Source organism: Melospiza melodia, chromosome 3 (genome assembly GCF_035770615.1).
Source record: "Melospiza melodia melodia isolate bMelMel2 chromosome 3, bMelMel2.pri, whole genome shotgun sequence".
NCBI lineage: Eukaryota > Metazoa > Chordata > Aves > Passeriformes > Passerellidae > Melospiza > Melospiza melodia.
In genome coordinates, this window is record NC_086196.1 from 61104454 (window position 1) to 61230730 (window position 126277).

General features: G+C 36.2%; 2 protein-coding genes across 2 annotated transcripts in view; both read right to left on the reverse strand.

Annotated features, from left to right (window-relative positions):
* Nucleotides 1-5878: 5878 nt before the first annotated feature.
* BTBD9 (BTB domain containing 9) lies at nucleotides 5879-119875 on the reverse strand. The gene is made up of 12 exons (XM_063152003.1): nucleotides 119821-119875; nucleotides 117825-117991; nucleotides 112679-112889; nucleotides 111786-112149; nucleotides 109926-110190; nucleotides 108070-108289; nucleotides 104125-104244; nucleotides 51121-51230; nucleotides 43041-43230; nucleotides 35561-35668; nucleotides 19684-19762; nucleotides 5879-15205 (listed from the first exon to the last, which is right to left on the reverse strand). The coding sequence occupies exons 2-12, from the start codon at nucleotides 117904-117906 to the stop codon at nucleotides 15101-15103; spliced, it is 1854 nt and encodes a 617-aa protein (XP_063008073.1). The 5' UTR covers nucleotides 117907-117991; nucleotides 119821-119875; the 3' UTR covers nucleotides 5879-15100.
* A 1636-nt stretch (nucleotides 119876-121511) lies between these two features.
* The window catches only part of GLO1 (glyoxalase I), a 7378-nt gene continuing 2612 nt past the window's right edge, over nucleotides 121512-126277 (reverse strand). The window contains exons 4-6 of the mRNA XM_063152005.1: nucleotides 125505-125572; nucleotides 124515-124604; nucleotides 121512-122686 (exon numbers count right to left, since the gene is read on the reverse strand). Of these exons, the coding sequence (XP_063008075.1) occupies nucleotides 122598-122686; nucleotides 124515-124604; nucleotides 125505-125572 (247 nt within the window). The 3' untranslated portion in view covers nucleotides 121512-122597. The remainder of the gene's footprint in view (nucleotides 122687-124514; nucleotides 124605-125504; nucleotides 125573-126277) is intronic.

The window sequence follows — 126277 nt, forward strand, 5'->3', positions numbered from 1 at the left end:
TTATTTTGTCATCTCTTGACCTTAGAAACTATTACAGGTAGACATATCAGCCTTTCCTCTTGGTCAACTGGCTGTTGTAGCACTGAATATTCATGTTTCATCAGCTCCTATCTCTGTCAGAGAGGAAAAAATCCTTGCAATTTTTACAAGAGCATCTCCTTGACTATGGGTCATATAATAGCCTAAAGTGAAGTGCCAGGACCTTTCATGAGGTGTTTCATATACATAAATCTGACTAAAGGATCATTTTCTAAAAATGAATAATAAGCTGGCTTCCTGTTTTCTTATCCCACTGAGAGAATATCTGAAATGTGTAATGGTTAAGCTTAGAAATCATAGCATTTAAGTTATTGGGACAGTAATTTCCCTGAACAGCTACCACTGGGAGCAGTTCAGAGTTAATACTTGGAAAACAAGAAAGAAAATGCCCTTGGAGTATCAGTAAACTTGTGGCTTGTGTTTCTGAGCCTGCCAGTTTTAACAATGACATGAAGGGAAAACAACATCCTCTTAGAGCAGATGTTTTATTTACCCTGGTCATGTACAAGAACCCCCCCGTGCTGGGCCATCACCCAAACAGCTGTGTGCCAGTGTGAGAGACAGTGGAAGTTCTTAAACACACCATCAGTAAAGCCTGAGTCTGGCAAATGCTAGAAGATTACAGGATTTCTTGCTGTAAGTTGTGGGGCCTAGTCTAGTTTGAAACAAAAAGAAAGGTCAGTTTAATGGGGAATTCTGATCTCATAAAATATGCAGGATAACACACATATGCTTATATTACTGCTCCTCATTCTAGAAAAGTAGGAACACTGAACTCACTGTCTGTTCTAATCAGGAGCTAACACTAAATCACAACTGTGCCACAACTTTCCCCAGTTAGTTTTCAAGGCTTTTAAAGTACTAATCCTGTATTCAGTGTTCTCTGCCCAAATACTTCCCCCCAGGTCGGCAGCTGGGAGTGATGCTTTTGGCAAGGGAGCTACTGGCATTTCCCACCATTTAAATAAATATTTGTACCAAGCCTGTATGAGAATGTGGACAAAGAAAATATCTGTGTAGTAATTATATACTTTATTCCCCTTTCTGTAGAACATGAGAGCTGGGGAACAGAACTGTCACTGGCAGAAAGCCCTTCAGACTGGAGCCACAGAAGGGTGAAAGCTGCTGGGAGCAGGACAGCAAAGCAGGACCATTAAACATATGGGAGAAGAGTTAACTGTACACATCAACTGGAAAGCTGTTGACTGGGAATATGTGAACATCCCTACTGTTATTTCCTGTGTTTGTGCAGAAAACCACATTTCTTCTAACAGCCTCAATTGCAAAGCTGTGCTTTTTTATTCCCCTACTAAGGTTTAACCAGGACAGTACTAAGACAGCATTAAAAACATGGGGAATTGCTTTCCTTGTCCAATCACTTCCAAAGGTAGCCATTCCCATCTGGTATTACCATTAATAACCAGATAAATCACAATGTAACTGTAATGTAAGTTTATATATTAGTAGCAAACTTCTACTAACATTATATAGCTTAGAACATGGCTAAAGGATCATTGTGACATATGTTCCATTTATATTAATAAACCCCCATTTATCTGTTTATTAATAGTGAAACTTTAGCTTAGAAACACATCTATAACATAAAGCATCACCTCCATTATGTGATACTGAAGTCTGAGCAGTGTAAGTAGCAATAAAACCATACTATGTCAGCACCTTGGCAAAAATATCTCTTTACCCAGCGGCTGATAACAAAATGTGATGTCACATCTGAATTAAAACAACAAGGATAGTTATGCAGAGGTTTAGCAGAGAGCATTCAGCATAAAGAACACACCTGACAGAAACAGATCTATTTCTACCACATTCTCCTTTCTTAAAATACACATTGTAAGTGTTCATTTCATTAGGCTGCTGGAAAGCAAGACCTTTTCAGATCCTTATAGCGGCATCAGTTGAACACATTGCAATGATGGATTGATAGTAATTTGCCTTGTAAACAGAATGCACTTATAGACCTGCACCAGGCAGCCTCAGCTGTGCCTTAAGCAAATTTCTAATACTCTTACCATGCCCTTCATTGATATGTACATTTGTCAGTGCATGATCTCTTTGTACGTGTGCCTAATGAAACCATTAAATCAAGCTGCAAAATGGCTATTTATCAAAAAGTAAATACCTCTGAACAGAGCTCAGACTTCGTCTCATGCATCTCCAAGGCAAGGGCAATTAGGAGTAATTGTTGCTAGAATCACTTTCACATGGTTTTTAAGCAGCAATCCTGGAACCTGTGACAAAGCTTACTACCTAAGGATACAACAGCCCATATTTTCAAAGCTCCCACATTCTCTGTATCGCATTTGGGACCTCTCATTAGCAAAGCGTGTGCATGAGCACAGCTGATTTGCTGGTGGCCATTTGCATACATCAGGTGTGCAGAAATATGTGTGAGCATGCATCACCTACAAGGCAAAGAGGTTTTTGTATTAAATAAGCACAGCTGTGTCTCAGTCTCTGCTCTTGCCCACACATGAGCTCCAGGCAGTAGATCCAACTATTTGAGAGTTCCCAAGGCACGAGGGAGTGGCTAAGGGTAGATCAGGGAGGATGGACTGGAGTGCAGTTACACCTCCATGAGGATTTTAGCCCGGAGAACAGGAGGTTCAGGGGAGACCTCATAGCTCTCCGCAACCCCTGAAAAGAGGGTGTAGTTGGGTGGGGATCAGCCTTTTCTCCCTGGCAACCAGTCAGGATGAGACACAGTCTCAGGCTGTGCCAGAGGAGGTTCAGGTTGGACCTCAGGGGGAATTTCTCCACAGAACAGTTGATTCAACATTGGAATGGACAGCCCAGAGGTGGTGGAGTCACCATCCCTGAAGATGTTTGAGAAATGACTGGAAATGGCATTTAATGCCATTATCTATTTAAGAAGGTGGTGTTCAGTCAATGATCTCAGAGATCTTTTCCCATCTGAGTCTGGTTCTGAGGATGACCAAAGCCCTTGGCTATTCTATAGCTGTGCCTCCCTGGCTGGGGCAGGTTCCTCCCTTACATACAGCACATGCAGGTGTCCAGCAGCAGCTCGTGTCTTCTACAAACCACACCACAAGCGTGAGTGAAGGACTACGAATGAAACTGGGGACTGACAAGCAAGTCTCAGGTAGAAGCACACATATGACCTGGCAGATGGGAAAATGTAAAAGCTATTGCACAGTGCACAGAAGGGTGACTCCTCTTCATTACCTCCTCAATAGACACACAACAGGAACACTAAGGATGGCTTTGTAGAAGAGATAATTAACTAACAAATACATTTAGTGCCTTGAAGAAGTGAATGAACACAAGGATACCAGTGATCTAGTGGGTATATTTAGGTTTCCAAAAAGATACTCAGTTGTCATAGGGTGTAGAATGTCCCCTCACAAAAAATAATGTTCAGACGATAGAAAACCAAACATACCTTTTATATTATAAAAACACTTCCTTCTTGCCAACTTGATTTTATTCCAGAGATGGTGATATTTCCGTGCTAAGAATACCACTATCTCCCTTACACACATGCTGTGAACATTCTCATCTGAAAAACACGGAGGTGTTTGATCAAGCAGAGCTGCAGATGCGTTTCCATGCACACACTGAGAACAACCGGCCCGTGCCCTCTGCAGGCCAGAAGGGTTCCTGTGCAATCACAGTTTGTTGCTGAGGGAGGGGGGAAGATTTGTGAATATTTCAGTTTCTCCCTGAGTCATGCAGTCTTCAAGGAAAAACACTTAGCAATTTAACCATCAACCTTCAAGTTAATGTTTACCACCTTCAAAAGCAGACAAGGAGCAGTCTTTCATAAACAGGACTAAAGGTGGCACTGCACAGACCAGGCACTTCCCAATGACTCGGCTGCAACAAGGAGCACTTCTGTGACGTGTCTACTCTTATTAAGAGGGATATGCTTTTATCCCTATACCTCAGTTCTTGCTTTTGAGGTAAAACCCACACTCTTCCAGCTGCAGAAGGTCGGCATATTATTGGATGAGAAAAAGGGAAAGAGAATGGCAAAGCATGAAAATACGAACTCAAATAAAATTTTATACGATTATTTCTTTTTTGCCTTGAGCTATAAGGCAACCATTGCCTACTTTCCAGGATGTTTAATTTAATTAACACAGCCTACAAGGATATTTAAGCAGCAGTTAATAGATTATAAAATACAAAATGAATTAGCAACAAAAACGTCCTGTTTATGTGCATTTTGCTTTGTATTGTAACGACAAAATGATGGTGATTTGATCGGTATCTGGTCTTACTGAAATGATGTCTCATGGTGTTTTAAGCTTCAATTGCCACTGCTCAAGCAAGCGAGCCCATCACTTAGAATTAGAAACAACTTTGAAATAAATCCTCAGGCTGTAGCAGAGACAGTGCTGACTGCACTCCACTACTGCTTGCAAAGGCAGCTCTGTATTTCCGCTTCAGTCTCCACTCTCTTCATGAGCCCTCCCTGCTGATGATTTTGCCTAAGCACAAAGATAAACTGGACCCTTACCAGAGCAAGGAGAAAGAATATTTCTTCTTAGCTTTGTTCTCATCCTACCTGCTTTCCTCTTCTCTAAGATTTTTTTAATGTGTTTTTTCTTGTTGTTTAATATATCCAGCCCTCATTACAAACTGCATTATCTTGAACACAATCAAAATTTTGCTGAGGGCTGCAATGCAAATTTCCCAAAGGCCTCAAGAGGCCTCTGATTTGTCAAGACAGTAAAGTCATTGACTCTCTTCTTAACTTGGACACATGGCATGGGAATGCAGATGGCTCCAGCATGAGCTTCTTCTCATTGACTGGGTTATACTGCTTTCTGGCTGGCTTTCAGCCTGTACCTTATTATGCACACAGCATTTCAAAAGTAAGGCTTCCTCACCTCACTATTTCCACCCGTGTCACAATTTAGTAACTGAGCTGAGGGGCAGCTTATGCTTCAGAATCTACACATCTGCTTCTTAAAATGAACAGGAGGATCTGAAACTTAAAAAAATTCTCATTTTTATTCTCAGAATCTAATAATAACTGTCAAACATATTTACTATTGTATGACTAATCAAAGCACAAAAGAAATTGGATTTAATTACATTATGGCATTGTATGGTTTGCTGTGGTACCTGTTTGATCTTACAACTTAGTACCATCTTTTTTTGAGTCTGACCTCTCCACTTTCTAGGTACTTTTATGAAGAAACTAGCACGACATACAAATGTTTAGAAGATTACACGATGGAGGAATGTAGCATAGCTACAGAGAGAGACTGGAGAACAGTCACTGCTTTAGGGCATGAGGTTCTGAAAGATGGGCAAGGCTCACAAAAATTCTGTTTGATATGTGAGGCTGATAAGCCAGGAAGATAAAGGTCTAATACTCATTAATCAAACATTCAATGCTCCCACCTTTCATGGTAGTCTGATGGGTTTATCAGCTAAAAACCTCTAAAAAATTAAGCCTTTTTAGGTTTTTAGGAAACAGAATCCAAAGTCTCACAATATTAGTCCACTTTTTTTGTGAAATAAAGTGAAATACTGATTCATACACTTCATCCAGAGAGTGTAGCAGCACATAATGGTAGCAACACCCAGCACCTGTTGGTCCAGACATTTGCAGTAGTGGATGCCTGGTGGCCTGGAATCACAGTGAAAATCACCCCCATTTTCTATGTTGATATTAAGACTGTGTTGTTATGAGTTATGAGTTATATATCAATGATGGGGTTACTAACTGCCTTGATCTGATGAGAAATCAATACAGTTCTGCCCAAAGTCTTCTATTCACACATGCAATATATGAGCAGCATCAGACAGGTTCTAACATTAAGTTAACAAAACTACAGACAAGCAGTGAAGCACAAAAGATCACTTTATTTTCCAAATCACACCTCTCTCATTCTTGAAAAGGTGTATTTCTAATTGTTACTATTTTAAATATACTCTATATTTTCCTGTGAAGTTAAATACTTTGAAGAAGGATCCCCAAAGAAATAAATACCAAGCACAACAGTTTCACTTTATTATTTGCTTTGAGCATTGTCTGGTCCTGCATCCACTCTGGCACTCTGCTGCTCTTTGAAACTGTAAAAATCCACAGCCAGCCTTCCTTGTGTGCCACAGCCCTCTGCTTATCAGCTGTTAATACAAACTGTTAATACAATGCCAGAGCATGCACAAAATAGCTTACAGCAGTTTAATAATTCTAAAACTTTTGTTACAAATACACACATTGCTACTAAGAAAATAATTGGGATGCTTCTTTTTCTGGATGCTCATAGAAAAATTCCATGTTACAAAATGCTTGTTTGATGATATGCATGTCTGCTGGTGAAAAGGAAATCAGTACTAACGAGGTTTGCCGGGTTGTTTAATGGGTATCTTACAAAACCAGACAATTCCCAAAGTTACCAACTGGATCACTGCAGCACAATCTGCAACCACCATTTAACCTGAAACCTAATTAGCCCAAAGGGTCAGTAATGCGTATCTGCAACAGTATAAAATGACAATAAAATGACACCAAGGTCATCAGAACACACCATGTGGGGTTTATTCTCATATGATGAGCACAGTCCAATGCAATAGCATGGATCCTGCAGCCAGGGATGGAGGCCTGATGATGCAGTTTTATGATGCTTGTCACAATGATGGAGAGGTGGAAGTTGTCCAGTGCAGGCAGCATCATGTCCCTTCAAAGAGAAAGTTGGAGCACTTCCCATACCAGAAGTTGTGCTCCTGAAAAGCTTTTCTTGAAAGAGGTATCAGCGAGAGCCTGAACAGGTGTGGTTGTGAATTCATCCCAATTACATGTCTCACTTGGGACCACGCTCCTGAAAATGCCATCAGGGTCTGGCAGGCCGGTTTTGCTACATACACATGCACTTAAAGAACATTCCAACATTATGATAGAGGCTAAAAACTAGCTGAAACTTGTACCTGTTCACAACAAAGTCTGAGGTAGTTTAGAACCACTCTATGTGAAAGAAGGAAAGGGATTTGATGCACAACAATTTCAATATACAATTATAATTGCTACAGAGAAGGCGAAGGTAACAGAGTGTAAAATGGATTTAAATTACTGTCTGTCAAGAAAGAGGACCCACTAATAGAGAATGAGTGAAAAAGTTCACTAAAAGCTAATCTTCTATTTAGCCTGGCTCTGAACATTAACATTCACTTAAAAAAGAAAGCCAAAGACAATAGTGACACTGAGCAAAAAGGAAAGAACATTTTGCGAGAGAATGGACAAGGTTAACAGACAAAATTGTGAAGTAATACTGAACTTCAGAAAACAAGTCCATGTGCTCAGTATGATGTTTCATATGGACAGGTGAAATACCCACACACAGGGACACTGAAAATTATGAATTCTTTCAAGGTTCACTCGTGATGATGCAGTTAACTTAGAAAAGAGCACTTGCATACAATTAACGCCTTGGACAATGCACTACTAGCAAATTGAGTGCATAGCTGGTGTACCATGGTGAGAAGGAAATACTTAAAATTTATATTTAAACTGAAGTTATGTAAGCCAGCATAAATCCTGACCTATTTCCTAAGTCAACAGTAAACTTCTTCCTTATTTTCCTCTTAAGGGTAACAGACTGTAAACAGATCACAGAAGTACAAGGCCCAAATAGTATTTCACACATCCATAGAGAGCCAAATTCAAACAGTGCTCACTAGCACTTGACAGCCTAGTGGTAGTTGCCTTTTAGAGTCTGATGTGAATGAAAGGGGATGATTATATTTTGTTCAGCACAGGATAAAGAGATAAAAGTAAATAATTTTTAAAAATTCCTTAATACATCACAATATGCAGGAAAATTACAGGGAACACCCCAGCAGCAGTGATATGATGCTATGTACAGAGGAAAAGAAAAGGAGTAACAAACAGGTTGGGGAAAGCATGTAGGAGAAAGTAACAGCTGGAAAGACTGAGGACAAACAGAATTAGCTCAGACCACAAGAATTGTATCTCTGTGTTGCTCTTGCCATAAAAACTACTAAAGCCTCACTTTCTGTGTTCTCTTTTAGCACTCATATTCAGATGAGTGATAGATTCCTTAACAAAATTCCATTTTTAACCAAAAGTAAGGCCATATAGAAACACATCTTTGCAAATAGTCACTCAACTTGCTTAACACGTACGTTTCCATTGCTACATATGCACAGATGCAGCCATGTAATTCCATACCAGTCTTTCTTTCCCCCAAACTCCTCTTTTTGCAACTCCAGCTCTTGCTTTAAGAGATATTTCTAATCTAATCACCCAAGCCTCATGAGCTTTGTATTACTACATAAAAACATTCATGTAAGTATTTACCTCTCAAAATGAGTGACACAATTCCTGAAACAGATCCAGATCCTGCAACACCAACACCCTTGTTATTCAAAATGGCAAAAACAAACTCAGAGAATAACCCAAACAGGATCCTGGCCTGTAGAAGCAGAAGAAACCTTCCCCTGTTGTCCAGCAATGTACCTGCCATGATTGTTTCAAAAGCCATTTCTCAGCATGACAAATCTCTATGAGAAATTCCTGAGGAGAATCTTACCATCTTTTAGCAAATGAAGATAACTCAAAAATCCAAGAGACAGCCATAGAAGATGCCCAAAAGCCAATTCTGTGGCCTGACCATGTTTCAAAAGCACAAGCTGAAAGTTTTGAGTAAAGACAAAAATTTCTTAACATCTGTGGTTAAACACACTTACTGGATTTCCAGGTATCAACCACAAATCTTGCCACTTAGCAACTACAGCTCAGGAGTACAGAGACAACAGATAGGTGATGTAGACCACAAATTACAGGAATGAAGGAAAGGCTAAACTGGGATTGCTCAGCCTGGAAAAGAGAAGGCTTTGGGATGACCTGACTGTGTCTGTGCAGTACTTAAAGGGAGTCTACAAGAGAGATGGAGATGGATGTTTTACACAGACATGTACAGGCAGGACAACGGGGAATGGCTTCAAACTGACAGAGAGCAGGTTTAGATTAGGTATTAGGAAGAAATTCTCTACTGTGAGGGTGGTGAGGCACTGGAACAGGTTGCCCAGAGAAGTTGCAGATGACCATCCCTGGAAGTATCCAAGGCCAGCTTGGATGGGTCTCTGAGCAACCTGGTCTAGTGAAATGTGCTCCTGTCATGGAAGGGAGGTGGGAACTCGATGATCTTTGAGGTCCCTTCCAACCCAATCATTCTGTGATTCCCTGATCCCTCTCCAGAAAGACACAGTGATAACTACTGTTCACCTGGACTACTGGGCACATAGTTTAGACAACTTCATCTGAGCGGTGATACTGTCCAACTCACTTGGTATTCCAGCACTTGGCTGGTATTTTTTGGACACACAGAATTTGTATAAAAGACCATATTAGATTCATTTTGTAAATTCCTCAGACTGCTTAATATAATTGACTGAAATTGTTGATGTGTATCTGTCGATTTTCAGGAGTCAGAGGATTAATTCTGAAAATGATGAGAAACATGTTTTAACTGAGCATCTACACAGAGAGAAGAGAAGTGCCAAAACGATAAGTACAAAAAGGATGAATAAAAGTTCATTTTACCAGTAGTGTAGCTTTCCCTCCTCTGTGATAGCCCAGGGCCTAAAGAAGTAAGAGGCACTGGAGAGGCATGTTTACACCTGTGCAGGGTGATGCCACCACTCAATCAAATATTTAGTAATCTGAACTTAAATTCCATTACATTCATGTAAGGAATCAATTATAATTTCTTCAGAACACTGAGTTGGCATTATTGTATTAGGCTGCAAGGAACAGTACAAGAAGTACTTCTCTAATGACTGGCTGTGTGAAAATGGATAATGTCATGGGTGTATGGAGCTCATTCTTCACTTCCACCATCTGAACATGCCCTAGTAATTAAACACATACAGTATGATAAGATGGGTGTGTGGTTGCACAGGCAGTCAGAACGTGGGCATATGACAGATACCTGTAGTTTCCTTATACTATGCTGCAGTTTTTAAACTGGGCTTTCTTTATCTAAACGAAGTTGCAGAGCAATTTTAAAACTTTTCATGTAAGCATTCAAAGACAGACCCAGATTCCACCATGGAATGTGAGTGGGACTTTGTCATTACTTCAGCCAAAGCTTTGCAACAAAAGCTTGGCAAGGGCCAAAAAGACTGCAGGGTTTTTTTCAGCAGGTAATGGAAGTTCTATGAAGGTTCACTCTGTAAATACTGCAAACCATGGTAGACAAGGTAGCTAGGAGGAATATCTGTGTTCTTCAGACTGCACACATCTTTGAGATGAGCATTTAACTTGCTTTTTATTATATATACATGTCACTACAGCCAAATCGCCAATATTTAACAACTAGACAAAAACTTTGGACTGGTTCACCTGTACCATTCTTAGACATTTACAGTTTTAAAGCAACCAGCATCCTGCCATACCACAACAGCAGCATTTCACACCTGCCTGCATAGTTTTTTGGTTTTTTTTTCATTTTGGAGCTTTAGAACATATTCTAAATGCAAGCTAAATAATTAGCTATGACCTCAATTTTATATATATATATATATATATATATATATATATATATATATATATATATATATGGACGGATGAGTAAGCAGTCCTAAAACTTGACCCAGGACCTTTACTTCTGTATCCTGAACAAAGCTTTGTGGAGCTTCCACATATATATATATGAGTTAACTAGTACAAATGACAACAACAATCAGTTCAGAGAGAACTAATGATTCTAACCTAAACAGAGCCATTAACTGAGAGATGGGGATGGAAACCAGGCCTCAAGCATCCTCTGGGATCTACAATTACTTTTGAAGCATGGTTTAGTCCTCTGGCAACTGATATGATGATGCACCAGCCTAAACATTTACTCTTGGATACATTAACTCTTACTGGTTCTATCATTTGCTCTACTACTCTAGTCACAACAACAAAATTACCAATGCATTTGCTTGTTCATTTGGTAGTAGACTAACACCTGTCAAAATATAAGCCAATTAATATTTTCATAGATAAATTCAATCTATAGTTTGTGAAATCAAAGTTCTAACCCCTTACTAAGCGTCTCTGAGTGGGTGTCACTTTGTAACCAGAACTACGATGACACAACAATCAGACAAGAAAGGCAGTAACTTTGTCATCTAATTTTTGTACTGAAAATTTAATTAGACTGAAACAATTACAGACTTCTTTTGCTTTCTTTTATGGAAACTAACTCTCATCAAGTCAGGTACTCAACTGAAAACTCTCTAATGTTGTCATTAGTAAAGATGAAGATGCATTAAACTGAATTTTTCAGCAATGCTGAGAAGCACTGAGCTCTTACATGAGTTGTCATAATGAATAACTTATTTTCATGGAGAAAAGAAGAAAGAAATGAAGCTCTGAAGGAAGAAAACTGCAATGAAGAAGAGTTCTTACTCTAACAAAATTAGCAATTTCTTCTCTGTATTGTCTTTTACATTAGACTTGCATTAACTTCTCATTGTAATTCCATTTAACAGCCATTTGAACTTGTTTTAAAGCTGATTGGAAAGGGCTTGAAAAGCATCTTGAAAAATTGTAAGCTGCACAATGTTTGCTCACTTCAAAAATTAATTTCCTCAGATAGTAATTTTACCCTACATTCTGTGAATAAAAACCCTTTTATTTTCATTTGGAAAAAGTTAACTAAATAAAAATATTTTAGAAAAGCCTTTGCTGAGCTCTATAGGAGTTAAGTCTAAGCCTGAATTCAACCTATGGAAGTAAAATTGAGAAAAGAAGGCTTGGGGAATTTAAAGATGCTGAAGTACCAAATAGAATCAATGGCTCAATATGGTCAGTATAGTTATTTCCATTATGCAGAACTCTTAAGGTCTATTTTATAGATTCTGATTAGAAAGCAATGAGTACCTGGTCCGTTCTGCTCTAACCTTGTTCCAAATAGAATAAGACTGATTACACAGTTCTGAATAATTACAGCATTTCATCACTTTGGTAAACCTTGATATTATGCCATAACAGCACAAGTTAGTTTTCCTAAAAGAAAAAGCAAAGATAAAAAAGAAAAGGAAAAAAAAACTTCAGAGGAATATACAAGAAGTATATGTGAACTTGGGAGTCAATAAACACAGACAATAATCAGAAAGAATGAGAACATTCACACAAAACCACAAATCAGTTCTGTGTTGTATCCTCCTTTGTCACTACTAATACATTGCTAACACAATGTTTAAGACAACAGATCTCTTCTAGGCAATACAGGTAATTAGGGGTGTTTGTTGGGGGGCAGCATTGGAAGACCCAGTGGAGTTCAGCTCTCTGTAAACATTTTAGCCTTAAATAAAGAGAGTAAAGGTTGAAAGTGTGAAGGGCTTGTGGCAGGGCTTGCCTTAAAAGCCTGGGAGCTTACTGGGCTCATCTTGATGCCAGGTTCTCAGAGCAACTCTAAATAAATCAAAGACTCTGAGAAAGGCCAATTGTGACTGAGAAGAAGTCTAATACTAAAGATTGCTATTCACCTGAATGAAGGGACAATGCAAAATTAGTTTTTCTTTTTATTGATTGATGGGGGTGGGAAACTGAAGGGTCTGTAGGACCTCAAGAGTTTTTGCTTTGGGGATTTCAGATATGTTCATCCAGATTCTTGGCAGAGAGTGAATGTCATGGGAAATAGACATTTCTTTTCCACTGTGAGTTACAGGACAAGATCAAACAGATGTTCCATAGGTTATAGCCTACAAGACTTATTTGTATCATAAAAATTAACTGTGCACATCAAAGATTATAAATGGAAAAATTCCATTCTTTCTCTGAGAGCCTAGGCTCAGAACAGATGGCACAACACTTTTTTAGCTTTCTTGACATTCCCTACAATGTTGGCTACTAAATAATAACAGCTAGGAAGTTATGTCCTTTGCTTACCCACAGTCTGAGAAAAGCAGGCTGGTTTGATGGAACCGCAAAGAAATACCACCACTGCCATGCAAGGACTTATCTACCAAAAGCAAGATATGCTCCAGGCATCTCAGTAGTTCCAGCATGGATTGCAACTGAAAAGGTTTTCTGCTCCTAAAGGGAAAAAAATTCCAACATTTCGGACTTGTACATGAACATGGGAATGCTGCCCTCAGTAGCTGGTCTCAATTCTTCCATGCTCCAAAGGCTGTTAAGCCATAAGGTAATCAGCCCTGCAGACTGGAAGGTGGCTGGCACATGCAGCATCCTGCCTCAGAACTCTGCACTGTCCAAGGCAGCTGTGGCACATGAATTAGAAGCTTTATACAGCACAGTGGGCATCCATCTTCACCAGCAGACATTCACATTCATAGCAATGGGAAGGGAAGGAACTGCATGCAAATGTCAGAACTAAATTCTAATTTGGCAATGAAAAATACTATATTATTATTGATAAAGCCTAATCAATTTTATTTGAAAGAAAAGGGATGCTTTTCTTATTTGAAATATCCTCTGATTCATTGCTACCACTGATTATATTTCTTCTTGGGTTTAGCACAACTAGTATCCAACAGGGAAATTATTTCAAATTAAGCAGTGTGATAAATTAAGATACCATTTGCTATGTTGATATAACTCATTTTATCACTATGGTTATGTAATAGAAAACCATATTTATCCTGCACTAGCTTTGTTTTCTTCTGGCAAGGTTATTTATCACCACAGGAAATTCCAACTTCATAAAACTGGTTAGCTGACATTTCGAATATAATGCACTTTGTGAGGAGGAGCAAGCATCCTAATCAATTTTGCCAATTACACCAGCATTTGTCTTAATACAAGATCTCTTTATCCCATACGGAAAGGCTGGCATGGAGCTCTTCCTAAAAGTCATGCAGATCTGGAGAGTAAGAGATTACATCATCATCAGTGTGAAAACAGAATAAACAAAGTACCAGGCAACGTAATCCAGACAGATATGGATGGATAATGAATTCTGTGACTGGAAAGTAAGAACCAGATCTTTTACAATACAGTGCAAAAGCGTCACGTTTTATGAAGATCATGAGAAAGGTTAATGCATACACAGCCTTTGAATTTTTAGCTCCAGACTGTAAAACAACTCTTCTTGGAAAAATGTAAATTATCTGCAAATTCATCTTTTGGTATTTGAACAACTGCTTGTCAGTGACCAGATGGAGTTCCACTTTTCTAAACCAAACATTTTTGATGTTCTGTTGCAAGTTGTCTTAGGCAGGCAGAATTTAAATAATCATCTTCAGGAGTGAAAAAATACAATTTTCTTCAAGATGGATGTTTGATTTAGAAACTTCCTTTGAATTTGTACTTTGAAAAGTCAACTAAGGTCAAGATTAATATAGATACATTAATTAGTTTGTTAATATTATGAATGCTTTTCTTATCATCCCACTGATGAATGAGAGAATTTGCATCTCAGCAGGTAAACATGTCTGATACTTCCTTAATCTACTGTACAGCATTTGCTATAGTCAAAAATAAGAAACTAAGTGGAATACAGAATCAAAATGAATTAGAAAACAGATTACTAGTTACAAAGGAATATGGATGAAGAATCACTTTAAAAATAAAATATATTCTGGACTGATGTGTTCCATAAACATTTTTTTGCTAATAAAAGCCTCTAGGGAACAAATACTTATTTCATATGCTTTCCATTCTGCTTGAGTGATTTTAGATTTCCACTGTAGCTCTGCCTTTTATTCCCTTCTGTTTTCCTTGCCTTGGTTAGATTAGAGAGGTAGGGTGTTAATGGGGTACTTGATGAAGATCGAAGACCTATTTTCTCCCCCCTTGGAGACCAGCCTGATTTGAACATATCGAGGACAGTGCAACAGTCTCTTCATGTCCTTGGGAGAAAGCCTTTATAATTTCAATACTTCCAGCTTTGAGACATGGTCCCCTTCATTCACAAAGAAAAAAAAGGCGCCAGCACAAGAAGGTTCTGAATAATTTCATAGAATGACAGTGGGGCTGCAAAAGCTCCTGTTCAACCTCCTTTATGGTTGGTGAACATGAGGATGCGAGGTGGATCCAGGAGGGGAATGCAGGGAAGCAGATGCTCGCAGCTCCAACAGGGCAAGACACAAACTACTGTCCACCAGTCCCCACCTCTGTTGTTGCTACTTCCTTACTACTCTCATCCTTGTGGGTACTGTTTTGTGCTGGGCACTCAAAATGCACACAGTGAAACACCTGGAGAGAACAAAAAATGAAGATAAAGAAAAACACTTTAATGCTGGCAAAAGCATGATCAAAGTAAGATGAACTCTACATGGAAGTCTAAGTGGAAGTCTGCAGGCCAGTGACAAAGTCAAAACAGAATGTTTCACCATGAGGTCAAAAAACATTTACTCATGGGCAATAAACATTAGGCAGGGACAACACTGGAGCAAGATAAGGCCTCCAAATTATACCAACCTTTATATATAGCACTAAAAATCAGAAAGATAGCTCCAAAACAGATAGGGATATTTGTAAACTTTTCTTTGCCAACTAGCAGAAATACTTACTACATGCTATTGAATAACAACAATTATATTAGTAGCCTTAAACACATTTTATGATCTAATCACTTCCTCAAGAGGCTGAATGTTCATGCACACTAGAAATGAAATTTAAATCATTACCAACATGATTCTATTTCAAGATTGCCCTCTGCTGTAATAACAATGGCAGCTCTACAGACAAGTCCTGGAGTATGTAGGAAGGCATTCAGTGTCCAAGGTGGCTGCTGCTTCATCAGATGAAATATTCCTTTTGAAATAGTGATCATTTTCTGATGATTCAAACAATAACTGGGACCAGTGTGCAGGTGACTGTATCTTAGAGTAAGAGGACCATATGCTTAAGCATTTTTCCAATTTATTTTCTACTTTACTTACTTCTACTTGTTCTTGAAGAGCCTGGGAGGAGAAGGGGGAGGAACTCTTTAAAATTGTTACAAAACCTCTTTCCATATGATTTCACATTGCTATGAATTGCACAACTTTGCCACATACTAAACTTAAATATTTTTACACTGCTTTAAATTTGCTATTTTCCCATGCATTATAGTTTAAAAACTAAAGCTCAATGATTATTAAATCCTGAATTTTAAACTTATTGTCTTAACTTTGTATACTTTTATGACTTTTTCTATTATTCTTGTCTTTAAAGCTCTTCTCACAAACAAAGGTAATCTCTTATAATCTTAACTGCCCTTTCCCAGACCCTTTCAAATTAATATGGGCAAAATCAAATATCATAAACAAGACATGGATATATTACATATTCATACAAGACTACAGAATACTATATTTTCTATCTTTTCCCCAATATAACCTAAAATCCTATTATTCTTTTTGACCATCCCTGCTCAAGTGAACATTGAGCAGACATCTGCACTGACATGCCTGCAGTAGCCCCAGGTCTTTTCTGAGGATGTAGCTAGCTAATTTGAATTCTGACAGCATATATAAAATTAATTTAAAAGATCTTCAATCAATGCCTGTTTTTCTTTTAATCCCCATTATATTTTCTTGTGCCCCTCAGTGTAAGTTTTTTATGCAGATACATTGCAATACATGCTTATATTTCTATATATACACTCATGCTCACACAAAGATGTATTGCTATGTCTTTATATATACATATATATGAACAGATTACAAATCTGCACAGGCACTCACACATAGACACATGTGCACAAAATGGTTTTCCTCTGCATTTCTTCTCCTTTTTCCTAAAGCTGAACTAATTCCTATACTGGCATGCATTCTCTCCATCTGTTGCAGTTCTTGAGAAGCCAATTTTTGTATTTATCTACACTTCTAGAATGTGATGGAGGTCTCTAAGCCAGAAGATTCTGTATTTCTACTGTATTCCACAATAATAGCATTTCTCATTTAAAGCCTCACTTTACGTGGTGATACAGCTTTTTTAAACATAGCGTGGACAGCCCTGAAATTTAGCTAATACTAGTATAGAAAGTCAGAAGTACACAATTCTTAAATTGTAACTTTCATTTTTACTGATTCTTTCATATCAAATTCTTAATGGTGAAAACATGTGGCATATTGAGAAGCCTATGAATTTGGAACATTATTCTCAGTTACTCTGCCACCTCAGCATATAAGGAATACAGTATGGGAAAAGCCTAAGACCGAGAGCCCAGCTGCTTCATCCAGTATCAGAATTCAGCACTTCAGAACAGTATCACTAAAACAAACAATCTTGCATGTGCTTCTCTCAAAAGAAAAAATGACAGCTCAGGATCATCCTGTGACCCACATCATGTTCTACTTCTCATGGATATTTTAAGAGAGGTCGGGCACACAAAGCAGGAAGGCCAAGTACAAATACACTGGCACAGTAATTTGTAAGATAAAGCTCTCACATCAGCAGCTAGGTGTCCTTTCCAGGTCAGTGATACTGGAGAGGAATAACAAGAGAAAACTTACATAAAGTAATCAGGTGATCCAGCTGACAAATAATGACAAGGAAAAAAAATTCTTTTCTCTACAAAAGTAGGAAGTGTGTAAGCTTAAGAAAACAGAAAGTTACACTTCTATCATGTTCTAATATACCAAAAGCTATTCAAACTCCAGGTCAAAAAATCTGTGAACATGCCTTTCCAAACTTGGAAAATGTTATGAGAAAAAGATGAGTTTAAAAGATTAAAGAATTCACAAAATGGAGAAATTTTATGGGATTTCTTTTAAATTCCAAAAATCAACTCTTCCCTTTAGGATGTACAGACTGTGTTTCAAAGTTCAAAGGTATTTGTTGGTAGAACAAGTAAGGAGTATTTTGTACCTATTACAGTAACACTCCATGATAAGAACATGATTCAGAATGCTGAATATGCTGTATATTTTATTTAAAATGAAAATGGCTTGATAGACTGTACAAGCAGCTGTGGGCAAGTAATTCTGGACACTGCTTGTATTCTTACTGAAGAGATTACTGAGACTATAGAACAAACCAAGACTTTGGTTACACTGTTCCTATTTAATTTGTAAATATGAAAAATATCTTGCTGCTTTCTTTTTGTCATAGATTAAAATCTATGACAAAACATTACAGACCCTCTGTTTAATATATATATATATATTTAAAAGTAATTTAGTAATATGTGTACACTGACAATGTTCCTTCTCTATTGGTGTTAGAAGAAATAATTTAAAAAATAAAAACCAAATTAGTGCTGGATACAGATTTTATAGACAAAAGAGGAAAAGATAAAGGAGAACAGCATGTGTTTATAATTCAACTAAGACACTACATGAATAGCTGTAACCTCTATCTATACTCATCTTCACTACAGTTATGCTGTGCTCTATATAAATAATTATACAGGATATTAAATTCCTTGGAAATAGTAACCAATTTAAAATTAGATTTATGGCGAAAAGGCCTTGCTCTTTAGGGCTTAAAGCTACCTTCAAGAACTCAAAGCTGAAAGTAATGTTTCATGCATTGCTAAGTTTATGCAATGCACCTCATTCTTTTTTAACAAAGAGTTGCAATTCACAAACACTGGCATGAGAGGAAACAAGACTATCAATATGGATCAGCAATGGAAGAAGCCTTCTTCACACATGGACTACCCATAGGCAGCTTCTGACACTAATTCTAAGGACTCGTTGAGGCTGAACTGTACGTGGTGGGAGACACTGCTCAGCAACACAAAATTAAAATATGTATTCCCAGTTCTGATGCTTGGTCAGCCGCTTTCCAGCTGTTGGCTGAGATGTTGATATCTGGTGCTGCTTTTGTTCGCAGGAGTTGCACTACAATAGGGAACAGAAATGCCATTGGACAATGCTCCCAGGGCTTAGGAACCAGCAACCCCAAATGCTAAAGACAATCAGAAAACCCCACCTCTGGAGCTGACAAATTCTAATGAACCCAAATGTAGTATTGTTACCTCAAGCTCAGTGTAAAGCAGCAAAGTACCATGTCTGGTGGTGAGTTACACCTGTGGGACACAGACAGGCAGGTCTAGACACACAAGCAGTGGCCTTTGGAGCCTCTTATAATGTGCTGATCTCACTAAGACATACATAAACTCTTAAATTCATATAATGTAAATTGTTTCACTGAAGTAAAGAGTAAAATCTGGACTTAATCTGAGACAATACACAATGACTACAAAAGAGAGAAGCACAAGTAAACAAAGATGGGATGATATTGCACTTTCTTTTTATACAGAAAAATATTTTTGTCTGTATAAAATGAAAAAAAATCTTCAGGGTTGGCCACTATTAGTCAATCAATTTACCAGGTATGAAAATTAATTTTAAGGGACTCTTATTCAAATAAGATTTTCTTATGAATAATGAGATTTTTCTTATGTTTTGTTAATTAAAAAGGTAATATATGGGTGATAAAACCCAAGTAGATCAGAGACCATACACCTTTCTCTAGTGCACTAAATTGGTATTTTAATTGTTCATCAAAATAAGGATTAATTTAAAACCAAACCCAATAGGAGTGTTTGATGGCAGTGTGGAAAGGTCAAAACGAGGAACAGGTAATAACACTGTTCAAGCATTTTGCTAGAGTGCCAGAGCAAAAAGATGAAGTATGTACATCTGACAAGTATGTACATTTATCAATTTCACAGCAAGATATGAAAAACTGTTGTAGTATATTCTTGAAGAATATAGGGTTTTTTAGAAGTTCCTTACCTCATTAGCTGTGTTGCGAGTTCCAACTATTCTGATAAAAGATGCAGGCTGTTTATCAAAAGTGATTGTTTGCCAGGATCTACAAAGAAAATTCAGAAATACACACAAATATTGAACATAGTCACAAAAGCCTCCAATAAAACATACAGAATGCATTCAAGTGACAGTACGTACTATTATCACTTCAGAGGGCAAATGGAGAAAGTGAATTGCTTGAATTTCCAGCACTACTTCCTCATTTTTAAGTGTCTTGACTCTGCTTATGCAATTTCATACGTACCTAATACCACTATATTTTGTATGCAGGGACAACAATCATACTATTGAAGCTGAAAGTTAAAAAAATAGACAAAGAAAAAAGACCTGGATAAAAGCTGAAAATCTTTGACCAATATTGACTGTATTAGATTATAAAAAAGGTCAGATAAATAAAAGTGCATCCTCCTATTAACTTCTCATGAGGAATCACCAGAATTTGGTTAAAGAAAATTACAACTCTAGGAGAAAAAAAAAAAACCCAAATCACCTAAAACCTCAAACTTTTCCCACTCTACGTGGAGCAGTAGCAAAAGAGGAGCCAAGGTTTCTTTGTGTGGACCAAGGTCCTTCCAGGAAGTTACAAATGCCACAAAGCACCATTTGCAGTTCAGGTTGTGAGCATTTCCCCATCCTGACACAGCGGCAGTGAGGAGAAAAGACAACTCTCCCAGAGCTGGTGTATAATTTTCAGGCTAGACTGAGAACACTACAGGTACATTGGGACCACTGTAATCTTTGTTCCTCACTTTCATCTGATCGGAGTGGGGTGCAACACCTCAAGCAGCCTAATACACAGAAGGAAAAGGACACCAGAACTTTGTGCTCACAGTACAACAAAACAAATAAAAAGAATACCAGGAACTAAACGTTTCAGTTGGGCACCAGTTTAGTACTTGAACATATTAAAATTTAAATTATTTTATATTCATAAAACATGAAAAAAAACCCCAGAATTTAACTTCTCAGCCAAACTAGACTCTATCATTGAAGGCCTCAGAAATAAATTGAAGTTTGGTTAACTTGATTGATTTACTATGGAAAAAAGCTGGATAGTTTTTCAGAATGGGTTCTGAATACCTTCAGAAGTGCTCATGTAAGAAAAAGGGGACCTAAGTAAAACTGGAATAGAACACCACTCACTGCCAGCAGACAATCCCAAAGCCTGGCAGTATGAACAGCTTCATTGCTGACTACTTGTCTGACATTTGATTTTTCTCTTGTTGGGAAAACCCCCTTTGTCACAAACATAGCATTTCTCAGCTTAATTTAGTTGGCTATTACTTTTATCACAGCTGTCCAATTATATTTGCTTAAAGAAGATTACAAATCCAATCAAGTCCTAATTTCAAATAGTTTACTGGTCTTACTGCATGAGGTAATGTGTGTAATTAGAATAATTCATGATAACAGGTGTGGTTTGTGGCAGGCCTCAGAGGTTACGCAGTTATCTACCTAATGGTATGGTTTATTTATATGCTTTATGTGGCTATACCTCTATTTTAAAGCTCAAGTTGGTTCTTCATGCTCTATATAAAATATAAAATGGGAACAGACTATTTTGTTGATTGTTTCAAGACCTGAAAGATTGTTATGATTTATTCTTCTTGCTATCCCTTCTAATTTTACTCTAGTATGGTCAGTCAATCTCCATGGGCAAAGAGTACTTGTTATCTTGAACTACAATGTCCCAAAGATGAGAGGCTGGGACAAAGAGATGATCACAGCACTGCTTCTCATAACAAAGCACTGCCTCAGTATGCATTATGCACATGCTTTGACATTTATACACAAAAACTTGATTCAAGGAGAACGATGACATAAAAACCAGTTTGCTTTCTAGTGATTTGGAAAACATTTTAAAGCTGCACTAAATAAAAGAGTTTAAAATCCTAAAGGAGCTATTAAGAAGAGCCTGTGCGCCTCGAGACACTAATGTAGAGTTTGTGTTCTGTGATAAGAAAATAGGTTAATTAGAGACCACAAACTAGAATAGAAATGGGTCTGTATTTATTTCTAAGCACTGGTCAGATACACACTGCAAGAGCTCAGTGCAGAATTTCCAAGCATGGCAATAAATGCCCTTGTCTGTGCCATGATGTGATACCAGGGAGGCTCATGATTTATTTGGGAATACATCTGAAGAGCACAGATAGTAAGAGAGGTAGAGAAAAAGATCTCTGAAGATTGTTTTGATGACACACTTCCAGACCAACTCCTCCAGGAAGTTCCTATGCTTGTTCACTACCCACTGCATTGCAAGTCCTTACTTTCTGCTACAATGGCAGTACTAGGATTTGATCATAATTACTCCTTTAATAATATTAAAATATAATGGAAAAGAATAAAAACATTTCTTGAGGGTGTTTTAGATAGCATATTCAGCAAATTCAGTCCTAAGAATATTTACTATTTTGGTATGTGTCCATTTTACTCCTTTCTCATTGGAAAAAGAAAGTCAAAATTACATACAATTTGTAAGCCAGTTATTAAAATGCAATAATATTGCCACTAGAGAATTAATACTTAATTGCATAATGAGAAAATTAGAGGTCTCATTTTATTTTCTTAGCAAAAAGGAGAAAAGCCAAATAGAAAACAAGTCAAGTGGATTGGGAAGAATAATTTTTGAAATAAGCAAGGCAAACCTTCACTAGAAAGATGCATGGATTTGACTGCAACAGTACATTTGAGATTGTCTATATATGCAAAGCAATACCTCTACAGTATACACATTATTATGCAGCAAAGAGATAATTTATGCATGTAACTATACCCCTATGAGAAAAGGGATTTCTTACAGAACATTATCCAGGCATATCTGACCTCTTTTTTACATTTTTTGCTGATACAACAAATTCATTTAGAATTCTATTAATGTATAGAGCCATAACAATTTTTCAGTGGTGTTCCTCAAAGACATCACAGGTAATCCTCAAGTTTTTTTTAACCTTCCTTTTTTACTACTAGTTATCTCTGTTGGTACTATTTTAATAATTTCAGTTTCTCTGTAGAAATTCTATTTTGCAAATTGTTTTGTAGCCACGTCATTTATCTAGTCCTGCCATGCCTATGTGCTTACTTTACATTTTCCTTGCACAAGTTTGTCTTTCTATTCTCAAAATCACTTTTGAGCGTCTTTACAAAAATTTCCTCTGAACTTTATACATTGCTTTCACATTGATTCACACATAAGTCACTCTGTAACAGGAACAGCAGCATTAAAGCAGATCAAAAGCACTTCATTTTTAGCCTGGGATTAGATAGTCCTTTGTAATGGATGGCATTTCTTCCCCTTTACTCCCCATATGCCAAACAAACAAATTTTTCAAACCGGTGGCAATACTTATACTGTCTTTACCTGAGACACAGTAATAAAGAAGCTATCAGAATTTACTTCTCTCATAAAATGACACTGCTGTCTTTTGGACTTTTTGTGCCTCTGTACAGCTTATTAGTGACCCTATAACAAATGTAGTTTTCAGGGTTTAGCTTTATTAAATATTCAGGCAGTGTTGATATTTTTTATGCTTTGACACCTGCCTTGCTGGTTGATTTGTTTTAGATTTGCTGGCTCAGTCTGCAGCAGTTCTGGTCATCACTTTCACAACAGAAATAATCACTGCGTTAAGTTGAGGTTTCCATCTCGAAGAGAAACCCAGGACTAGCACCCTACTCAGATTTATACCAGGATCCTCAAGCTGAAATGGAGCACTAAAAGTTGTTTGGCTAGCAGCTCCATTTTAAAAAAGAAATTAGCCTCGTTACAGTCCTGCAGGGTTTAACACTCCACATCTCACCTCAGCCACACGACTTCTAACTCTTTTTCTGCCTGACTCCCCTAAGGAGATGCAGTAATTGATGATTAGCATTCCAAAGCCAAGCTTGCATCCTGTGAGCCTGTCATATTTAATTACATTTTAACTATATTCGTCTTCTATAATAGCCTGAACATAATTTAGATAATTATCTTTTGCTCTCTTATTCTCTGACTCTGCCTGTCTCACTTAGAGCTCCTTGCAATGAAAATCACTTTCTCTGTTTAAACATATAAACAGACTCTTGGGCCAAGAATTTTCACCTCTCCAACAGCAACAGCTGAAAACATGATGGCTTTGTGCATCTCACAATCTCTTCACCACACTCTATTCAGAGAAAGGAAAAAGATCACTAGAAATCATCCCACTTTCGTATTTCTTCTTCTCCTTTTCCTTATTAGGCTGTTGCAAGAATGCAAGAAATTCCAGGTAAACCAAATTAATACCTTGCTATTCATTAAACTATCTGTAGCTCCAAAATAGCAATTCACCTCCTAAAGAACATAATGGGTTTTTTCAGGATTTGGAATATTTTCCTTGTTATTTCTAAGAAAAGCTGCTATCTTTCTAAAGATTTATTACACATAATAGGACATAAATAGTGATTCTTCCCCAATATTTCTTTCTCTTCCAGAAAGAACAAATTAACAAAGAAGGGGAAGCTTATATTTTATTGAGGTTTTCTAATGAGCCAGTGGCACTACACAATACTACACACTGTGGGCTTACCAGAGCAGCACTGATGAGAGCTGAAACCCAGTTCAGGCCAAAGATGTCAGACAAAAGAAAAAGCTGCTACATGTAACTAACATTCATCAAGCTGTAATAACCATATCATATTTCTATTAAGGCTTGCTTTAGGCTAAGCATGTACATTTTCAATGTGCATATCATGTCTCCTCACTTTCCAAGATGATATACAACTTCCATATTTCTGTTCCTCACTCTGAGAAAAAAAAAAAAAAGCAAAGCAGACTGTGAAGCAAATTTAACCTCCATTCCTCCATTTTACTTTCTAATATTTGTCTACATATTTCTTATTCTACAGTAAGTGATGAAACACAGCTTATTTTGATGTTGACTTTTTCAACTGTAGCTATGTATTTTTAATGGAATTTGTAAAAGCCAGTAACAGGACAATGAAAGAAGAGTTGTGTCCTTTTTCTATATATTAGTCTCATGACTGTACTGATATAAAGAAGGCAGATTGTAACCAGCATGTGATGCTGCCAGATAAAATTGTGTGCACAGATAGGCAAGCTTACTGGAGGAGTGCCACAGTATGTTCTGCATGGTATGTTACACTCCCTGCTATGTTAATGAATACCATACTAACCTTTCTTATGGAGTACCTATAAAATAAACACAGAAGCTCACAACATAAATGCTATAAAAGTAATTGTTATACAGATACTCTTTGTTATAAAAAGGTCTACAGCTACCTTATAAATTGCCTATAAAACCCCTGTTTTCCACCGTAACAGCACTAAACAATGAAGGGAATACTCCCTCTCCTGCTACAGCTGTACTTTAACACAGGAACTCAGAAGGACAGACCCTTAAAGAAGTCAGACTGAGGAGCTGGCTCAGCCAACCCCTTGCCACCCAGCCTACCAAGCCATTGAGGGGGGAAGACAAAGCATGAGAAATAAAATATTGTTAGGAATCAAAGGTCATCAGTGTTTTGGTTTATGAATTGAAGCCAAATAAGATAAATTCTACAACTGGTCTACCTCAACTAAAACTGAGTTTCCATCTCATGCTGTGGCCATGACCCATGTTTCTCAACAGGTAGCCTATGAAACATGGGGCTCCTAAGGAAGCAAGGAAGGTCCAAGCTGGAAGTAACAACCTTTTATCTGTTCCTCTCAGAGATGGAGGCAAAACTGACCCAATCATGCATCTTGGCAAAAAAAACCCCAAAAAACACCAACAGCCAAAAATGGACTTCAAGTACTAACAGAGGTAATAAAAATAGTTTGTATAAATAATACAAGAGTCTAGAATAAATGTGAGAATAATAATAAATACTCAAAGTCACTTCTTGCAGTACAGCTTTATATACTGACAAGTAAAAACATGCATGAACATCTTTTGGGAAACTTTCCCTCACAAGTTATTATTGTAAATATACTTCCCATAAGGACTGCATAATTCTGAAAGCATCTGAACTAAATGTGTAGCTATTTGTAGGATAATTTCTATTATTTGGTCTCTTGCACCAACCCAAACAAAATATCTGTCCTCTATAAGAATACTTTACTAAACTGCTATAAATGTTGCATTGCATAGGATTTGTTGTAGAAACCAAATGTGGGCTTGACAAAACAGACCTACTAGAAAAAAATTCTGACATATAATAGATTTCATAAAGTCTATACTGGCTTTCTGACATCTGTATAAAACTTCTCACTTGAAAGACTCCATAAAGTAACACCTGCTTTCAAAGCCTCAGTGCTAACATTTTTACTTTTTTAGAAAAAGCATTACAAGAGGAAAATGTTAAATATATAATCAAATTGAACAATTGGAAACTGATTGCAATAATTATCTTTCTATCTAAACGAAGCAATCAATTTTCAAATACTTCCACATACCAATGCAGGCAACTCCTGGCATTTCTGTACTGCATAAGCCCATATAATTTAGGTTGCTTACACTTTTTTCAGTTTCAATAAGTCATCTTTCTTTATTCCCCAAAATATAGCTTATATTTTAAAATCTTACATAAAATTAAATTATTAGCAATTTGCTGGAAACTGGCAGAATGCCACAAGCCAAATTTCTACATTGTAGTAAGAATTGTGCATGTAGTACCTACACACACATCCTTGGGGATTGGCAGTAGCAGATGACAGCAGACAAAGGCTGTGAACTGGAGTAACTTGAGAGTTCATCTTCATTCTGTGTACATCAGAGCATACACGTACATGACAAGTCTGCATAATCTCAGAGGCTGAATTGGGTTTTTTGTGCTTACTTGTTACCAATAGTTATTGCTCCTGATGTTCACACAGGAGCAATACCACCTGATGTGGTAGCAAAGATATGAAAAGCCATCCAATGCAAGAGCAAACCCAATAATACAATTAATGGGATGCTTTCAACTTTGAAGACTTCTTGTCCCCATAAATCTACAACAGATTGTAGGCTACTTTTATTATGTAACTTTTCATACCAATGGAAAAGTTGATTAAAAACAAATATATAAGCAATTCTTTTAGAGATATGAGGCAGAAACACGGTCCCTATTAATCAGTTTCTTTGTAGTGTGTACACTAACGCTATTTATCGCACTTGTCTCTCACATTCCCCTGGGTGTAATTTCACAGCCCGCTCGTAAAAACTTCACATTTACAACAACCGCTCTTCTATTACAGTCGATAACATCTAATTGACATGTCAAACCTCCAAGGAATGCAGTAAATTGAACCACAGCCTCTAAGAAGAATAAAACAGTGAAAAAAGTAAATCAGCATGTGCCTCCTCCTAACAGCAATACAAGCATAGTGAGGTTTGGTAATGGAAGGGAGGAAAACTGTTACCCTTTCTACTACCACACTGAATTATCTATTAACCTCAGTGTCAGAAAGGAAAGCCTTGTGACCTCAGACTGAAACTCACCCACCAAAAACCCTGAACCTGAATCCAGGACTGCAGTAATTTTAGACATGAGAGTGAAGTGAGCCAAGACAGACAAAAGTAACACATACAACTTTTTTTTCTGTTACTTTTTGAACACAAGAAATGATAATCCCTCAGAATAGTGTCTGGTAAACTGAATTTTAGTATTTAGTTGGGAACTCTCTGCCTTCAAAACTTACAGAGAAAGAACTGGGTAAAATTTCACAAATAGAATTTTTAAAAGAAAGGAAACATGACTCAGGATGAAAGAGCACAAAAAGTCAGCCAAAACTTGTTTGCATAGCAACTGAAGTATCAGGAAAAAGGTAGAATGGTTTAATAAATATGTACATGATATATATGAAATCCATTAAGAAAGAAAAATTAGTTTACAGGTATAGAAGAAAAATAATGAAATTAGGTAATATGATGATATTCTGTACTGTCATTGAGAAATAAAAAATTCTTACTGTGGGAATTCAGTGTAATAGAAAAACAAAGAGCAGTGGAAGCATCATCTCTTTAAGTATGTGAAACAAATTGACAAAACATTATTCTAAAAAAATAGACCACATGGCACACAGTGCATAAGACCTCAAAAGATGAATCTAAAGATATAGTAATACTTTGACTTTGTGTTTCATGGTTATAATCTGTCTTGGTAAAAACATTACTGTGAATAAATCAACGGCTTAATACGGCATGAATCTCAATGCAAAATATTTGTAACCCTAAAGATCATATCTGTTTAGGCCAGCATAAACAAATGGGTACTTTTCAGAGTTTTGATGAAATTAGATCCTGAATATCAACAACCAAATCAGGGCAAACCTCTTGATCTGACATGGTAACACCTGACTGGCCTCCTGACAGTACAAGGAGATTTCAACAGCTGCTATATTATTTAATTATTTTACCTGTAAGAAAGGCCTACAGACAAAAAAAAAAAACAAAAAACAAAAAAAAAAAAAAAAAAAAAAAAGAAAAAAAAAACCAAACAAACAAACAAAAAAAAAAAAAAACAAAAAAAAAACCAACCCTTACATTCTAGGTCATTTGGGTATCTCTTATTCATTAATTTATTATCTTAAGCAACAATGAATTTCAAGGTAAACAAACATAGCCACAAAACAACAGTTCAGGTATTAGGCATTCCTTTCTTATCTCAGGCAGATAATTGGGCCAGTTTCACAAGAGACATGTACAATTTGGATAAACTTCTTTGTAGTAATACTTATTCATACAAGTGCTGAGAGGGTGCATGCATGCCTACATGCATGTGGGTATATGCATGCACACACAGACATCTTCAAGAGAGAGAATTTAAGACTGTGAAAGTAAGCCAATGTACTGCCACAAGAGAATAATAATAATTCTTGAAAGTAAATGACCGTTTTGAATTTTTACTTTGAATAGAAGACTATACTACAAATATTTTACACATACTGAATTGCCTTTTCTTCTTAAAAGTATTTTTTCTAGATGGCAATAGCAATACATACATCTATTCTGAATTCACCAATTTTTGCTGGTCTCCAAAGAGACATTCATGTCTTTGCTGGCATGGGGGAAAAACTCAATACCTAAAAAGAAACAGGTAGTGATATTGTGGGTATTATTTGGTATGGCTTATTTTCTCTGAGGCAGAACTGAGCTAACATCCAAATTGATGTCAGATTTATTGTGGTGTTTTCACAACTCTCCTCACAGCAATGTGCATGAAGAGGAGCCGAGACCATGGCAGTCACAAGGCAAAACTTTAATGAATATGGTACATGCAGAGCTGTAGTGAACAAGAACATGGAAAAACATTTAAGGCAGAATAGGACACTGCAGTGTGCAGCTCCTTGTTACTCTGTTGAAGGCTTGTTCAAAAGATCCATGTATATTTGTGGCTGAAAAGCAAACACAAGGAACTGAAGGTAGAAGCAGAAAAATAGAAAAGACAAATGAACAATTTGAAAACCTTGTGATCCTGAACTGCTGTTAAGAAATGTAACTTTAAAGAAGGCAGATGCTTCTTCAATCAAGCTAGAATAATCTAAAATAAAACTAGCAAATGAAATGTTAGATGCAGAAATTCTACACTGCTGAGAGGCTCCTAATGCTCTGAAATGGAAACTCTGGTTTCTCTCTGTGAAATCTTAATTCTTTGTGCTTAATAAGACAGCACTGTGAAGCTGGAGTCTTTCTTCTTTTGCCTTATTAGAATAATTCGAAAATGTAAGCATATAAACACAGGGAAAAATATGTACTTCAATGCCTCTATCGTGCAGGGCTTAAAAGCTCAATAATTACACAAAATGACCCTTTATATCTGTCTGACTTGTTCCAGTAGGCATTATTACCGGGATAATGAACAGACTAATGAGAACTCTTAGTTTATTTTTGTGAAGTGAGACTTGAAATGGAGCTTCACAGTGTAGCAATTTCCCAGACATCTTGCGTGAATATATTTCATTTTGTATTGTTTGAATGTGGCCACAGTGAATTCAGCAATCCTGGAGCAGGCATCTGGATTTCAGAGAGCTGCTGTAAAACTTGCTTCATGTGAAATAAAGAGGATGAATCACAGTTGAAATATACTCCATTAGCAGAAGAAGAGGTACAAGAAGAGGTTTGCTGTGAAATTAACTTCATGTCAAATACGACAAAGTATGGTCAAAAAAAATCTGCTTGACATCAGAGGGACAAGAACAAATCCTTTTATCCTGTTCCACCCGGCCACTTGGGAGCTCAGGCATGAGACAGAATTAAGGACTACACAGAAATCAGGAAAAATATTTTCTCATTCTAGGTATGACAAGACAATAGATGCACACAAAACTGACGGGAAACAACAGAAGAAATGTGATGCAGGCATACAGGCAGTGGGAAAGAGAGCTGAGAAAATTTCCAGCCATTTTATTATGCAAGAAAACAGTTCTGTGGAAGTAGTTAAGGAGAATAATGATGAATGAAAACTGATGCAAGAGAATTCTAGAAATGGGATCATATAGTGAAGTGAAGGAACTAGAAGAGGACAGGAATAAAAAACTGCTGTGTTTTTGGTTAAATATAAGAAACTAAAAATATAAGTAGATAATTTGCCCTGTGCAGAAAAGATATTCATACACGTCAAATATTATCTCCATAGCAGAACTAATAATCATATTATGATAGATATTAACCTGGTTTCACAAAAGTATATTCAGGAAAACAATCCCAACTTGAGTTTGCTACTATTATTGCTAAGAACAGAAGTATTTTCTCACTAGAAGTCCTCGGACAACATAGAAAACACTTTTCTGTACATCAGGAAAGTGGTTTAGGATTGTTAAGTGCATGATCTAGATCACTCTAGGTGTTCTTTACCTGTGAATTATCATAAAATAAAATACAGTAGTGAATGAAAACTTGAAATGCACATATGTCATGAGGAAGAAATATGAAACACTAGACAAGAGCAAAAATCTCAAAAGTTGAAAATTATTCTGAAAAAAAATCAGAAGACAGTTAGTAAATTTTGATAATAAATTTTGCATCCACACTCCAAAGGTTGTTTCATGTGAAACTATTGATTAGATTTATACATGAACTACAGAGAAAAATTTTGAGGGGAACTGAACTGAGAATTGAAATAGCTATTATACAATAAAAACTCAATAAGCAATGGAAATGTAAAATTAAGTTTGTAAGCTTTTACACCTTTATAACAGCAGAACATTCTGAATAACAAAGAACTAAAGATATATGTATAATGCAGTATGTTACAAACCTCCTGGAAATCAAGTAATGCCTGCCATGAGAAAATCTCAACTAGCCATACAGACAGTTGATACAAACTGCTTTAGAACTGTCCATCTAAAACCAATATTCATTGTCTCTCAAATTCTATCACAGTATTAGACAGAACATACTATGCTTGCTGCCAAGGGATTAGATCCATTTCATAATAACTACAAAGCAGAGAACTTTGAAGACTGATACTGAGTTGATGAGCACCGTGATAGCCTGCTTAGTATTTGTCTTTGCAGGGTTTATTTTATCAGAAGTGTCATTAACTCTGAGGTCTGGTTCTCTTACTGGCCTTTGGCATCTTTTGTTTTTCATTTGACTTTCAGACTCTGTCAGCAAATTCTCCTAACAAGTGCAAGTCTCTGTTGTTCAACACTAACACGCTCAAGTCCACTTATCATAAATGTTTTTAAAAATAGAAGGGAACATGACTGTTTTTCATTACTGTCATACTGTGTAGAGAAAAACAGCTTATTGTGGAAAAGAAAAAAAATAGTCTCCACAGAGCATGTGAAAATTGTCAATTACACAACCAGTATGCATAAATTGGCTCTCACTTAGGGAAGGTACACAAGCTTCCCCTGTGAAGATAACAGACATCCAGTTTTTTCTTCAGCCTTTTAAAACTGGGAGAAGAAAAGGTTAGGAGTAGCCTGTCACTTCCCGCCTTTGAGTGCTGAATTATTAATTTACACAAAACACTACATTAAAAATGCCATTAAAACAACCTCAAGGAGCACACTGAGAGTTTAAAGGGGAAGTTCATGCTTCAGTAGTCTGCCAAAACCAATGCATGCTCTTTAAACATAATTTAATTTTTTTCTCATAGTTTTTTCTTCCACTTCCCGATTATCAAAGGTGTCTGACAAGGTCTGTGTTCAGCAGACAGTTCATCCTCCCCTTTGTGCCAGCAATTGAGCAAAAATTATTTGGAGACCTCACAGAACACTTGCAAGAGAGCAAGCTAATGACTTCCATAAAAGTCTAACTCCACTGCAAGAACAGGCAGCCATAAAACCAGGCAGCAAACAGTGAAGGCCAAAAGTCTTATCCATAAAAAGAACTCTTAACCACACATCTTAGAAGACAGGAAAACTAATAGGAAATATTACTAGTAATGCAAATTTTCTTACTGAAGTATTCTGTCTTTTCAAATGTGGGCCCCTGTGAAATTCTCCCATGTTTTCACTACATCCACTTTGATTTTCTACATTGGAAAGCAAGTGAGTTACTAATGCCAGAAAGGGTAACCTCAGGATTTCAAGACCTTATCAATCACTTATATTGCACTCCATCTCCAGTATGTATATTGAAGTCAAGTGGGCAACCACAATCCCATGGAAGGACATACCTACTTCTTATTTTCCTTAAACAAAGACAAAGACACAAGTCTAAGTGAAGACAATTTTTATACCAACAGAGTATTCGTTAATTTCAAGCTGGGATGTCAAATATTCATCAAAAACCCCAGGATTTGGCTGAGATAAAAAAATAGCTGCAAAATTGGACCACAAATTAGCAAAAGATTTGTTTTGTTTCACCCAAGTGAGAGAGGAGCACAGCATTCAAAACCATCCAGGGAACAAAGAGATGAGGGTACTGGTGTTTCTATCCCTGTATGCTCTAGTCTGGTTAATAAAAATTGCCAAATGTAGGCATTATAACTGTCTGCCTAAACTTGATGGTGAGTCAAACCCAAGCACAGTGCTTCAGTTTGATCATTCCTTTTCCTTGGGGAGCCTGTAAATCAGCCACAGAAAGCATTCAGAGATAGACTAAAACTATCAATGTAATGCTAAGAGGAAGGACAGACAGATAAAAAAGAAATCCTTTGCATCCAGCAGGAGTATCTTCACTGTTACACTATGACAGTAAACCAGAAATCTGTACCACCTCCACTTTACCAGCATCTGTTAATTTTGGTTAAGATCCAAATCTATCTTTTCTATTTGTTACCATTGTTAAAATAATCTGAAGTGAAAACAAGTTGTTTGTTTTCATGGCAAGCATCCCCAGATTTTCAATTTGAGATTTTTTTTTTAATTACAGAAACTAACCCAAAAAATAGTTCTTCACCAGTCATAGGCAGTGACTGGCTCAGTTTTTCCCTTTTCATTAAGAAATCTCTACCACCACATTGAAAGTTTACCCAACAATTTTAAGTGAGGGCCTTCATTCAGCACATGAGTCACTGAATGATGATGTCTCTTCTATTCTACATTCCACTATTTTTAAACACTAGGAGTATGGCTTTTTTAGATCATACTGTGTGTTTCAGTATTTTTCAGTAAAGAAAATGAGTGTGCCAGTACTGTATGTAATTACACACTGTATGAAATGACAACACTCTTCTTTACAGACCAATTCTAACATTTGTGGCATTTGGCACTTATATAGCATTTTATATATTTAACATATTTACTAGAGAAAAAATATTGATACTATGGATATTACTGCATATATTTATATAATACATATACTTGGTTATCAATCTGCTGTTACAATTCAAGTATTTTTTTGAGCTGAAGTAACTTCAGCATTTCTGCAAATCATACCTGAAAATAAAATGAAACATATTTAGTTTTCTTTGACTAAAAAAACCCAAATCCATATTTCTGATCATAAAGGCAAGAGATATAAATTGAATGTAAAAAATGCTATCAGATGCAAAGAAATCACCTGAAATTTGATGGCCAGTGAACTCTGGTAGCTTCATGACCAGGTCTTTTTATCTGTTTAAAGCAGGTACAGACAATGCTAGGACACTCCTTGTCTGTAGACTTCAAGAATAAAGACTGGCATAATGCCAGCTGACTGCACATCTGTCAGAGCAAGAAGTTAGGCAGAATGCAATTCTTTAATCCACATGAAAATTGTTCATGCAGCCACAGCTTTGAGAATTTCCAGAGTATCTATGTTTTGAATCAAGATTTTGAAGTATACCCAAAGAAGGCAGCTATCTTTACTTCAGGGATGTAGCTTTATTTGCTCAAGGCTAAGGCTTTGGAAATAACAAAAAAAGCAAAAAAGCGTGGTTTGAACATGGTGAAAAGATATTTGAACTGGGCAGTCTATCAGCAATTTCACCTACACTGTGCATACTTAAGCAAGTGCTCCTTTGGACTGTTAAAAGGCTTTCAATATCAAAATGTAAAAGGAAAAAGTGCACAGATTCCTGATATCTCTTTCTCTTCCTTTTGTGGTTTCAGCCTTTTAGTGCTCCCACTGCTGGAGGCAGACAAAAAGACGAGTTTTATCTATTATGCTGAGATGTCTTTGAGAACAAGCGAAGATGTAATCGTTCTCCAGACCTGCAGGCAGAACCCAGGTTTCTGCTCATCAATACCCTGCCCTTTACAGGCACTGAAAGGACATGTCAAGTTCTCCTTCACCAACACATCCAGAGTGTGTTGTAAAGCATTTGAGTCACACTGTTTGTTAAGGGATGAAATACAAACTTTAGAAAAATGTGTCAGCAGTGCTGCTACAAAGGACTGAATAACTCTCTTGCTTGATGTGACAAACTGAGAGTGCAGAGTGTCTCTGAATTTATAAAATCACTTTGTTTTGGTTGGCACAAGTAGAAGATGGGTGGGGGCTGGCCCCATATAAGCTGATGACTTGAATTTTGTCCAAAGAAAGAAAACACATCTCATGGAAAACTGACTCAGGGAAAATGAAAGATGTAAGATTTTTATAATTCTGAGCTTCCCAGGGGTTTCATCAGGGAATCATACCCCTCAACATTCACTGAATGCTGAGCATACCTGGCTTCTGGATATGTAATATATGAATTTGCAGACTGTCTTTTCAGTCTTATGACCAATATCTAGATAATTCTTTGCTAGGAATTTGAATCATCATCACATGGTTTAAGAAAGCTCTCGGCACCAAATTACTCATCCATACTTGAGGAATGGATTTTATCAGCAGAAACTGCAGTAAGGCCAGTGGAGAGTATACAGTTGGAAAGTATTCGTGCCTGATTGATTTTTTCTAATTTAAATATTCAAATGAAAATGAAAGTTTTTCTCTCTTCTTTATCTCTGCTTAAGGAGCAGTCTTTTTCTCTGGAAGGGTGCTTTTCAAAAGCAGAGTGTTCAGTGCATAAGTCAAGCACTCTACTTTTGAACAGAGACAAGATCAAGCTTTGGCAACCATGTGGTCTATTATGATTTGGTCCTTACCCTCACTCTCCTCAGATGTGATACAATACATTAATGAGTTTTGGTAAGGGAGAAAGACATGTGAGTAGCAAAATCCTTTATCAAGTATGCTCTCTTCCCTCTCCTACCACATTTCTCAAGGCAGGGTGGCTTGACATCCAGGGTCACCATAAACATGTGACCTCCAGAAAAACACAGTTTAACTTGCAGTGATCACAAAACCAAGGGTATAGTAGGCAGACTTTTTATGCATGAAGAATCCAACTGATTGTCTGAAGATCCAGAACCAATCTTAAGAAATTGATTCTGAAAGTCTTGCATTAATCCACAGGTTACGCAATGATATAAATCATTCTTTTCACAGTAACATATGTAAGTAGTGAACAAAAATCCCACCAAAAATCCCAGCTTCCAGTTCTTAATTTGTGCCAATGAGTGTCAAAAAACTAAACTCACTTGCAGGAAATTTTTGTGCGATCCACCACCATGGTCCACTGCTGCTGATTTGTTGAAACCTCAATGTAGTAGCTGTAGCTCCGATCATCACAATCCCAAAGTAGCAACCTACATAAGAAGAAGTTTTAGAGATGTAAAGTTAAACATCAAACCAACTTTTAAATTTTTCCAGCCCTTTATTTTCTCCACTTAATCCTTTCTAAATGTAACTGTTTCTTATGGAATGTACCTGAAACACTCAACAAAGTCTTTACTGTTTTTGCCATCTGAAACTACAGTGTCTCCATTCTTATTATCCTGAGGCCAGCAACAGACTCACAAGCTTGTAATAACCAACTTATGAACACTAATCTACTATATTGATCCAATTACTTTCAACTGATTTGCTACATGGCATTGCCTTCTTAATAAATGATGCAAAGATCTGTTTCAAAAAGACAGTTTAGGAGAGGACAGAAAAAATAATTAGGTGATTAAAAGGATTATGCTGCCTTCTTAACTGTATTTTATTTTGATTTTGGAAAATACATCAGAAATATATTTTTGAATAATAAGGAAATGGGAATTCCTAGTCCTGGTTCATCAGAGGAAGAAGGAAAAAATGCAATAAACTGTTAAACAAATTGCTAAAAAGGCAGAAGAAAAAGAAAGACAGTAATTCTACAAAACATGCACTCCCTTCAGAAAGGGCACTAAGTGATATTGAATAGCCTTTGATTTCCATACTTGTCTTACAGAGAAGAAGACCTAAAGCATCAGGGATGGCATTTAGCTCAAGTATTACCAAAAACCATATCTGGCAAATGTATCTTCTTTACTTTTCTTTCTATGGGCATTATCCCCCTGTTATAAGAGATATTTGGCCCAGAACTGGACACAATACTCAAAGTAAGCCTCCCAACACCAAGTACAGAGAAACATCCTAGTTCAGGCCTTTCTTTTCAGCTTTTGAAATCCCAGTGTTAAAAGTGGAATGAGGTCTAGTGGCCAAGCAGATTCATAACAAATTCTCTAGATGCTGAATGTAACTCATTAATACTATCAGAAATAATATGCTGTCAAAAGTAACTTTAAGAAGCTAAATGAAAACACTTTCAACAAAAGTCTTTTAGCACATACGAATACTGCCTATTTGCAAATTAAAAAATTCAGAGTTGACGTAGTAAAAAAAGGAAGAGTTGTCTGTGGCATCATAACCATCTCAAAAAAACATCCCACACCCCAAAACAAACCACTCAACTTCAATATCTCTCCTTCATCTGACTATCCCCGTTCTGCTTTTCTTCAGCCAAAAGGTCTCCAAAGACACTGAATGAAGAGCATTTTCTTAAAAAAAGTTTACTGATTACAGTCCTCTTTTTGGTAACTGCTACTAATCAACAGGTCCTGAATTGATTTAAAATTTATATTTAAACCAAGTCTTATAAATTATAAAAGGAGGAAAAATAAAAAAACATTCATAAATTTGTTTTCATTCAAAAAGTCTATCAAAATGTAGCTAATTATGCTTTTTGATAGAATCCTTTTTATCATGGTGACTCATTGCTGTTTCCTTGATCCATGCTTTCAAAGCTATGATCAAGAGTTTGAATATCAGAAGCACACTGGTGACTGTAATTTCAACTAACAATACCATAATTAAAACATAGCTGGCTTGGTTTTAAAGCAAAAGTCTAACAGGACATATTTGTTCCTTTCAAAAATATATAATTGATCTCTTCCAAATCAACTGAATCTCATTAAATAGGTTTAAAAATCATATGGTTTAGAATTATTATAAATCAAATAATGAGTGAATTAAAGTCAGCAGCATCTTTCCCAAAGTGACTTTGCATGAATGCTAAATGTAGATTTCTCTTACTTTGATACTTCTGAAGGAAAATAAAAAGTTATTTCTTCTCTAGCAGCTTCTTAGGAGAAAATCAGGATGTAGACTGACAGTAGAACTTACGTGGAATTTACTCTGCTTGAAATGCCTTTCTGGATGAGCAGTGAAAAACTTTCAGGTGACAACTAAAATATTCACCAGTGCACACTGAGCATAAAGGCCACTTTTTATGCCAGGCACAACAATCTTTGTGACACATTACAGGCAAATTACCATGCTGAACTTTTTTAGCAAAGCTATGTTTTGCTAAGATGAATATTAAATGACCAGAAAGAGAATATTCCACTTAAAAAATCAGAACTATACCCATTGGAAATGCATCTGTTTATGGCAAAATCCCCCATGTTCTTAGGACTTTCCACATTGAAATAAAAAAATTAAATTAGCTCATTAGTGTATCTCACCCTCAGGACTGAAAAAGAAAAATTGAGTGAAGATTTATCCAGCTTACACCCTGCAACACTGTGAGATTTAAACACATTTCTGTTTTGGGTATCTGGCGCCTAAGCCTGTGAATCATTTAATATGACATTGCTGTTTACATCACATGTCCACAATGCCTCACTTTATAAGATAAAAGCTTTTCAAATATGAATCAAACTTCACATTGCAGGCATAGGAAAATGATTATATTGGCTACCTGTTACAGGAAAAAAAAATGCTGCAGTACTTTTTTAAATAGTTATGTCCCTAAATGTCATGTGTTACCCTGTGATTGAATGTTCTGCATTGCTAAAAACATTTTCTGCTGTCTGTGCTTACTTTTTATTTTTAAATTTCTGTAAAAAAATTATATAGCTGAATTATTAATTCTGTAAAAAAATTATATAGTCTGAACTGTTTAGTTCAGACTGCTATATAACTACATTTACTCAAGGTGCTAGCAGAAAGCCAAACATAGTCTTGCACCTGACAGGATGACACCTGCTTCCTGAGTACTGTAAGTCACTACAGAGAACATAAAGATAACTATTTGACAGTACAGTGTTCATAAACCACTTGCATACTTGTAGAAACCTAAATGACAGAAATTAAAACATGAAGTAGCAACACATCTTGAAAGAGAAAAAGAAAAAGGAAGAACACCCCCATGGAAGGAGGTTTTTTTTATACAATTGTTGCTGCATTTTTGCCTCTTGTTGTCTATAAACTCCTTCAATTTTCTGCAGATATTTATGCTGCAGTAGTTACCCTGCAAGAAACTTTCTTTCTTCCTACAAAGATCCTATAAAGGAGACAAAATTTCTACCTATTTTATAAGTGTTCCTATGATCATTCATTCTGAGTCATGATTTTACTCTCAAGTCAGGCAAGCACAGAAAATGGGCAGCAGCAAAGAAAGAAAAGCTTCATAAGTGGAAATGGTATGGAAAATCAGAAAGCATAAGAGATGTATATGATGATGGTATAAGCAAACAGAAAATACATTCAAGTTCACTGATGCTGTTTGTTAATTTATGGATGACTCTGTATATGAAAAGCTATCAATTTCATACAAGCATTAAAGTCTTCAAAAAGATTAAAGTTGGATAAGTAGCTCATATACTTTTCTAAAGACATACTTTTTGTCTTCCTATTTATTTTAATATGAAAATTACTATGGTATAGAATTCCATCTCCTCCACATACACTCTAACAATTTTTTTAATTTATAAGAAAAATCAGGCAAAGGCTGTAGCATAATAGTACTCTATTCCTAGTCCAGATAAATGCAGGGAGAATTAGACAGAAAGTCATTGTGATATGACAGCTGCTACAATATTCACGTTTTAGCCATTTAAAAATTAAATTGTGTTTACTATGTTAAACACATCAGTTGCCTTCTTTCTGCTCCTAATTACATACTACAGTATTCTGTCACTGATAGGGGCCTTTTCAGGGACTAAAAGGAGAAAGATATTTTGTGTCCAGACAGGCAACTATGTGGAAAAAATACCTAAATTAACAATAACTCTGTTAACTGTTCTGAGAACTAATAAAAAATAAAACTCATAAATATTTTTTAAAATTTCATAATCTAGAAGACCATATTTACTAACAACTGTTTAAAAAACCCCATAGGATCATAGAATAGTTTGGATTGAAAGAGATGGGTTGAAATCTCCATGTTTTCCATGTCTTCTCTATTAGAAAATAGTATCGAGCACTGATTGTCATTAGATCTCTTTCAGAATTTCTGAGTAAATTTTGATGTGGAAGTCAAGATTCCAAATTTATATATACATAACATATACCTAACAACATACATATATATACATAACAACCTATATACATATATTATTTATATACAAATAGAAGTATTCAATATTAACAAAGTTTCAATGTGGTCTCCCTGAGTCAAACTGAACACATGTCATTAGTTGCCTGCATGCCTTCTCAGCAGTGAAGGTTACAAAATTATGGAGCTAGAGTAACAGGAACTGAGCCAGCAAAACAATGGAAAGAGAATATTGTTCTGTACCTGACACTTGTTAGATCATGCCTGGGATACTGCATCCCTTTTTGGATCCAAATAGAACATTGATACATCTCAGCACTTCCAGCAGAGGACCATCTAAATGTTCATGACATTGAAGCACACACCTGTGGAAGAGACTGGGGAAGCTGGCTTGTTCAGCCCAAGGAGGCTTGGGGCTGGGAGGAACCTAGCAGCACTTGTCAGTGTCTGAGAACAGCTTATCACAGGCTACCCAGAGAAGTTGTGGAATTTCCTGCCTTAGAAATTTTTAAGACCTATGTGCATAAAACCTTGATTTGGATGGTCTTTTTTCATAACTGACCCTCCTTTGAGAAACAACCTGATGCTAGATGCCTTCTTCCCCAAGTCCCTTTCAACCTGAAGGGTGCTAAGATTCTCAGACATTGGAATGACTTTGGCAGAAAGCATGCATACAATATATATTCCTGAAACATTCAACTCTCTGCATTTCTAAGGCATATATGAAAACCAATAGTTCTTCTGGTCTTTTTTCCATACTCAGAATTTAGTTGCCATGGTAACATGTCTTAGAGGCTCTCTCCAGTGATATTCCCATTTCTATAGACTAAAAGCAGCTACTACCTTTTTTCAAAGGTTTATATAATATTTACCCCCTCTGAAATAAATATATTCAATGGCACATTTGTGTTTCTGAACTAAAAAGATACATACTTTAATTCCTAATTATTCATTTAAAATCCAAACCCATGGGTATAATGACTCAGATTCTGAGGGTAGCAGAATTAATTCATTCTGTAGTCATGGTGTACTGCCAGCCTAAAGCAAATGCTCCTGGAATTTTTTTCTATTAGGTGGGAGCATGAGATCAAGGGAGTTTTCAAACAAGCAAACAGCAGGAAAACAGGCAGTGAATACAGTTCTATCAGTTGTGGCAGACATTCTGTTAACAAAAAAAAATTTTCTTGCTTCCATAAAGATTAAATACTAAGACATTTTGCTGTTGTCTATGTTTATATATGATTTGATTTCTGTACAAAACAGATTTCCTGATGCTGAATAAAGAGACCACTGTCATCATCTTTAGCACTGCATAATATAGAACATATTCCAGACCCTTGCCAAGGCTGTAGATGCCACAGAGTGAAACTTCACTTTCCCACTCCAAGGGGCAGCTTCCCTTGGCTTCCTATGACCTGCAAGAGACATGGCTGCAACTCAAAACCCTTGTTCTTCTGGGCAGTACACAAAAAAGGAAAATTAACGTGCTGCTAGCATTTCTGTCTCTAGGCAATGCAGGTAGTCTCCTCTGTAAGAAGATACCCCAGACTATGATGTTTATTACTGTTATTTTTGTAAAGTAAGCTATTAATCTTGTTTGTACTATACATGCAGGGAAACCGACAAAGAAAGATGAGATTCTGAACCTGTAGCTGTACAATTCAATACCACATAAATCACTAAATGCCTATTAGTTTTGAATTACGTAATGTTTGGGTTATTTTTTTAATTTGCTCTATACACTTGCTGATTACACAGTTATCATTTCTTGGCAACCCAAAGTTTAATTCACCTAACGCACCATTTAATAAAGAGATTTATTAAAAATCTTCTGCACAAGAATAAACAATAGCATAGCATTTATTATAGGAAATTCAGTTTTTTCTCTAACTGGAAAAAGATGGTACAATGCATCAATTGAAGGATATATAATTGAAGGATAACAATTGAAGCATATCAGAAAACGGTAAGATAGGAAGACAGAGAAACTGAGAAACTATCCATTCTAGTTAGCATATTCTTCTCTTCATCTTTTATATGGCCAAAGCCTTGCTGCTAAAAACTGCTACTTAAGTTTAAAATGCCATGAAAATGACAGCATTACATTTTCATGTACCTCTTTAAAGAAATCTGAGTACAGCTTGTTTTTCTACTTGAGATGCAATATTTAATAGAATATTAACAACACCAAACTCAAATGAGTGTGGAAAGTTGCCAACCACGCTTACTCAACTTGTTTCCCACAGTGAGAACAATGCTGGACTTGCATTATGCATAACATCTACAGCTTGCATATGCACAAAACACTACTTTTGTTGGGTTAGGGATTTGCTTGGATAGCTGATATCAAACTCTATCTTCAGAGTTTTACAACGATCATAACAATGCCATAGGCCAAAACCAAACCACACAAAATAGAAATTGGCAGTCATAAAATAGCTTTCAAATCTCACTTGGCAGCTCTTAACGGGGGAAGGCACTGAGCTCCTAGAAATACATATCTACGTACATGGTCTCTGTCTGCAAGCCAATACTCACCTGGGATTTCAGCCTTTGATCACTGGTACTCTTAACTCCAGAAATCTTTATTCTCTGTCACAGAGCATACAAATTAAGTCCCTGACTATACAGTCTAAATTTACAAAGACCATTATCCCATTAAGACAAGGTTTTCTAGCCTGATTTTATGAAACAAACATCCAAAACATTAATAGTCAGAGAATATGAAGTTGGGAAGAATATTTTTCTTTTCACCTGTGAAAAATACGGCTCTTCTGTCTATTTCCTAGGTCTCTACATCAGCCAAAATTTTCATCTTCATATGTATACACACATTTACAGTAGAAACAGCCCAATGAACTTCAATCCAAATCTAAACACATTCATAAATCCAGCCTTGTAAATCAATATTCAGGTTGCTGTACCTTTATTACACCCTCCATGTTTAAGTAAAAACTAGCAGTAATTGTATAGCAAAAAGGAAGCCTGGCTGACTTGACATGATGATTTTCTTCAAGGAAATTGTTTTCAGAATTAAGTGGATAACAGTAACTGCACCTACTTAACCATAAGTGAGACTGCAATTAAATTCTATTTTAAAATAAGTATATAACTTTAATCTTATAATTTGACTATTACTACTATTATGCCTCTGAAAAGTATTATTTTCCGCAATTGCACTCTGTATCTCGATATATAATTCACACATTTAATTTTTAACATGCCTGTTATACTGAAGTCAGAAGCCAAGTGACAACTACTAAACTAGCCCCCTAATTAATGTCATTTCCAAATGTCATACATTCTAAAGAAAATAACTGCTCAGCAAAAATTTCACCGTGGCCCCTAATTTAGAGAAAAATAAACCCTCCTACCGTATTGATCCGATCATGTAGGGCTGTGCCAGCTGCACCACAATGGCTCCGCTCCCAAGCTGGTGGCACGTGTACCCCGAATCCCAATCGTAGTTCTTCGTGTCTCCGTTCAACAAGGCATTGCGACTGCGACTCACACCCTCAATCACACTGGCACAGTCTGCAATTGTCGCAACATTTTCGGTGGGAACTGTAAATTAAAAACACAAAGATGACAGACATACAGTCAGAAAACAGTTCAGATGCCAGTGTTCTTTATTTCTGGAGAAGAACTGGTTAAAAAAAAAAAAAAAAAAGAAAATAAAATCAATGGAAGGAAATTTAACTCACATAAAATGAACTATGAACAAGTGGTACAGATACTTTTTATACCACTGATTCCAGAATAGCTTGGTAAATTAACAGATGGATTTCAGTATTGGTGATACAAAAGCACTCTTTTAACACAATTGGGAAAAAAATATCTTGTACTGCAAAACTTTAGAAATTTTGAAATAATTTCTTCCTGTTTTCATGACGAATCTTCCCCCTACTACAACATTAAAAAATGACTAGAACATAGTTATGAGAAATTTCAGAGATAACTGTATGAGTTTTCAGCATGCAAAAAAAGAGATAATTTCCCATGAAGAGCTAGAATTCTGTGATTTCACTGTGCTACTGGTGTCAGAAGAATAATCTTAAGAAAGCCACTAACCAACCAAAACATTTTAAAAAACAAATGGGAAGAAACTGCAAGATCATTGCAAAGTAGTAATCCAAGGCAGTGGAAAAACAATCAGTTTTGGAAAAGCTACTGCATTACCAAATATACTATCATCTCTGTCTGCTCATAAAAAATTACTAAAATCACCACTACACTATTGTAGAAATCTCCTGATTCCCCAATTACTGAAAAGAGGCACTCAACAATTCTTAGATTCTTATGGGAGAGCAGGTGTTAGACATTAGAAGTACTTCACTGGGAACAATCTCAATAAAGCAAAGCCTAACACTGCGAACTAGGAGTACTGGCGTTGAATTAAAATTAGTCTAGACTTCCTTTTCTTCCTCTCCTCCCTCCCTGGGAGCAAAGGAACTTACTTGTGTATTCATTTTATATAAACTTTAAAGTATCTTCTACATAGAGCTGGTTTGTGTTTTTTTTTTTTAATAGGAAGAGGAAGCTATTCCAATCTTGGTAAAAAAGAAAATGAGTAGAAGAGTCAAAATCAATGCTTATATTGAGGCTCCATGGCACATTGCAGACACACTCTGAGCTAAGTGATTAATTGAATGTAGTGCAGCTCAGTTCATGCAATATTTTGCCTGCGTGCCCTCTGAGCATCACCATGCGCCTCCTCACATTTAGATTTCTGCACTAATCTATGACTCTCCTAAGAAGATGCTACCCTGATTAATCAAACTCCTTAAAAACTGTACAGAAACTGTCTTGGTGTGCTTTTAACATAATTCTGTGGTCTTCCCTACAACAGCTAATTAGAAAGTGACTCAGACTAATTGAAGTGCGCAGAATGTGCCATCCTGTTCCTTTTCCCTAGGGGGTCTGCCACTCCCTATTTTGAATGTTCGTTATCTTTTATATACACTTGATAAATTTATTAAAAGTACCATCTGGTGGGGACTCTTCTGTATTTTCAAGTCTTTTCGTTGTCTTTTTTTTCCCATTAGAATATCTGCTTCCGTTTAGGTCACTTATTTACAAATAGAAACTGTCAAAAGCAACAGTCTTGTTTCTATTTTTGTTTCCTTTTTTTAAAATCCACCAGCTATCCAGCTATTACATACTGTCAGAGAAAAGAGAAGATTACAAATACAATTTTTTCCCCTACTGTTCATACAACAGTTTTGGGGTGAAAAGTCTGATTTGCTTTTATGGAACAGGAAAGACTGTGTGTTAGCAAAGCGATTGAGGTTACAGGACAGCAGCATCAAACATTTATTAAAACTTACTTTCTTGTCTCTTTGTCTTATGCTGCAGTATGGAGTGATGAAGAACTGGCAGTATATATAATTCTAGCAATGGTATTTTTATAATGGATTGCAATTTTCAGGACATGGCCTAAGGGTCATCTATACTGACTATATTTAAAGATAAGACAGATATGTTATTCAACTGTCCTTAGAGATCTTCCAAGATAAAAATGTACCAGAAGTGTGTTGTAGCCTCAGTCATATTATCACTCCTTAAGCTTGTTTCTCTTTGTCTTTTTAGCATACTTGATTTTTCACACGAATTTTTTTTTTCCCCTGAAGCACTCCGAAAAAAAAGTTAATGCTGCTGCAGCAAAGTAGCTTCCATATCTCAGTGTAGACTACTTCCTTTTATCTCTCATTCTGGACAGGTCAGCTTTTGCTTTCTGTCCATCCACTGTGACTTCACTACAATATGGGTGGGTGGGAATATGAAAGAAAATCCTCAAATAGCTTTTTGCAACACAGAAAAGAACAGAACAAAGTGGGTATTTCTACTGGTTTACAAAACCAGCCATTAATAAACCTCAAAGAAACTATGAAAATAAACATACAGGGAGACAGCAGATCTATTACATAGTCTTATTTTATAGGAAAGCAGCAATTAAAGCATTATGGACTGTTGAAGATATTTATATTGCACTCTAGGCAATAGTCAAAAGTTCTTTGCTTATGTGTCATCATTGCAACAAAATTGTTCATTTTAGGGAATTCTCTTAAGACACAAAACTACCATTGTGAAGAAACTATAAACAAGCAATTACACTAGAAGAAGCAGAATTTTGTTTTAGTTAGTATGAAGGAGTGATTTTCCTCTCATGATTATATCTGTTAAAAGCTCATCTTCCAATCGTTCAATTTTTCACTATAAAATTGCACTCTTTCTCTACTTGAACATCTACTAAACTGACATAAATTTCCTTCCTGGCTGGTAGGAAAATAGAAAGCTGAAACTAAAGAAAAAGAGAATTAAGTATGCAAGGATTATTTCAGAGTTTGATCATATTATATTAAAGAATTAAATGGGTAATGGACATTTTGCTCGCATTATTTTCCACATGCCAAAAGATTTGTTAAGTCTAATCTTTATTCAATATAAAAATCTGCCCTTTTTATTTGCTACATGGTAGAAAAAAAGATAAATCTACAGACTTTTCAGTTAATTAAAAGTACAGCCACATGTCCTTTCATTCAACATACTTTCTTATTTTCTTGAGTTGAAACTTGCTGATGAAATTACTATATTTAATTTGAATCTTCAATTAAATTATTCAAAGAAATCAAGAGTTAGAAAATATCAACTTCAAACAAATATCAACAGTATCTTCACCTGTTTCACTGAAAAGCAAGCTCTGCAAGCCATATTTAGCTGGAAAAGAAAACCCCACTAATATATGTTTTTGTCCAATTGTCAGAAATTGTATTAGAAAATCTTCAGTGAAGGCTGATTTTTCACTTGATACTTGCTACAGTTTGTGATTCCTAATCCAATAAATTAGAACAAAACCATTCAAGTCGCCAGAACTGGCCATACTTTTCATTGCCAACTAATTGGCTGCTACAGGGCTCTTTCACTAAACATTGTGTCTGCAGAGGGCTGTCAGAAATATCAGCTGTTTTAGGAAGTGTGCATCCCTCCTCGTGGCACTGGAAACAGACAGAAAAGGATTAAAAAAAAAAAAAGAACTGGAACCACATGAACAGATCTCTCTCAAAACCAACCATGTGGCTACCCTTTCTTGTAGAAAGGGGAAAAAAATCCTGCAGTATTTAGATTGTGTTCAATTTTTCATAATTTCCTAAAGCTATGTCTGCAGCAGAGATGAATTATACTGCTGGGTAAGCCTGCATTGTTTCAGAAAATGTGACCCTTTTCAAAAGGGAATAAACCAAATATGATAGCTTTGTGTGGAGTCAACATTAAACTAGACAAAACCCAGCATCTTTCACTGCTTCCTTGGGGAGAGACAAAGCAATCTTTTACAAAGCTGAACCACACACTAGGAAACTGATATGACTGGTTTCTCCTTGTTACACATTCAGTTTTGTTTGTTCTTTTTCTTTTTCTAAATAACTGCTGGAGTAAAAGACAAGTGAATATTTATTTGTATCATTTTATCCCTTTTAAAACAAGTTCTCCTAAGGCATTGAACAGCACACAAATGAAGGTTCATGATGATTCCTAAGAACTGAACAGCATTCCTCAGAGGGTGACCAAGGACATTCCAATGTTTTTACATCCATCTTCTGCTCTTCAGCCATTATTCACTGTTCTCTCTTTCATGTGTATTGTACACATTACAAGACAGTCTGAAAGACTGACATAGACCACAGACCAACACTGCTTCATGGAAAAACCATCCACATTGCATTCCCAATGTCCTTCACCAGGCTCAAAATCAGAAAGAAGGCTGGTCAAGCCCACATAATCCTTGACTGCCCCTTGGCACTGAGAATTGATTACAGGACACTGAAATTATATATTTTTTTTTCCATTTGAGGCAGAAAAGAGGAATCTTTTTCCTCTACTAAGGCGGGGAAAAAACACCAAGAAACCTAAAGAGGTCTTGCACAGAAGCAGCTCTTTAACTCTTGTAACTTTTTGCCACTGGGCAGATTAGAATATTTTACAATATATTGCATGACCCAGGTACTGCTTCCAAAGCAGTATGTCTCTTACTTGAGAAAATATTCTTTTGTTTTGAATTCTAGATTATATAGCAATGGCTTAAGACCATTCAAAACTTCATAAGTAGTTCATTATAAGCAAGCACTATGATTGTCAGATTAAAGAATATTTGCATCCTTTTAAAACAAAAGAGTTATGTTAATATCATGAATTTAATATAGAAAACTGCTAACTTACACACTTAGAAATAATGCTATGCCAGAAAGAAAAATACATCTCAACCTTAATATCTGCATTAGGGAAATAATTTCATTTGATTACATTCCTTTCTATCACCTCATTTCACAAGACAACAAACTGTAAACCAACACTTAAAGACCAGGCAGTGCTATAAAGAGCATTTTCTGCTACTTTTGCTTCAAAAGTGCCACTCAGCTACCATTGTGTTGTGTTAGTACCACATCCAGTATTGTACAAAGCAACTGTATAAATCACCTTCCACATTGACTTTTAATTGTAATATGTAAAGTTAGTAATTTTTCATTAAAACCTTGTAAACAAAAACACAACATCATAAAACTGCTGTTATAATGAAACAACACTTCATTTTTATTATTTGTTTACCAGCCTTCTAATCTTCACTGTATGGTGATGGCCATCACATAGATATTATGTACCAGTAGTAATATATCTGATAAATTACACTCTTTAAATATACAGCTCTCTGATCAAGTTGAGTATCTTTCACAAAAATTAAATAAATAACTTCTCAAGTCTCTATAACATCTCTAACCAAATACCTCAGAGGCCTCATTTCTCTGGAATGAGTTTTCAAATGACAAATCTTCACATCTTATCTTTAGTGTTGTTTTGGTAGGAGTAGGGGTCACTAAGTCTTTTTGAAAGGAACTTATGGCCTTCTAGGGCTGACCAATACCTGATTTTTTTAATAAAACAGAGTATAGAAACAGCAGCTGTGTTTTTTCTAGCCTAATTTAATAAATACCACCTTTAATAACATATGGGATAAGCAATGAACCCAATGAACTGCTTTTCAAGGGTTTAAGATTAAAGTTTCTCTACTCAGTCAAGCTGAAAAGCAATCTGCTCTGATTACTACACTTTCTTATATTTTGTTGACTTTTCCTAACTGCTTTCAGTTAATTTTATCCTATCTGGTCATTTCAGAAGCAGAAACAAACATTACAAATCCTCATCACAGTAATAAAATAAATCTGTGCCAACCCACTGGTACTCAAACTGAGTTTTTACTCAGGTGGACTTTAGACTTGCAGTCTGCTTGATTGCAGAAGCCATACAATATCGCACCTTATGGTAATCACCACACTGAAAAAAGCATTGAATAGACATAATATCTCTTTGATGGATCAAAGTTGCTGAGAATAATTTTAAATAGGCAATACTGATGGCCAAAAATTCTGATGGACAGTCAGAGGTGTCCCTGCTCCATTTAACAACTGGACTGGCCTCAACTAGTCCCCAGATCTTTCAATTTCTATCTTTCTCACCAGAAACTCTGCAGGGTCATGTATACAACTGCTGGTACCTCACTGACAATTGGAAGACTATCCACACGCCACTTTCAATTAACTGCTCCTCAAATTCTTACTTTTAACTTTCTACCAATTGAATTGACTAATATCCCTTAAATATAAAAACCTGTGTAAATCTACAGGCCCTTCTCTTTCCTTACTGTTGATAATTTCAAATGACTTACAAGTACAACATCTTGACTGACCCACACTGAAGAACAGCAAAGCTGCCCTTGATTACCAATCACCATTAACACCGGAAACCCTCAGTATTATGCTGCCAAATCCTATTCACCTGTAAGATTCTACAAAACCATTCTCTCAAACAGAGAATTTTTAATAAATCCATATAAAGTCTTCATCCCCTAGATTACCGTTGAAACTTAAGAAATGATAAAAGAGATCAAACAGTTTGTCTCACCAGAATGATCACTCAACCAGTAAAAATAATTAAGTCTATGAAAGATGAGTCACTTTCAGTATAAGTTCACTTACACAAGTGAACTTGTGGATTTACTGCCTTGCCTACTTATGATCAAACAATCTTTGTGTTAACACTCAAAATTATTTAAGTCCAAAATTGAGCATTTACTAAATAAGTTTTATCATCTGAAATCAAATACATACAAATATTTGTACACACTAACTGATTTTGTATGAAGTTTTTAAAAACTCATGGTTGGCAGTGCTAACTATGAAATTTGGCTCAATGGTTTTATCGAATCTGAGATACTTTGTTTCTCTGCTAAACACCTTACTGAAGGGAGATATTTTCTTTTAACACAGTTCTTCCTTACTGCTTATTCTATTCTGAAGTCAATAGCAATTGCATTGCTGCTTGCACACTGTCTAAAACAAAGGGAAGGCTTTTGATTTGCCTTTGTATAATGCATGGGGAACAGGCTGGAGAAACTGGGTCTTGGTTTTTCACAGCTAAATATTATAGCTTTCTCAAAGAAAAATTTGAAGTGAATATGTCTTACTAAAAATCTTCCTTCTCCTCCTATTTTGAAAACTGTTTTCCCTTCCATCTGTCACGAGTACATATTTAAAATTTAAATATATGTTTAAAACCAGCATGAATTCTGACAATTTTGCTGAAATTCTTGATTTTATGCCAAAAGTAATAAATTGTGGGAAATCTCCCCTAGACAACTACTCAACACTCTCTCTCCAATGAACTTCAGGATCTGATTTCTGTGAGTTTATATGGAAGAAAGCACAGAAACCACCCCATTTTAACGATTAAAAAAAATCAATATTAAATCTTTCTGTGACACATTTTATCATTCAGTATCATTGGTCTGTAGGGGATTTTACCTAAAGTAACATAAAGGTACTTAAATCAGTGTTATATAAGCTGCCCAGAGCTAAGAGTGCTCCATCAGCGTGGTGTTCTGAGAATAACAGCAGCATAGCTGATATAATGCTCTGCCATGGCTAAGCATGTCTATGACTCTTTGGGGGGAAATGAACACAGGAGAGTTTACTTTCAGCAGTTGTAACCAGGCTGTATAAGAGGCCCTAAATGTCCAAATCCATCATCACTACAATAAATAGCTATGCTTTGTCCATTCTTGTAAAAGAATTCAGGCTAACCTATTGGGAGGCATGAGCAACCATACTGTGACATGCAAAGAAAAATCACACTGCCAGCACTGACTGACTCAGCTACAAGTGGTTTTGTCGGCAGCAGTTGAATTCCAGCGTTCCTGCAGCATCATTAATTAATCCACAGTACTGGAATTCCATAGAAGTTGTAAGGCTTAGCCAGTTAATTCTATGCTTACAACACCGGTTAACTCAATTGAGAGATTTCTGGATGGAAACAGGAGTGCAGTAATGGCCAGCTTTAAAAGACAAGCGTTTACACCAGTTCCTAAAAAAGGAAAATGGTTTCCTAAAAAAGGAAAATATCTCTTACCTATCAGACCTTTCTCAAGAGTAAAGGATTTGTTCGTGAACATGCATTCAAATGCCACAATATGGAAAACTTTGTTCACTGTGTTGTGGGTTCCAACAATTCGAATATACCTATAGGGAAACAAAAAAAGGTAAACAGCACAAGTTAAACATGACCAACTTCTGTGCACTTAAATATAATTGATTCAGTTAGACTATACCGTGAAGACCCCTAAGAACTGAGTAACTGTTTAAAAAAAAGAAAAAGGAGTAAAAAAGAATATCAATTTCATAGCAGGTTCACATCTAGTCCAGCATTTCAGGCTGGCTCCAGTGCAATTTAAGAAGAAGAAAAAAATCTTTAAAGAGATGTGGAATCTGTTAAAAATGTTTCTGGATTAATTTGCCAAGAAAAGCAAAATTGGGGACCGTCTGTTTCAGAAATGGTCTGTTAGTGCAAATACGTGTTCATGGAGGTTTTAAATACTAATACTAATCATAACAGTAATAATAATAACAACAAGAACAACAGTAATAATCATCCTTTTACCAACATATTTTCAGCACTGTGAAAAATTTCATATGGCCAGGACAAACCCAAAATAGGAGTCAGGCTTTTCTTTCAAAGCCAAAAATCAATTCTATTTTATTAAGACTGTTTCTAATTCTAACACTCTATGTACAGGATATCAATCTCTGTTGGTGTATCTTTTATTAATAATGAAAAAGACCCTCATTCAAATATTATGAAACAAAGCTATTCTGGGTGTCATTCCTGGTGGTATAACTCACATTTCCACACTCCAGCTGCAAATCAAAGAGAGCTGCTCTCAAACATTGTGACCTATTCACCAGCTGCACTACCCTGGAGGCTTCACCTTCCATAAACAACCACTAACCTTGATTCAGTCTGATCCTGCATTTTCTGAAGAGATCCAACAGTTCTTACTATAAATTTTGAAAAATCTCACAAGGACTATAGTATACCTCTCAATAAATGCTGAACAAGCAACCAGAAAACTATCTAAACCAAATACCGATTACTTCACTAGATGGGTTACCCACACTTACAGAAAAGCTTTGTATGAATTTAACTCATTTCAATTACCAACTATCAGAATGTAGGAATCTTTAGCAATATCCTTAGTCTGTCTCTCATTTACATGGTATAATTATATTGGCCATTCACCAACCACATCATTTTAGCTTGTGCTCTTCATCAGACCAAGTTGAGAAGATACAGAGTATATTTTCTGAGATTTTCTTTTTAACAAATAAAACAACCATCATAGCTATTTACTCTGCTAATGCTCAGTTTCCAAATTTCATTTAAAAATTATTTAAATGATCATAACTGGGAACAAAGAATTGTATGCTATTGCCTAATTATTACTAACTCACAGATCAATCAATTATCACAGTAGCAAATGTCCTGAAAGTCATTCTATGTAGAGAAAACAAAGTTGCAAAAGTGGAGAAAATATTTATTATTCATGAAGAAGATGAACCTGTGCTTTAAGAGTAAAGCAGAACTTAGTCCTTATGCTGTGCCAAGTGTCTGTCAAAAGTATTGCCGGAATCTTGGTTGACAAGCAGGCAAAGAGGAGGTATTTCCCCAGACTTGCCCATGTGAACCAGCTGACTTTTTCTTATGAACTCACGACCACAGTTCGAACCCTAAACACACAGGGAATGTCCAAAATTCGACAACAGTAACTGATCTTGTTCCCTCCAGCCTCAGAAGCACAGAATTCAATTAAACAATGGAATAATTCTGGAATTTTTTGAAGTGCACATGGAGCCTGGCTTGCCATAGACACTCCCTTGACTCTCCCCGGCAAGGAAGATATTGATTGAGTCGTGCTGCTTGGACAAAATGCACAGGCAAACCACCAGAGTGTTACTAATGGAGATGTACTTTGACATCCTTCAGTTACGCTTCCTTGCATTAAAGAGCTTAGAGAATAAACAAAGTAACAAGATTAATAGGAACACAAGAAACTGCTTCATAATTAGCTTTAAAAGCTAATTTACTTAGATTTTTTGTGGTATAAAATTGTATCATTAGATCAAACTTCTTGATTGTTCAGAGCAACTGGAAGTTGTTCAAATTCCTGTCAGCAAAAGGCAGGTTCACATGACACAAAGTTATCTATGAATCTTTGTGTGATTGCAGAGTAAAAGAATCACAGTCCAATGCCTAGATTAGCTCCACTGTTCATGGATGTTAGACTCAACTGATAAGACTGGAAGACAGAAAAAACCCCCTGAATCATTCTTTAAAGAAAAAATCTTGATCAATTTGTGGGGTTTAAACGAACTTCTCTACAGGTAAACAGGAATGCAACATGAAAATTTTGCTCCTTACTTTTATTTTCTGGCCCTTTTTGAGAATAATGGACACTGATAATATTTAAGTACTCTAGAGTTTCATTCACATGTCACAGACTTCTCTAGCCACATAGACTCAAGCTACACATGACCTTAAAATCCTCACAACAGGAATATCAGAAAAATCTGGTTGGTGGGGTTTTTTTCCCCCACTACCAAGAAAATTGTTTTGACTATAGGGAAACAGCATGTTCTACTGGATCTTGGTAGAATTTTAAAGGACTGAAATTTGACCTGGGCTGATTAATTAGGCACCTACATGGCAACATCTCTCATTCATACCCCATTCTTCCAAGAGCAATTATTCTCCTTCATATGAAATTACAATATTTGTACTCTGATGTGACTATATATCTGAACAACTAAATTATGTTTTACTTCTGCTCTTTACATCTGCAAAGCTGACACATATAATTCAGATCACAGCAGCTGCAGATCACACCACTGATTCTGCTGTGGATACCCTAGAGGACCACAAACACCAAAGCTCAGCTGCCTACATCATCACCACAGTGCTTAGGAAATATATGTCAAAGCATGAAAATATGCATACTCTAGGAGTCATTTTAATCCTTCATTATAATAACAGCAGTAAGACAGAGACAAACTAAAATATATTAAGCACAAATTCCAATCCCTTGAGACTATTGAGACAGAAGACTAAATAAGGGGAGGGAATTGAAATTAACAGGTATTTTGCAGATATCCACTCTTCAGTTACTATCAAAGCAACCTAGAATAGCAACAGCAAACTCAAAGAACTAAATCTAATCAGTACAAAATGCACTCCTATGAAACTGGCATTCCATTTTCCTTTGTGGAGCATTTAGTATGAGACACCAGTGCCAAAATTACTACAGACTTTATACCTCTTCTAACTGCTTAGAACCACTGACATTCACATTCCAATCAGTGCCACAAAGATGCACGAAGCACAGCCCAACACACAAGGGCATTAGAAGACATTGTGTTTGTTTTTCAGTGGAAAAGGAAACAGTGTTATTCAACACTGCCTAAACTCCATTTATTGACAGCTCCCTAAAACGAATAATCCTTCAGACTCACACAGCTGAATCAACAGACCTGTGGCAGGAAGATAGAAAAAACAAGGAAGAAAAATCTATTGCCAGCATTAAATCATGTGAGAGAACAGTGGACACAAATAAATACATAATATAAATAATTAGGCCAGAACAAACATGAAAAGCATATCTGTCTTTTGACAGAAGACAAGTTTTCCTGCCCTTAGACAGGCAAGTCTAATATAGTCTATTTTATACCAGAGGAAATCCCTGCTGCAAATATTGAAAACAACTGTGACAAATTAAATAAAACACTTACACACGACAAAATCATTGAACTCCAGTAGAAAAAGTACATCTAACACCTACAGGACCTGGACAGTAACAAACATTTTCACCTTGGAAATACAACCAACAGTGAAGCAGTTTGAAAACACAGGACATTTCCCTTTGTAATGTGCCAGAATGTGTATGCAGGTATTTTATGCTGGGGCATTCAAGTGACTAAAAATATTGGTGTACAACACTTAAACAGGACAAGTAATTATTTGTGTACCACATGTAAGCAATATGTCACCCAATCAACCAGTGCTTCTGAAAGGATATAACCAAATTAACACTGATGTGCTTTGGAACATAAGCAAGACTTGCACAATGTGATAATATGTTGTGTATTCCATACATAATAATCTGTAAGAACAATAAGTTTACAAATGCTTTGTTCTTTTCTAATGATTTCCAATTTTCATTTCTTTAAAACAAAAAAAACCCCAATTTCGGGTAAACTGGCTTTAACCTCCATCTTCACACTGTATGCATCTCTAGCTCCAATGAAGCTCTCAAATCTGAACTTGGTACACCTGGTTTTATTTTGGGTCAGACCTCAATCCAAAACAGCTCAGTTTCCTAGAACCCATCTGGATATGAGCAGAATTCTGCAATTACACCTGTTCTCATAATGGACTTCCACTATAAGAACACAAAAGAAAATATGAGAAGATATGAAGATTTGGATGACATGAAATCTATATTTAAACCATACTCCTGATTTGACTTCGCAGCCAAGCACAAATTAAACATCACCTTCACTCATCTTTATGCCATCTCTAGTCAATACATAAAATGGGACTCTATTAAGTTTAACTGTATAGAAAAAAAATAGTTTTGAAATAGAGAAGAAAGCATTGTTCTTCAGAAAGTCAAGTTCTAAAACAAACTGGACAGGGGGATTCAGAGAACAGACACGAGCTGGCTCTGCACACCTTCCAGGCTGATGTGACACGAAGCCACATTCTTTCCAAAGGGAACCTCATCTTCAATACAACTAATTTTCTTTGAATCACACTACAGCCTCATGAGGTTTTAAGACTTAGGATAAATTGAGCTTCATTATATAGATACATTGAAGCTTCCACCTTTTTAAACATATCGAATAAAACATGAGAAAATACAGGAAAGTGCTGTTCAGTGAAATCTGAGAATGTTTGCCATTTTCCCCAGCTTCTCTCGCTCCACCAGTCTGTGAATTTATCATGCAATACTTCTTTCTTGCTCCAGTGACACTTCAGTAAGTGCTGTCTAGATCTAGACTAGAATCAGACTATAAACAATATGAGAAAGAAATACCTGAAAAGCATTAGAAAAAAGAGAGGGAGGATGGAAGAACAGAAGGAAGGAAAAGAAAGATACATTGATTTCAATCCCCATCAAAGCAGCTCAACAAAGAAATAACAATACTTTTGACCTGTGCTTAAAAAAGAAAGGAAATTTGAAATTCATCCTATAAAACTGTAATGAAGATACATACAAAAATTTGTATTTAGCTCTGGCATCACAAAAATCTGACAGACAGTGGTAAAGAAGTGGATTTAAAAAAAAAAAGTCTGAAAATTATTTTTAAAAAGGAGGCAATTATTGTTGAAGAATCCTTTTAATATCAGTGTTGTTTGGATGAATCATTACTAATCAGAAACATAGTAACTCCTGGTATTTGAGCTCACAGGCATAAGAGAATAAGAGAAGACCTCTAGGGCTCTCAAAAGTGGGTCACAAATATACATGAAGAATTAAATGTTTAAGGTAGAAAAAACCCTAACAAACTGACCAACAAACAAATAAATTAAATGCTCGACCACTAATAAACCACCACTTCTATACAAACAGTATAATATTTTACTTACAGAAAATTACATCCAAGGATATATGCAAGAACCCTTAGCATCCATTATGTTAAAATTATACTAGAAAACTACTAGACAATACTCAAATGAAAACAGCTAAGTATTGGTAACATTAAAATGACTGATTATATATTTTTCATCAATATTTTTATGATGTAAAAACTTGTACCTGGAGATACAACTTCTTATACTTGCAGGTGGTTAGAAAATTGATGCAAAGTATTGCTGGCTCAATTTCAAATTTGCTACTCAGTTTTGGATTGCTGAAATATAGGGTAACGCATTAGGCAAAGTATGTCTCGTACATTTTAAACATTTTGCGTAGCATGTAGTGTTACTACTCAAGTGTGGTCTGGATCTGGGGAAAGAATGCCTTTGTTAACTGAACAAGATTTGGTTCTTTAACTAAAGATATGATTATATAATTATTAAATCCCTGTACTACCAGTGATTTATGGATTTACAAACACCAGCCAACAGTAAGTGTATCACAAGAAATATCAACTTCAATTGTTCAACATTAGGAGCAATGTTTTTAGGAACAAAACCACTAAAAATAAAAAATTACAAGTAATGTCCCACCCAAAGCAGTGGAATGTCACTTCTGAGTGCTTTGGTGCTCCTTTCTAACATAAAGTGTGCAATACCTCCTCCTGATAACACACAGCTTAGCCAAACTTTTAAACTATGATAATTCCTTAGATGGATTTTAGAAATTATTACTGAAGACCAAAATTCACATGAAATATATATCAAATACTGTGAAAGACTGTTTGTGAAACAAATGTCTGGTGTGAGACAGAACAGTGAAAGAATCAACCAATTATTTCTAAATTCACCAAGTTCTGTCTTTTATGGAAAAAATCTCAGATGATATCCACTAGCAGTATCATCTGCTATACATATATACCATTGCTACCTCAGTTAATCAGTGTCTCTAAACTTCCTTGCTTATACTTTCCAGCATATTGAAGACCCAACTCTTAGCTACTGCAGGCCTGAACTGAGCTATAAAATAAAGGACAAAAGAAAGATTATTTATGGGCCTATTCATCAAACACAGACAGTGCAGCAGATTCAATCTCGTAAGCTTCATAGGTCTAGTTCTTTTAAAATCAAATTGTGTTTTACTGGAAATAATTGATGACATGGTGAAAGAAGATCATAAATTTGGATTACAAGTAGGTGGTCTGTATTAACCTGTACAAACACTCCTACACAGCTCATCAGCAATGAGATGGCAAAAGGGAAGGGTAGTGACTTCCAATATATGTACACAAATAATAAAATATCCAGAAACTCAAGTTCATGTAAGAATAGTTGAACTATGGTTAAAGACAGAGCATTTAAGACAGACAACTACTATATTGATTTCTTGTTCTCACTGCTTCACTTTTTTTTATTTGTTTAATTGTAGAGTTTGAGCCACATGTATCACACTACATTTGCCACATTTCTCTTGCTGATTTAATAAGCAGTAAGAACTGTTTAATTCAGAACAGCACTCTGCAGTATTGCACCAATTAAACTGATTACAATGGATATTTATTCACTGAAACATCATCATCAGCCTGGAGTGGTACACTGAGTGCCACAGCCCCAAGAAAATGTTATTATTTTGTTAGAATATAGCTCTTGTCCTCCTACAAAACAAAAACAACTTATGTTTGACCTGTTTATGAAATACACCACTATAACTTGTGAGCAGACCTGCAGAAAACAGAAATATATTGACTGAGCTACTGAATTCAGATCTCTTCAGTTGGTTCCTTAACCAAGGAACAATAACCACTCAAGAACTTCTCTTCTTGAGTGAAGCATCTAAAAATATGAAACTGTTTTAAATCAAATTTCATAAATCTTAAAATAATTTTGGGTGCAATGGAAGAAGAGAACCAGAAAAAAAAAGTAAGGCTTTTCTTCCAAACTTTATTTCTTACAATGTGTAATAAAAAGTGAAGTTCTCACCTGCCCAAAATACCCCAATACTGACTAAGCTGCACATAGGTTACTTCTAGGTGATACTAATCCAGTAGGATACTGCAACCATTGATACACTGACCACCTCCTCAGAAGGAACTCCAGACTCAAATGGAAGGAAGAACACTACTTACAGAATAAGTAACATGGGAAGTGAGGAATATAACTAACAAATAGGAGTTTGGGTACTAATTAATGCAAGTTATGTAACTGCTAACCAACAAACGCTGATGCACTTGTTTGTTGAAATGTATAAATAGTGTAAAGTTTTGATGGTCAGGGAGCCAGTATTTTATGCATTACCACCCAGATCCCTACCTGGAGCAATCTAGAATTAAAAATAGAAATTACCCTCCTAAGTGTGTGAATTGATGCTGCACAGGTAATAAGCCTGTGTTTAAGACAACAATAATGCATATTTGTATCAGTAGCAACAAAAAAATCTGTCTTGGTCCTTCTTAGTAATGCCTTCCAAATACTTAATAACAGATTCTACAGAGCTTTGAAAGGACATGAGAAAGTCAGTACTTGCCTGTGCACAAAAATTTCGAACAGTTGCAGGATGACTACTTCTGTAGTGAAGTAAGCTTTATGGCCACGGAAAAAAACACCAGAGTAATAACTTCCTTCACTATGAACAAAGAATCTCTTATCTGAGAATGAAACAGAGCTTTATCTGGATGCCTACTTGAAGACAGAATGCATTAAGCCATCATCCATTTGGCTATCTATATATTAAAAACTGCCAAAGAGCAGTTTCATCAACTGTTTCAAAAGTAACAAACTCCCCGAGCATAAGAACTGCACTGAAAATGCTGGAAGTTGCAAATCAATAGGCTTAGGGCCAAGTTATGACAAAATAAAGGATTCTTAAATAATTTAATGATCTACCTAGGATCCTCTAATGTAACAAACTTATTTCTTTTTCATAAACCTCTGCCTTTTTCAATTCTGATGACATGCAGTACTTCTTTTCTGAGCTTAAAGCTGTTTCTGAAATATTTTCATTACTCAAAAAGGTAATGTATTAGACCACAAATCAGATAAATCTTTATATCTTTTTCCTGTACTGTTAAAATTTGAACTATGTTCAAAACCACTCAAATGCAGCTCAAAAATTCATACATACACATATATAAAGAAAATGTGAAGGAGATTTTTTAAGTGCTCTGATCCATCTAAATGCTTACCACAATATCCTTGACACCACCTTATAAACCTGTGTCATGCTTCTGATTTCACCTCAATAGCAGCTGGAAGAAGAATTCTGCTTATACAGCACATCTCTAGCACTGACAACAGTTTCCAACATTTGGTTTGATGGGAACTTGTTTTCTTTGACTTCCACTTTTGACTGTTTCTGAATTCACTCAGCTAGCACTTAGAACGGGACTCCTCAATGAAGAAATAAACCACTATACTTGAACTAAAAAGTCAGGAAATAAAAGCATAGGAAAAGACAAAAAAAAGAAAAATAAGTAAAAGGTATCTGCACAGCAGGTAAGGTCGTGAGAATGAAATTAGTGTTTTAGGATATTAGCTCTAACAATTGTACAGTCTATCAGAAACCTGCAGTTACACATTTGTGTTGGAATCAGCTAAGCTGCTCTATTCATGTGCTTCTTTCACCACAGCTACCCTCAGGATATTTGATAGCTCTCCATTGTTACTACCTTGTATGTGGCCTTCTCAAAGTGGCTGTGAGCATACACAATGCTCTCCTATTTGAAATCCAATTAAATCATTACAACATTACACTGGAAAAACGGCCACTGAATGGCATTAGGTTGTATTGTATCTTCTTCAAGCAGGTTTTTTCCTTTAAATAACACTATTCTTGCCTCAGAAGTGCTCTGTGGAAGAGTATCTTTTAAATGAATCTACCACACAGTTATATGGATCTCAGTTCTATAGACATAAACTTCATTAGCACATCAATTCAATTTTCCTGAATGTCTTGCATTACCTTTTAAAACATCTACTTCATTTTATTAAGCTGATAATTTGAACTCAGTACTGCATTATTTTGATATATAACTAAAAGACAAGTTAATGCATTTTATTCTTATATATGAATGCAGTGAAAACACGTTTCAGGAGGCAGCTCTTTGTCATACTTCACAGCTTTATTCCTAGTTGTAACTGATGTCAGTTAGGTGGCTATTATCAGTCTAATAGTACCTTTTCCTCAATAATAATATTATTATTCTCAGTATAATGACATAAATATCCATTTAGAAATGGAGGCAATCAATATTATTTATTGCTATTTTTCATTAACTAGAAACTTACAGAGAATACAAGGCTCTGACTTCTTTCTGTCCTTCATGGAGTAGAACCTTTGAACTTCAGAACTAAGGCTCCCCCATCTGACCTTCCTCACCTGGCATCTCTGACCTTCTTTATCTATGCTGAAAGTCAATTTTTCCCACTTAATTTTCATATCTTTTTCCCACATAATCTTTCATATCTCCATCTCTCTTTCCTTTCATATCTCCACATTCTTTCCTTCACCTTGACAACCCCATCTCCCTACTATGTCATGTATCCTGAAATAGACAGTGCACTTGATATATGCAAAATGAATCTTATATACTTAGAATACAGTCTCCAGATTTTAGTAGAAATCAATAATTAACCTGTATACTTTTCATCATAAAATGATGTTTAAATACCCTACTGCCCATTTATTTAGCAAGTAATTGCAGTATTGATCTGTGTAATATATATCTTTTGATGTATACCCTAACAACTTTTTACATACCTCAGAGAGCTTTCTTGATGTCCTACAATGTCTAATGACTCAACTCCATCAATCCTAAACTAAACTCAAACTTTCTGATAATTTTCTTTTATTACATTATAGTATTAGCTCAGAGAAGTCTGGTCATTGTTTCTACCTAAATATACACAGTTGACACTAAATACTTCAATTTTCAGATTCAAAACATCAATTCAGGGAAAAGATCCCAGTAACATCAAAATGCTAGCAGAAGAGTGGTTCATAGCCTGATTTAAGGGAAAGGAGTCCAGGACCACAGATATGGTGACCAAAGCATAAGGGAACAAAGTAATGGTAATTTTTATGCTACAGTACCATTGGCTTTACACCTTACATTACGGATTAAAACACATACAAGTCTAACAAATAACCCAGACTCTCAGCAGGTGAAACCTGCATCCCGACCACTCACCTATTAGCCCGATTAAAGTTAAAACATGGAAGTTTAACTCAGGTTCATGCTTTCATTTTGCTATACACATACACCATAGGAACAGGATTTCTGTGTTACCAAACTGCATTTGAAGCTCTCTTATACTCAGGAATTCTACTGTATTTGCTAATTTTCCACAAATAAGTAAGTAAACCAGAAATACAGTGACTGGACATGAACAAATTTCAGCTCTAATAATTTTCTATAGCCGGAATACTAAAAATTATTTGCTCAATGTCTTACTCCATTCTATATCAATATCTAAATATCAATATCATGAACTATTTTGTGAAAACAGTACAACCAGATCCTATATAAAGATGTATGACTACACATGACAAACAATTTGAGCAACCAGCATCTAACAAAATGAGGTGTAATGCTAAAAGAAGATCAACTAATCTATGAGACTTGACATCTACCAGTGTTTCGGAGAGATATTAAAACAAAAAGAAAAAACAAAACAATAACAAAAACCTCCACCACAATCAACCAAACAACCCACAAATTAGGGAAAGAGCAGAAATAGTAGATAGAGTGAACAAAAAAAAAAAAAAAAGGAGAAAATGCAGCAAAAATTAATAAATAGGCAGCTCCACATTATTCTATAGCTATCTCATTTTAACACATGTTTTTAAAGAAACTTACTTTTAAGTATTATTTAACCTCATAGTGAAAAGTAACCAAATATTTCCCCATACAAATGAGATCTGATTTTACTGTGACATCTCTGAACATATTTAGTTTCACACTTCAAAATATTCACCATGTTTTGTGAAAGACAAAAAGAAACTAAAAAATTGGTTTGGAAAAACAGCGTCATTTTGGAAATATCTTGCTAGGTATGCATTTTCAATATTAAATAGTAAAAATTCAAAGCTCATTTTTCTTATCAATAATTCACTATTACTGCAGAACGTCAGTATTCTAAAAAGTAAACCCTGTATATATTTTTAGTTCTGCACCTACAGCTTTGGTTTTCCACCTCTGTTTCAATGCAATAATATTGCACATATATAAACTAAAAAGGACATCTAGAATGAATAAATAAAATTCAGAAGTCTGCTTTAGTGCACTGCAAATGAACAGCAGTGTAGGCGCACCTTACTATGACTGGTATGAACCATGTCTGCTTTGCACTGGTGAAGTCTATGAATCTGCCTACTCCACACCAAAAACTGAGCCTTGAAATCACTCACATTCTCATAAATACTAAAGCTAAAGGCCTGAGACACATTTAAATTAGAATTCAAAGTTAAACCTTCATGACTTTTGAAATATTAAACCATCATCAAAAATACATTTTGGAGGTATTACTTATATATTATACTATGATGTCCCTTTCCAGAAAGGGATATTTCAGACCTGCAGTTTAATGAAAGGTCTGGACTAGAGACCAGACTTCATACAAATAAAAAGCTGAAAACGTGGTGAACCTTTTGGCCTGGAAAAAGCACTATTGTTTTGGCACAAAACTTAAAGTATAAATCACTCATTTTTGAGAGTGAGTTCATACATGGCTAACATACCCCTTCCCTTTTAAAGCAGATAGATTACTTGAAATATTCTCCTACCACTTTTCATCTGTATTTATAAACATTATTGTTAGTGTGTTCACTACAATCACAGCTAAGATCTGCACCAGATCAGGATAAGCTAAGACCAATTTTCCTCACTATCAAAGGATGAACTCTTTGGCTCCTCTTTTTTTATAAACCATCTGTTCCAGATCTGTTAAACATTATTATTCTCCACAGTACCCAGAACTCACTTCATTGGTAACCAATACAGGCTTATACCCAGCGCTCTTACTCTATACTGAATTCAGTATGAAAATTAACATTAAACCTGCCCCGTGCCTTATGAGCATGCAATTAGCAAAAAAAAGCCAAAACCATCTCAAAACTTTTCTGCAGCAGATATCCTAAAAAAGGATACATTCAGGACAGAAGTCATTAGCACTAGCCATCATTAGCACACTCCCCACACTGAGGGCAGAAATGTACCAATCTAACAATGACCTCTGAAGTGCCCACATTTGATATTTTGCTTTAAAGTAGAACATTTGCTCTGTGGTCAACATTTTCAAACATAAAGAAAAAGAGTTTCTACAATTGTATCTGAAAACTAACTGGTGGAGACTACTGCAGTGGGAACAATTGTTTCCAGAAAGTAGTACAACAGAAAGTAGCCTCACAAAAACTGCCACTCCTCCTATCCATTACAGGAGACATCATCATTTTAACTTTATATTTGTTTATATGTATACACAGATATATGTACATATATATAAACGTGCCTAAAAATAAGTCAGCACAAAGCCACAGTTAACAAATAGAATGGACACGACCTATTAGCTCAGAAGCTTCAGATTTCAAATTAGGAAGTTGATTTAACATAATATTCCATTACAAAGATCCAATAAAAATGCTTTCAAAGCTTGAAATAATAGGTTTGCACACCTCATCTGCTCAAGGGCAAACATGAACCAAAGGATGCCCACGTGGTGACACTTAAAATGACAACATGCAGTTTATGATTAAAGGAACTTTATATATATTCATGATCTCTGACGTTTCTGAAGTTGAAAGAGATGAAGGTTACACTTTCTCTGCCCTGAAACATAGGTCAATCAAGCAAAATTGAGATTACCAGATGGAAAGATAAACCATATTTTGATATTATTGCTTTAATATTATACTTCAATTTTTTAACAAGATTTTAGGTTTGCCTGAATGGTTTTGGCTGGTTTATTTTACTTTTTTAACAGAAATATTAAAAATGTTATTCTGGACTCAGAATGGATGAACCTTATAAAACAATGCTTTGTTCCAAACAGGAAAGAAGAGCAGAAGGGAAATCCTGACATTCTATTTAACATCAATAATATTGCCAGTTAATATACACAGCCAATGATTCTGTAAATTACAATATGGAGCAGGAAACTAGCATTTTATGTAAGTGAATTCTGACTGGTCAAATATATTTCTTTTGATAAGGCAAAAACTCTTAGAGGTAACAAATAATTTCCTTTTAAGGGCATCCATACAAGGCAACAAAAGATTTAAATTAATATTAAAATCTTAAAACATATGAAAAATTTTCTAAAATTAACACTTGATAAGAAGTAAAATCATTTACTAAGGGTTTGAGCTTTATTTTTACCCACCTCAGTTTCAACAAATTCTTTTATGAGCATACATAGCCTATGAGTTCAATAGTGCAGAATACAATGAAGAACAATGGGGGAAATTTTCAACTATCAATATGAAATTTGGAAGCAAACTGCCTCCTCCAAATACATACATTACATTGTGCAGAAATTCCCAGTCAGAGAAACAGGATTAAAAGGACAAATGACAATGATGTTGGCATCCTCAATCTCACAGAAAAGAGAACACAATAATGATTTAATTCTTTTTAACTACATTGGGTTGGGGTTTTTTTGCCAGCCTTAAAATATCAATGTAGCTCTTACTCAATTCAAAGTTTCAAGTCCTTCCTTATTTTTTCCTTTAATCCTTGCTCTGCTAAATTTAATTGCCTTGGCAATGCCAGAACATTGCCTGATCCTAACAGGTCAGCATTGATTGTTCTAAACCAATTGGTTCCTTCATTACAGAGAAAATGAGGTAAAGAGAAAAGGCAGGTGTGCCCTCACAAAGTCAGCTGGACTTCAGCACTTGCCCTTCTTCTCCCTCATTAACTAGCAACCAATCGATCAGGAACTTGCCCAGAACCCACAAAAACTATTCATCACTTCTGACATGCAATGGTTTTAACAGGTCACTCAAGGAAAGAATATTTGAGGTATCTATCTTTAGAGCCTTTAAAGCTCATACAGTTTTTAAACTTCCATACATGAGAAAACTGAATTGCTACACTCCTATATAATTCCAGTCTAAACCTTGAATCCAAAATAAAATCTGTTAGCTATTTGTCCCAGACAAGAATTTGTGGTGTACCTGATTTTAAGTGTTCTTTAGTGTGAAGAACTTTGATGGAGAGAAAAATCACAGCCGGGAGAAAGAGTGAAGATGGCCCCACTCTCTGCTTAAAGCTCATTTTCTTCTGTACTTCCATGGTCTTTAGTTGAAAAATTAAAGAATGCCAATGAATGTTAATCCTAAAGCTTAACACATCATTTTTACCTCCACCTTTTAAAATATCTGAACTGTTTGTGTTAGCAATCATTTCACATCACTTTTTCTTAATAGTCCCTTTACTGTCAAGCTCCATACTTAATTTGCCCATACAATTGCTAAAGACCTCCTTTACCTTGCTTGTCAAAGTTACTAACTGTTCAAATAACTTTTCAAGAAGAATCATCTTTAAGAGTAATCTGTACTGATTAGCTCTTAGTCTAGTCAGTTATTCACATTTCTTTCTCTCATCATAAATTCCACGCAATATGCCTTGTCCTTGTGCTTTGTTCATTAACACAAATTTGTAATTTCACATTACTATCAGTTTGAAACATTGCTATCAAGTTGATTTTAGGAGAAAAAAAAATTCAAAGAGATACTATAATGAACATATAAGCAGGGAATAAGATAATTGAAAAAGAACAGCCAATACGCCAACAAACACCTCACAAAGAGAACAAGAAATGAAGAAAGGGAAGAGGCAGTAGACAACAGATTGTGCGAAGAAATAAAGAGAAGTGGCACAATTTTGATTAGGAAAAAGAAAATTACAATGAAAGATAATGCATTACTTCTTCTGAGAGGACCAGAAAAGAGAAACATCAAAACAATATGTCACTTTATGGTACACTGAATGGAAAAAAAATTAAGAGGGCTGCAGAAATATAGGTGTAATCCTTTTATTTGCAAATCAGTGTAGAAACCACTTCTCTCCCACTTATGTCTCCTGTCTAACAAATGAAAAGAAAAGGTTAAGGTTATTATTTTTAAAAAATCCACAGAAGCTAAATCCATAGAACATAATAAAGAAAAAATCAGGTGTTTTACCTGTGTTCTTTGTAATAGGAACATGACATGTGACCAGTCATATTAGAAACTAATTTCAGCTGGGAAAAAGTTTTAGCCATTATATCATATTCATCCCAGACTACTATAACAATTCTTAACTATACAGTAAAATGGAATTTCCAAGCACAAATAAATTAACTCATTCTTTTGCTAAATATTTCATCTGCTATGATGACATACAGAATCAGCTTACTTTCTGCTGCTGGTCTTCACTTTCCCTCCCTTTTGAAACCTTTGAAGCAGTTGTCCTGTGTATCAGTTAAAGGCCATTATTTCTGAAAAGATATTGCTATGCAGGAACAGTCTCCTGTGAAGCGAAACCATTTACCAATAGAGCACACTATGTAAAGGGCTTTTCACAACCTAAGTTAGCTGTTTGGATTCTACCTGAGCTCTCCATGATGATTTGAGTTCCCCAAGTCTGGCTGGGCTATCCTTTGTCATCGAATCACACACAATTGCACATTTATGAGTAGACAATTAACACTGACAGAAACTGGATGATGAGTCTTGCTGCGACTATTCAGCAACACAAGTCATTCATATGTCAGAAGAGAGGCATGAGCACGTTCAGCAACAATTTTAAACACTGCATGATTGCCCAGTAAGTCAAAAATTATCTTCCAATGGTAAAAATACATTCCAGCAGATTTGTTACAAGTCGGCTAGAAAAAAGAATTAAACATTTTACATATTATTGCAGAAAAAAACTGCATTTCAAAAATCACCTAAATCAAAGGTTCCCAAATTCTTTGGTCAGTGGCCATTCTCCAAGTTCTCTATGAGTTTTACACCTTTTGAGAGGTTTTTCATGCCCCCCTTCAGACCTCTCTTCTCTAAACCAGTCAGTCACAAGTTTGTCCATCTTTTCTTGTAGGTCAGACTATGCCAGATCTTGGTGTTCCCTTCTGGACTGTTCACACACTTTTTGAAGTGGAATTTTTTTTCTAATGATAAAATGATAATCCCCTCAAGGATCCAGAACCAGCAGTTCAGATGTGACTGAACCGAGTGAACAACACTGATTCATATTACAAGTTATACTCCTATCTATATATTAAAATATTTTTTTTCATTAGCAGGAGATACTGCAGTTCTATATCCAGTTTGACATTGCAGAACTTTCTGGGGCTTACCCTCATTCTCTAAATCATATTTCCCTACACAGGGAGAGATTTTTGCCCTTGTTTTTAGGAAACTGCATTCTATTTATTTTAGACTGTCTCCACTTTGTCAAGATCCTTATTAACTCTCATTTTGTCCTTTTGCATAATTGCATCTTCTCTCACAGTTTCATGCTATCTGCAAATTTAAGACAAATACATTCCTAATATACAGAGTTGTGTGGACTGTGTGGAAGACCCCCATAAAAATCCCACTTCACATTATCATTCCATTTTCCATTTCTATTTAACTATGATTACAACAGGTGCTAGTCAAATTTTATCTTCACTTTACAATATTTTCCCATAGACCATGTTCCTCTTGCTTGGATATGGAAATAACCTTTTACTGTCAAAAGCTTTACTTATGACAAAATATAACATGTACGGATTTATTTCTTATCCATGCCCAGTTTTTCTGCCTCAAAAGGAAACTAAATTGACTATCTGTTTTTGACAAATCCAGTTTAGCTGACAGTAATTCCTTTATCTTTGAGTGCCTACAAACAATTTCGTTCAATTACTTGCTCCAATATTTTTCTGGAAACTGAAATTGTGCTGTGTGACACAGTTCCTCAGCTCCCTCTTTTTGTTTCTTTTAAGGATGGGAAAGGAATAAGTTTGGTACTCATTACATATTTTCCATTTATTTATAAAACCAATAAGTCTTCCAAGCTAATAGGTATAAGCTACAACTACTAGTTCAAAAGCTGTTTTCTGGGGAGTAAAAAGCAAGTTCTGTATTTCTGTAGAGAAATAAAAGAGAATTCAAATATAAATTTCAGGTACCAGCAGAACAAATTTCTTCCTGGTTCTAAAATTACTAATTGTTAATTGCAAGCATTAGTGCCAAGAAATTGGAAGATTACATACTGTAAATTTTCAAGTACAACAACTGATATTTAGAGTTTATCTTATTGCTTATATTTCCCAGTTTTATTAAGAATAGAACAAGTCCTGCCTCTTCTCTAACTATTCTCTATTGCTGTACTCTAACTTCTCACTATTGCTCTTTACAGCCTTGTAGTGAAATAAATAAGAAATTTCTGGAATTAACTTTCCATATAATGAAATCATCTGTAGTATAAAAGTAAAAAGCCTTTTAAAGAGAAAAATTACATCTTACTAAATAATATTCTCTAAGGAGCACAAATCAAGAACATATAGAGAAAGAAGTAAATATGATGAGTAATTTGGAAATAGTTTAAATGAAATAAAATATTCAGTGTTAGTGTTAAGACAGAATGTAATCCATACTGCCAAGACCGCTATTCACTAATTTAATCAGATGCAATATTATCCCTAACAATACACCCGTGAGGGCTTCTCAGAGACCTCCACTGGAAGGCAGAAGAGGAGAAAAGGCCTTAAGTGTAACTGCCATATTCTGCTGCAAGCCTTTACAGAAAAAAAATATTGACACCTTAATTCTCCTCTTCCCTCCCGCGATGGATGGATGGAAGGAAGGATAGAAAGAAGGAAGGGAGGGAGGAAGGGAGGGAGGGAATACAGCTATTCCCAACAGCTTTCCGACTTCTTGAGAAGATCCCACTCAAGAAGAAAACCTCTGCAGGTGAATGCTTGTATTACTGAAAACGCACAGAAACTACTGTTCAACACACATCATGATTGGACACTTATGGGTCTGAAAAACAAGTTCACCTCTTTTTTTTTTTTAATTTACTACTGAAATCAAAAGAAGTGTGATAGCTGATCTGCTGGTATCTGCTAAGTATTCATAAGAATTATCTGTTGTTTTCTACCTAAACCTAAGTGCTATAGAAAACTGTATTTCAAAGTCTGTCTAATTGTATCATATATGGAGGTTAAAATACATAAATAACAAAATTAAAAGAAATATTTAAAAACTTATTTATTTTTCTAAATGTAGATTGGTTGCTGGAAGGAACAACAAACCCAAAGAAGACGGTTAGTTCTGTCTTGTTCTTCTGTATGCAAGAAGTAATAATGTTGAGGTAAAATGATGTGGCGTTTTTATTTATTTGAAATAACTGTTTTATAATATGACCAAATGGGAATCAAGGAGGAAGAACCTATTGCATTTGTCTGTTCCACGCAAATACCTGCAAGTTAATTTTACCATTGTTTTAAAATTTGGAGACTCAAGGCAAGGGAGCAGAGAGAAAATCAGCTGTGTCAATAACAATGTCTTATGTGCTTTGCAACAAAACCCTGAGAGCTGCATTCCCACTTTACAGAAGCAGTTGCCCATTTACAATGTTTTACAATGTTTTCTACACTTCAGTAACATCAGCCTATGGTATTAGTAACATATCAGCATGCTTCACATTGGTATCCTTGTACTATTTAATGCAATAATCACTGAGAAAAAGAACAAAACTCAGAAACCTGTGAGACAAATCCTTACCTTAGTACCCCCAAAAATTTATACTCTGATTAGAGATACACTTAAAATTCCTCTGGAGCAGCTGAAGTAACATAGGTTTGTTTAATATATAAGTATAAAGCAAAAAAATGCTACGTTTGCTCCTTTAGACCTATTTTCTCACAAGAATAGCCTCAGAAATAGCAAGTGGCAAGATAAAATCCAATAACACACAAATTAGAAATCAAAAAAAAAAAATTGAGTACTTTAGTAAGCTTAATTTTCAAACCTATTACAGTATCCTTCGATGACTGTAATCAGGTAACAGAAGAACAAGCACTATTCCACAAGAGAGATTAATTACCAGCTCTTCCTATTTAAAGCTCAGTCATTTTACATTCAAATTTTCTCCATGTGATATACAAATCTTAAAAAAACCAAAAAACCATAACATGATTTAAAAATATTTCAGAAATTGTCAGTCTTAGCACTGCAATACTGGAATTGTGACCAGAAGAAACTTCAGTGTGGGAAGAGCAGTACTTGCATGCAGATTTAACTTTAATCCACAAACACCGTTCAAACCACTTCCAGGCCAAGTCCTGCAGGGCTGCTGAAGCATTTCCCACCCAAGCTTATTATACTGGAACAAGCACACCACCAGTACTCAGATTATAAACAAAAAAGGAAACTGACTTCACAGCAGGGGTGGACAATGCTCACCATCCTGATCATCAGGACTGGAAAAGCAGAGGGCAGAGGCTTCCAGGGAGGTTTGCAGAAAAGAAGATGAGCCTGCAGTGGGGCTGATAACCCACTCTGCCCTGCTCTTAAATACACATCTTGGAGATGTCTCTGCTGAACTTTGCAGCAAAGAGAGTTAAAATCCAGGCACTAATTACTGGTTACTAACAACTAGCTAATACTACTACTGCTCCTCCCATTTTCCCACCTGTAAATTTAGCTAAGGTAAAGGTACATTCAAACTCCCAAAGCAAAAACTGCTGTCTCCCTCCTTCTCTCTACTTGTACACTTTATTTCACTGTAAGAAATCAAGTCTGCGGATTGTTAAATGTAATATCTTTCCTTTGATAAAAGGCTCTTCAAACTGTAAAGCTGCAGTAACAGTTTTCTAACTTCAAGGATTCATGTTCATTCATTTCAGATGGACTGTTAATAAAGTTTAGTAGTAGAATTTCAAAGATTGAAAATAGCTGTATCCCACTGAGGAATTTATGCGATCTATTTCTTTTGTCATCATGAAGAACACTGAAATGAAAGTCAAGATACTGTTCCATACTTATTTTCAGCCTGGGATCATTCTTTCTTTTATAGGAAATCTCTTCACTGTTCATTCAACTAGAACAGTTACATGCTTACCTTATTCTGGTAATAGTTCATTCCATATTTGTAATACAAACTTTTTTTCCTGCCAGTAGTTTGCTGTTTCCCTGTGAAATAACAATAAGCTCTTGCATTTCATCACAGTTTATCAGTTGAACATCCATCCAGTAGAGTTATATAAAACTCTAATATAATATAAAAGACTGCCTAGACTAAAGTGAAACTTTGAGATGTTCAGTGCAGTCTGGACATTACAACAGCATCCTGATCATCACAGATCCAGTGACCCTGACACTTTTGTTGACTTTAGTGAAGAAAAAATCCCTACCAAAATAGAGCTAACATTACAAAAATTATAAGAATAAAAACCACAGTGAAAAGTAATTTATTTGCTGTTTTTTCTATTTTGTTGATATTTTTGTTTAACAGATGAACGAGAGATGGCAATCAAACAAACACTTCGAATTTTCAGGAAAGCATCCTTCACCTCAGTCAGCACAAGCTCCTTTTCAATTAATAGCTCAATCAAAACATGCAAATTACACCAAGTAAAGTATATTTGGAAATGAAAAATATTGAATGACAAATTAACACTTGAGAGCCATTTCCTAGATGTTGCTCGACAAAAAGAAGCTTCAAGAACACTAAATCTGTAGCTTTGATACTTGGCAATTTCAAGTAGCATCAACAAATTTTGCTTTTGAAAAGATATTGTAAGCCTACAAAACGAGAATTAGTTACATTAATTTTATCACCCTATTGAGTACATTTCTATGACTTTGCTGCTGCTCCTTTCACCTACCACCTTTAAAGGATGGTAGGCGACAGGAGATTACCTACCAGCAGCAGCAGATTAAGTATTACTTTACAGTAACAATACTGCCCTTCTGTTTGTAACACGAACTCTGGTTTTAACATGACAAGAAACCACATAACAATCAGTACAACTTTTGCTTATCTCAAAGATTAATCTATTTTGCCCATTACAATACTATCTTACTGATAATAGAGTTGCAAGAATAAAATCAGAGCGAAGACAACTCTGTCTGCTGCAGCTTTCAGTCAGAGTACTTCTTCTCCAGTTTCTAAATAGGGTAATTATTTTTCTAAGACAGTAGGAAAGAAGTAGGTGGGCAGACAATTATTTTCTAGTCAAATGTCAAATCTGTCTGTCTGTATTAAGACACTTGATACATTTAATGTACTTTCAGACCAAACAAACACAGTTTTCAAACTCATTCAACAGCACATTATCATTCCAACTTTCAATATGTTTATTTTATCTCCCAGAGATAAGGCCCCAGAGCAATCACCTCAAATACATGACTTTCCTTATCACACCGTCCTCAGCTGGGGGTCAATTGTGGGGATGACATAAAAGACGATGCTGTAACAGCCTCAGACACTATTGACTTAGCAGGAATGGCAATGCCTCAAATATATTGGCCTCCCAGAGAAAGAAGGCTAAAAAGCAGGATGCAAGGAACACATCAGCACTACTACAAGACTCAGAGAAGGAAAATAGCTACAAAGCTTGTACATGAAGTGTGAATGCCTAACTTGGCAAACATATTTAAATCGGCTTTCTTTTAAGCTAAAATGGATACCTTCTGCAAGAGACAGATACAAAGTCTATTTTCAATTACATTCTCTGTCCACCACATTGTTTCTGAATCACGAATATCAAATGGAAAGAATATTTTTCATTCAATACAGTTGATTCGCAAAGTATGTAAATTAAAAGTCCAAAAGAACACCCCTTAAACCTATCTTTAGGAAAAAAGGCAAAACTTGTTTAAAGAGGTTTACTTTCCTTTCTCTGAATTGGATATTCCAGCAGATGCAACAATGGTCTGCAATACACAAAACAAATCCCAAATTCACCACATCTCATGCTACTTCATAAATATTAACATTTCTCCTCTTTTAATGTCAGCTATACAACAAACCTAACTCCTATTATTCAAAATGTACTTTTTTTTTTTCTTTTAAAGTACAGCATTATTCTAATTGTTAACAAAAATTTCAGATGAAAAATATTTCTTTGAAATGCTACAGCAGAATTTTTACGAAGAATTTAGGAATTACAAAGAATTGAAGAAAAGTAAAAAATCTTCTGGAGCGAATGGAGTATTCTTTGTAGGATTTTAGCCTAGCCAGCGTAGTAATATTCAGGAACCAATCTTTTGTATATCTATGTCAGTATATGGAAAAAAGTAAGACCAAACCCAAATTATACCTTTGACCAATGTCCATACCAGGGGAAAACTGCAGAACCAATGTAACTGTACCACCAAAATATTTTAGGGAATTGTATAATATACTCATCCCTGGAGGTGTTCAAGGCCAGGTTGGATGGAGCTCCAAGCAACCTGGTCTGGTGGAAGACGTCCCTGTCATGGCAGAGGCTTGGAATAAGGTGATCTTTTGAGGTACCTTGGAACCCAAACCACTCAATCATCCTACACAGAGCAGGAAAACAACACTTCCCTTACAAAGGCTTGATGGTGGGATATTTATATTGCAGAGTTTTTAAGACCAAAACAAGCCACTACAACTTATGTGTAAGATTAAGCAAAAGCAACTGAAGGCTATTCCATTTCTATATGACAATCATCATGGTGATTTAAGATCCTTACCTAGTATATACCTCTCTCTCATACTTCCACTGATTCACCTCTGCAGTTGCCCTAGGCCATTCCCTCATGTGTGCATCCTGAGCAGGAGGTTTTTTTACATCCCCCATATCATACTATACCACATCTCACAAAGTATATTGTGCTACAGCACATAAAATCTGTGCCAGGAAAAGCAAATGCTGCTTACAAGATATCCCCTACAGTAGACAGGTAATGTCAAATTTCTACCAGGAAAAAATAATAAAGAAAAAGAAGTGTAGGAATTTGGCTAGGTTCCTGAAAACTGATGTTTTCTTTCCCTGCTACATTTAATAGCAACAACTACCTGTCATTTAAAATTCTGTTAATTTTCCTGTGGACCTCTCTTCTCTCTTTCACAAAATTGTTGGCAACAGTGGAACCTTCTGTTTACAATATACTTCTCATATTTGCCTGTCATTCATGTTGAGAGTATAATGAAGACTGCAAGTATTAGCAATGTTATGCCACTTCATTTGCAGTTTGTTCTCGCTCAACAGATGCACAGTGGTTCTTCCAATATGCAATGTTTTACGAAAGTTAGCTTAAGCCATAACAAATTATCAGTGAATATCTTTCTTGTACAAACTGTGTATAGGCTTGGTCAACAACTGTGAAAAACTAACTTCTGCTATCCCTAGTACCACCTTAGTCTGCAAATAAAGGTGAACAGAAGCATTAAATCTCTGCACATAAAATTCCTGCAAGCCCTGCATCCTTACATGAAGGACTCCTGTGCATCAGATGCTTACACATCTTAGTGTATCCAACTAAAACTTTTCCCCTATGTTCCATGATCCAGCGGAATGTACACACCAATTCCCCACTCCTGCCCCACTGAATTACTCATTCACCTTCCTCCATGCAGCCTGAAGTGCTTCTAATATGCCAGTTCATAAGATACATGATCCATATGGTTCAACCCTGTGCTTCTATGCTAAGACAGCTAATGCAGCACTCTCAAGGGCAGAGCTCTGAGTTCACAGAATCACAGAATTAGCCTGGAAAAGACCTCTGAGATCCTCAAACCCAAGCTATGACCAAACACCAACTTGTTAACTAGACCATGGCACTAAGTGCCATGTCCAGTTGTTTCTCAAAAAACTCCTGGGATGGTGACTCTGGGCAGTCTGTTCCAATGCTGGACAACCCTTGCCATGAATAAATTCATCTTGATGTCTAACCTGAACCTCCCCTGGCACCACCTACGGCTTGGTCCTCTTGTCCTGTCACTGGTTGCCTGGCCTCACTTTGAATATTGTGCGCAGTTTTGGTCAGTGCAATTTAAGAAAGTTATTACAGAGTGTCCAAAGAAGGGCTGTAAAGATGGTGAAGGGCCTTGAGGTGAAGCCATATAAGGAGTGGCTGGAGTCTTGGTCTGTTCAGCCTGGAGAAGAGGAGAATGAGGGGAGACCTCATTGCAGTTACACCTTCTCTGTGAGGGGGAGAGGAGGGACAGACACTGATCTCTTCTCTGTGGTACTCAGTGACAGGACCTGTGGAAAGGGCCTGAAGTTGTGTCAGGGTGGATATTAGATAAAGGTTCCTCACCCAGAGGGTGGTTAGGCAGGGGAACAGGCTCCCCAGGGAAATGGTCACAGCACAGCATAACAGAGTTCAAGAAGCACTTGGACAACGCTTTCAGGCACACAGTGTCACTCTGCTGTGCAGGGCCAGGAGCTGGACTTGACGGTCCTTGTCCAACTCAGCCTGTTCTGTGATTCTGTAGGGATCCTCCTGAGCCTCTTTTTCTCCAGGCTATAGAACTCCAGCTCCCTCGGTTGCTCCTCATAGGACTCACCCTGGCGCTCCTCTCTGGACACGCTGCAGCACCTCAATGTCCTTCTTGCAGTGAAGGGCTCCAAACTAAACACAGGATGCAAGACGTAGCCTCACCAGGGCCAAGTACAGGGAGACAACCACTGCTGCCACGCTGCTGCTGATACAGGCCAGGATTCTCCTTCTTGGCCCCCTGGGCACATGCTGGCTCATGTGTAGCTGGCTGCTGACCAGCACAAGTTGGTCCCATCTTTTCCTCCTACATTTATTGATGATCCTCTTAGAAGCAGAATGTGAGTGTGTGTGTCTACACATATATAAAATCTGGGTTCTTAAATGCCTAAGTTAGATGGAAGGAATGTTCTGTATCATCACCTAGAGGATAGGGGCTTAGCTGTTGTTTTAACATGCATAAAAATTTTTACAGAAAGCTCCAAGATGGAAATATGAGTGACTCAAAAATCCAGAAAAAATCCAGTAGCATAACCAAAAGTAAGCTAATATCAGCATAAAACTGAACCAGTATGATTCAACCTCCCTTATACCCAGAAAGCATTTATAGCTCTTCTGAAAAGCTTCTACTCAGCAAGACCATCTATGTCACTGGGACACAATTTGAAATTCACAGTGAAAAGACATTAAAGTCACATATAGGTAAATAGAAGTAAGTTAGACTTATAAATTAATAGATTTTTATAAAATTCATAATAGTATTTAAAAAAATCTATATTAATAGAATATATAAATTAATAAAAGTTGAATTTAGAAGTTCCATGTGGGGCACAAAGGCAATTGTACATCACTCGTAGGGTTTAGAAACTTGCATGGCATGGCATCTGCATAAAATAAAATACCTAAACAATAATAAAAAAGCTTAAAAAAACTAACAAAATCTTATCGTTTTAAATAAATTAATTCTGGAGCATTTAATTTCCTCTTAGTAACTAATTTCCTCTATATCTATTATTTGTTTCATAAAGCTTTGGAAAGTCAAAATATTAGACATACCCCTGTGCACAAAATTTGGTAAATATCACACTCTCTACTATGCTTTAACATCAACATATTTTAAAAATTGAATCAATTTAAAAACCATTCAAGATTCTAACGTATTTGATGCTACAAAAAGCAAGATTTTGCCCTAGCTAGAAGGGATAATTTGGTGCTTGCAATGTGATTCTGAACCTGCTAGGTTAACTAAGTTTATCCCAAGAAGAGAGCAATACATTTGTCCAAATGTGATGTATACTCCCTGGATCCTCAGAGGAAAATAAAATACAAGTCAGCAAATAATGCATGCGCACAGTTGGAGCTGAGAAATCAGGCTGGTAAATTAAAAATAACGTAAGACTGACTGCAGAAAACCTGTTCCATTATTTCTGAGGATGAAACTACAGGGTAAAACATGAACAAGAGTCCAGGACATAACTGGGGAAAGTTGCATGATTCAGTGCTGCACTGCTGAATGGGGCACAGTCCCTTTGTAGGCTGCTGTTCTGATGGGATGCCCAGAATCCCAGGCAGAACAAGTTTTTCTCAGGCACCCATCAAGGAGGGTCCCCCAATATCTGAAGCTTGTGGCTTCAATTAACATTCATAATTGTGAACTGAGTTCAACATGAAATGACAATAAATGCAAGATTTTATAATAAACATAAACTTAAGGAGGTCAAGTAAGGTTATATACAACACCTTGATTTTGGCCTTTCCAAACATCCAATTACTGGATTTGCAACTTTGCAAAGAAAATTCACACAGAAAATTCAAGAATAACTTCTGACCTTCAGAAGTCAATATGTCTACCATACAGTGTAACACTTTTGTCCGTTCAGATGAACAGACCAAACACATTTGTCATGCAGGCTTGTCAACAAAAGTCAAGCAAGAGCAATTAAGAACAACAGATACTCATTCTCCACCCCATCCGCAGTAGAGGTGAATGGGACATTCAACAAGTTTCACAGGTATTTGCTGCCAATAGGGGAAAACCAACATTCAACACATCTGAAGGTGATACAAATTATAAACAAATATAAACAGAAATGCAGCACAATTAGCACTCCTGGTTTTAATTTTTCTTCCTAATTTATTTATGCTCATACAGACTTCAGATTTGGAAAGGTGATTTTTCTTAATTTCACTTTTAAATTTCCTTTGTGTTAAAAATTATCTTGTATTTCAAATGAATACACATGCTTCTGAGGGCATCAATCATCAAGATAAACAATTAAGAATATTATTTCTATTGCTCACTATAAACTGCAAAATAAAGGTAGAAAAATACCACCACCCTGAAATAAAAATGTGAACTTCATGTTTAACATACTGATATTTTAAGCCATTATATCTGCTCTACTCTGTTATTAGGCCTATGAATTACTAAGAATCAAAATGAAACAATGATAGTAAGCAGTAAGACCAATTGTATTAAGGCCCCCTTCATATGAAAACAAACCATGAAGTACAGTTGGAAGGTAAAATATTTTCAGATAAGTAAAAATGAAGTACAGTAAATTTGTTCACACCACCAAGCAATACAAGTTATAATAATTTTTAGAAACCTTAATAAAATAGCCTTTCAAAAAATATTGATTAGAATAGTCAAAAATCTAAGTGCTGTTCACACATTGGTGCATATCCTGACCTCTAAGTCCTGACAGGAAAAACCTCCTTTCTACCAGTAGAGTATTGCAGGCCCAAACACTGTGTATAATTTTTGTGTTACCTCCTGATACATAATTTCCAACTGCCCACTCAGAGACAGGACACGGCCTGGCTAGGCAGGTTGTTCTGCATAGGCAAGAAGCAAAACCCCATGCAAGTCAAGTATCTCCTTCCTCACAGTTTCATCAAAAGAGAAAAAGAAAGGCCACAAAGGATCAGTGCAGCAAACTGACTACAAACACTACAGGATACAGTTTAACAGCATCCCAATTGGACAGGTTTGCTCCTTAAACCAAAATTTTTGTGAAAATACGTTCCCAAATACATTTTGCCCATACATTTTCATTTATACATGAAAATAGGTCATCCTGGGAAAAAGAAAGTAGATCCTTTAGCACCATAATGCTTTAATATGAAAAAGTAGTCAGACAGCTATTATTTAAGGCATTAGTCCCAAAAATAAAACCTAAGAGGGAAGGGAGTCAAAGAAAGAAAAGCATCTTTCATGTTGAACCAAGTAACACAGAGTAAGCAGAACTTCTCTTGTTAACAATCACTCAGGTCACAAGAAGCCAAAATGTTTTTCTCTTTATAAAGTCACACATTGACAGCCATTTCACATTTCAATTAAAAATGAAAAAAACAAAAAAAAAAAAAACATCCAGAGAAATAAATGCTTCAACAACTATTGGTCATTTCATGTTGCTTTACCAACAAAAGAAAAAAATGTACTTAGGAACAGTTCCTTGAAAAGGAAATTTCAGCTGTGGCTACTCTGCTTTCTGGATACTTCTGTAATATACCTAGGGCAGAAAAAGTAAAACCTGTCATTTTTTCAAAGTCTCATGGTTTTCACCTGTTAAATTTAACAGCAAAGAGCTCTCTGTCTCTTGTCTTGGGGAATGAAATTCAAAGACAGAATTAATACAGGAGTCTCATCATCTGACAAAATGTCAAGTGATAAGACTGCCGTATTATGATGATCAAGCTGACAACTTCTCTGCCATCTGAAGGGAAAGGTCTCACTCCATTTCCAATTTCATTATTTCAAGCCTCCCACTTTTTACATTTCTGGCCAAGGAGTTCTCTCTCACAACACTTCCGGAGTTTATCAGACAGAGCTTCTTCACTTAAATCAACTTAATGGGAGGTAGAAAACTACCCTGTCATGGGTCAGTGAAATGAAACTGTTCATGCAGAGGTCAGATATGCACCACAGCCAGCACAAGGGAGCAAGGCAACTCATCCAAGTATGAGGAAAAAAGATCTTCCATCCTTTTCAACCTTACTACAGATTGTAATTGCACATACAGCAAACTGATCTTATAAACCAATTAGTCCCCTGAATTGCTTCAAAGAAGTAGAAAACAAGTATTTCCTCACTGTTTTCCAACAGTGAGCACATCAGGACATTAAGTGAGGGGATACAATTCACATCAACTCTAAGCACTTCTCACAGCCTTGTTCTGAAGCAGGGGGTGACCAGAAGCCCTGTGGTGAAGGTGGTGTATGTGGGTACTTGAATGATAAGTGATATGCTTGAAATCTCATCAGGCACCTAAAGGAAAGCATGGAACTGCACCCAAAACACTCAACTCCCCAAGTCAGTACTTCAAGCAGAATAACCTGGTATCCTCCTAATAAATATGAGGGCAAGGGTCATCAACTGATGCAGAGATCTGACAGATACAATTACATGGCTACCAGAAACAGGGCAGCTGTGCTTCCAACACCACGTTACTCGGGCCACCAGGTCATACCAAGCTGCAGAGCAACTGACCTAGATGGAACATCACAAGCCTGGTACACGCTTCCAAGTAATTTAAACTACCCCAGTTACTCATACACATTCCTATAAAGTCTGACTCACATAACTCTAACTAAGGAAATTTAATATGATTATTTAAAACTTTGTAAAATCCAAGCATCAGAATCCTATGCACAAGCATTGTTTTGCAGACATATTTATTCTGCTTTTCCTTTTTTTAAAAAAAGTATGCATTTCCTTCTAAAATTGCTAAAATGTGAGTCTGTGACAAATTGCAACAGAAATGGATCTAAGCAATGAAACACACACAAAACATTAAAATACATGGCTAAAGAGATGTTTGACTAAGAAAATTATCCTTTGCCAAAATCTAGCAGCAACACTCTTTAGTTTTTTCCACAAGACAATTTTATTATTCATACAATGCCATATCAGGTCGGATTAAAATATAAAATCTCTTTAGGAAATGTTAAGACTACATTACACCACAATTTACAGCTTATTTGTCAAACTGTGACAACACTGTATTTCTTATCAAACAACCTCTATTACTATGTATGAAAATTCACCCTAAAATAACTTCACAGTTGTCAGACATGACTGTAAAATTAAAGCCCATGGTTCAGTACAAAATGCATTCAATACACAAGCATAATGGCTGTATTGAGCGTTGTATCATCTACCTGCTCCTTTTGGGAAGACATATGGCAACATTCACTCTTACTTCCATTGCTCACTCTGTCTTAAGCTTTCTTAAATATTGTTTCTGGATGTGACAGGAAAAACAGAGGCCTGTTGAAGTGCTCTGAGCACCTGGAAAATTAGATCAGGTGGCTGTACCATCACTGCTATTCCTCACTGAGATTAAAGGTTATTAGTGAAGACTCTATAGGGAGCTTCTGTAAAGGAGAATTTGAAAGAATCCTGATTGCCATAACTTAGAGAGTAATTAAACCAAAATAATAGACCTTATGCAAAAGTTTTGACCAACATTTTAATGAGGTTGGAGAGCACTTTTTTCAACTGCTATAGCTATGGACTACTGATAACAAAATACTGTACTATTGAGTACTCACACAATGCAAGCTATTGAATTTCCAAACAAGAAAAGCAGCCAAGACTCTTGCAGCTTTCTAGCAGCTAATTTCAGTAAATTCAAACGTTTTAAAACTGCACAATAAAGTACTTTTGTACACCTTTATTAGCTGAATCTGTATCAAAGACCAAAAAAATTCCTGATGAAATCTCTGGCTTTGAATGCTGAGGTTTTAACTTCAGCAGTAGGAAACAGGAATTAAAGCACTCCCACTGTCAGTTAAGTCCACATTTTAGTTCCCTGTTTAGCAATTACACTGGCGTTATTATTTCAGCAACCACAACATTCACTTCTGCTCAATTTATAGAATCATACAGATTAAAGAAGGTATAATTAGGACTTCAAAATCAAGATTTTCTAGAAACAACATCTACATAGAATCAGCACTTGCTTCAAATCTGATCTGTAAGTCTACTAGAACAAAAACACAGGAAGAACTATAAAGAACTATTAAACTGAGCAGAAGGAAGACAAGAATAGATAAACTGAGAAAATTCTAAAAATTAAAATCTTCAAAACTACATTTATTTTCAAACTTTCTTTCTACATAAGAGCTGGATGGCAAAATATGAATCAGAAAGACTTTTGGCTTGTTCTCTTTTTTTTTTTGTTTTGGGGTTTGGGGGTTATTTTGTGTTGTTTTTTACATATACAGTTAAATTAATGCTAAAAAAACCCAGCAGCAGCATTTTGTTTTGATTCAGTCAAATAAGGAAATATATGACTTTGAGTAAATTATAACCTTAAAAGTTTAAATAACTGGAAATGAAACCATTACTGTCACTCAAACAATTTTCTACAGTTAAAGCCTGCATGTTAAGTGTAAATTAATTTTCCATTCGAAGAATATCAATAATTTATCTGCTTGATGTGAAGGAGGAAAATGCAATTGGAAATATTTTTTTCCTGGAAAGATTTTAGCTATTGCATAGCACACTCTAGTGGCAAGAAGTGTTCAAATCAACTGGAACAATTCTGACTTAAGAATTTATGTCATAACACAATTTTGCATGACTTAATGCATACCTATGTTTCTTTGGAGTCTGAGAAAAGTGCTTGATTTTGTGCTGGTTTTAGTTTTTAGTTTTTGTTTTAGTTTTGTGAGGTTTCGGGGTTTTTTTCAAACTACAATCTCTCACCTGCAACTTTCCTCATGGTAGTGCTTCAAATAAAATGTTTGTGAAGATCATCAATGCTAAATCTAATAACATTTCATCTTTCCCTAAATCATGCCTTTTAATTTATATCTATGCAGGATGTTCCACGAACAACAAAACAGAAAGCATTTGCATAACTCTCCATTGATGTTCTCTGACTTCAAGCAGAGCCCATAAGGACAGATCATTCTGTCTTTATGGAAAGCAGCTTCCACAGTCTGCATGTATACTTCTTTCTAAAGTGTATTTCCAAGAGGCCTATGATTCAGTAGGTTACAAATGAAGAGCTGGATACCCACACATGTAGCCAAACTGTATTTTGTATATTATAAATTGTACCTAACACATATAATGACAAATATCACCCATCTCCATTAATCTGCACCAAAAAAAAGACATAAGAAATGTAACAGAAAATATTACCTATTAAGTAAGTTATTTTACTTTTAGATTAATATTATCTTTGCATATGTCATCCCAAATTCACTCATCCATCACCTGGGAACAAAGACACAAGGTTGGTTTCTGCAAGAAGCGCAGAGGAATTTACTGGTCTTTCAATAAGCTCACTCCCTACCTCTCCTAACAGCAAATTTTCACTAGGATCTTTATGCCAGACAGTGTAGATTTCCTTTTGTATTTGTGAACTATGAATAAAACCCCTTTACATTACTTTTCAAATGCAGATCAACTTATTTCCATGTTCATTAAAAAATAAATCTGAAACTCAGCTGTGAAATGGGAAGACTATACCTTATTATTTAATCACTCAGGGCATGCTGGTTCCTAAACTCCCATTTTATGCCTTTTGGTGAAATGGCACACTTTCTGGCAGATTAATAAAATACTAACTTAATTCTAGCAATAGAACAAGCACAGGGAAGACTGGCTAATCCCTTTTCATGACAAAATTGCAAATATTCTGTTAATAATGTCTATAACAATCTAAAGCATTAAATATGAAGTTCAATTGTATTAAAAGTCATTGTTAAAGATATAAGTATTATGGGCATCTGACTTAAAATATACTTTGTCATAAAAGAAATTTAAAAATAACATTAAAACCCTGAAGACAGACACGTTTGTATTTTTTTTTATACAATATGTAAGGATTGGAATTATAGTCAGGCTAGGAGGCATTGCAATTTACTACATTTATTCATTTCTTGTTATTTAAATGGCTCATTCTTAAGCATTAAATAGCACATGCAAAATTATGTTTTCTAGACAAGACTTTTACACAATAAAAGGAGTTTAAAGCATTTTAATTACTGAAGTACATTTCAGCCCAAACTTCCAAAGAGAGAACTAGGGACACACTGGTTTGTGTGACATCCCTAGACAAGCTCCCCAGGCAGGAACAAACAGTGCATTCCAACTGCTGACAGCAAGAGCTGAGCAGGCTCTGATCAAAGCAAACTCAAGGACCAGGGATTCAAAAGGCTCTGGCAGGCAAAAAGAACTTATGTACCTAAATACTGAACTTGCCTCAAGAAAGCAAGCCAAAATGCTTTTATCTAAGGAACCACCTTGTGCTGGAGGAATACGCAGCCCACTGGAAAGCCCTCAGATGGATCAGTTTCTTTGTATGCCTAAAATTTACACATACAAGCTCTGAAGCATTATTGATTTCTGATAGTTCTTACCAGCTGAGGTATGACCCAGAGACTAGATAAAAAACTCCTAATAAAGCAGAATTTTTCTTAACTTCTACTTCTTATTAGTATAATTAATTCGAGGCCTTTACATTATCCAGAACTAAGCTGCTCCTGTTGAGAATACAAAGTCTCTGAACACTCTTTGGAATACTTTCCTTGATTTTATTACCAGGGTCTGTTGGGTTTTTCTAAATCTATTTAGTGAAGGTAAGGTGGATATTTGTTGTTCTGAAAAGCTTCCCTGGCAATAGACAGGTCTTTCTGGTACATTAGTACCACAGTTTCACAACTTCTGAAAAACACCACAGATACAAAACCAGCTTCTGTCCATACCAATCTCCACCTGGAGTTCAGAATGATCCTGCTAAGCACAGCAGGATCTCTGTAAGAAGTCAGAGCTCTGAAAAGCTTTGGAAGTACAGCTTATTCCTTTAACGATTGTATCATAAAAATATCGATGGCTTAAAAACTGCAGAATTCTTGGAACCTAAAAAAAAAACTTAATTCCACAATAGGATAAAGCACTGATTGTTATCATCATGCAAGTTTAAAACATGAACTGCATTTCCATAAAGAACTTTTCCCACTATCAAGTATCTGCTAGAACAGTTTGCACCATTTAGCTTTCATTTTGAACATAGTGAAGACTAAATGCTGGAGGATCCTACCTCAGAAAAAAAAAAAACAAACCAGCAAGAGGGCTTTTTAAGACCATATAAATCCATGTTATTCCTTTTTCAAACTTCACAGAAAAATATTCCTATTTCAGGTTGTCAAACACTTATTCTAAATTAAAAGACTTTCTGAAGCATTTTTGGTCTTTGAATTAATTTTAAGGAGTACATGACCATGGAGACTGTGGTTGTTTCCAGAATTGATAATTTAGGAAGGGAAATTTATCAGGACTCCATTCTGAATTTCTTACTTTATTTTATTTAACAAATTCTAGATCTGATATGCATAGCTGTCTTGATAGAAAGAAGAATTTTAAGAAATCTTTTATTATAAAAAATCTTGTATTATTGTCTTAAAATATTATTACATGTGGTATCTAGCTAGATTTTCAATACTTCCAGAGTAATCTAATTTAATGTAACATTTTGAATTTTAAATGTTGCATTCCCCATACAAACTGAGTATTACACCAGCATACAATGTGCAATTAAAACAATTATTCATTGTATTTATAAAGGAACTGAATTTAATCTTCCTGAAAGTAGTCTTAGTATTCTGCTTAAATAGGTTTGTATGTCTTCATGCATATACACATAAATGTGTGTGTACATGTGTGTATAGGTGCTTTACCTAGCCACTGAAAACACTATCAAATACTGTGAAAACACTAAAGGCAAAATCAATTCTATGTTTGCTACACATTATTTTATAATGATACAATATCAGAGAAAAATAGTATGGGAACCACTGCTTATAGAAGAAAATCAGTTTCCTTGAACTCCTAATTTATTTGACATCAGTAAGAATGCTTTAAATTAAAACTGAGTACCCTACATGGGCTTAAATACATAAGACACACAGCTTTGTTTCCTAGTCAAAGATCTGACTCTGTACATTTCATGTTAAACCTTGAAATTACAGTAAGGATAGAATAAATAGTTTCTCACAGGCATGCTGACTTTTGCAATGAAAATCCACTGAATTTATATGATAGTTGTTATATGCTTTCTGCTCCAAAACAGTGTCTTGAACTACTGAGCAGACTAAAAAGCACAGTCTCTTCTTCCAAGAGGTAGTCTTAAAGCATTTTCATAGGAATATGAATTTGAAAAGTTAGCATGGTGCCTTAAAACTGTGACTAAATGTAGTGTTTTTCTGACATCTTTCCTTACCATCAAACAAACGGACATTCTGCATATGAACCGTCACAACAAAAAGTTGAGGTTTTTAACATCCTTTTCTCAGAGCTGAACTGCTTCTGCATTGCAAATTTTAGTACAGCACTAGAGTCTAAAGAACAGCATTTTTTAATCTCTTATCATCATTTTTAATAACAGACAAGTAATATAAACATAAGAGTTTTCATCATCTGGCCCTTGTATTCCTTTCCATATCAGAATGCAAATGGCCTCAGCTCAGCAGACAACAGAAAAGTGTCCAACAGCAGAGACAAAAACCCCTTTTTGGGCTCCTAATGAGGTCTCCAGAGCCCAAGGCAAACCAATAACAAATTGTACTTTCCACACATTGGGATATGGGGGCTGTGAGGGAGGAGAGGAAGAAAACCCTGGAGCTTGTCATCTGAAATTAATTGAACTTAGCCATGCCAGGAAAACACTGGTAATAAACCCTCCCCAACTAAATAAAGCTTTTACACTAGGAAAAAAATAAAAATTTATGGCAGTAATTTCATCTTGGGTTTTTCAAGAAGAGCTTGCTGTTTTTCTTGCACTCGATAGAAACAATCCCAAAGGAGCAATGTAGGCAGCAATAAGGCAGACTTCTAAAAAGATATCACTTAATTTCTCACTCCTCTCTTGCACTATTGCTCCTCTTCCTCTTGTATTTAACTGAATATTAACTCTATCACTGAAATATGCTACCTCAAGGTTTCTCATTCTGTAGAGGTAGGAAGTCTTATGCTTCAGCATCCCCCTGAGAGGGTATTCCATCTCTGCAGGTTCATCATTCATTCCATCATCCTAAAAGCAGTCCAGAGCTGCTAGACAACTTGGTATTAACAAAATGCCATAAAAGATCAAAACATAAAAGACTTTAAAATAATAAATCTCATCTTGAGCCAGAGGATGAACATTCTGTATGAGTAACTGACATTACACTTCTTATTCCCTACACGCCACAGAAACAAAGTGATCTTGGATTTGGCAATTGCTGAATACATGTTTTTCTTCCCTTGCTTACACATCTTACATTCTATAAAAAAATCTAGCAACTAATGTTCATAGAATCTACTTAATATACAGCATCCAAATCCTTTAAGCACGAAAAATAAAAGTCTGCAATTTTAGTTTGTTCTGTAAACGAAAGGAGATTACCCATATAATTTAGTTTTATTTTCCAATATTTCCAAAAGGATGATACAGCTAAAGGAGTTTTTTAGATGACCTGTACTAAAAAAAAAAAAAAAAAAAAGCAATGCACTCTACAAAACCTAAAGAAATATCAGTGACATACTTTATTACTTCACTCTGTATCATAACAGAAACCAAAAATTTCTGTACAGCTCACACATGTATCTATTGTGTGAGCAGCTTACACTGAGATGCTTTTCATGCATCAGAAAAATGACCAAAGTTCCCCAAATTAATTACTTAATGAGTTTAACCTCATGCAAAGAAGTTCTACAATCTGTCGAAGTTTGTTCAAGCAAACCAGAACTATGCCCACCTGACAGCCTTCATTTTAGACCTGCTATCTCCAAGCTTTTCCCCTATTCTACACAGCAATTATTCTGCACAAAAGCAGAACACCACCTCTCCCAGAATTCAGTCTGAAGATTATTCATGCTACACTAACAGTTTCTGAGGTCATCTGAAAATGGAAGCAGATATACTGCCCACACTTTAATTCAGCACGCCTGTCCCTGGCACAATTCAGCCCAGCCCAACTGGAACTCCCTTCTCAAGCCCTACTTCAGTGAGAATCCACATGGGCCAGAAGCTATTCCACCCAACAGCAATGAGGACACTCAATACATTCTGAAAGCTGAATAGAGTTTTATAGGATGAACATGGCCAAAATGTAAAAGGACACTACATGACTAAAGAATAGGCATTGGGACTATTTAGTCCATTAATAACGGACTATAATAATTTTTAGATATTGCTATAGATTACTTGAAGCAGTTTCAAAGGTTTAAATCAACAGTTATTAGGAACAAATATACTTTCTAGGCCAAATGCTAAATTCCTTAAGTTTGTTCAGCTTTCCTAAGCATTCTCCAGGCTTGTCTCTCATGGCCATACTTCTGTGATTTGCATATGACACTTGCTCCTAATCGTACCTTCCGCATATAACTTACTTTGCCCTTTGCTTCATATCCTCAGTTTAAAAGGTTTTCTTTACTTTAAAAGCTTATCCTTCTTTTCTTGTCTTCTGCCCAGAAGTCTCTTCTGCTTGTGAGTTTCTTCTGAGACTCACAAGCTACACAGTTCTTAAGAGTTTATGTGATCTCCCTATCAGGCTTATAGTGTACGTTTAAAGCTGGAGAATGTCAGCTGCCTTCAAATAGGATGAAATAGTTTGTTTTTTTTTTATTTTAAGAGCTAGAAAAAAATTGGATCAAGACAAAAAACAGTGCAGCATTTTTTCCCTTTAAACACAGTGGTTATCAGGCTGATTTTCTGATGGAAACTCCTGAAAATCAACCAGTGACATTAGTAGTTACTTTATTATCCTGTATTTATGTATTAATCCAATTATATTATCCAAATATACACAAAGAAATTTTACAACTAATCTTTACTGCCTGCCATATATATGACATTTAACTTACTGAAACAATCCAAACACTTAATTTACTGAAACAATTCCAAATCTCATATAGCACAACTATCCCATCATTTTCAAATCAACAAAACACTCCTTCCAATTCTGTTGAAACCATTTGATCTATTTTACCTTAAATTAACACAGTATTTACAAGCTGTTGTATCATGGTTGTCCACAGCCTTCACCTAGCTGTCCAAATTTTTTGAAGTATCCTGCCAGTTCAGGACAGAAAGATGCTGCCAGAATAAAACCAGCTGATTCCAGTGAGGAATTTAGGCCTTTCCTACATCAAGTATGAAACTTCTACTCCATATTCTTCCCTGCCTTCTTCCTGCTGTATGACTCAGGTCTCAGTTTTACTGAGAGAAATTAATGATGAGCTCCTGTTGTCTTTACCACATCTGTCTACAGGTAAGAATGTGTTTAAGGAATGAAGCCATGCTGGGTAAACTAAAAACAAAGAAAAGGCACAAATGTGATATAGCTTTAAAGCTATCTGGCACTACCTCAGCAAAGAATTAAGAGCTCAAAAACACAGAAGAAAAAAGATTGATATAAGAAAATACAGAAACCCTACCAGAAACTCCAGAGAAAAGGAAAAGAGCAGCTCAGCAAAACAAAGGCTCAGCCTGCTCCAGGGACTGATCAGATCAGCATTTTTCCACTTTACTGATGACTGGCCTGCAGAGTCACTAGGGCACTGTGCTATGGGTGGAGAGCATATTCATGTTTAATCCAAGAGTGCGTTTTCCTATTTAATTACTGTGCATTATGAACAAGAACTGTTCTTCACTCACAGACTAGATACCATCCTGCTCTCAAGCATCCACAGCCAGTGGAAGATACCTAATGATGCAAAAAATCTGATGACTTTTTTTATCTCCTACCATTGCAGAGTGAGGGAATAAAGCAAAGGAAGTTTCAAGCTTGATTCTTGGATCTCCTGTCTACATCTAATTTAGCTAATTGTTTCTCTTTCTGTAAGAGGCTGGCAGAGTTTCCCACACACTCTGGAGTCCCACCTTCCAGTTTAAGCATATGAGGTTAAAGCAGAGTACCAGATGTTTTGCTCTTCAAGAGGAAAGTGAGAGTCAGCATCAAAAATCCCTGTCTCAGTGCTGACCTTGAGCTCAGGGCAGAGGCAGACCAGCAGGAACCATTCCAACAAGGCTTTCTGAAGGAAGATGAAGAGGTGATAGCACAACATATGGCAGCTGTGTGTTAGTCACTAGGCCAAGAAACCAGCTGTCTTAACACCTGGTTCTTCCAACCTGAATAAACCACTTACAATTTAGCCTTGCCTGGAAAAGAATTTAAAGGATTAAATAAGGAATTAACAGGTTTTTTAACTACAAGGATCTCCAAAGCAATAGAGGAAGAATGTTAGGATCAAGACATTGTTAATGTGCAAGTGAACTGCTGCATTTAACTTGCTCGACAGAAAGTGGTGAAAAGAGGAAAGCAGAGTAAAAAAGAAATGCATCTTATAGCATGCCAGATAACAAGCACTTGTTCCATTCATTCTTTTGGAAATTGTGAGAAACTATTCCAGAAAACAGGCCACAAAAATTACTACAGTGACCCTGGAATAAAGTATTCTTCATTAAAGCTCTGATGTTGCAATAACTATTAATAACAATTCCTCTAACACTGAGGTGTGGCCATAATTCCACAAAGAAAATTTTTAACTTTATTTTTAAGACCACATATTTCCTGTATTTCCAAGCTTTGTGAAAAGCACAGGTGTATTTCAGAATATCTAGATAAGAATTCTCCATTTCTGTTCTTCATATAGGTGTTTGCTACTTTATTTTATACCCATTTTATCTTCCAGATCTAATAAATCTGAAGTGGAATGCTGAAAATATTTGGCTATAATTATTACGGAGTAAGTTCACTCTAAAGCACCACATATGAACACCTAAAATATCCTGCACAAGAACACAAACCACAAAAAAATGTAACTCCTCCCCATGAGCGATGTTAATATATATATATATATATATATATATATATATATATTCTCTTTCAAGCTGTGCAACATTAAGATCACACACATTAGTCTATTCCATCTTAGTGGAACTTTTGCTCAGTCACTGTAAGAGTATTATAGCAAAATTTCATGAAACTACTGTCTTAACTGGGCTAGAGCTTCTAGGTAACTAAGAACCGACACATGAGCACATGGCTTCCTGACCCACAAATCAAGATTAACTACAAGGTCAACATAAAAATTGTCCTTAAAGGACTAGGTGGGTAGGAAAGTTCCATAGTACTGTGAAGACATTTCTTCTATCCAATGTCTGAAGCAACAGTGATGGATTCTGAAAGCCAGAAGTCAGAAGGAGAAGGAGCAAACTGTGAAAGGAACAAACCAAAAGATGGTTTGAGAAACAGCTCTTCTCTCCTTTCAAAAGACCACTAGAAATAGAAAAAAACTGCAGAGATCACTAAAAAGCTCAGTCCCTTTCTATTAGCATGATCCTATGCACCTCATACAAAAGCACTCTCCATACATTGTTTGTGACTCCACTGGTGATCTCTGCTTTCTTTAAAGTACAACTAACGTCAAGTAATTTCCATGGTAACTGCACAGAGTTTCTAATTCTAATAGCTAAACCAAATTCTTACCTGAGTGAAATAATACATATTTTAGCTCCTTATTCGAGTGAATTATGTTCATAATTCACTAGAATCTAAAATGAACAAAGATATTCAAATGCAGTTATGCCTGAAAAAGAAAAGAAGGTAATTTTCCAGTTTTACAGCTGCTTTCAGAATTCTGCCTGAAGGATTACACTCGGCAGTTACTCAGATGCAAAATATTACTTCTATTGCACAGATTTTGAACACAAACTATTAAATCTGTTAGATCAATAGCCATTCTTCCCACATGCACTTAAGAAATTAATAACAACTATAACATTTTCATACTGAAATACTTCCATTTTAGATAAAGGATTAGAGAACAAAAATATTCAACTTTTAACACTGCATCACAGCAGCTACATACAATGTAAGCCATAAAGCTACATAATGAAGATCAGATTATGAATTTCACCAAAACAGCAATTTTAAATAATGCATCACTGAGCTTAACTTAAAATAAAATGGGAAAATAGATGTTCTTCAGTGCCTAGATATATCTTTCCCCCTGCAATGTTTTTGTCAAATGTAGCCAGTCAGTTTCATAGTTTGTTTTTGAACAGCTCTAACACTGGTTCTTCACAGTACAATATGAGAAAAAGTATCAAGTAATTTCAAACAGAGTAGATAGAGAAGATCTATCTGGAAATCAGTTAATTTAAAAAAATTATAAACTGAAAGCAAGAAGTTGCTCAAGAACAGTTCTAGAACAGTGCTTTAAACAGGCTGTCCAGCAAAGTGGGCGAGTTACCATTCCTGAACTTAGAAGACACTTGTGGATGTGGCAATTGTGTGGTGGACTTGGCAGGCCTGGATTAATGGTTGTACTGCATCTAAGAGGTTTTTCAACCTACATGACTCTGTGATTCTACTTGCTCTTGCATGCCACACCGTCAATAAAAAATTTAGCACAGAATCATCCCAAAAACAACATTTTTAACTGAGGTCCTGTATTTGCCAAAGTTAATACAGGAAATGGGCCAATCTGGGCAGACAGTTTACGTTCCATGCATTGCTTTACACAATTTTCCTTAGCCTATGATCTGGAGGATTCTTCAGCAGTAACTTTTGAAAGTAATCTCTACTAAATGAGCTTAGAGGACATAATAAAATGTTCAGTCAACTGCCCAGTTGCTAAATGGCTTTTAAAATTACTTTTAGACACAAACTAATATTGTATCTAATACGCATATTTTGAAAATTCCAACTTAGAAACTGTTCCTTAGTTCAAGAAGCCCAAAAATTTTGTTAAAATGTTGCAGGAAAAAGTAATCCAAATATGCTGCTGAGCTCAAGCATTATTATATTTACTTCCAGAGACCTATGGGGGAAACCACTTAGGTGCCAGATGTGATGGTGCCAACACATGCCCACGTGCCAGAGGATGATAAAGAGCCTTGAGTTATCTACATAGAAATCAGGTGATGCATAGATGGTGCAGGCGCAGCATAGGTAACTAAGAAGTTTCCATAATACAAAGAGTAAAGAAAGATTAGGGAGTCTGAAAAAATAAATTTTCTAGCAGCGAACAGTAGCTTCTGTTAAAAAGATGGATTGAACAGTCTTCTGTGTAAATTACCTGTGAGTACAGTGAACCCCTTTTACTTTACTATAATTCAATACTCGTGAACATGTCTGACAACTGCTGATGATACGAGGAACATTCTCTTACTACTAATCTGCATTATGTCAATCCACACCAAGAGAATAAAAGACATTTATAGTCTCTAGTTTCACCCAAGAGTGAACTATTTCAATTTCATTCATTTTCACTCCAAAGAAATAATATAGATTTGCTATATTGAAACAATTTGTTTCCCTTTCATTTACACACTTACCCATGAAGGCAAGATGAAATATGACACAGGAAGTAATCTCTCTTTACAGCTGTTACATGTGCTTTATAATTTACTGCAAGCTGGAATCATCAGCAATAATGTCTTCTAGCCCTTCACCCTATTTTGATCTACTGAAGTTTTAAAATCAGTTTTCATCTAAATATACACTAAATCATTCCTTTAAAAAAGACGGGATGAAATAATATCTGAATGGGAAGAGTGTCTATGCATATATATAGTGTTTCACACAGCTTTCGTTTTCCTAGCTGTTAAGTCAAAATCAAGAATTCTCTTGTAAAAAAAAGAAAAATAACTCCAAATAAAACATTAACATCATCAGCAAAATTAAAAAAATAACTAAATTGTCCAGCTACCAATATACAATAAAAATAATAATAGCAATTCTAAAAAGCCAAGCTCAACAGAAATTAGAAGAAAGTTTAACAGATAAAAAACTTAGTACTATGCACTGAGGGAACACAACTGCTAAACAAAATCAGCCTAAGGCACAGTTAAGATTGATTGTATGCTTCAATACTACGTACTCATAATTTACTCTTAAATTTTTCACAAGTCAAATCCTGAGACACTTAAACCCATAATTTCTATTCTAAAAAGCTTGTTACAGAAACAGTAAGGAATTACTCCTTTCAGCTATTGCTTTCTCAACTGAAATTATTTTTAAACTCTATTATCCAAATTTTGGTGGTATAAAAAGAGCAGAGGAGCCTGATCAGTTAATGGGAAAATGAATACGTAATTTTAGATCACATAGAAAATGAATATAAAATACTCCACTACAAATCTTATACATCTGAAGAATCAAATAACTTCAAGGTAAACTGCAAAACAACTGAAAAAGTTCCCCTTTCAAGTCTTCACAGGAGAGCATAAAAGAAAAAAATTATCTTAACTTCAGAATGTCTCACTAATTTTTAAGACTAGAGTTCTAGTCACGAACTTAAAAAAAAATAAATTGGATTTTTATCCTCTCCCCTAAAAGAGACTTAAAAAAATTCCCTGGATAGGCTTAGAGGAAAAATTTTGGAGAAAATAAACAAACCCCAAAAAAGAATCCAAACCAATTAACCAACCAAGCAGAAAAATACATCTCCCTCCATTTGATTTTAGCTTCTAAAGCATGTAAGGGTATTAATTTTTGCAAATGGTACATCAAATTCAAAGAAAGACTACCAAATCTTACTTTTAAAAATTGAACCAAACAGGAATTCTCATGTGGCTCACACAGTTACTTGTAACTGTGCGGAAGCCAAAAACGTTTTCATTTGCTAAGTACTGTCAAATATCAAGAACAGAAGTAGTGAAATCTTTAATCTTGTTTTTAAATACTCTGGGAGATAATAAGCCTAAATTATTGTTAGTGCAGCCTCCAAGTCTGGAGATGAAAGAAACTTTGGGTAGCCAGATAGTAGGGTGGGGCCACTGGAATACTGCACATCATCGGGAAGGTTGCTGAGAACAAAGCAGCGCTGTTCTGTCACTCTGTTACAGCTTGCTGAACCCAAATCTCAAATGTGCACATACGGTTCTGCTCTCCACACCTCAAGGAGTACACACCAGAGTCACAGAAGGTACAACCAACACCACCAAAAATCATAAAAGCAACTGAATAAATGGAACCAAAGAGCAGCGGTTGAAGAGTCTACACTTGATGTGAATACAATGTTTTCATTCACCAGATCCCACAATACTGGAATTAGAAAGAACAAAGTAGCAAAAGGATTGTCTAAATAGATAAAACTACTTTTTTTATGCAGTGGTTAATGAGCTTTGGAAAAGTGCTGCCACTATAGCCTGCAAGCAGTTGACAGCACCCCAGTCAAGAGAGGGATCTTAGATAAATGAACGGCCAAGCTATCTCTGAATATGCATTAGCAGGATCAGAGGAGTACGAGGATGAACACACAGGAGTCTGTGCTCACAGCCTCTCCCTGACCAGCACCTCCTGCTCTCCTGGTCAGAGACTGGACACACAGCAAGGTGCCCACTGACCCGGCTCAACAGGGCACCTACACTGTCAATGTAATGAAAATGCACCTTGATTAGCCAACTTTGCAATTTGCCATTAACAGAGACAGGGTAATTTAATTGAACAGAATACAGATTCAGAAATCAATACTTAATACACCTTCCATCACAACTGTTAGTCTCCAATACAAACAAGAAAGACAATGGTATGAAGAAAAGTAATGAAACAACTACTTTATTGATCACTAGAGATGTTACTTGCAGTACCTAAAATTTCCAAGATCTTTATTGCATCTGTAGTGAATTATAGAAAAATTTGTCCCAATCTTACAAATGAAAAACAAGCTTGAAAGTATAAAGCTGTTAAAGTCACTTTGTGATGACTTTATACATTTAGACACTGAGAAGTAACTCCACAGAAGTGCATTACTTGGTTCATGCAAACAATGTGAATATTATGAATATGCAGTTTTAAGTGTGGTACAGCTTTTCAGATACACATGGGAAAACCACGTCCATTACCTGCTAAGAAATGGGAAACAGAGAAAAGCTTTACACAGTGGGATCAAACAACTTCAACAGACAGCCATTACTGATCGATGAAGTGCAATAAACCAGAATTGTTACAAATTTCCCAAAACATTATTTCCTCTTGGAAAAGCCTGTCTTTGTAAACACGTATGGCAAGTTTTCACAGTAATTCCATCTCTTGGAGTGCAAAAGAAAACACAGAAGATAGTTTAAAGAAAAGAAGTGCTCAAGATGTCTTATAACCACACTCATCTTCTGCAACATTAACTTTAAAATACAGCTTGCTGTAGAATTATCATCAACAATGTGATAATTCAGCATTTAGCTGTATCTTTATGCATCACTGTCAAGCTGAGTAATTACTGATAATTTTCACTTACATCAGATCTCATTTACGAGGTGAAACATTGAAAACAGAACTCAAGACAATTTAGAGTTTAAGAAACTCAAAATGAATACCTCAAAATTCAGACTAAAATAATTCTAACCATATTACAAAAAACCTACTTATTATTATGTCAAGCTTGAGAAATATGTAATCTAGTTCTCTTAAAAAGTTAATTGTTTCTTCCAAATCATAAAGCAAAAATAAAATAATATATTATACTTTTTTTTTAAAATTTGTCTCCAACAAACTGGATTGGCAGGTTCTCCCTATTTCTCGGGTATTTCTATACAAGATATATTGACCCTCTACAGACACTTTTTCAGACAAATATTCATTTTCAGCTGGTAAGTTGTCTGGCAGGTTGTCATCAACAGTTTAAATACACACTAGCTTTTTTACTTTTCCTCAAAGCTGAGTTGGGCTCTTTAGGTTAAGATAATTGAAATTGCTATGACAGACAGGAGAAGGAATCTGAGAAGAAAAAAGCTGCTTTGATAAAGGTCTTGATGAAAAATATTATTGATTATTCCTGTAGAGAAATGAGCTTTTGTATCACTAGGAGCACATTTGGAGCTGAATTTAGAAATGTAAGCTTAAGATCAAAAGCATACATAACCTGAAATGAAGAAAAAGATCTTTTAAATCAATAAACACACCAACCCAGATGAGGCAATAGCTTTCTTGATCCTGTGTAGATGATCTACATGGTTTGAAAAATCTCAGACTATCACCTTTTCTTAGGAACAGAAAAAACATCAGAATAAAAACCTACTGGAAGACAAAAAAGGATGCTTAAATACTGATAGACAGAAAAACAAGGAGCAGCTATTCACTAAAATGGAGACTACAGGAAACCATTTCCTCCTATTTCACAGTTAAAAGGCAAAGTATTGGAAACATGCCAATAAAGACTCCTAAATATGATCACATCTTACAAGAAAAAACAATGAGCTCTACTCCCCAGCCCCAAAACAAAAAAGAAAACTGCCTGTAATGAAAATTGATTTTTGAAAATAATGTCAGTAAAAAGCCTCAAAGGTTTGGAGTAACATTTCAAAATTGCTTTTACTATTTATTACCATGCTTCTGTAACAGAAATCAAGATAATTTTTACTTATTTCTGGAAATTACATTATTCTGTATCACTCACAGTATTAGATTCAGGAAAATATTTTAAAATTTCAGTATCCAGAAATAAAGAAAAGCTAATTTGAATTATGCAGCAAGGTTGGGATTTCTTCGTAAACTCACAAACACCAGCATATCTGCACAGTTACAAATAAAATATTTACACAAGAGGCAACGCTTCCCAAAGAACAGTACAAACAAAATAACTAGTCAACATGTTGCCTGTGCAACTATTTGTAGTTCTCAGATGCAGTAACTAAGGTAAAGATGGTTTCATTTACACAAGTTTAATCACTCCATTTGCAAGAAGTCATTTTATAAGGATAATAAGAATTTACTGATGAAAATATTTTCACATACTTTTCAGACTGACAGAAGGCCTTACCAAGCTCTTAACAGCAACTCTTAGTCTGTGTTTTCTAGTCAGGACAGTCATGCAATAGGGCTCCATTTTAAGTTAAAAAAATGTTCAAAATCATCTTTTGGATGTCTCCATGCTTTTTCTGAACACCACCACTCCCTACTGGGAAACAAGACATAAAAAACACTCCTAGCACGAAATTAAATCTGCAGACACTGCTTTCATCTCAGTTTATTTCAAGTATGTTGGACAATACCTCAACTGTATGCACCTCAAGAGTTGACTCCTCATTTGTTTCCACATCTTCTTAAATCAAACTGTATCTGGAACGTCTTTTGGCAAGTTACTATCCACTGAAATTGCACAAAGCTCAGGAAAACTGCAAAATGGCTATCCATAACAGATAACGTTGTCAGAGACCTACAGGTAAGGCTGAAAGTGAGACATTGCTGCTTAATCAGCAGCTAATTTCAATGACTCTCCAAAAGACAAAGAAAAAATAAAATTACTGCAGCACCACCAGTAAAAGTTACCACAGTTACCTGAGGCTGCCTGATTAAGATCAGAATCAAAGAAAAATGTTTTGTCTAGCCTACACCTGAAAAATCACACCTCCTCGCATATCATTACATACAAAACAATTGTGCACAGACACTAATGTGTCTGAGTTTAGAACTACCTTAGTACTGAAAAATTTACTCTTCTTGTATTTTTTCAATGTTCAGAAGACACGGTCTACAATTTAATTTGTCTTCACTCAGGCAGAGGATTACAAATAGTGTAATCATTAGTAGCAAAAACTGTTGAAGAACTAAACAAAAAATCCACCCAGTATCATCAATGCTTGATAAAAGGAAAGGCAAGTATTTTTTTCTGCACCAATAAATACATCTAAAACACAAATACACCTTCTAAAGCAAAAAAAATTCTCATGCCACACTTACTATAGCAGCCAGGTGCTTTAAGGGAAACACGGAGCCCTTATACTACTATTAATTCAACACATCAGTACTAGAAAACCTCAAGATTTTTCAGCCTAAAGCAGATGTAAAAAAACAGGAAAAACAATATGCTTAAATGATTTCCCACGTTTACAGCATGCTTCTACAGGCATCTGCCAGTTCTCTTAATAGAAACATGTCGGTTTCTCGGCTGTTTAGGTGGCCTGGAAAGGCCCAGGGTGGCCTTGGGCAGCCCGGCGCTTCAAAGGACGAGGAGAGACTTCTGATCTTGTTTCGGTCTCAGTGTTTATTAATTGTTTATCTAAAAGATTTTCTTTCAGCCCGACAGAGGTCTGCACAGCAAGTCAGCCATGGGCACACTCCCGCAGCCCCTGGGGCGGTCACTTATCTTTATACCTGAAGTTACATGTACAATATTTATAATTTTTCCCCAATGCCTTCTACCCTTATTAGCCGGTGCCCTTCTAGTAAAGACCAATCCCAAAGTGCCACCATCACCACAGAAGATGGAGGCCAAGAAGAAGAAGAAGGACAGGACACGCCCCAATTCCTCCATCTTACTTCTTTAGACCCCCCTGTACAGAAATCCTAAACCCTGTGTTCTACACCTTAATTAACTTATCCCTTCACCATTCACCCCAGTGAAATCCCCCCAGTCCTCATACAGGTGTCATCTCCTGTGTAGGATCAAAGTCCAGCCACCAGACACTTCTGGCAACATTCCAGGACTCCCGAGCCCCCCAAGGGTGGTCTCGGTCACTCTGCACCTTCATCCTGAGGTGCTGAGATCCCACAGAAACATACTTTAGGACCAATTGTTCATGCAGAAATAATTAATATTTCCTTTTAATAAATCACACTATTATTATCACAAAAAGTGTTAAGGCAGTAATAGCAAATACAGACGAAAACTGATCTCTTTACCATTTCAATATATTTTCTGAATGTTGGTATTACTGATAAAATAGGATTGATTTCAGACTATAAATTGGTCTGGTCAGGGAAATACTTCTCCAATCAAAACACAGAATCATCCAATGTCAAACTAAAGATGGAAAATGAATTCAATGTTTCTTTTTGATTTTATGTACTAACTCTGTACTTGCTCAATCTAGAGCATAAAGAGCAGATCAGAATGATTTTGTAAATCTGGGAAGTTTAATACACAAAAAAAAGCACACAGTAGGAAAAACACTTTCATCAAAGGAGTGTAAACGGAAAGAAATTAAGTCTTTTAAACTTTTATTGGAGTGACACCTTGTGGCTACATCTGCCTTATTATGAAACCTCAAAATTTTCATTTTCTTGTAATTCTTTTAATGCAGTTCTTCAAATATTGTGGTCAAGGATGAAGTAAAAAGATGAAGTCACAAAACAAAAATGAAAGGATGAAAAAAGTGGGAAGAGTAAGACAGAAAACAGCATTACCTGCTCAAAGACCTTTAGCATTTTTAACATTCACTGCTACAAGAGGAATATGGAATAATTATGAACCTGACACTTGTTCCTAACTTCCACAGGAACATTTTCTGTGTCCTGTCTTCTCTCTAAAGAGTTTTCAGCTTTACATAAAAGTTGATATGAAAGTGTAAACAAAGAAAACAGGACCAAAAGAAATTCTAAAAAAATACACTACTGTATTGAAAAAAAAAAAGGGGGGGGGGGGGGGGAAGAACAACCCTGTAATCCCACTCTCTTATTTGCTTTTTCTGCACAGTATATGATTGTTCAATTTTCAAAGATGGTAGAATAATGTATTCTAGAAGGATTTAAAGCAAAAATTGAAAGTCAATAAAACCCCCATATATGTTTTACTCAATATTTTCTTTTACTAAAACCCCTTTAAATACAGCAAGACCCTGTTACTTGCTATACCAAGCTTTGACACTGAACAAGTAATCATTGTACAAATTAGCTTGTTTATCTAAATCAGGAATTGCATCCTACAAATAATACAAATGATCTGAGGAGTGTGAGAAAGCACAAACAATCTTCTCATCTTTTTATTTTTGAATTTCAGTCTTGGGTTATTGCCCTTGCACATTTTTTCACTTACTAATCTGACAGAGGTTATGGCTGGCAAAAGTTACTCTGAACACATTAAGACAGACTGGAGCATGTAAGCAACAGGAAGAAGCCAGGAGTGTAAATAGCCTGATCACATTACTTGACTTTGCCTAATGAGCTTGGATGGTTTGATATGCACTTTGCCAAATACAAATTATCTTTCATGGGAAGCACAACAATGCCCCTAACTCCAGCACTACTGTAAATATTCCATAATGCTCCATACATCAAAAAAATCAAATCATGATAGGAACAGTGACACACATGACAAATGATTCATTAAGGAGGCTGAATTGGTTTTAATTCACTGTTGTATAAATTATTTATTTAACAACTAATGGCTAGAAGGTTGCATTTTTCATCCAGCTTGTGTGAAAAAGGCATTGATTGTAGAACTGAATATGGACAGATTTGCTTAAGAGGAAAGTCACAGGTTTTCAAAAAGACAAATACCCCAACCTGTACATATGCAAATAAAAGACACACTCCATCAATTTTTATGCCCATGGAAATGTTTGAGTAGCTTCTTAAAACTTAGATGAGCATATCAGTTCAGATGTTGACAGTTCTCACCTTTTACAACGAATATTTATGTGAAAGGTAACTCAAAAAGGCAATTAATCCTGCCTAATGTTGCAGGGCTCATATCCTGTTTATAATCTATGAAGAATTGCTCTAGTGTATCAGACAACTGTACATGTTCTATTCCTTCACTTTGGCAAAAAGCATGCAAATAAAAAAACCCAGCCAATAATTATACTCTTCAATTCTTTGTTGCACTTCAAAATGACATCTTACACAGTGACCTCATAAAGTACTTTGAGCTAAAATAATTTTTTAAAAGAAAAAAAAACAACCCTAGTTGAAGACCCTCCTGGTAAGGCATTCAGTCCATGATTATCTATTAAAAATGCATTCAAAACTTAAAAAAAAATGCAGCATGGTTCCCAAAGTGGTTGCTTCCAAAACCATTACCTGCATTAGTAAGACAAAAAGAGTAAAATGCCAAAACTAATGGCAAGAAGACAGAACATAACACAATGCTGCCATTCCTCTGTACTGTTATCCATTAACAGGAAAATTTTGGCACTGGGACTTGAGACACTAAAACAAGATTATACAACAGAAGCAGCATTGAGCAAAATAGAGCATATAAAACCCTTAAAACATATCTGCCCCTTGATAAGTATGTACAACATGCCTGTGAAACAGAATGTCAAATATTAAAGGAATACATTCTGACAATCTCATACTTTAAATCTGTGCTCACAAGACTGGAGAACACCTCTTTTTTAGGCATCAAGAAAATGCTACATATATTAGGATTTCTGTTTTGTGTATGTTAGTATACTGGAAATAAGTAATTTAACTTGTTTAAGTAAACAGAACTGCTTTAAATACATTATCACAATACACTGAAATTGGATACAAAAGAAAAGTTTAGTAGTCCTTGCTTACTTCCTTCTGAACAGATTATTGATGAAAAGACAGATAAGTAAGTTTTTAACACTAACATCTATGTGTACACAGCCTCCCCTGCTCAAAGCCTCTCTCCTGGAGGGAATTTGATCAAAATTCCCAATGAAAGGAGATTCAACCTTCAAGTAATACCTAACTATTTATATTAATATAATTAAATAAAAAATTCTTAATGTTGAACTCCTCAATGGAGCCTTCAATTCTCTGGTGTAAATAAAGATTACAGAAAATCTTATCTAAACTATATTTAATTATTATGGTGACTCAGCTGAGAATTTGTATTTTGCCTTAAGGTTACTGCTCCTTATTGAGCACTTAACAATAAGCACTCATAAACTTAGGCTGCTACATGACTTTATCTTTAGCTCTTCCACTCTTCAAATAAGCCACACCTCCAAGAAATTCCCAACCATTCTGTGGGCATGATAATGAGGAACAGAGATTTACAGAAAAGAACAGGATTTCTTTGGGAAAAAGAAAGCACTTCTCTCCATGGAGATTCCAAGAGTTGCTGTGCCAATTAAAAAGTTTATGTCTGCAGAATAATTATTACAAGGCAGGTCATTTCCTCTCAGGGTCTATGACCCAAACCTAATGATGACAGCATCTCTGGTATCTACAGGTTGTATCCTCCCTATCAATTAGCTCAATTCCGTTTTTGAATAAGGCTGCTTCAATGTGATTATCAGCTTCTTGCAGAATTCCCAACACCTCTAGTTAAAACATAGGTTTAAAAAACATACTTAAACAACACTTAAACCCATCTACTCATTTTCACAGAATGGCAGAATCTCATAATATGCTGAAGGCGCCCATAAGGATCAACAAAGTCCCTGTCATGGACAGCACCATCCCCAGGAGTGACACCTTGTGCCCAAGAGTATTGTTCAAACACTTCTTAAACTCTGTCAAGCTGGTGCTGTGTCCACTTCCCTGGGAAGCTTGTTTCACTGCCCAACCACCCTCTGGGTGAGGAACATTTATCTAATATCCAACCTGACCCTCCCCTGACACAACTGCAGGTCATTCCCTTGGGTCCTATCACTGGGTACCACAGAGAAGAGATCAGTGCCTGCCCCTCCTGTTCCCCTCACAAGGAAGGTGTAACTGCAGTGGGATCTCCCTTCATTCTCCTCCGGGCTGAACAGACCAAGTGCCCTCAGATGCTCCACACATGGCATCTTAAGGCCCTTCACCATCCTCACTGCCCTCCTTAGAACCCTCTCTAGTAGTTTAATATCCTTCCTATATTCTGGCAAAAAACAGCACATTGGAGGCATCCCTCAAAGCTCCTCAGTCCTAACTTTCCCCTTCTACAACTATTTAAAACAGTGCATCAGTAGAAAATACATAATACATAAAAATACATTTTCAAGTTCTATAGTAGGTATCTAAGTGCATTATAAACATTTAGACAGTCAAGAAATGATGTTTACTACTGAGAAAAAAAAAACCAGCATCAACTGCAAAAAAAGCAGGTATGGCTCAAAAAAAAAAAAAAAGGAGAAGGAGATAGACATGGGAAAACCATCGATTTCAAACTGGATGCCTGCATTGTATCAACTATACTAATATTAGAAAAGAATAAGATAAATTATTATAAAACTGTACGAACTAAGATAAACTATGTTTTTAGCATAGCTGATAAAAGTTGAGCTATAACACAACATAATGAAGTAGCAAAATCCAGCAACTCATTCTGTTGCCTACATTCTCTAGTGTCAGCCCACTGTATATCACACTGATGAACTAACCTGCAGACTCGGGCAGGAAAATACAGGTTCTGCCAGGACCGACAGAGGTACTTAGAGTGATCGATAACCCGAATCCAGTCCAACTCATCCATGGACACCTCAATGTAGTAGGAGTAAGACCTATGGATTGTCAAAAAACACTGGTTAGAATACAAGTCAACAAATTTTAGGTATTAAATTTTACACTGACTTCTGGATTTTCAGTAGAGTTGAAAAGAAAACTGTTCTTACCCAGAGCCTTGTGTTGAAAAGAAAACTGTTCTTACCCAGATCCCTATTTTCGAACTAGCTTTGAAAAGAAGTCTCACAGTTAAGATGTATTCTCAGAATGATTTAAAACATCCACACATTCACCATCTATAGACATTAGATGAGACTACTATGCCTAAAAAAGTGAAATGGAGACTTTTGACTCTGCCATAAAAATCATCATTTGTATTCCCTCCTCACAGAATAAAAGTAAATCACCACCAGTGATACAGTTGTACTTCTATTGCCAAATCAATAAAGAAAAAATTAAAACCATTACTAGACCAAAAATGCAAATTCAAACTCCTCAATTGAAAAAAGCAAATATATTTTATTAGCATTTTCACTTTATGACCATTTCACAACTGAAGTTGCTCTTCACTTCTGACCCTTTCAGTTCTTTATGATCCATCCCTGAGCCTGTCATTACTTCCTTACATATGCCAAAATTACCTCATGAAAAATAAAAAACCCACTGAAAGAATCTGTCTTCCTCCTGCTTATCAGTTATGTTTACCTTACAGCTTGCTGTTAAAAGAAAGCAAACACAAACTAGAACATAAAAGTTACAGCTAATTCCCTATTATACCCATGACTGTAATGCTTAGAATAAAGTAGAAATTTCCCTTGTAGGACTGCAAGTCACTGAATATATGTTTCAGAGTATTTTCCTAAGGAACTAGCCTGCAACATTCACAGGCATTTCAACAGCACCATGTCAGCACTTAACATCCTTTCACACTGATTTCTACAGAGGTGTTGCTCTTAAAGAGTTCTACACAAGCATGTCTTATTGAACATTAACGTCTTTGTTAGTATTTCTAATTTTCCTGATGACTTAAAAGAGTACATACTTAAAACTATATTGTTTAAAAATCCTTAAAATGTTAGATAGCTGTTAATACCTTGGAAAGGTAAGGCTGAGTCTTTAAATGTCAATTGCACAACCAGCTTTCTCATTCACACCAATCAGATGTGTGATACTCAAACCCACATAAATACAACGTGTTTTAGCAACATTACTATTACTAACATATGTGTACTTGACCAAACTAGGCAGCCAAGTTTTAGAGTTTGAGCAGTTTGTATACGGAAGTAGAGGTTCTCATCATTGCTAACAAATATTTGTAACCAATACACAACATGATACTTTTTGGTTTCTGAAGATACCAAACAAAGAAATATTACCCAAAAAACACAGATCCATTATCATACACAATGGTACGCCTTTAATTTTTTTAAGGCTGGATAGCATCTTATTTGCAGGGGCAGTTTGGATAGCCTCCCCCTAGCACTTTTACAGCTAAGATTCTGCTGTTAACACCTCTGAACTAGAGGTGTAAAACACCTGTTAGCTTCCATTTGGTTCTGTTAAGAATCTCCAATAGATCAGAGCTTCACACAGACTGTTAAAACTAAGAGAGTAGCTTAAAAATTGTTCAACAAGAAGCCATCATGCTGTACAGGTCTGTTCATGTCTGTACAGGTGTTAAAACACCTCCCTCTCATGTATCTCATTATTCACGTATCCCACGAGAAAGATGCAGTTTAGTGGCCAGCAATTGTTAGACAAAGATGGCAGAAAGGAAAAGATCTCTACAAAAAGCAAGAACAACCTCAGAGTAAGAGAGACATAGACATGTCTGAGCAATCCCAGATCCTTAAGATCTTGGCTGGCCAATTTCTGCACAGCTCTCAGGCCAAACTCTTCTCAAGTTCAACTACCCCACTGTAAATTGTTTTCCTAATATTTATTATTAATTTATCTTCTTGCTTGCGTCCACTGCTCTTTGCACTCTCAGCACACAGCTTCAAGAGAACTCTATCCCTGTATTTTCTACATTCTTACGCTGAATAGGTGAGGAGAGCAACAAACTCTCCCTTCTAAGCCTGCTCATCTTAAAACAGGAGGTTCTCATGTGCTCAAGCCTTCATCCTAGTGTCCTGTTGAACTCAGGAAGTCAGTATCTTATACTGAGGAGCCCACAAATAGACAAAGTACTCCAAATGCCTCCATTTCCATTTATCTTAGACAGTTGAGTCACTGGAGGGAAAAAAGCTTGACAATTCATAGAACAGAGAATCAGAGAATATTCTGAATTAGAAGGGAACCCCTGGGATGATAAAAGTCCAATTCCTGGCCTTGCACACGACAGACAGTGCTAATTCCAGTACTATACCTGTTGAGGAACAAAAGAAAGCCCAACAGCAAGCTTTCCACAGAAATCAGAATGATTTAAAAAGAAAAAATAAAAATCAGCAAGACACAGAAACTAGATATTAAACCATTGAGCCCTCAGTATTTCATGAAGACAAAAAACTCTAGAGATCCACCTTGTCAGATATTCTGCCAGCAACAACAGTTTGTTGTACAAATTTCAGATGAAGCACACAGGACACCAAATAACAGATAACTTTGTAACAAGTTATCCCAAGGAGAACATTTTTTCCTTGAAAATCGGTTCATAAATTTGGTTGATCCCCTGGCACAACTAGTATAATATTATATGAAACAGCTCCTTATACCTTCAAAGATCCACTTTTTGATCTTTACAAAAGAAATAGAAGTGAAACAAATTTCGGTTGAACTGAAGTAAGAGAACTTCCTTGAAACAGTTAAATAGCTAAAATTAATTAAATTGGTCTTGAATTATTAGTAACTAACTCATGTAAAAATTTATTTAAATTTACAAAACACCTTACCCTGACTAAAACTTTTATACACCCTGTTCTAGAATAAAATGGCTTGGCTAAAAAAGCAAAATGAAAATATTCTGCAATGCTAAACTGGGAAGGAAAAAGGGAAAAGGGAAAAGGGAAAAGGGAAAAGGGAAAAGGGAAAAGGGAAAAGGGAAAAGGGAAAAGGGAAAAGGGAAAAGGGAAAAGGGAAAAGGGAAAAGGGAAAAGGGAAAAGGGAAAAGGGAAAAGGGAAAAGGGAAAAGGAATCCCTTATCAGAAAGGTAATAAGGTATATAGTAAATGTATAAGGAAGCGTGTTTTATTGTTTTTAACAGCTTATGAATACCTGCTGAGCTGTCTACTAAACAGTAAGATGTGTCATAGCAAGTTACAAAATTAATATATTAAATTTCTCAGAGAAAAAGAACCCCGCAATTTTTCTACTTCAGCAGCTTCCCAATTGCTCAAATGATCTTAATTTGAATTTTCATACATTCTATAATAACCTGAAGTAGCTCAGTAACAACTGGCTACAGCATCTATGACAATTCATATTTCAGCAGTCTAACCATGAATTGGCTTCTAATAACTACTGTAGTCAGTTGGTAATTCACATTCTAAATAAATTTTACTACTTCTGAATTACAGAATCATAAAATCATTTAGGCTGGAAAAGACCTCCAAGATCAAGTCCAATCTTATTGTCAAAGTGGGCCATTTCTTAACTGTTTTGATATATTGAGAAAAATTGGAACAAAAGAAATCTTTCAATGTTTGAAATGCAAACATGTAAAAACATTGAAATACTTTAGGGTAGTTTAACATCTGTAAATATGATCTGGTGTGTAAGTAACCAAAATTACATTTAAAAATCAGGTTTCCAAATAAACCATGCAACTGTCAGCTCCAACACTACCATGCCATTCCCATAAACTATTTAAATTATAGCTTGCACTGCTACATTATCTCCAGGACAAAATGCATTACTTTCCCTTTTTATGTCACCTTGGCACCTACCGACTGTCTCTGTCCCACAGGAGAATTCGTATGTGGTTGATTATGGAGGGCTGGCCCAGTTTAATCTCAATGCCGGAGCGGCAGTCGTCATTGATGGGGTGTCGAGAGAACCCATGATCCAGGTCATAGTTCTGAGTGTCTCCATCCAACAGAGCAGACTTCAGCTCCCCTTTTACAACTTGTGCTCCATACTTCATTGTTGCAATATTCTCCCCTGGTACTATGAAGAAAAGGGAATAATTTCTTAAATTTTACTTTTATTTGGTATCTCCTACATGCTTTACAGTAATAAAGCTGTGATAATTTACTCTTATGTAGCAGCTATATTCTCAGTCCCCTTCATGATTTTACAGAATTCTGTTGCACCTGTCAACTGCTGTTTGCTTTAGGTTTGGGTTTTATTGGAGTTTTTTTTCCCCTAAATGGAAGAAATTTAAACGCACAAGATGTGTATCAAATGTTCAAGATCCATCCTGAATTTGTAGAGTGGTGCAAAGAAGCAAATCCACATAGCTCCTCTGACAGCTACACAAGCTTCCAGTATCCTGCAAAGCTAAATGAACCCAAGTGAAATGGGAAACTTTTGGCTACTTAAGCTTTGAACTCACATGGAAAAGCAAGCTTTTTTAAACCACCATTTCACAGTAATAAGCCTGTGTCCTAGGAACAGCTTCCTTCAAGCTAACTGGGAATAATGATCCTTAACTTCAACTACAGAACAAAACTCTGTAAACTAGTCTCTTCAACAGACATTTTTAACTGCCTTGTTTGAGGAGAGATTCCAGAAAATATGATCTGAAAACTAAATGATGAAAAGCTACCCCAAACTTTTCATGCAGGTTGACAATAGAAGTATGAATTTTAACAGGCTGATAAAAATTTGCTATCTAAAGAACAGAATTTGAAGTGCTAGTCAACATTTCCATAAACAGAAAAAGCTTCAAGATCCTGAATGAGTACTAAAACAACAAAGAAATTCCATTCTCCAAAAAGCTGTGATTAGGAGAATTTTATTGTGGAGATAAATATCCAGGAAAAGAAGCCACAGAAGGCCATATGACTTATTCAAATGTATCTACTGCACTCTCAACAGAACGTCTCACATAAGAAGACTTTTACAATACCCTAATATTAAACTCATATGTTTAAATATTAATAACTATAACTTCTAAGGGAGAGCAAAGAATATGCAATTCTAAGATAGCAGTAATTCTCATGGCTCATCATGCATGACTGAGAATACAGTGCAGACTCTTAAAGAACACAACTTTTTTCCTTTGCTGTGGGTCAAATTCACACATTAGATGGCTAAGAGTATCTTTTTAAAGCTTAAGTGTTAGATACTCTCATTGAATTAACAGAGAGCACAGAAAAAAAGTCAAACACAAGGCATCTTACACTTTTTAGGTTTCCATTAAAATGACTTCAGAGACTTGTTTAAACTATTTAGACAAGCATGTAAAGAGTAAAAGAAAAGTCATAAGTAGCGGAGAAATTAAGAAAATGTTAATGAAGTAGAAAACAAGTCACATAAAACCATTTAAATATCATATTTCTCACAGCCAATTAATTTTTATTTTCAATGATTTTGTAAAACTTTTTCTATTAAATTACCACTGCCTCTGGGAAAACAGTATTACATTCAAGTTTGAGAAATATCTGAGATATAAAGCAAGAAAAATAATTGACTAATATGGAGAAATAAAAATGGTAGGAACAGTTACATAACAACGTTTCATACTTGCAAACCTTTTGCAACACACAGTAATAGATGAAAACTCAAAGCACAAATTAAGCATATCCTCCAGACAACCACAGTCATTAAATGAGAAGGAAGCAAAAAACCTGATGCTTACTTAACATGCCCCTGTAGTTGAGGTCCATGTCCCGACTCTCAGAACGAATCTTAATGGCATCTAGGATGGCATCAGGTGACAACAATCCAGAAGGTCTTACAACATTCAGTAGCTCTGTCAGACTCATTAGTGGCAAACGTACTGCTTGCATGATTTCAGCATGGTTTTCCTTGGGGTTATGTTTACACCAGTTCATCAAAGCTTGGAAAATGTCCTTTTCAGGAGCTGCAAATGAGTCTCTCAGTACAATACTTAGAAGAGCAGCCTGGAAAAGAGAAATATGAACAAAACATATACCACCTAAATAAACAGAAAATAAGTTGAATTTTAGGTTTTTTTCAATCAAGGGAAATTCAGATAAGGCAAAAATTAATGGCTATTTCATGTTATAGCTATTAAAAATAATCTCCAAAGGGATGACTCCCTGAAATTGTAGATTGTTTTAGTTATGTAAGAATTACAGAATCCATTACCAAAATAATAGGCAACATAACAAAATAACTAGAGAAAACTGAAATGTAGAGAACTAATCAAATCAATATAATATCATTCAGCAGTGCAAATGTATTTTGGAAAATGATAAGAGATTTGAGGACTTGATAGTATAGTTCAAAATATTCCTTTAAATTCAGGTTGCTATTAGACCACTGATGAGAAAAAAAAGTATTGCTTGAAACCACTTTTTTTAACCATTTCTAACTACTTGGGATTTCTGTCCTGTCAATCTTTCTCTCTCTTTGGGTACCAATGAGAGAATGATCAGGTAAAAACTCCAGTGGCTTTTATTCATGTAGAAAACCCACTGACTGCAAAATGAAGACACAAATAATCAAAAAGCTTTTTGATTTTCACTTAGCTAGCAGAATCATCAGGAACTTGCCTAGAAAATGGAAAGACCTCTCCTATACCAGCACTGGCTATGTCAAAGACCTCAAAGCGTGCACATCCTGATGAATGATGTTTGCTCATTTCATTATTGATAATATACTCTCAAAACTCAAATTTAACAAACTGCATATGACAGAGAGAGAAAAAAATCTTTTTTCCTTATACAACGAGTAATTTAAAACAGTGTTATATACTCATTCATGGAATAGACCCTTCACAGCTCTTCCCCTAAAAAAAAACACTTTAAAATGCCTCAATTAAAGCATCATTCATTCAAGATGCTCTGCTGCTTCAGGTGAACACTACTTGAAAACACACTCACTATTAAGTTCAGCCCAAAGACCCCTCTAGAGTAAATGCAAAATTTCAACTTTGTAGAACAGCCTGACTCAGTCCTGAATATTTATGCATCTAACAAAAAAAAAAACACACACAAAAAACCCAAACCACCATACCACACCACCATATTCTGCAAGTTCAGAACATGATGACAATCAGCAATATAAATCACAGTATCCTCTAGAATGCTTTAGTTCACCCAGCAGAAAAATCACCATCACTGATGAAGCTTATATCAAGGAATTAATAGAACAAAGTATCCCCTGTCACATTCAAATGTATATTTGACTTCCCCTCTGCAGCATTCAGAAGCCAAATTGTATTATACCAGGAACAGATGAAATAAGACAAATTAAAATTAGATTGCCTGCTGCCATATTTGAGAACACTCCATTAGATATAGTATATTAAACTATATTGATTGGTCAATACCTGGAAACTTCAGAACAGATTGCCAAAATTTCCAGTTTGGCTTATCTTGAGCATTTCCAACCATCACAGTTTCACAAGCATAAAGTAACTATGAACTTGCACAAGTTTTTAATTGGTGCCCTCATTAGTATTTTGTCACAAAAGTGTATTACCATCGAAATTAGCAGTCTTGGGGAAAGGAAGTACAAACTAAAGATATACCTTAGAAAGTGACAGGAAGCCTTCGCTGGAGAGCACCTCTTGGGCATTTCTATCCATGAACATACAGCACATAAAAGTTAATTTGGGAAGAGAATAAAGACTGGCAACATCAAAAGTCATACAGACATTCTGAATATTAAGTATTGTGCAAAGATACTCAGATGTGGAATCCTCCAGTTCTGGGAATCCATATTTATGTGCCAGGCTTAAGAAGTCAAGAAGAACTTCTTCTTTCTCATCTCGCAGCGTAGCACGACCAGTGTAAATGTATTTCAACAGCATGGTAAATGCTTCTGCAGTGGTGTCCTGAAGAGGAATTTCTGCTTCAGGCTGAGATTCTCTCATTCCTCCATACAATAATGCTCTATAAGGAATAGAGTTTAGATTAGATAGTAGCTTATCCCTCTGGCAAAATTCACAGGGATATTAAATGTATTTCTACTGAAAAATTTCCAGCTCCTAAAAAAAACTGGATTAGTATTATTCCTAGTTTTAAAATATATATTCATCTGTATCATTCAAACTTTTTCTCAATTCCAATTCATCAAAATCAAACTTGCTATCTCACTATATTCCACAGAAACATACCATTTATACTCTGAGAAATCAAAACAACTTTGCAGTAGTACTTCCCTGCTCTTAAGTTCTCTTTCTCTTGAATTTGTGAAACTACCTTCAAAATCCAATTTAATGAAGGTCAAAAGAATAACACTATGACATGGTATTTATCTTTTTCTATTTGAACACAATGATTTGATGCGCTGGGAAGCATTCACACAGAAAAGGTCACACTCAATGGACAGACGATTACACCCTGAAAAGTTCACAGGGAAATAATGTTTATCTCATCTGCACAAAAACTTCCTGTGAGCCTGACAAAAAGCCTTACTCACCTGAAATAATGGCATCTAGCAGCCAGGATGACTCTATGTGCCGGAAAACGCTTCTTTTCCACAATAAAGGTAACGTCACTGTATTCCTCCCCGTTCATCAGGGCACCAATATGCTCAGACAGAATGTGGACGTGGTCGATCTCCCCCACAGCCGTGTACGGACGAAGCGGGTGGCTGTTACTCATCTTGGAGGGATGGTGGTACTGGTAGCCTAAAGCACAAAGAAAGCAACCAGCATTATACAGGGCAAAAATAGTAAAAATAGCAAGCATAACTGCAATAATATAACAAGTGACTAATCTAAGTAATTATATATTACCAGAAAAATTAAGCTGAGGTTTTCTATCAAAGTTCATTTTCAACCAGACTCAACATAGCTGGCATTAACAATTCTAGCTAAGTATCTCAGAGAATTATCACCTTGTTACTCAGTCAACCCATTTACTTAAAAGAAAAAGTTGCCAACAAAGGGAATTAAAAATTAAACTATTTTACATCATGTTACCATTAGAAAGCAATTTTTATCTGAATTAAAATGCATAGACACAAAGTAGAAATAAGCAAGGTAACCAATTAAGCTTAGTCTTAACTCTCCTGTCTGTACTAGAATCAGTGAAAAGTAAAAACTCTTTTTGTAGATTTCTATTCAGCATTTCAGAATTGGGAGAAAATAAACAATCAGAAAAACTTTTAATAAAGAATAAAGCCCATCAGAGAGAAAAGCTTTACAATGTACAGTTCAATTTTCTTACTCTTTACATTCTGTTTTCTTGACGACTTCGTTCCTGCACACATATACACACACATATAAAGATATATATATATAAAAACATACCTCTCAATCATAAAATTAGGAGATTGCCGACTAATGTGTAATACAGATAAATGCTTTAGTCATATCTTCTATAGAATTCTTTTGTTTCTTCTTCATTCACAACAGGTTTTAGCTTTTTATGGTTTTGGTTTATTTTGGCAGAGAGACTTTCTGTAGTCTCAATGGCAACAGCATCCAACAGTGAATTTAAGTCATATACTGGCTTCTACTGTGACACTTTGGTTTACTTGTCTTTAAAAAGAAGTTGGTTATTTCAGATAACGACCATCCATATCTTCAGAGGTATCTTCCCTGCTCCAGTTACTAGAACTTTTCAAAACAGGCAGATATCCAGTGCTAAAAAAGGTGGTGTACCACACAATGATGAGGCCATACCTTACACACACCTAACACTTAACTTTTAAGTCAAATATTCATGACTGAAATACACTTTTAGATTCTACTGTAAAAATACTATGAGAAAATATGTTAAAAAAAACCCCAAACAGATGCACTTAGGGTTAATTATTATTTGCACTTGAACACATGGAAGTGCTTTATCCAAAATCAAGATACTGTGGAAACACAGTCCCAAAGAATCTCAAATAAAGCTAAACAAAAAGTGATAGAAATAGAAAATAATATTTAAGAAAAAATACAGCATACTAAATCAATCACAGAGCACAACACAAATGGGAACAAACTCCCAGGTTTCCACTGGCTGTCTGTGCTACTTGAATTAGAAGCTGTGTGCCTGTGTAGCCACTGCAGCACAGAACCAGCAACACTGGCCAAGATAGTGGAGGCAGCCTACCCATGGGAACACAGAACACTGTAGTCATTCTTCTATCCTGACATGAAAGCAAATTACTTTTCAGGCTTTCATCATAACAGACTACTTCTTCCACTTGCATTGGTTAACTTACAATTAGTCAAGACAATTTAGATTTATTCTACATACACTTCCAGTATGATTTACTTTCTAACAAGCAAGATTAAGCTGATTACATCAGCCCAGCAACATCTGTTTGTACCAGCAACACCACTTACCACAACGTAATTGTTTGACCCTTCATAGACAATGGTAAAATTGAAATGTCTTCGAAATAGAAAAATTTTTATTACACTGAGGGAGTATGCAAAAAGATGTTATTTGTTACTCAGCTACAGTCTCCGGTCTGGGTACTCCTTGAAGAATTCCATACCACACCCATAATTGCTGTTGTTGATCTTCATTTGCAATAGTCAGGCAAGCCAGCTATGTGTGAATTACACATCATCAAGGAACTCTGTACAATCTCTCTGCTGCTAGTTTAAACATTTGTTGATTCAGGAAGCTGATTTATGATACTTCATTCATGTACAAATATTGGCACATTTTAATTTTACAATCTATTTTTATTTCAATTTTTTTACTACCTTCTACTTCTTTGTTTCCTGAATCCACTAATTTTTAAAAAGAAGAACAAGTACTGTCTGAATAAAACTGAAAGACTGTATTAACTTTGCTTTCAGTAGCTGTGGATGTCGTCATGTGCCAATAGGGCAAAAAGCTCAAGGGAAATTGCTTCTATTTAAGGTTAAATAAACAAATAAAATCAAAAGCACACTTCTCTCTCAAGAGTACATAAACCTCTGTCTAAACAAGTATCAGTGTATATAAGAGGGCAAAGTCTGAAGCAGGAACAGTTGCTAGTGACCCGAGGATGGCCAGTCCTTATGAACATCAAGATGCTGAACAGCAAGCAATGAAAGCAGAAATTTAGATATCGGCCTGTGTGTAAGCAGCAAGGCAAATTTCTTCTGATGTGTAATGCTCTCCAAATTGCTGGTTCCATGTACTATTCCAGCCATCAGTTACAAACACAAACCTGCTGAGCACAGGAAATACAGGACTCAAATGATGGCTACAAGCTGAGGAGGCCTTTCAACTGTTTGAATGACCCAAAGTGCTGGGCACTGTCACCTTTACAAAACCATGGCCATGCCTATTCTGTGTGCCATGGGTACCTCCAGTATACTGAAGAAACACACCAACTCATCTATTGTCTACGAGTACAGATTTCCAACACAAGTTCTGTCTGTATTGTGGACTTTTCATATAAAGACCTGTGAGACAGTCCTGCCTCCAAATATAGAACCAAATAATACATGACTTCATCACTTCCTAGGCTGGATTAATTAATGGTACAAATTCAGGCAACCCTTTAAGTGATCTGTACATTTCTTGTTTGAGGAAGTAAAACTTAATAACCTCTTTAGTTGTGCCAAATTGCTATGTGCTCACAACTTCCCTGTATAGCTAAACATGTCTTTTTCTAGTTGTTATTCGAAAGTAATATTTATGATTAAAAAAAAAAATGGATGCTGCTAAGAATTTGCACAGAACCTTCCCTGAAGCTCCTTCTGGTTCTTCTGTCATCAAACAACATCACCTTTTCAGAAAATACAGATGCTTACTCTTCCTGGCAGTCAAAGAACATGCCATTTGTAAGCCTGCTGCCAGCACCACAACCTACTTCCAGGAGGTATTCAGAGCTAATTAACTGCTTCAGGAGTCAGCTGCTGCAGCTTTGGTCATGACACAGAAATAAACAATCAAAACAGTCTTCTCAGTGATTTTGAGGCTCCATTAGAACTGCAACAATATGAAAAAGCATTTTTTAAGTCCTAAGGCCTACAAACCACTTTTCTGAACTCAGGGAAAGACACGCTATTTGGTGGCCATCTTTAACAGTGAGCATGTGAAAAATGCAGCCCAGTATTTATGGCATAAGGCAGCATGCAATGCTACATAATGTGTGCTGTGCCTGGAGAAACAACAACCCCCTCCATGCTTTCAGTTTTCTGTACTTCTACTCAGTAGGTAATCTGTAACAGGTTATGGGATACAAAAACATCATCTAGGAAATTTAGCAACAACAGCAATGACATCCTTTCTGAACAACTCTCAGTTGCAATGAAAGATCAGCATTCAGTCTCTTCCCGCCCTCATTTAGGCTAACATTGAAGGATCCTCTGAAAAGCAGTGCTGCTTCAATGAAACATGGGAGTGTTGTTTTTCTACCAGGTAATAATGAATTATTTGAAGAAAAAATTTACATAACATGAGTAAAGAATGCTTACATAACAGCTCTATCAAAACTTTAGAAATAAATGCAAGTAAACAGACTATTGCTAGAATTAATTTTTTCATTAAACAAGTCCAGCTTATAGACACTGAGCAAATAACTTCATACTCTTAAAACAACTAATTCCTACATCCTCTAGTTTGTACCTAGCAAGCTAATACTTTTATCAGAATTAGAAAAAGAAAATTTTCTTAAATTTTCTTTTACATTCTCTAATCTAAAAATTGTTTCTCAGTTGATTGGATGGCACTTGAGTAGTATTTCGATTTTTTGTAATTTCATTACTTCATAATTTCATGAAGTAATGTATGAAATGTAATATGTAATTTCATGAAATAATGTATGAAATTAAATATGTAATTTCATATGTTCTAAAAAAATTCCAGTAAAATATTACTTTAGTTTCAATTTCCATTACCACAGACTCCCAGAACACGACAGATGTAACAGTAACACTACTGTACAAACATACCACTGGTTCAAATCATACTGTTTTTGTATTTCCAATGGATACACATATGTCTTTTCATAAATATATAATCTCAGGAAACAGAAATTTTCACTAAATACTTCAACATTCAGAGTGTAAATACTTTGCTTCTGTCAGAACCCTAGCTCCTTTGCACTTCCAAATAACAATGGTTAGTTCAACCAAAGTTGAACCTGAGTGAAAATTGTAACCGTGGGAAAAAAAACCAACCCCAAACAAGATTTGATACTTTGTAGCCAAAACCACAAATAACATAATCAACTCATAGGACTTGAAAAATCGACAGAATCTGAAAGCACAAATAAGGGCAATTCACAGAACTTCCAAGTCTCATCTCCAACCCTTCTGTTGTGAAAGGATTAAAAGGAAAGCAGATGGTAACATTAATGGAGACTAACCCCACCATCCAATCACAGCATTCTAAACAGCAATTCAGTACAAAAAAATGTTTTGACTCGAAGCATATGGGGAGTTATGCCCTGCTCATCTGCAGACACATTCCTGTCACTTAAGTGCTGTAGTGCTAACATTTTACACTCCGCTCAGAATTCCGCTTTCCTGTCACAGAAGAGAAGGAGTAAGTTTAGTAAAGTACAAAGAACAATATACTTAGTGCAGATTATTTATTAACACATATATAAAATTAACCTGGTTAAAATGGCATACAACAAAACCATTAAAATCTCAAGAAAACACATGGGGCCCACTCACCAGCGAAGCTGTCTGAAGACCTGCAGTGGGTGTAGCCCGTAGGCAGATTCCCTGCCTCTGGGAAATTAGGGTTCTTCGCCATTCTGAACAACGGGCAGACTGAACAGCAAGCTCATAGAAATGTTATTCAGCAACCTCCAGCTGCACAACAACAACTGGACCATTTCCTGGAACAATGCATGAAATACACACCATCAGAAAGCATGAGCACAAAGCCTAATGATGAAAGTGAGAGAGATGCGTATGTCTCAACTCAACTTCTTGCAGAAATAAATCCTTTAAGAAGCCTTCAATTTAATGGGAAAACTTCTAAAAACAGAATTCAGGAACAGTATCACTATTCTGAGTCATCATAACTTAATTTTGACCACTAATATTTTTAACCATCACAGAAGACCATAACACATTATAATAAATACATTGCCGTATTTATTATAAACCAAAAATTTCCATCCTGACATTTCTGCTACAGCTCAGCATTAACATCCCTGAAAACGCCATTTTCCCAGATGGGTGTCCTAATTAAACCAGGTCCGCACAAACTGTGTAACACATGCATTATTCCCTACACAGACAAAATTCTCCAAGTGTTTTTGCCTAACTAAAGTTTTAGGGGTTCTGTTTGGGTTTTGGTGGTTGTTTTTTTTACAAAACTTAAGGCAGTTGCTGACCTTTCTATTGCACAAGCCTCTTTTTAAACAGGAAACCAAAATAAAACTGTAAGGTCAGGAAATGGAGAAATCCAGAGGCTTGACTTGCTTAAATACATAACCAAGATAACAAGTCTCTCTTAACAATTACAAATTACTGTTAATCTTCCCATCAAACATTCCAGGAGGAAAAATAAACTGTATTTAATTTGCTAAATGGATGATATCTTGATCTATGAATTCTCTCATATGGGTCACTCTAATTTTCTTTATGGGATATGTTTAAGAGAACAAAGGAGGAGAAGGAAGAAAAAAAAAATTAGGTGGTCTCATGAACTAGGAAGTAATCACACCTTAATCCTGCAAATCAAATCCAGGCTTTTTGCAAAGAAAGGCTCCTGGTTTTTGAGGATCAAAATGTAACATGTAAGTATCTTTCCTATAAGTAATGCATGTTATCAAGTTGGCCTGTGTTATCAAAATACATAGAAAAGCCATTCATTAAAATTCTCGGGATCTTTTTTTGTTAAATTTGAGTAAACATCTCAACGGAACAGTTCTAGCAGCTGATTTAGAATTGTAACAGAAGACACACCAAATACACCTGCTCTGTGAGCAGGCTCAAATTAAATCCTAAAACACATAAAAGCTTAAATGATTCCAGCACAGGACTTTAAGGAGGTCTGTTTGCTGTGCTTTAAAAACATGAGCAAAAGACATTGTCCGGCAAGCGAGATCACCGGCAGATTGCTACCAAGTTAACATCAAGTTGTTTTTTTTTAAATCTGATAATATGTCTTCTAAGCTAAGAGTAACTCCAATGAATCACAGTAGTGCGTAACTTGCAGAGTGGTTAAACTACTACGACACCAAAGCACCAGGGAAAACACTGAGTACTGCGAGAGCGTCAAAATACCGGACTTATACTTTATATGAGATAAAATTCGAATTAGATGGCCAAGGAGGGCCTTGAGGAGCCGGCCAGGGGCGGACGAGGGGCCGGCAGGTGAGGCGGGCGCGGAGCGGAGCCGGCGGTGCGCCCAAGGTCGCGCCCGGGGCAGCCCGGGCCGCCACCGACCCGCAGCTCGGGAGGCGCCAGGGGAAGCGACCCCGGCCCGCTCGGTCGCTCCTCCCTTGCCTCCACAACAAGGCACTTCAGATGAAACCGCTTCCCCGCCAAACGCGCCCGCCGCCTTCCCCGGACAGCAGCGCTCCCCCGGCCCGGCCCGCCCTGCCCGCGCCCGGCGGGAGCCACCGACGGCAGCACCTCCGGACCCCGGGCGGCCTCGGAACCCCGCTCGGCCTGGGGGTCGCGGCCGCCGCGCCCTCCCGCCCGCGGGACTCACCGGCCCCGCCGCCGCCGAGGCCTCCTCCCCCCGCCCCGCCGCCGCTCATACGTCACGCGGCGGCGCGCTGACGTCACCGGGCAGCAGCGGCCTGCGTGTGACGCAAGCGGGTCCCGGCGCGCCGCGGGAGCGCCGCCGCCGCCGCCGCCGTGTTTCCTGCTCCGCCCCTGGAGCGCGGCGGGCGGGACGGACAGAGCGGCGCGGCCCGACACCGGCACTGCGGATCAGCGAGCGGTGTTAACCTTCCCCGCCACCCGCCCGCTGTTCCTTGGCCGCGTCCAAAAGCCCCGTTTCCTTGGTAGCGGCGTGCGTGGCTCCTGCCCTCCGGTGCGCGTCCTGCTTTCCTGCGTCAGGAGAGCTTCTCCCAGCGGGAATGGGGAATGTGGGCCTGTCGCTGTGTAACCGTGAGAGTGACTTCGGCTGCACTGCACGAAGCTAAATTTAAGCCCTCCGAGAGGCAAAGCACTACACGTTATTTAATGCCACGCTTTATTTAGAAGAAAGGAAGCCTTCCTTGGAAGAACCAAAAATAGCGGCCTGTAATCAGTGAGAACATGGAACAATTTCAAAAATGTTCTACATCTAAAATATTTTAAAAACGTTCCAGGTTAAAAGACTTACCATTAAGTGTTTTTCTTTAGTAGTTTATTCTTGGATTTCCTATCTGTGGATACTGGTTTAAATTAGTTCTCAGTATGACAAGCAGCAGTACCTTTTTCTCAAAAAAACCCAAACCCACACCTTGTCCACTTCATCATACTTCTGTAACTAGTTTGTAGATGCCAGTGGATTTTTACTAGTTCCCTCTTTACTACCTCAAAATCTATAATGTCCACACTTTGTCAAGCATATAAAAAACCAAGGGTCACTACAAGATTAGCCAACATGCTTAGAGTAAATTTTGATTACTAAGCAGAGAAGCTTTAGCATAGCCTGCTCCTACTTCTGTAGTTATCCACTGGACTACATGATAGGAAAGATGTGTGCCAATGTCTTTCCAAACAATTCCATGGGCAGCGTGTGTTAATGTCTTTGAAACAGTTCCTAATGTCTCTACCAACTTCAATCTGCAGGTTTGTTAGAGCCCAGAAATTTGACTCCTGAAACAAATGGGTCCCCATGCAAGCCTGAGATTCTGAACTTTGGGGGGAAATGACATGTTTATGGAGGAAGTATGTGGTAGGCAGTTCAGGAAGGCTGTACCTTCCCAGTACCTCAGCCAGTGGGGAAAGGAGGAGGTTGGGAGTTTATAACAGGTGTGCCCCCAGTGAACTCTCTCCCTTTATTAGAACAAATTTGCAGCACTCCTCTGTCTCCTTTGTGGACACTGGCTTTCCACAGCGTGGCTTTTCTGCTCACACAGGGGCTTTCCAGGGTCCTTCCACCATCTGGGACCAACATATGACAGGAGGAGCTGGAGTCAAGCCTCACCTAGTTTTTAGGTGGCCAACTCCCTTTGGTGCTGGCCATCACCAGGCAATTGATTGGGCTCCCAGGACTGTCCAGGAGACAGAGAAATGGACCAGTGAGGTCTGTGAAGAGTCCAGAGGAAAGGACCACAGGAAAGGACCACTGGAAATTTCACTGCTGAGTACAATGATTCAAAACAGAATCCTCAAAGCAAAACAGCAAGCCTTTCCATCATCTAGAATTCAACAATAAGCAAAGCAACACATCATCATGCTTTAACATTTCTTGTAGTTTTCACCAATGCTTTATTGGGAAGTGAACTGCAATGCCTTTACACTATTCATTAGCCTTTGGTTACACTACACATTATTTGGTAGCCACATAACTGAAGAAGTTAGGTGCTATTCAAACCAGTGAGACAAAGCAGAGGGTTTTAGAGTTTGTGTAACACATGGAAATGCTACATGTTTTCCTGCTGCTCACAGGTGTGTACCATCACTTGTTTTGGGAGGGCAGATCAAATGTCTAGTAGTAGGAAACTGTTGTTTCAGATACTCTTTCATTAATTTCCTAAGGCAGAATATACAGAGCATTTAAGTCAAATATAGCCTCAGGCTTCTACTGAAACAAAAATTATGAGCAAGTTCTTCCTAGTGTTGAAAGAGACAAGGGTTACTGTGAGTTAGCAACAACGAGACCTCTTTTCTTGGCTATCACTCAGCAGTCAGAAACTGAGCTGAAAGACTGAATTCTTTCTGCTGTACAGATTTATTCCCTCTGTAACATTTCTTTTTGAAAGACTGCTTAAGGCTGCTCCTTAAAAGAGTTTTGCTTGGAATAATGTAAGTAAGATTATGACTTTTATAAGCATGCCACTACTCCAGTCAAAAGTAGCCTGACTTTTATTTTCTAGTATACAAGATAGGATATGAAGCCTTCAGGATATTTTGACTTCATAAAAAAATATACTGAAGTTTCTTTTTTGCCACCTCATTGATGCTCATCAGTAGTAACACAGGAGTTGTTGTCATTGCTAGTTTAAATCTAATCAGTGTGATATGCAGTGAGCTTCTGGTCACTTATCTTTTGACAGCGTTTATTGAAATATTAACATAATCAATGTTCAAGAGGAGAATCTGTTTAAGTACTCTTCCAGAAAATGATTGAGTGTTCCTAACTGGAAACAATTTGCAGTGACATCACAGGACAAGAGAAAAGGAATCCAAGTGAGGTCCCAGGGGATAGTTTTGGAGGAGACTCTGAACATGACTGATTCCTCTCTATTAAGCAAATTTCACAAACACTGTTTCAGATTTTGTCCAGGAGTCTGAAAATGGGTCTCTTTTATACAATATACTTCACTGGAACTAAGTGAGAGTCACCATGTGGTTAGGATTCAAAATTTCAATCCAGTAGCCATCAGGATCCTGAACAAATGCAAGTCCTTTCATTTTACCTATTAGGGAAAAAACAAAAGATAAAATTAAGACTACATGACTGGTTCTAAATGTCAAATATGATCACTTTGAAAAATATTTTTCCTTTTGCATGAGAATTAGTTCAAATTTAGATGGATAATTCGAAAAACATCCAGATTAGTTTTTAATCAGCATTAGATCTTTGTATGCAAAAGTGTCAATCCTACTCTCAATAAAGCAGTAGTTAAAAGTCACCTTGCAATTCCATCTTGTTGATTGAAGTTTTTTGCATACGCCCCAGTAAGTATTCATCCTCGAAATTCAGGAAAATATTTTTGTGCTCTGGGGATGTTTTGATATATTTTCTTGAGCTGGCTTTGCTGTTATAAAATCCTATGTTCCTCTACCCTATTAATCTCCCATCATTTCTGACTCCACACTGAACTTTCACCATAAAAATTTTACCTCTGACATGGTTTACAGTATACTTCTGCATCACTTCATAAAGCAGAGAAATGCAGGACACAATTGTTATAAATTTTACTGTTTATATTATTCCTTAAAACAGGGTCCCCAAAAGTTCTTTTCAACGGTAGATCAGGATAGCACAGGTCAGCATGTTATCTTTTAAGTGTTAACCACAAACTTGTAGTTATAGTTGCTCCGATAAGTTATTTACTGTAACAGAACCAGCCTAGCTCTTAATATTTTCTAGTCACAAGAACAACTGAGAAAATAGATGTTTGACCAGTAAAGCAGGAAAGTAAACCCAAGGCTTGATCTCCCAGCTTGCTCTGCAAAAAATGTGAAGCCCAAAACTACTTCCTCCTCCTTGTCATTGCTGCATCAATTTTGTTTCTGAATTTTAAAGAAGAGCTTTTGTTCTGCCCCCACCCCTTGTCTGCTTCAGGAGTTCTTGTGATTCTCTCCATATATAGTCTAAGCTTTTACTTCTATGTCGTTTCATTCCTACCACTGCACTAAGTCAGCAACTCTCATTTCAAGCCTCTCACTGTTTAACAAACAGACAAATTAAAAAAGGCTCAGAAACTCTAAAATGCTAGAAATACCAAGATCTATTCTTAATTCAAGAAATCAAGTTACGTTTACAGCTATATTTCTTATTTTGCTTCAGCTGAGAACACAGAGAATAAGATGAAAATTACTTAAATCTGTTTTAATTACTAGTATTACATGTCTGTTTTTGAATGCATCAATTCTAAAAATCTCATGAGGTCTTTTTATGTAAGAGAATCCAGCTGAAAAATGCAAGACTTCTCACCACTTGCAATATTTTCACATACACATTCTTTGCTTATATACTCTCTAGACATTTGTGCTATACATTATGCAAGTCAATTATTATATAAACTAATGGGGCTATTCCTACCAAAGCTGAAAAAGCCAGTTAAAAATATAATAACTAGTAGGTTGTATAGCAGGTGTTAGGTGGATTTACATGAAAATAGCCAGAAAAGTCAAGAATGACTCAGTTCAAATGAGTAGGAATTATTGTTTCCTGACTTATTTTCCTAAGCAGATTGTTATTCCTTCTTATTTCCAAGCAGATGTGCCATGTAAATTTGATCCATGTTACAGTAATTCTGTAACAACTCTAGGCAGCAGTATACATGACATGTCAGGCTGCATACAGAAAGCATGTAGCAGACCGATTTATTATTGTTACTGAGATGAATCTATTGCCAGTTTTGCCCACTCTATAAGGTGGTGCAGGAGTAACTGGTTCTAGAAACCTCTAAGCAGTGGCAACTCCTAGCAACACGTTACACAGCTTTCCAGGAAGATCTCATACACAGAATATACTAAAACAAAAAAAAATTACTTGCATTTCTGATCAAGACTTACCATCATCTGGTTTCTTCACAAATTTCACTCCTAGTTCTTCAAACCTCTTACAAGCTTTATAGACATCAGGAACAGCAATTCCAATGTGTCCTGTGCAAGAAGGTAAAAGAGTGAAGTGCATTATAAATATTGCTGAGTGTTCTCTGGAAGTTAGTTCAGTATTTCATGCTGTAGTTCACATAAATTAAGACTATATTTAAGAACAAACTCCAGGAAGAGCATTTTGGATATTAACATTATTCTTCTTCAAACAGTTGTCTTTTGATAATGCCTTTTAAACACAAATGTTAGAGTTGAAGTATCTTGTGTTGTTTAGACAAGAACTTTATTTAGAATAGGAAAAACCAAGATTTTCAATCAAACTGTTATATCAGCATGTTCTTCCTTGAAGCAGAGCTCCATAGCAGGATTTTGCTGTATTTGCCCTGTTTGACAGCACATGGACTTCACCATTAATGCTGTTTTTGCAGAGACTGACACTAGTGCTATGCAAGGACTGAGCTTACAAATCACTTCAGGAGCTTTAAATGTCAAGTGACTGGACCAAGTGTGAAAACTTATTTCACAGCAGTGACCTTTCAAGCACTCAAGAGTATCAAATCAAGCCACACAAATAATATCCTCAGTGCTATAGATGAGTGGAATTGTCCTCCTACCTTAAAATCATTAACTAGTGGATTATACAGCAGAAATCCAAGATTAAATCAGTTTAAGCACCATGATAATCTAATATACAACCACAACTGATGTTCTTCACTCAGTAGTTACAATTAGCATGTGTTGGCTTGCCAGAGGATTAGATTCTTGATAAAGAGTGAAGCTATGGCTCATTACTCTGAAACACATTGCTTCATTTATTTTCATCATCCTTCACAGGATACATGTTGAAAGAAGAGAGATAAAGGATGAAAGGCAAGTTTTCTGCTTTCCAAGAGTTAGTACATTTTATTTCAAATATTAAAAACTATAAACACAAGACTAAAGACCTACCAAATCCACGGGGATCTGAGTTGCCATTGTGGTAAGACTGATTGTCATCGTTTTCAGTGCCCCAGTTGCTGTAAGAAGTAATTATTACATATTGAAGAAAAGCATTAAAATTAACTCATTCTAAATGTTCCGTTTCCTTGGGGAGGGTAAATTGTTTCTCCTAAAAAAAGAGAGAATTTCAGCTGTTGGCTGCATTCATTAAACTACAAAGATCTTCCTTAGTTATGGGTTCCAGGGATGGTCTTGGGACTAATCCAGCCATGTTCACATTCCCTCACTATTATTTAGGCTCCACATTTGAATGAGTCAGGAGTACTCCTGTCTCATTCAGCTTAGGGAGGTTTTGCTGCACAAATCAGTTGAGCTACCCATCACTGGGGAACAGCAAGTGAGGGTAGCAGGTCATGCAGTTAAGACAGCATTTGGGAGATTGTGTCTGCACAATTATAATGATTAGGAGCATTAACCAAATTGTCCTGTTTACAGGAAGCACATGTTTTGACTTAATACCTCTTCAGATTAGATTCCAAAAGCAATAGTTACCCATTATTAGGATGCTTTGGGGATCCAAAGAAAGGTCCCTAAATTACTTACACACATGGCATGCATATAAAATGTATCAAGTACTGTTTCATATTAGTGTTCACCTAGCAGTTTGAAAGAGCTCTGAAAGAGGAAGATTAACCTTTCCAAGTATCCAATCTCGGATATATTCTAAGTTTGTATGACAGTGAAGATGTATCCCAAGTAATGATCACATTTTTTATTAAATC

What these genes read in the sequence shown, in the direction of transcription:
- BTBD9 (XM_063152003.1), bottom strand. Translation starts at nt 117,906, where the DNA reads ATGGCGAAGAACCCTAATTTCCCAGAGGCAGGGAATCTGCCTACGGGC. An exon ending in TTTCCTGCCCGAGTCTGCAG is followed by an intron (nt 51,231 to 104,124) that starts GTTAGTTCATCA and finishes GTTTCCCTATAG; the next exon opens with GTATATTCGAATTGTTGGAA. An exon ending in CTCGCAACACAGCTAATGAG is followed by an intron (nt 15,206 to 19,683) that starts GTAAGGAACTTC and finishes TGTTCTCTCCAG; the next exon opens with GTGTTTCACTGTGTGCATTT.